The following is a 134,693-nucleotide window of genomic DNA, read 5'->3' on the forward strand; positions in this document are numbered from 1 at the left end:
ATGGGGGACTCTGGGCGGTTTACAATAAAATAACACTAAAAACATAACCACCTAAATTACCATTAAAATATAAATAAAACAAATGTAAAATCCAAGTAGAGATGGAACACAATCACTAAGAGGTGCTATGGCGCCAGCCACCCCCAGGTGGCGCTGTCACTCTCCCCCTCCCAAGCAAGGCGGCAGAACCAGGTCTGGAAGTCCGAGAGCGAGGAAACCCGTCTCACCTGGGGGGGGGGGGGAGACGTTCCAAAGGGCGGGCGCCACGGCAGAGAAGGCTCGCCTCCTGGACCCCGCTAGATGAAATTCCTTTGCTGATGGGGTCCGTAGCATGCCCTCCCTGCCTGACCGGGTGGGACAGATCCATGTTTATACCCTGTAATTTATACCCTGTAATAAACATTTATTCTTATACCAGTAAGAATAAATGTTTATTACAGGGTTATAAATATAAGCTGGGAACTTCCCTTGGCAGACTGTCTCCTCAGCAGAATGCCCTGAGGTATGTCAATAAACTGCAGAAAGCCTCATTCACCTTCTTGTCCTAATTGCTCTCTAACTACCACAACCTATTTAGAATTTTTGTTATCAGCCTCCTAATATTTTTTCTTGGAGTACAGAAGCTTGGCTGCAATTTTATTGTTCTCTAGAATATCTTTTTTCCCCCCAGTTCTAACTCTTTGGAGAACCTGCTTTATTCTGTTTTGCTAACAACTCTTTTATTTCTAAGTTGAATTTACCAGATGGGTAGGAATTTTTCTTTTTAATTATTACACTCCTTTGATTAAGACATCCCCCCCTCGTTTCTCCTTTCGACTCCCATCTTACCCCTGGAGAGATTTTACCTTCTTTAAGGGAAACTAAGGAAAGGGGCAGATCTCCTTTGGCCCAGCCAAGGGTCAGCGCGGGCGGACGGGCCGTCCTGCTCCAGCCTCCCTTCCAAGCGCCCCAGAGCCTGGCCGGGGCTGGCCCGCGGGCGATTGAGCGACGATCTAATGCGCTCCGTTCCAGCCACACGCCACTCCGGGGGCTCCCAATTCCCCGCCACCAGCCCACAGCAACGCGGGGAAAGGCGGCCTTCTCTGCGGAAAAGGGTCCCCTCCAGGCCCCCTGCTAAGGTCTAGCTCCCGCCCCAAGAAGCTGCACCTGCCCGAACTGGGGAACAAATCCCCACCCTTGGACGGGGTTCGGCGGGGGAATTCTGGGAGTTGAAGTCCCCACATCTGAAGGTGCCCAAGGTTGAGAAACAGTGACTTAGAGGATCCATTCTCCTCACAGTAGAAGCTGACATGCTTAACGATCGCTGGCCCTTTGGACAGATTTCTACATCCTGCCTCCCATTCTGGCACTCAAGGTGGATTATGCAGTGCGGCGGCTGCCTATTTTGCCAACCTGGTGAGGCTGGGGGAATGACTGCCCCAAAGTCACCCACTCCCACTTCTGTGCTTCAACCTCCTCAGCCCCCTGGCACTCTCGGTAGGCAACCTATAAAACAGCTGAGGAAATAGCATGGCACAGGGTCAGGGCGCTCCCCATTGCATTTGGGAGACAAGACGACAGCCGTGGCTGGACTGGACATAAGAGAAACCACGGGAGACCATTTGGTGAGGTTTCCTCTTTATTGGTGCCTTTCCCCCACTCTGTCTGGAAACCTCTGGAGCGCTTTCCGAGAATCACTCCCCAGCTGGCCAGAAACCACATGCTGCCTAAAATCCAGTCAGGCTGGTATTGCGCAGCTCTTCAGCGATGGATCCATCCCGTTCCTCCCCTGGATGCCCGTTGGCTCCATCCTGGAGCTCTGCAAGCCAGCTGTGTCTTCAAGGATAGCTGTCAGCATAGGAAAACTTTGGGATGAAGTACTTCTGCACTAACCGCTGCGTGGCAGTAAAAGTCTTTGGCGATGCCGGCCTCCTCGAAAGGGATGGGAAGGGTTCCAAGTTGATTTTTGGCAGAGGAAGTTTCACGAAGGGGACAAAGCCGCTCATGAGATAACGTGGGAAGATGTATGGAAAGTAGAAGCCTGCATTGGAAGGACACAGCAGAGAAGGGAAAAAAGGGGTACCATCCAAGGGCAGGCACGCACATTCCTTTCTGATGCCAACGTGAACTGGGGCAACAGCTAAGGAGCCTAAATAGCTGTCTAATGCCTGCTGTACGGATAGATTAGCATTTATGGGATGGCTTTCGGCAAAAGATCTTCAAGGCTCCTATCTCATATAGATTCTGCCAGCCCCAAGAAGACCTGCTGAGGTGTGATAGGAGGGGACTCCAAAACGGGCATCCTTGGTGGCAAGTTCAAACAAGCAAGAAGAACACAGCCTCCAGTAAGGCACCTATAATGCTGGTCTTGGGGTAAACAGAATTTTGGGATTTCCAACCCTCCTTTCTAGTGAGTTCATTAGCGTGGGGTACCGTTTTTCAAGCTTGGCAACTTTAAGATGTGTGGACTTCAATTCCCAGAATGCTGGGCTGGGGAATTCTGGGAGCTGAAGTCCACTTAAAATTGCCAAGGTTGAAAAACACTGGCGTGGACTCTCTTGGGATGCTTTGAAATGCTCCTTCCCAGGTTTCTCCCCACCTGGGCTGGGTTGCCATTGGCTAAGCTGCCTACAGACTTCCTTTCCTGCTCTGCTCTCCCACTGCCCTCCTAGCCTCCCCACATCAGGCTCCCCTCCTGCGGAACAGCTTGCCCACCTCACCCAGGCAAGGGCACCTCCCATGTTCCTGGCCTTCTAGAAGCTCATAAGACTTTGGCTGTTCCAGGAGACCTTGGGAACTTGAGTGTCGTAGAACTCCTGATACCAGGAACATTACATTAATTGCAATTTTTTGATCCATAATTATATATCATATTTCTTTGTGGCACTGCATTCTGCCCCTTTTGCAGCTGCAGCCCTGGCATGGTGCCCTCCAGGGATGCTGAGGCTACGAATATGGGTGAGTTGGGCCCCGAGCTATCTTGAGAACTGGAGAAAGCTGCAGGAATCCATCTGAGAAGTAACAAGGCCTGGGTGACCATTGCTACAGAAAAGGTCGCAGTTGGCACTTAGCTGCCCCGTCCTCAAGCACCTGCACCCCAACTGTGCCTCTGCATCCAAGAGTCACTCCTGCCTGGCTGCCCACCTGGTACTGACAGACAAGCAAGATGATCCCCAGCTCTGAAGCCTTCAGAGAGACATCACCCCAGTTTTGCAAGCCCCGCCCTCACCCCAGTCCACATCCTTCACCATTCAACCTGGGAAGAATGCCAGTAAATGCTAGAGGAAGAGGCATGAATATATGCTGTCTACTACCTAAGGCAACCCCAGGAGTCCACTGTGTCCTCACAAGACCCCATCAGGACATAGGCCAAAGCATTGCTGGGGGAGGAACTCACAAAGGGAAACAATGGACAGACAGACAACCCCCCACACTTCCTTGGACCTTCTGCTCAAGCAGAAAAGCCCTGGGAGATCCTGACTCCCCTCCCTGAGCAGCTGCCCCAGCCCACATTAGGGACTGGTGATAAAAGTTGGAGGAAGCCACCAGCTGCTGTCCTTGGATTGACCTGAATTAAATGGCACAGACAGCACCACAGTGTGGCAGAACTGGGCTTGGCAGGGAGGCACCAGAGAAGGTTCCCGCCCATTTTTCAGCCATCTCATGCACCAGGAGGAGGAAAGATGGAAAAGCATTAGATGGGTGGGGCAAACCCCAACACTCACGCTCGGGAACTCTCGTTCTTAGCATTGCATTGGTTTCTCCCAGTCGCAGGATTGCTTGAGCCCTGTTGCAGAAAGGCAAGAGCTCTTACCAACCCAGCATAGCAGGATAAACAAACCAAGGAGGTTGGATCAGGCCAGACAGTGTCTTCTGTTCCCACAGAGGCCACCCAGATGCCACCAGCGGTCAGCTTATAAGCAGGACACAAGAACGTCTGCTTTCCACAGGCCATGTGTCTTCCTGTGCAGCTGAGAGGCAAACTGGGGCACAGCAGAAGGAAAAAGGGGCTGCGGCCTCATGGAGGATGGGCTGCGTCCCCACCTGCCCCTAAGCAGCAGACAAAGGTGCTCTGGAAGCCTTCCTTCTGTCCTCCTGGTGTTGCCTTCATTTTGTCCTCAGCCCACGAGTGGGACAGACTTAAGCAGCCCTCCACTGTGCTGGCGTTTGAGTGGTGCTTTCCCTCTTATTCCAAAACCATCCCAGGGCAGCCCCAAGGTGGGTTTGATCTGCAAGGCTTTCTCACCCATTTCCTCAGGGGAAATCAATAGAGTCAAGAGGGGCAGGAGAGGAATTAGCGGGGGGGGGGGGGGAGCAGCCAACTTCACGCCGGTAGAGCATTCACTGTCCCAAGCTCAAGAGCACAATTAGCACAATTCAGCAATGGAGAAAAGTCTTCTTGTAGCAGCAGCACTCATGGATCAGTGCAACTGGGGAGGCTCCATTTCCCCAAAGCCGATGCCTCAAAACCCGGTCAGCTGAACGCACCGCAAGGGGCAGAGCCCCTCCACCACAGCAAGAGCTCCTGGCCTGCTGCTCAGATCATGGCACCACATTCAGCGTGAGGACAGCAACTTACTTCTGAAGAGGGGGCAATGCCAAGACAGTGTCCTGGGGAGAGTCCACCACAAAAGGGACCAGCTCTTTCATTTCCTCCGGCTTGCTCTCCAGCTGTCTTTCCGTGAAATACTGGATGGCATCAACAGGGCGAACAGGCTGCTGCCAGGGACTGGCCTGGTCTTTGGCCTGAAAGCAGAGGAACAGACTGGCAGCATTGCCGCCGCCTGTCAGCAGTACCCAAACAGAGTCGGCTGCGCTTCGGTTGGTGCATTCGGGCCCAGGATCAAAACAGCCGCTGAGGCGAAGAGGCAGAGAACAGGAAGCGCAAGAGGCCCCTGAGCTTCCCTTTCAGAGGTCTCTCCCTTTGGTGCTTCTCCCAGGAGACTTGCCACCTGTCAGCACTTAGGGCCTTTTAGCAGCAAAGACCGTTTTTCATGGTGCAATTTATATGCTGTAATTTTGGAAAGAGCGGGTGCTTTTCTAACACGATGTTGGTGGCGGCGGTGATGATATGATAGTTCTGAACTCCTCTACCTGGCCTGACCAAAGTAGTAAGTTTCCAACCCGGACTATCGGCAGGGTTGCAAACTTGGCAGAAGGTTTCCTTGACTTTGGGGCACGGCTGGTGGCTGTGAGCGAGCCCAAAGGAAGGTTATCTGCAAAGGGGAGACCTTCGGAAGTGCTCCCTTAGAGCTGTCTCTCTCCTGCGTTACGGGCAGCCGGCATAAACAGGTGGGCCAGCACAGTGCTTAGGGGCCTTCCAGCAAAGTGTCGGGCTGGAGCACGTTTCTGTGGCCACTGTCATGACTGCCCAGCCCAAGCTGAGTTGGGGAGAATTCTTCAACCCCAAGGCACCTTCTCAGGGTCCTTGGGGAGGGGGATGGCCTCCTGAGCGTCCAGCCTCCCTGGCCCAACAATGTGCTTGTCAGGGGGGCTCTGGCACGCAACAGACCGGAAACCCGGAAGCCAGCCTGCTCCTGCAGCCCAGTGTCCCAGGAGGAGACGATCTCTTGAAGGCCTTTGAAGGACGCGGGGAGCATAGCCAGGACCAGGCGGTTCCTGTACTTGCCTTTTAGGGGAAGAATACGGAGGGCATTGTTTTACGGCTATCTTACAGGCGTAGCGTGTTTTTGCCTGCCCCTCAGGATGGTGGAAAACCCTGCTAACTTTCAGCAGTTGTGATCAGCAAGGTTCCTGGGTTTCAAAAAGAGGTTTCAGGGGTCCCTGCAGCTCTGCCTCACGCTGCTCCTCTGCACCACCCAGACAGGATTCACAGCAGCGCTCCCTTCCCACTCAAAGCATGTGTCCCCCAGCCATCTCCCTGCCCAGTGCAAGGCCCCTCCCATGCTGGGCTGTGCACCATGGATGAGTTTCTGGTCAGGAAGACAAGGCGCTCATGTGGCCCTTGAAGCGACACGATGATCTTGAGGGCTAGACCACAAGGTGCAAGAGAAAGACTCACCTTCTGGGGGTCTTCCGAGCTGTCCTTCCTCCCCAACTGTTCCTCAAGATCCTCCTCCCTGTCCATCACTTCCTTAAAATAGGAAGACAAGATAGTGAGAGCCCACCTTTGTGATTTTTTCGTCCCCTTCTGACAGCCAATCAGAGATTCAGGACAGAATAAAGGAAGTCGCGGGACACCTTTGAGTGAGATATGACCACCAACCTGGACAACTTGAAAGGCAATGCACTAGTTCACAGGCAGGAATAAAGAGAGCAGGGCCGCAGTACATAAACAGCATCTGCTCCCTGTTTTACCTGAAGGTGCACTTATTTAAAGGATAAATGACAAATTTATCAGTCCAGAGTTCTCACTTGAGGCACCAATGTCCAGGCTCAAATTATCCTACTTTGGGCACACTATGCGAAGACCTGGCTCTCTGGAGAAGGCCCTGATGCTGGGAAAGGTGGAAGGAGAGAGGAGGACGGCCAGCAGCCAAGTGGATGGGTTCAGTTACAGTAGAGATGAGTGCACCGTTGGGAGACCTGAAAGACCAGGTTAGGTATAATCATGGAGAAAATCTACCCCTGTGGTTGCTAGGAGTAAAAAATGACTTGATGGCACATAATCAATCAATCAATCAATCAAATGACAAATATGTGCACACAGGTAGTTCTCAACCTATACCCATTTGGTCGGTGACCGTTCCAAGTTACGATGGCGCTGAATGGGTGGTGGTTATGACTGGCCCTCGGAGTTCTGGCCATCCCAGCACCCCTGCGGTCACATGATCACAATCTGGGTGCTTGGCAACTTGTCTACACTTAGGACAGGTTGCCACACACCCTGTGATCATGTGATTGCCATTTGCAACCTTCCCCAGAAAATCAACAGGGAAGCCAGCAGGGAAGGTCACAAGTGGCCGGGGCAGATTTCCCCTACCCGTGCACCCTCCCCCAGCCCCTCTGTGCTTTAACTGTGCCAGTCACTTGTGCACCCCCATGCACACTCCCCGACTCACACAATGTCTCCCATGCACCTTCCCCGACCTGTGCCGTGCCTCTCACGCACCGTTCCTGTCCCACACAGCACCTCTCGTTCACCCCCTTGCACCCTCATGCATGCTCCCTGACTAGACTGACCATATTTCCTTGAGACAAAAACGGGACATTGGGATGGCAAAACGGGACGGGGTTAAACTTATGTAATATTCTGCATTCACAAAAAAGACAATAAAAAAGTTATCGACAGTAAACTGGGAAGGTGCAGGAGGGGGAGGTGCGGCAAGGGTTGGGTCCGGAGTTGGGCGGAGAGGTTGCAGGAGGGCTGAGGGTGGTGGCAAGCTGGGATGGGAGGACGGGAATGGAGGAGTCTAGTGAACGGTTGTCCCCGACAACCTGTTCCTCTCTGGCATGCCCTTTTATTTTATTTTCTTCCCACCATTTTGGCCTGAGAGCCAGTCGGCTTCTTTTCTGCTGGGCGCCCTTTTCCAACCGGCTTCCACTGCACTGATTGGCAGCAGCGACTCTTCCTCTTGCTCACTGCCGATCAGCTGTTCCTGCGGTTCCCGCTCTGGGTTTCCCGCCGGATTGAGAACTACTGCCGATGGGTAAGTCAGCCTCCTTTTCAATTTCAATTCCAATTTTTTCCCGCTTTTCCCAATAACGGCTCCAACGTTTTTAGAAACAGGACAAAATTTACATTTATATTAAAATGACGCGACATTTGGGAAATGTTAAAAAAACGAGACTGTCCCGTTCAAAATGGGACATATGTTCAGCCTATCCCTAACCCGCACAGCGCCTCTCATGCACCCTCCCTGACCCTCCCCCACACCCCCTTGCTTCCCCCCACCCCCGCAGAAGCCACTTATCTGCCTGCAGACCTGGGACTTGCAACTTCCTGCTGACTTTTCCACTGACTTTGGTTGTGGGAAGCCAGCAGGAAGCTGCCTCGCCTAATAACTCTGGGATTCAGTTAACGATGGCAACTGGGACTGCAGGAATTGCTAAGTGGTGTGGTTGCACTTTATGACTGCATCACTTAGCGATGGAAATTCTGGTTCCAGTTGCCGTTGTAAGTCGAAGACTACCTGTATGCCTGTAAGCCAGCCTTCTCCATCTCTCTGGAGGATTCTGGGAGCTGGCAGTCCCAACATGTCATCTGAAAGCTATCCAGAAAGCTTGATCCAGAGTGGAGAGGATCAGGCAACAACACCCGTGAGCCCAAATGCAGAAAAAGTGGAGGAACTCAAAGCTGCTGGGCTATGGCAACGCTCCCTCTGTGGTCTGCCTTTGGGATGACCCGGAAGCTTCAGCTGTCACAGAATGTGGTGGCCAGACTGCCGGCAGGGAAGCCCAGTGATGCAGAGTGACACCTGGTCTGCAGCTGCTGCAGCAGGGAGCGTCTGAGCCTCAGAGCTGCTCAGCTCCTGCCAGTAGCAAAGAAGTGGGAATGCCGAATCCCTCTGCAGGCAGGGAGAGGTTTAAAGCATGCAAGCAGACCCCACAATCCGGAACAGGCAGGGTGAGGGGGTGTGTTGTCTGTCTGTGTACGGCAAAGAGGGAACAAAGGCTTGGGCAAAGCTGCAAGAGCAGGTGTGGGAGGAGGTGTGGTCATACTCACGGCCTGCCACCCACTGAGGGGCCGACATAAGGATCTCCAGGGCCCCTGCTCCCCCCCGCCTCCCCGTACCCGTCTCAGGGGAAGAGCCGCCCTTTTCTTGGGAGCAGGCTTGGCTGGCTTCATAGCACCCCCGCTGGGCTTCCTGGCTTCTTTGCGGCTCTTCTGCAATGGCTTCCGGCTCTTCTGTTCCTAGGTTAAAAAGCATAACCGCCGGTCTGCAAGTTCAGAAGCCCCCAACTCACCTGTTTCTGTGGAAACTTCAATAAAATTGCCTCTTTATACATGGATGTTCCCTTAGGCTATTTTTACAAGGGCATATAGATCCAGGTAGACTGTTTCTTCGTGTCTTTTTGATTGCCAGAAAGGGGAACCAAGCCGAAGGCGTCCCTGGAACAACTCGCACCGGCTGGGCATGGCCGGTTCTCTGCAGCTAAAGCCTCACCTTGTGGCAGCTCTGCAAGGACGGCTTCTTCCCAGACGAGGCCCCTTGCACCCACAGCTGAATTCTGTGCTCCTGGGAAAAAAAGCAGGAAGCCTGAGCCACGGGCCCCCCCTTTTCAGCTAAGCAGACACCCCACTTGGAACCGCCAAAGGCCTGAGGGACTTCCCTGTCTGCTAGGAGGTGAGGGCACAGCTGTGACTGTGCCACTGCTCCCATGCCCAGCATCCACCATGTTCACGAGGCTCCCAGCCACGGTCGGTCCTCAGGCTGAACTGAACCCCCCCTGCAAATTGCTGTCCATTTTGAGGGAGCCTGTTCGGGCATTTACTCGCCATTGTGAGGTGGGCCAGGTATGCTCCTCCCCAGGAAGGACAGTTAGCCCACATTTCTCTTCCGGGGGTCTCCCTTAGGGGAGGAGGCTCAGGCTGCAGAACTATGGCTCGTTCCCTTCTCCCTGTTTCTGATGTCTGAACCAGGCTCCCCAATGCTCTGGAGTGCGGACACAAGCCCAGTGCTTGTCTGCAGCCCTAAGGGAGCCCCGCTTCTTCCCGGGGTCACGGGCAGCTACAGATGCCCCCTCCATGCCTCTGTGGACTGGAAAGCAGACAAAGGCCCCAATCCTAATGAGTAACATGTGCAAAACACTGATTCGCTTCTTGCTTGGAAAGAAATACTTCTGCAGTGGCAAAGGGTTGGGCTCAGGGTAGAGCATCCCTGCCCCATCCAGAGGGTAGAAAAGGGCAGCACCTGGAAAATCCTGATCGCTTTCTCCAGCCATTGGCTGCAGAACTGCTGCACAACCTCCTTTGGGTCCTCCGTGCCCACTGGCCAGGAATCCATCTCCTTGAAGAAATAGCTGTCAGGGTCCTGAAGCCCCAGCCCTGTTATCATATCCTTAATAACTGCCCTGAGAGGAGGAGGAGGAGGAGGAGGAGGAAAGCTTTCCTTAGGCTACAGTTTAGTATCAACAACAGGCAGTCCCCCCCACCGGCAGGAGCTCCCCCACCCCCTTGTGCTAGCGGTGCATTGCTGCAAAGAAAATGGCTCCCAGCAGAAGATGGACCCTACAAGTGTGGGGTGCTGCCCTGTAAGCAATGCTGTGGCAGGACCCTCAGCAGGAGAGGGGCTTTGGGGCAGCCCTGCACGCCTGCATGCCTGGGCCTCAGAGTCCGCAGTGGAGGCTGGTTCTCCTGCCCAAGATGGGCCTCCTCAGGGCTGCAGAGGCACGAGCCAGCCGAGGGGGGAGCTGCTGGGGGGCCCATGAGTGAGAGAGCGCGTTGGCCATCTCCCCTCTGCTCCTCGGAGAGCACTAAGTTAACTGTGACCAGTCCATCATGCTGCACGCGATGTGGTTGGGAAGCACAGGGCCTCAGAGCGGCAGCTTCTTACCAGCAAGCAAGTGTTGCCCACCTGCAGCCGGAGCCCACCAAGCACCAACCCTTCCCTCCTTAGAAAGGGCAGGCCAGCAACCCTCCTGGCTTCTGCTGCCACCTGAGAGGGAGGCAGCTCACCCTCGCCCAAGGAAGGGAAGGCTGCTTGCCCAGGAAGTAGCCTGCAACCTCACAAGTGCCTCCTCACCGGCGGGGGGCAGGAGCTATCAGGTAGCAAACCATCAGCTGCACGATCGCGTCCTGGCTCTCTCTGTCCAGCATCAGGAGAAGGCGCAGTGCTTCCAGGGAGAAATTCTGCTGGATCCTTTCCTAGAAGGAAAGGACGTACGCTGGGATGTGCGGCCAGTTCTCTGCTGAGATGTAGCGCATTCCAAAGGGGGCCCTATGGGAGCCCCAACCCCACCAGGGCCTGCCTTCGCCCGCCATGCTCCCCCAAAGAGCAGCCAGAGCATCCTCACTGGCAAAGAGGGGACGTTGCCCTTCTCATTCAGCACTTGGATCAACGTGTTCTGGATGCTGCTCCTTGCCTCACTGTCCAACTGGTCTTGCAAGAGTGCAATGATGCCCACCACTTTTCTCTTGATGTTGACATCGTGGGAAAGCAGGCTTTCTTGGAGTGTCTTCAAGAAGTCCTCCAAGCTCATCTTGGGGGGGAAACCCTGTGGAGAGGGAAGCCCAGCTCAGGAGGAGCAGGTGGCAGTGCACCCCTCTGGGCCAGCCCAGCTCCTCCTCCTCAAGCACAGGGGCCCAAGGCTTGAAGGCACCCAAGACATTGCAGGCAAACGCCAGCTCTGGAAAAAGGGGCTTGAAGGCTTTGTTGTTGGTGATATCTAAGTAATAAATGTACCCACAGATTTTTTAAAAAAATAACCATTAGTTTATGTTGCCCAGCTGGCACACTACTCACTTCTTAACATCTCCACAAACAATATCTAATCAACAGTATCTCATACTTACCATGCACAACATAATTACGACAGTGCTAATGTTGGGCAAAATTTGTTTGTCTCCATCCATCCATCCATCCATCCATCCATCCATCCATCCTATTTAGGTAGCTGCCCATCTCACAAAGCCGTGACTCTGGGTGGCGTATAAACATAGCAACCATTAAACACCAGCTAAGAATCTAAAGACAGTCAAGCACAAACACACACATAAACAACCCACAATTGGGGGAGAACGACAGTCCCTTGACCTCATACAGCCACCTTGCAGGCTTTCCATGGGATCCCCAAGGCTGATGAAAAAAACATATTTTCAGGGCCTTCTGGAAGACTAACAGAGATGGGGCTAACCTCACCTGGGCGGGGGGGGGGTGATGTTCCAGAGGACGGGGGCCACGGCAGAAAAGGCCTGCCGCCTGGGTCCCGCCAGATGGAGCTCCTCTGGAGAGGGACCCGGAGCATACCCCTGGTGTGCTGGACCTGGTGGGATGGGTAGTTGTAATCGGGAAGAGGTGGCCCCTCAGAGAACCTGGCCCCACGCTCAAATGTTATCGAAACACAGGCAGAGGCTCACCCATGCATTTAAAAAGGGAGGAATCCATTGGGCTTCCCACCCACAGCTAACCCACACCCTGAACCCTAATCTAGCCATTTGACCTCTCAGGCCTCTTCCAACCCTACAATCCATCTGATCTGTGTCCATGCCGCCCGCTAGGCTGAACTCGGGCTGTCTGGTTTCTAGGTCAGCACAGCAGCCAACATCGCCACTGTTCGTGCATGTGCTGAATTCTGCATCAGGGCATTTGGTGACATCAGTGACTTGCTTTTCAGTATCTGGAATGAGGCTGCTGTTGCCTCAAGCTCTGAGCTGCAACAGGTGTAATTTTCTACCAACGGAGGTCACTAACCCAAGACAACCTCAAGGCTAGCCCGTTCCCAAGAAAGATTGCGGTAAGGACTAGAAGGTAAGAGATGGGGGGGGGGGGAAAGGCTCCCTAGTGTCCTTGGTCTCCAGCAGGCACCTCTCACCTCTGGGAAAAGCTTCTGGAACCATGCTTGGCCCACAAAGGGCAAAACAAATTCCGGCACCTCCCTCGCCGGTTCTGGATACTGGGACTCATCCAGCTGAGTCAGGAAAATCCCGGATGACCTCTGAAATTGAGGGAGGGGAGGGAGGATCTAAGGCCCAGGCCAAACACTCACTAGGGGGGCAGGGGGGCGAGTGCACTTGTGACCCAGCTTGGCCCTGAACCTGGGCCTCCTGGAGCCCATGGGCCTGGGGGTGCCTCTGACGCCAGCCAGGGGACCTCTGCGGTTGGGGAGAGAGGGGCACCTGTTTCGGGGAGGGGACTTCCTCCTTCCTCATTGGTGTGATCCCGGACTTGGAGGTGCTGTCCGTGGCCACCAGCAATGGCTCTTCCTCAGGCGGTTCCTCCCCGGCAAACGTCCATATTAAACTGGCCCTCGAGGAGCGTTCTGACGCCTGGCAAATGAAGGAAGGGACAGGCCCCTTCACAGCCTCTCCTGGGAACAGCCTCGGAGCCCACAGCCAGAGCACCCCTTCCTGGCCCCCAAGACCGAGCCACCCCTGCTCCCATGGGCTGGATTCCGGAAGCAGAAAAGGACGTTTTCTCTTCTGGGCCACGCGCTGCCAGCCCTACTAGGTGCACCAGACTGGGAAATCACAGGAAGGCTGAAAGTACTTTTATTGAAATTGGCTATAGTAGCAGAATGCTTTGGAACTGTGGTGCTGGAGGAAAATCCTGAGAGTGCCTCGGACTGCAAGAAGATCAAACCAGTCCATCTAGGAAATAAAGCCGGACTGCTCACTTGAGGGAATGATATTAAAGGCAAAACTGAAATACTCTGGCCACATAATGAGAAGAGAGGACACCCTGGAGAAGATGCTGATGCTGGGGAGAGTGGAGGGCAAAAGGAAGAGGGGCCGACCAAGGGCAAGGTGGATGGATGAGATTCTAGAGGTGACGGACTCGTCCCTGGGGGAGCTGGGGGTGTTGACGACCGACAGGAAGCTCTGGCGTGGGCTGGTCCATGAAGTCACGAAGAGTCGGAAGCGACTGAACAAATAAACAACGATAGTAGCAGAACCTCGCAAGGCAAACTGCGCTGTACCTCCTCCCTCTTTTATACCCCAGTGAATCAGGGAGCGTCTGCCCGAGCCGCTTCCAAATTTTGTCTTGCTTCTCCGGCTTAAAAAGTGTTTCAGCCCTTTGCCTTGGGAATGGTTCTCGCATATTTCCATCAAGTCCTTTACTCTCCACGCACTCTGAATGATGCTGAAGAAGGTGCTCCCACTCATGATGCTCAACCCACTGCCCGTTCATCCAGACCCCCTGGAGCAAAGACGAGGGGCACTGAAGCCAGCCTTCCCGCCCCTGAATCCCAAGGCCAGCTGGCGTTCCCGGACGCTCAGCTTTTCTGCTCCAGAGCCACCCTCCTTGAAAGGCTCAGAGCAGGGGATGGATTTCCAGGTGGGCGGCATCACTGCGGGTTCTACAGTGGGAACAGCCCTTGGGGGTCAGTAGTGCCAGGGCAGCCCCCAGGCCAGTCTTCAACACTGCCCAGGGGCTGGCTTGGCTGTGGCTCTCCTGATACTCAGGTTTAGTGCTCAGGCCGTCTGGCACTGTGTGCCCCCTGAAATCACCCCCCTCACACACACAGGCTTCTGTCCTCCAATATCGCCTGTGATCTCTCACCATTTTGTCCTCCACTCCTTGTGGGTGGGGAATCCGCTGCTGAAACCAGGGCACCCATTCAGAGTGCTCCTGGGGGACGGGCTGCGGGCCTCAAAGGGCATCCACTGGGTGGGGAGCACAGCCTCCTCTCAGCTTGGGGCTGGAAAAGCAGCTGCACAGTCTGCCAACCGCCTGCCAGCTGACCTAGCCTTCCCAGAGGGAGGGTCAGGCAGGCCATCCCCCCCTTCTGAAGAAGTCCAGAAGGGCAGCCTGGCCCCTCTTGTCATTGCACATCACGCCAAAGGGGTCCTGGCCTTCCCCCAAGGCAGCAGCTCCCTGCCTCCACTTACCTCCTGAGGTCCTATCACCGTCATGAGCTTCTCCCTCAGCATGTCCAGGGGGTAAAGCTGCTGGGCCACCACGGAATTGGGGATGAAACCAGAGGATATTCTGGGCACCTGGAAGCTCTGGCTCTCCAGCTCCTGGAGACAGAGGAGGAGATTTAGGCAGCCCTCCCAACCCTTCCCCTCCCCAACCCACCCCTGGAATGAGCGGCATCTGTCTGTTGAGGCACCAAGGATGGGCATCCAGCCTCCTGGGCATTTCCAAGGTGGGAACAACTGCCCCTCCCTCTCCCTGCACGCACAGACAATGTTCTTGAGGGGTTTATGCAGGCCAGCTTGCTGCTCTCTTGAAAGACCTGGTGGGAGGCTGCAAAAGCAAAATGCCTCCGCCAAAGAAACATCATCGCCAAGAGAAAGGAGCACCCAGTCCTATTGCTCTTGGCTGGTGGCCTGAAGACACCCCCATCTCACAAAGGAGAGGCAGCACCCCGGGGCCCCAGGGAGCCCCAGCTGCCGCAAACGCTGAACAATAAGGCCACATCTGCTTTGACAAGGAGGCGGGAGAAGGCCCTTCCAGCCATTCTGCTTTACGGGTGAGCAATTCAGCGCCCAGCTTTGTTCGGCTGCAGAATGAGAACCGGCGCCCGACAGAAGCAACTGCAGGGCAAGCGGGGCAGGTGCACCAGAGTGCACTTGGCAAGGAACCTCAAACGGGAAGCTGCAAGGGACCGGCGGGGAGGCTCTCTGGGGGTCCAAGCCATCCAGAGTGCTTCTCGGTGCAGCCCAACCGGGAGGGAGATGATAATGATGGGGGGAGCAAGCAGCCCCCTAAGGGACTGAGGGAGAACAGGTGGGCCGCCCACAGGCAGCCCTGCTCAGGAGACGGGTCGGGGGGCCATGGAGCCTTCCCTGCTTCCCGCACACTGGCTCAGGCTGTCCCTGGGGTTGGGAGAGAAGCAGCATCTGCCCCCAAAGGGTTTGCTCACTGCAGGTGACATCAGCCCCTGGTGGCTGGTGGGCCTCTCTGGAAAGAAGCCTTTGGTGATGATGGACAACTGGGGGCTCTTCAGAAGCGAGGCGGAGGCCAGGTACTTCTGGGGCTCCTGGCCCGTGTGCGGCGAAACTGGTCCCCCGAGGACAACACTCTGGGCACAAGACACAACAAGAGAGGGTGTGTACCCCTTCCGCTGCATCCCCTCCTTGCCTGCAAAGGCCCTCCCAGCATCCCCCTGCCAGGAGCACAGAGCTCCGGGTTTTGTTTTTAAAGGTTCCTGGCCCTCGGGGCAACAGAGAGTGGAGGAGCAGGAAATCACACAGGGTGGTGGTCACAGGGCCGCAACTAGGGTCTATGTCACCCGGGGCAAACATGGATTCCGCACCCATTTTGGTGCCCCCCCAGCACTCATTTTGGTGCCCCACCAGCACGGCGCCCGGGGCACATGCCCTGGTTGCCCCCCCATCCCCGTTGCAGCCCTAGGTGATCAGATCCATCGGGGAAAGTTGCCACAGAGCACGGACCACTGAGCCTGCAGCCCTCTCAAGAAACTGCCCTCCAAGGCTTCCTTTAGAGGCCAGCCAGGGACTGGCCCCGCTCACCAGGGAGGTGAGAAAGGGAGGATTTGCTGTGTCAAAACCTCCTGAATTTGGAACGCAGGCAGCCACTCTGCTGGGCCACAGGGAGAACAAGCAGCTAAAGGCCCCCTCCGCTGCCAGGGGGGAGTCTTCTCTCAGCTGCGCTGCTCAGAGCCCCGCCTCTCCCCGCTCTCAGCCTCTTGTGCCCCCCCTTGCAGCTCCTGGGGCTGAAATGTGCCTTGGGGCCCCAATTCCCGCAGGGCCAATCAGAATCCGGTGGGCACAGCCGGGCTGGGGTGCTGCGGCAGCCCCTTACCTTCTTGCTGCTGAAAGAGTCCCTCCAGGGGCTGGGGGGCAAGGGGGCTTGGGGGGCACCTAAGAGTTGAGCGCTCACTTCGGACTTCTCAGCCCTGCCCGAGCGTGCAGCCGACTGAGGGGAAGCAGAAGACCTCTGGTCTAGCAGGCACCCGAGCGGCTCTGCTTCTCTCAGGACCGTCCCGAGCAAGCACCATTCAGAAGCCTCCCGTTCTCTGGGTCTGCAGTAAAGCCAGACCTGCTTCCAGCCTGGTCTGCTGCCCCTCCTCAATCGTCCTGGGTCAGAAGCAGACCCCCTGGCTGCACCTCCACAATCCAAGCACCCGCCCCCCCAAGACCCAGCCCGGCGCTCCCTTCGTGGATCGGCCACTGCCCTTTGCCATCCTCAAGTCCGGAAGGGAAGTCTCAAAGGCGGAGCCCAGAGCAGCGTCGGTCAGTGGAAAGGAAGCCGAAGGGCTCTGGTGCCCACAGGTGGCAGAAGCCCTCTTGGTTGAGGCACCTTGGCACCTCTCCCCCGCGCAAACAGACCTGCCTGCCTGGACTCTCACCGTGACCGCGTCCTCCACGGACCGTCTGAGGGCAGGCAGGGACACTCGCCTGCCAGCTCTCGCCGGAAGGGGCCCGAGGGGCTCCGGGGCCTCCTGAGCCAGGTGGGGTGGGGGCAGTCCAGCCCTCTCCAGGGCGGGGGGCTCCGGCATCCTGGCAGAGGAGGGGGTGGTAACGATGTCCACCTGAGAGAAGCCAAGGGCGACTTTTAGGGCTGAGCGCTTACGCTCAGCTCCTCGGCAGGAGGGGCCCCAACCGCCCTGGCGCAGCCCCCACCAGCTTCCAGAAGCCATTCCCAAGTTTGCAGTTTGTAACCTGACGAGGGGAACAATAATTCAATTTGGGGTTGGAAAATAACCCTATTAACCAGACCTTATTTTAATTAAGCAAAAGTATAAACACGAACAGAAAAAAAACACAAGTTACGTACTGGCATCACCCCTTTTTTTGGAAGGAGGTCCTCAGCTTGTTCCTCAAAAGCTCCCCCCTCCCCAAGAGATTTGCACCCAGGCAAGCGGGCCCTCACCTTTTTCCTCTTTACCTGCAGCACAGCAGGAATACCAGCTGAGGATGGGTAAAGCAGGGAGGGACTGACATCCTGTACCAGGGAGGGGAAAAAGGTCCCTCTGTAAGCATGCCAGGGGAGAGGAGGGCAGGGCAGGGCAGGGCAGGGCAGGGGGTACACAGCACGGCCAGTGGCAGCCGTTCTTGTCCAGAGCTGCCACAGGGAGAAGAGGAATGTGGAGGCAGTGCTGACCCAGTGAAGCCACCCAGGGAAATCCCGGGTGGCGGGGGGTGGGATTGCAGCCTCATCCCAGAGGCACTAATGGCTCCCAAGAGGGAAAAAGAGGCATCCTGAGGGGCCCCAGGGGCCAAGGCCTGCTGCTCTGAACCCCAGATTCGAGTCTGAGACCCCAAGGATGCAGCAGCAGACAGAAAAAGTCCAGTTACCGCAAAGATGGAGCTGTCCGTTTCAGGAGGCCGGGGCTTAGCAAAGCCCCCGAGGAACATGCTGGAAATGGTGGGTCCACGGAGTGCAGCAATGGGATCCACCTGGTCCAGGGCTTCCAGCACTTCATCTGCATCAAAGGGATCCTCTTCAGGGATCTGTGGGGAGAAGGGGGTGGGGTGGGGGTGGAGCAGAGGCAGCCAAGGATCCAGCCCCAGGGGAGGGGTGTGTATGATTCCAATGACCCGCCTGCTTTGGGGCCCTTCAGCTGGCAGAGAAACAGCAGTCTGGATCTGGAGGAGAGCCACGGCAGTCTCTCGTAGCCAAAAATCAGAGCCCAGAGCACCTTTTCTGACTCAAACATTTGATCAAAGGCAGAAACTTTGGCATCGCCTGAACCTGGGACTCAGGAAAACCCCCATCCGGCGGGGGAAGCTGTTGCCCATTACTGACGTTGCCAGGCCTGTTCCTGGTCAAGGGGCGCCTAGCGATGATGCCCAGCCAGGTCTGCAGAGGCAGAATTAGCCCGCTGGAGCTGCAAACCCTAACCCTAACCCTAACCCATGGACCGTCAGCCTCTGCTTGGCTCAGCCTTTGCCAACTGTCACCAAGCCTTTTGCAGAGGATGAATCCCCCTCCCCGGTGCTTGGTGCCCAGAGGAGCCTGTGGCAGGGAGAGGGCATGTAAGAAACACCAGCTGCCATGGAAACTCCCTGAACATCAGGGAAGGTGCTCCGTGGGCGTGGCGGGGGGCTGGGGAGGAGAAGCCTCTGGGTCCCTCCAGCAGCCCAGGCACTGGCAGAAGGGGGCCGGCTCGCTTTCGCTTTTGCAGCTGTCCCTGGTCCTGCCACACCAGGGAGAGCTGGGCTGCTGGGCAGGCCCTCGATTTGGCCTTGAGGAGGGGCGGGGGGTCAGGCCCAGAGCCCCTCCCCAGCCGCCCAGGCGGCTGCAGCCCTACCTTCAGGCTGAGCTGCTTCCTGTAGAAGACCTGCAGGTAGCGCTCAAAGGCCTCCTCCCGCATCTTCCTGGTGAAGCGCAGCTTCTTGGCCGGGGTGATTTTCCCCTCCTGCAGCAGCTGCAAGTCCCAATTCCTTGCCACCAGCTGGGAAATGCCCTGCAAGGGATGCCCAGGTCAGGCCCTCCAACGCCACCCCCGCCCGGCCCCTTGTGCCGCAAAGCCCAGGCAGGGCGTGCAGAGGAGCCCTGCTGGGGCTTGGCTGGGCTCCGTCCACCATCCTGCGGCCTAGCCCCTCCTGGGGGCTTGGTTTGCTTTTTCATGGCGCTGACTGACCTCCAGCTTGGCCCGGGCTTCTCTGACCTCCCTGGACTCTTTCAGGGTCATCCGGCAGGATCCAGACATGGGGGACCTGCAGGAACGGGAGCAGAACCTCCTCTTCTCCTCATGGCCTGCAGCATGCCTCCTTCCTCCTTTGCCAGAGTTGCAGGGCGGCAGCCGTTCTCTGAGCCACTGGAGGCTCCTTCCTTGCAGAAGCCACAGAGGTGGGAAACCACTGCCCCCCCCGAGCTGGAGGGCCCAGGCTAGCAGCCTCCGGGCAACCTCAGCTCCCAGGATATGCTCCATCCCCATTCCAGAAGGCTCTCTGTTCCAGGCTAGCTCCGTGGTGGTGTCCCTGTTACGTCCCTGCCTCTGAGTCCTCCTCCGCAGAGAGTCCCCCCCGGGCTTCTTTCCAATCCTCGGCAAAATATACTGGCCTCCTTGCCCCCCACCCCCCGCAAGCCATTTAGCCTAAAAAAACAGAGATAAAATCACACCCTTCTACTCCACTGATCTCATGCATTTCGTATCTTTACGACCTCCTGGGCTAGAAACTGGGAGACGCCGAGTTCTAGTCCTGCCTCAGGCATGAAAGCTGGCTGGGTGACCTGGGCCAGTCCCCCTTGCTCAGCCCTGGAAGGAGGCATCAAGGGCAAGCCACTGCTGAAAATGCTACCAAGAAAACTGCTGGGGCTTGTCCAGGAGTCGAGGGTGACTTGAAGGCACACACACAAAAAACCTAAAAGTGCTCCAAGCAGCGTTCAGAAACAAAGGGACCATCCTGGAAGGGACCCAAATCTGTGAGGAAGGAGGCTCCCAGGCCCCCAATCTTAAGCCCAGGCATCCCGCAAGCGTTCAGGGGGATTGTTGCCACCCAAGCACACGTCCTGCCCAGCCCCGAGCGCTTACTCGGCCTCCTTTGAAGGCAGCTCCTGCATCAACCGGCGGCGGTTCTCCCGGACCAGCGCCTCAAAGTTGGATGTGCTGATGGGGAGGGAAACGTTCTGGAGGGGCTCCAGGAACTTTGCCCACAGCAGCTGCAGGAGGAGGAAGAGGGGCCTGAATCCACGGAGGCAGGCCTGCCCGCCACCCTGGCCTTCCTATGCCCAGAGCAGACAGGCCCCCAGATGTGGGGAATGGTGCAGGTCCGGTTGCGAAGGCGTCCCTGGGAGTCAGCTGGACCCACCTTCATCTGGTAGTAGCTGGGCAGGTACTCGCTGTGGGAGATGAGGTACAGGTGCTGCTCCAGGCCAACCAGCAGGTCCCCCTTGTGGTTGGCAAAGGCCAGGCTCTCTGGGATGGTGTTCAGCTTCAGGTGCCTGCAATGTGGACCCTGCAGGTGAGGAGAGCAGAGCTGGGCCCCGTGGCCCCAGATGGGGGACAGACTGGGGCCAACACACAGAACATCCAAGACCATCCCCTCTGCTGCTGAGAGGTGCAATAAAGATGCACAGAAACAGCCTTAAGCCCCTTTAAGAGTATAATATTCAACCACTATGGCAGGCAGGGTGGATGCCCTCAAGGGCACTTATAACCGCTGGAAACGTTCCTGGCCAGTGGCGAGGGCATCTTGGAAGCAGCCCTGCTATTGCCAACTGGCTGCCTGCAGCTGAGCTGGACATCCCATCACAGAATGGGAGACCCCCACCTGGAGGCAACGCCTCCCTCAGGCGAAGAGCCTGGGCTGCACCGGACCAGCACTCGGGTGCACAGACTTCCCTTTTGCTGCTGCAGGCAAATGTGCTGGGGAGGGGGTGGGCTGCGCCACGCTGTGCCCTCTGGGGACCAGGCCCCCATTCCCCCACCTGGCCCTCACCGGAGCAGCCTGTTCCTCATGTCCCAGACCTTCACCGAGCCGTCCCGGCTGGCCGAGGCAAACAGCTTTAGGTTTGGGCAGCAGCAGAGGCCTGGTGAGAGAACGTTGGGCACACAGCAAGTGAGAGACGGGGGGAGTTGAGGCCTGCCCAGCCCACCCAGCCCGCCCCCAGCTACGCTTCCCTTGTGCACCTGTGATGTCGTCCTGGGCATCGTCCTCGGGCCCATGCTCGGAACGCGTCTGCTCCATCAGGTTGTAGTGGACGATGCTGTAAGTGACCGTTCCGGGGTCCTGGAAGGCCACCGCCAGGGTCTCTCCAAGAGAACACATGTGCCACGCAGGGCAGGCGCAGGAGAAACACAGGAGCAGCAGCAGGCATTCCTCCGCGTAGGGGAAGAGGCGCCACATCTTCACCGTGAGGTCGGCACCTGTTCCGGCCAAGGTCGCTGCCTGACCACCTTGGCCTGCCACTCCCCCCTCCCCAGGCTGACCACCTGCTCCAGGCCTTTTCTGACCCTCTGAGATTTACTGGACTCTGCCAGAAGAGTTACGTTCACAGATGGGTACAACGCGCGATGGAATTACACGCCTCCCTCTTATAAATGGGTGTTTATTCACTTGGCGCTCTCTGGCCTCAGGTTATGACTCTCCAACTGTTGCGAGCAAATGAACTTGGGCTGTCGGCAAAAGGCTTGCTGGAAACGGGGCAACCGATAGAGGAATTTTAAGTTGTGCAAATGCTGGTAGCGAGATAGCAGGTTGGCCGTAGTCTGCTGAGAGCAACACACGTTTGCCAAGCAAAGCACACGAAGTACGTGAGAGGGCACGTCTGCCCACCTTGTTATGCAGAAGTGGGAGCCGGGGGAAGTAAGTTCAGTGCAGTGGGAGCGAGGTAGTTAAGACCAGCACAGGGAGAGTCAAGAATGAACCGATGGGTACAAAAGCAGGTACGAAGGAAGATGAACTACGAGGTTCTGAAACGGTTCTGAAAAAAAGGCCGCGGGTGAAGCAGCCGAAGCCAGGATAGTCGGCAGGAGGGGAGGGGGAAGCCAACAGTGCTGGGTGCTCACGTAAACAAGGCTCAGCCAGGCTGGCCTCCCCTACCCCCTGCCTGTCCTCTCTGGCTGCCCACTGCCTGCCCAGAGGGAACGGTGTGACAGGGTCGCAACTCCCCCCTGTGTTGTTTCTTCTCGCTGGGAAATGGGATCGCTTTACAGAGCGAGGCCGATTCCTTCCTCCCAAACCCAGTGGAAGGTCTATCTGGGATTGTTACAGGGATCAGAGAAGCCGCACCAAAGGGGCCCCAGGCGTTACTGCAAAGCAACAGATGCCGAAAAAAATACCAGCCCTGGCACACTTCAAGGAACTGTGCGGGGACAGCAGTGCCTACAGCTTCCTCACAGAGCTGCTGGCGGACTGGCATGAACCTGCGGGCAGCCCTGCGGGGAAGCAGCAGCACCTCTACGGGGTTGCGGGCACCCCTGAGTCTTTCCCCAAATCGTCAAAGATGGAACAGCTATAGAGGACTTTTCCGGGAGTTTTTGTGTAATGCCATCTTTTCCGTTCCACTTTTATTGCCTTCTATTTGTTGTGGAGCTGACTCTTGTTTTCACCCTTTGCTGCCGGCTGGCTTGTCTTACACGTGGCGGTGGATATTTTAAACGGTTGTGTTTACATTCTAGGGAAGCCACCGAGAGTCGTGTGGATTGTGGTGGAATAGAAAGGTGTCAAATAAATCAATCCCGGGGGTGAGGGGTGGGGAAGCTGGGCTGTCTGGATGGCACATAAAGGGGAGGGAGAAGCAGGGGAGAAGAGCGCCTTTGCCGCCCCTGGTCAGGGCCAGTCCGTGTCTTCAGGCTCATCGGCCGACGAGCTGGTCCCAACTGGGCGTCCCTTTGCTTGATGAGCGAGTGCCAAGGAATGCAGTGCTTGGGCAGACCCAGCACCAGAGCTAGCTGAGGTCCTGAGCCTTCCAGGGAGTTGATTTCCTGGACCTGTCTGCCCAGGAAGGCTGACACCGGGCCCCTCTAACTCATGCCTGGGAGCCCTGGGACTCCCTGAAGCTCCTTTGCCTTCCCCTCGGGGCCCTGAGACTCACCCGCTGAGAGGACACACGTCTGGGAGGGGTACTCAGCCAGCGCAGTGACGGGCTCAAAGCTATGTGCCTCTACTGTGTACTGGACTCGGCCCGAGAACCAATCTAGGATGCTGAGGGAGCCATCTTTGTGCCCTAGAATTGGCAGGAATCTGGCATGGAGAGAGACACCGCAGGGGACAAAGGTGTCCCCGGATCAGAACAGCTGCAGAACAACAGATTCGCCCCTGCCTTTTCGGCCTCTCGATACCCCCCAGCCAGGACTTTAAGGATGTGCGTCCCCGGCCAAGGGCTCCTGTGCAGGCATCGCTCCCTGGGATCCAAGGCCTGTCCAGAGAACCCAGAGCAGATCTCTGCAGGAGATGGCTTGAGAAGCCCCTCCCCCAGGGCCAACAGGACACCATGACCAGGCTGGCAGCAGATGCGGGCCAGAACTAAGGATGCCTGGGCTGCACATTCCTGAGGCTCCCCTGCACTCCGCACCTGTTCCTGTCCTGCCCCTGGAGGGCGCCTTTCTGCCACGTCTTCCGGTAGCCTTGGCTCTGGGTCACTTCCAGCCAAGTGGTGTAAGCCTTGTCAGGGTCCACCAGGTGGCTGTACAGCAGGAGACAGCAAGGCCTGGATCCCCAGAGGCTGCTGGAGAAGCTCTTCTTCACCGTCATGGGGCTGGTGGCTGTGTTGACGCGCAGCACGTGGCCTTGCTCCAGGAGCACGAAGAGGGTCTCCCGGGGCAAGCAGTAGGCCACCTCCTGGGCCCGGGAAGGCTGGTCCAAGGAGAGGACAGACAGGGGAGCGCCACTCTGGGCCTCCAGCAGCCGCACCGTGGAATCCTGGCACAGGCAGAGGACACGGACAGGGAAGTTGCCTATCGTGCTCAGGTCAGTGCAGCTGAGCCGCTTGGCAGGGGATCCCAGCCAGGCGTACAGCGAGTAGAGCTGGTTGATTTTCCAGAGGTTCAGGGTGCAGCCCGAGATGGAGATGACATGAGCTCTGGTGTGGGTCTCCAGGGCCTCCACAGGCTCCAAGACATGGACCTGGTCTACCTGGTCAATGGTGTTGAGGTTCCAGGTGCGGACGGTCCCGTCTTGGGAGGCAGAGAAGATGAGGGGCCGCTGGGGGTAGATGGTCACAGCCACGACTGGAGCTGGTGGCAAAAGCGGTGTCACCAGGAAGAAGAAAGGTCTTCTCAGAGCTGGAGGCCTTTTCCAGGGGTGGGGGAACAGCTGCTCAGAAGCCCTTGGAGAGAACTAGGCGCAGCCCAAGCCAGCGTTCCTCAGCCTTGGGAACTTTACAATGCGTGGACTTCAACAAGGCTGGCTGGAGAATTCTGGGAGTTGAAGTCCACGCATCTCAAAGTTCCCAAGGCTGAAAAACACTGGTATAAGCTGTCAAAAGCAGTGACAGCAGAGGAGCCCTCTTCCTGCCTTCAACAGAACTCACTCAAGAGGTCAGGCTTTCCCACCACATACTTTCAGGCTGATAGAAGCTTCCCCTGTTGAACTTCTGTCAGCCCTTCAGCTCTTTTGTAAAGGAAAGAGCAACCCTTGTGCTCTCCTCAGCCTCCTTGTCCACGAGAGGAGGACAGAAAGGAAGGGCAGGGGTTGGGTGTCTCCTCCTGCTCAGCTGAAAGGCATCATCCCAGCAGCCAAACTCACCCGTGTGCCCCACAAAGACGATCTGGATGTGCCACTCCTTGTCCCACACCTTGATGGTTGTGTCCCGCGAGGCAGTGATCACGCAGCCGATGGCTTCGCAATAGGCGAGATCCGTGATCTCTCTTCAAAGAGATGCAGGGGAACCTGTGAGAGGTTAACCCTCTCCCATCTCAGCAAGCCGCCCGCCTCTGCTGGCCACCTAGGAGGGGAACTGTAGTCTGACACATCGGAGGGCCCTGAGCAGGATGGCGCCTTGTCCTTGGAACCACCGGGGACTGGCCCAGTTCCAAGCCCAGCCCTCCGCCATCCATCGCACTGCCTTCCCCCCTTCAAGTACACAGGAGTCCCTGGGGGGGCAGGGGACCAGCCCAGATCTCTCCCTTGGCCCCCACTTTGGGCTTCCACCACAGCGGGGGACTGGAGGCCTGGCAGGCGTGGCGAATGAGAGGAGGAGAAAGGCAGTTTTGGGCACCGTTCCCATCCTGACCTTCCCGGGTGCCTCCGAGAAGTGCCGAGCCTTGTTGCCCACAGGGGCCACAGACGCCCCTCCCCAGCCCAAGGGGCTCCACCTGCTGTGGAGTGTCGTCTTGAAGGCCAGGAGGTTTCCGCCCCTAGCGATGTCAAAGGTGGCCACGCCGGCGTCACAAGAGGCGAAGCAGCGCTGGGGCTCACTGCTGCTGGAGTCCAAGGCGAGACGGACGAAGACGTCGTGGGGCCCCAGGCCAGTGCGCACGCTGGCATGGCACTGGAGGCTCCGGAAGCCATAGCGGAAGTCCCAGAGGGTCAGGTTCCCATCTCCGGCTGTCACAATCCGATTCAGCTGCTCGCTGTATATGCTGCAGTGGATGGGCAGCAGGGACTGCACCTGGGAGAGCAGCCGGAAGTGGGGGTCCAGGACCTGGAGGCCTCCTGCATCCCAGGCCACGAACTGGTCAACCTGGGAGACGTACAGGACCCCCGCCATGGGGGCTGGGCCCTTCACGCTGCCCCTGCAGCAGCCGTCCTCCGTCAACAGGTGCAGCGTGTTGGCCGAGTCCAGCACCACAAAGGCCTTCCTCTGCGAGTCGTGGGTAACGTGGCGCACGGGGCTGGCTAGGACGAGGCGGCACCAGTGCTGCAGCCCGTGGCTCAGGTAGGTGGTCTTCATTTCCTCCTTCTTCATCTGGCCCAGAAAGAGGAAAGGCTGTCTCTGGGCAGCTGCCAGGAGGAGCCCGTCGCATGGCTGGCTGGCTGGGAACCCTGCCAGAGGACTGGCCAGTGCCAGGCTGGGACCCTGCACCGAGTTCCCCATCTTCATCTCCGCACCCTCCGCTCAGTGGCAGCGCCACTACGAAGCATGGGGAAAGACCTTCAGCTCCGAAGGTGCCAGCAGCCCTGCCCACCTGGCTTTCGTGCCTGGTAAGGCTTGACACAAAGGGGCCGCAGTTCGCCAGGGCGGTTTGCCAGGCAGCGTGGGGCCAGGACTCCTGCACAGTGTGGCTGACATGGGGCCTCTTGGACCACTCAGAACACTGGCTTGGACTGTTCTGGGGCTTCATCACCCCAACACCCATAATCCTCCATGTGTAGGAAGCATTGGGATAATCGGGAGCTCTCAGTACAAAAGAGGAATACAAATTAATGGCTGAAAGGATGCTGCACACACGAAAGGCAACCCTGCTTTGCTCTCATCCCAGACTGCAGCACTCAGAATAATGGATTTAAATTGCAGGGAGGCGGAGGCCACGGGACCCTTAAGACAAACTCGGCAACAGGAAGAGCAACTGGCAGGATGAACGAGCCCCTTCAGGGCCTGCGTTCAATGGGATGCCAGACAGCCATCTGCCTGGGGGGCTCTGGTTTGGATTCTTGCCCTGACTGGGGTCAGACTTGGGCCTCAGGCACCTTTCTGCTCTAAGATTCTGTGGTTCCAGCAACCTACCTAATGCTGTGTGTGGGTTCGGTGGGGAGGGAAGGCTAGCCAAGGGGGGCAAGGGAGCTTTGTTTGCGCCCACCTCCAACAGGCTTGAGGGGCAAAGAAAAGCCTCTGCGTCCAGAGAGCAGCTGTGACTATGCAGAGAGAGCGAGCAAGCAGAGGCTGCAGGAAAACCTGGGCACACCTCCTGGAGGCTCTGGAGCACTTTAGGTGCAGGAGCCCAGGAATTCTGGCTGGGCAGAGCCCCCAGAAGAAAGCACTGGGACCTCAGGCCTCATCCCCCTTAAAGGCGGCTTCGCTCTGACCTCCAGGTGGTCTCTTTACCCACGGCTGTCCTGCAGGAGGGCTGGCTGAAAGGCAGGATTTAGCCTCCTGGCCGGAGCAATCATGGCACCATTTCCAGCCATCGGGCTGAGGGTGGCCTTTTGTGGCTCTGCTGCCCCATCAACGTATCTTCCCTGGGGAGCAGAGGAGTAGCCAAGCTTTCTGGTGTCTGCCTGAGCCTCTGAGCAGAGACCAGCCCTGGCCTCCATTCACACGGCTGCTCCAGCCCCAAACTCAAAGGGCTGAAGAGGAGATACGACCCATGCTGTGGCCCCTGGGCTTCTGTGTCCCTCACGCACCATCTGTCTGCTGGACTGCTCCACCTCTGGGTCGGGCGGCACTTCTACCACCCAGGTCTTTCCCTGCTCTGCCAAACTACTCACTGGTGCCTGCCCCCTTGGTCCCCCCCAGCACCGTGCCACTGGGCACCCAACTGCTGGGCACTGCTCTGCCTCCTTCAAGCTGGGGACAATGGAGGCAGACAGATGCCGATAATCCCCAGATCCAGCTTTGGAAAATGGATTGTCCTCCAAATGCATTTCTCTTTGTCTTTCACCAGATTGTTTTTGTATTTGCATGCCAATTAAATTCCTATTTCCTACCAAAAAGTTTCTCATTTTACTATCATGCAAATAACTGTTCCTTTGACCCTAAATCTCCTGATGCACGTAAAAAAAAGCGAGATTGTGCTGTTATGGCTGCCATCTGGACTTTTTCAACCACCGACCCACGGGAAGGATCCCTAGAATTACCTCTGGGGAGGGATCCAACCCAAGGAGCACTGAAGAAGGGCTGCTTCCCTCTCCTGCTGCAGGGCCAGGGCTGCTCCACCCGGGCACTTTTCCTGGGAAATCGCCAAGGCAGCCCAGAAGGGCAGCCCCTCTGAGGAGCGTACCTTCTCCACAGCCCGGCGGAAGCCCCGCTGGAGGAGGCCCCAGAGCTTGCGCCCCCTGGCTGGCCCCACTCCATGGGGAGTTCCTTCCTCTTCCTCCTCCGCTGTCACCTTCTCCCAGGCTGGTGGGGACAGCTGGTGCAGCCTCTTCCTCTGCCCCCCTTGGCTGGCTGTAGGAGGAGGGGAACAGACAATCAGGGGGAGAGGAGATTGCCCCCCCCTGCCCAGCAGGTACCCCAGCCAAAGAGGGACCTTGCTTACAGCTGCCGCCTGAGATCTCCGCCATCTTGCCAGTCTGGCAGGTCTAGGAATTGCTCTTCTGTGGAAGGCAGATCAGGGGCGAAAGTCCACAACGCAAGGGCCAAATTTCTGGCCAAATTTCAGGGCTGGACTTGGCTCTGAAAAACAAAAACAAGGGGTGCACCAGGGATACTCAGGGGTGGTCAAAAAAGTCAAGATGGCAGCCACAAGGTTGCCATCCAAGCCGACCTCCCGACTTTTGACCTTCCAAGCGGCTCCTCAGCCGGGGCAGCTGAATCCCAGACTGCCTGGACACCCCCTTGGCTCCCAGCCCTCCCACACTGCTCAGGGCCCACGGGGCTGCATTGCATGTGGGCCTCTTCTCCTCTTCCAGGTCTCAGGTCCTCCTAGAGCTTCCCAAGGCGGGTGTGCAAAATAGCCCCCCTCCCGGCTTCAAGGCCCTCACGGGCTAAGCACCGGCTTGGATTCTTCCTGGAGGGCAGCGGCAGTCCACCCGAGGCCCCCCTTTGGGCCCCGATTCTTCCCCCCTCCCTTGCAGGCAGATGGAAGCTCCTGTAGCTTCCTGCCCTCGGGGCAGCAAGGAAAACTACGCCCCCCCCCAGCTTGCATGAACTGCCTGGGGGACAGAGAGGGAGGGCACCGTCTCGTCTCCCCATAGAGCCGAGGCCGCAGCAGGCCTCCCGACTTCGGCCTCTGTCCAGGCCCCCCCCCCCCACACCTTTGCTGCAGAAAGGCCACTCTGCACCAGGAGCAGGTGCGGGGAATCCCGGAGGCCACGGGGGTGGGAGGGTGGGCGGGGGAGAGAGATGGCTGGGGATTCTGCCAGTTCAGGTTTCCCCCAGCGGAGAAGGGCATTGCTACCCCAGAAGAGTTAAAGGCAGGGCGCAGCTCTTCCAGTGGGGCAGTTCACTAGCCACGGGCAGGGAGACATTCCAAACGGATGATCCCAAAGCAGCACGCGGACTCTCGCGGCACCAGACCGCACAGCCCAAATCCTGGCCTTGAACGTGTTCTTGCTGTGTTTTACAACTACCGTAACCCATGAAGAGCCACACCGTATTGTGGTGTATAAGTTTAGTTAATGCTGAAAAGAAATACAGATAGTCCTCGCTCAACGACCCTAACTGGGACGGGCAACTCCACCACTAAGCGTAGGGGCCACTAAGTGGAAATCACGGGACCGCAACCAGGCTTTCTAGCTGGAAGGAGACGAGTAGTCACCTTTCTCTCCAATCAGTCTGCTCTGCAAGGGGCGAAAGGAGAAAACCACAGGCCAGGCACAGAACAACACACACTGACTGTAATGGCAGCCACGTGACAGGGTCACCGCAAAAGTTGCAGATGGTTGCAGGTGGTCCGTAAAATTGTTTTTTCAATACTGTCCTAACTGTGAACAGCTGCTGAACAAATGGTTGGTAAGCGAGGACTACCTGTAAAGAGAGATAGAAACCGGCGATGCCACTGCAGCAGCATCTGGTGCCCTGCTGCCTCAAGGGCTCCAGGGAGGGAGAACAGCGAAGGCCCCTTTGAAGGGTTTTAGGGGCCTCAACGAAACATGGCTCCCTGGAATGCCTGCTTGAGAGCCTGGATGCAGGGGGCAGCGAATGCACTACCCCTCCCTGGCAGACCCCCGAGGTAGCCCTGGTCAGGGCCGCAACTAAGGGGGGGCAAGCGAGGCATGTGCCCTGGGCGCCACGTGGGTGGGGGGCCAAAATGGGCCTGGAATCCATGTTTGCCCTGGGTGACACAGACCCTAGTTGCGGCCCTGGCCCTGGTTTGGGGTCAAGCTCCTGCCCATTATTGGACTTCCAGAGGCCGGCAGCAGGCAGGAGCAACGTGTGCCCTTGGCTTTCTTGCATAGCACCAGCCGCTTAGCAAACCTCGCGACAGTCCTGCGGAGTAGGCCTCTTCCCACACTGCGGCCAGGATGCGACCCGCTGGATCCTGAGCCGCCTGCAGCTCTTGCCCCGCCCGGTGCCACGAGGCTCCCTGGGGTCTTGCCTCCTTTGGGCGCTACTTCGCACGAATGCTATAACGCCGCAACATCGCGCGGAGCCGATGAAAAAGAAACGGCCTTTCAGGCGACCCAGCCCGGAAAGCCTCTGCCCCCGCTGCGTTCCCACCGAATCGGAGACCCGCCCGTGCCCCTTTTAAAGGCCACGGACTTCTTTCCAGCCAAAGCCCGAAAGCAACGGTCCTCTCCGGAGAGCGGCCGCGCCGGCCCGCTCGGAAGAGCGGTGGAGGGCAGCGCCGGGCGTCCCCCGGCAGCGGCGCTTACCAAAGCCTGGAGGCACCTGCGCGGCCAGCGCCGCCGAGTCTCCCTGGCGACGGGCGTCCGTTCCGTTCCGGCGCGCCCGGCCTCCTCCAGTCCAGGGCGCGGGACGCGCAACCCCGAGCCCCGCTGCGGAAAAGGGGGCCGCTCCGGGCGTCTGGAGGCCGAACACCGGGAGCTCGGCTTGGAAGCGCTGAGGCAGCTGGCTTCGACGCCGGCCGTCCGGGGCAGACGAGCGGGGGCCCCGCGTGCCTATGGGGCGCATTGCCGGAGCGCCTGTCCGCCGAGTTTGGCTAGCGCCGAGCCCATTGGCCACAGCAGGGAACCCCAAACGGCGGGCTGCGTGGCCCACCGCCGACCCCCCCGCGTCGCCCGGGATTTAACCGGGCCGCTGAACCTACCGAGGTCCCTCGCCGGGCACAACTTCGCCCGCCGCTCCCCCAGATCCTGCCCCCCCCCCGCTTCCTGCTTTCTAGCCCAGGAGCAGCGCCGGCTGCTTCTCGCGGAGACAAGCGAGCCGGCCCAACCAGCGAAGCAGGCGCGCCCATACGCAAGGCGGCGGGGGTCATCCGCGGCTTCTCAAACACACCGCGCTGCCGGGCTTCGCAAAACCGAGCCAATCCTGCTCCGGCGGGAGATCCGTGGCCGTCCTCCAGCCCCCTCGTCCACCAACGGGCCCGCACCTCCAGGCACACCGGTGAGGCAGAGTACTCGCCTTTTCTCGTTTGTTCAGTGAAAAGGGCTCAGGCTAGAGGCTTAAAGCTCCCCCCCCCCACGCCAATCAAGGGGGAGAGGGCTGTGCAGGAGCCCTCCTCCTTTTCCCACAATTCCCCTCCTCAAGGACACCTGCAACCCAGAGGGCATCCAAGGCCTTGCGGGGCTGCACTCTCTTGCTTCTTGAAAGACACCCAAGCTACCAAGCACGCAGCAGCTTAACATGCGAACCCAACCCGTGGATTGCAAACGACCTTGATCTTATGTGCCGCATCAACCCTGTCTGCCTGCAACTGGCCCTTTTCAGGGGGCCAGGGAAGGCAGGCCCACCCGCTGCCAACCCAGAGCAGAAACAGGGCCCCTGAGCTTTGGCTCAGCCCCACCCCCTTCTTGCCCAGGGACAGGCAAACAAAGATCCTCCAGAGACGGAAGTCAGAGAGAGAAAACTTTTATAGCCTTGCCAACAGAACCACTAGGCAACATGGGGGGGGGGGGGATGCCGTGGTAACAAGCCAGATCAAATGCGGGGAGGCGGCCAGCATGACTCCCCCCCCCCCCCGGTGCTCCAGATGGAGCAACCACCATGGAGGAAGATGACCTGCTCCCGCAGCGGGGAGAGTTGGAGGGTCCAGCCCAAGGCTCGGTGGTCGGGAGTGCCTTGGAGGACAGATACCCCCATCTACTTTACCCTCCACCCCATTCGAAACCACTGCTTTCCGCCCTCCCTGATTGCTTGAGCAGTGCTGGCTCCAGTGGGATGGGCAGGCAGTCCAAAGGTCTGCGGGGGGGGGGGGGGAGATGGCACCTCCCCAGTCCCGCAAAAGACACACACACACAGGCTGGAATCTTGAGTCAGTGCAAAAGAATAGGGGAACACAGCAGCAGAAGGGGAGGAAGCCTGCTGCTCAGATGGAAGGCCAGCCGGACGGACAGAGCGCGAGCTGGCCCTGGCCCACTTCAGCAGAGAGGGGTGCTGGGTGCTCCTATGGGCCCCAAGTGCGGTGGGAAGAAAGCCAGCCTCCATCAACATCTGGGGAGGGGAGGGGAAGGCTGCTGCTGCAGCCAGTGAAGGCGCTGGGGAGGGACGCAGGCTCAAGCAGGCGCAAGCAGACGCTTGGCAGGAATACAAAAATAAAATCTCTAGGAGCCCTTGGGAAAACAAGGGAGCCACAGCGCCCAAATGCCAGAACCCTCCCTTCGGCCAGTCCAGAGGTCAGCTACTTGATGCCGAATGTCCTGGGGGCGCTTTAAAGGGGGGAGGAGAGGGCCTCCCCTTCCTGTTCCCCTGTTAATCCAGCTTCTTCTTCTTTCGCATGCCAGCATCCAAAGTGTAAAAGGAGCTGTCAGGAGCAGCAGCCGGCCTGGCCCGCCTCCATTGGCCGGTTTGAGGGCTGCGCCTCCCCTTAGCCGCCCAGCCGCCGTCCATGTTGGGACAGAAAGGTCCTGTCCCCGGGGCACAGCAGGAGAGACAGAGGGTCACGGGGCTGCTGTCACAAAAGAACTGTATCCCTGAAGGCAGGGTAGGCAGGCAGGCAGGCAGAGAGCTTGCTGGCACCATCCTGGGCATCCAGAGGCACCAACTGCTCACGCAGCATCCACAGGGCAGGCAGAACAGCGCAACGACGCCAAGTTGTTTAGGGAAAGAGCTGGCAGAGTTGTCCTTCGTGGGAGAAGCCCCCGGCCCAGGACTCACATGCAGACCACCTCTCTCCTGTGAGAAGAGGGAAACCGTGGGTCCTGCAGCTGCTGCTGGAGGAGGCCAGGCCTGGAACGGGAATGACCACCGCCCCCCTTCTGCACAACCAGGACCACCCGCAAGCCGCCAGGGAGAGCAGGGAGGCCGGGCCAGGATGGAGTGCAGGGGGAGCCAGCCAAAGGCACCCGCTACGCACTTGTCTGCTTCGATGCTGCCCCCGTCTGTGTCGCAGCTGCCCGGCGTCTCCTCTGCGTCATCCTCACTGAGGTCCATGTTCAGCTCATTTCCAGCTTCGGGGTGAGGATAGGTGGAGCCGCTGGGGAGACAAAGGGGACTCAGCACCCACACTGGGGCCAGGGGAGTCGGGGACCCTTGGGCCTCCCCCCACACCTGATGGAGCGGCAGGTGAAGAAGACGATCCGCTTCAGACGCTTGTTGTAGAAAAAGTAGTTGAACGACCACAGGCTGCCCTCCTCTCCAAAGGGATCCGAATCCAGATCCGGGTTGTAGCTATGGCACAGAAGAGGAGCTGCAAAGGCCTTGCCCACTGACACCCCCCTCCCTCTGGCGCCCTGGCCAAGCCCTCCCCAGCCGTCACCATCCCAACCCCACGCCGGGCCCACCTGTAGATGTCACACTCTGAGAGGCAGATCTCCTGGTCCACTGCATCCCACAGGTGAGGCTTCAGGGCAGTGAAATCCTCCCGGACGGCGGAAAAGAGGCTGCAGTTCACGGCGTTCACCACCTGGAAAAGGCCCTGGATTTGTACCCAATGGTGAAAATGGGGAGGAGCTACAGCATCCTGCAGTTCCAGGGAGAGGAGAGGAAAGGGTGATGCAGGACGCAACACCCGCCTCGAGCACAGGTGCCAGGGGATCTTGCCAGGGCTGCAAAGGTTTATTAGCTAATCCCAAATTTCAGCAGTGGCTTGGCACAGCACGTTCATCCCACACGGCCGGGTCCATAACCAACCCGGGATTAGGTAAGGGGGGTGGTGGAAGGTAGCAGAGAAGGCTCCTTCTCCGGCCCAGGCCAGGGCTGCCTGCAGCGGGAGGCGGGGCCTGAGGAACTCCAGCAGGAAGCGGTCAAATAAGCCACGGGTCAGCCTCCACCTCCCCAGACGACAGCCGTAGGGCCTGCTGGGCAGAAGCTCAGTGGGAAAGGGGTCTGCTCCGTGAGTCCCAAGCCCTGTGGAGCAGACGTGAGCAGCAGCGGTGTACTACTGGGCTCGGGTCGGGGACGCCCAGCACTCTGGACCATCTCGGGGCCAGAGGCCATTCAGCAACAAGAGGAGGCTGCTTCTTCTCCTTAAGCTCTGCCACCACCCCATATGCTCCAGAAGCATCTCACTGGCACCCACCCAAATTTCTTGGCCAGCAGCCTGGGCACAGATGCCCCAAAAGGATCGGCTTCCTGCCAGCGCAGAGGGCAAGGGACCCACTTACCCAGTTGAGACTCGGCTCCCGGCTGAACTCGTGGCTCTTGGCAGCGCTGAAATCGTAGTCGGGCCGGAAAGACTCGTTGAGGGTCGCTATCAGGTAGAAGAGGGTCTTGCGGCTGCACTTGTCACTGAGGGGACCTTCTTCGTCGCCACTCTGGCTCTTGCTGAGCCTAGCATGGGAGACACCCACTTGGCCTCAGGCCTGCCTTGGAGGGAGCAGCCAGGGCCTCGGGACAGGTCCGGGTCCCGCTTAGCTCAGCTGGAAAGCGGGGTTGGGAAGGCGCTGCCCCTGGTCTGTCAACAGGGGCTGAAGAAAGCCTAGAAGGGAGGCTGGGAACAGGCCGTTTCATCACCCAGCCCCCAGGAGCCCTGTGCAGGCGGTGTCCTCCTTCCTTCTCCTGACTCTAGCGGGAGCCACGCTCCTGCAGCCCACAGGGCAGGCCAAACGCAGCTGTCTGGGAGCAGGACCTGTGTACCTGAGGCACCTGGGCTGGGTGCACATACCGGTTAGGGCTGATGCCCGTGGTCTGGGGTGGTGACAGGGCCTCCAGCACATGTGGCTGACCTTCCTGGCAAAACTGCTTGAAGAGGTGCTTGTCGTCCCCGGCCATCTTGCATGAGTAGCTCTCAATCCTGCAGGAAGACCAACACGTGCCTCTAAGCCAAGGGAGCTGCGGGGCCAGGCCAGTCCTGAGCAGCAGGAAGCGCTTAGGGACCATCGTTTCTTCCTGAGCTAGCATTGCACACTGCAAGGGTGACTCAGGCAGATGCCCTCATTTTCAATGCTGCCTTTCCGATGAAATAACTCCTGGAGAAATGGCAAATAAAGCAGCAGTAGTGCCTCCTAGGCCAGGCCGTGTGCTTTTAAGCAAATGTCCCACGGCACTGATTTCCATCCACGGCTGAGGCTCTTGATCCCACTGGACAAACCTCGTAACGTTGGGGTTATACCGCCACAAACTTTTGTCTTCTTAAAGAGGGCAGAAGGAAAAAATGCAGTGCCCAGTCCCCATGGAAAGAGGCCAGGATGCCCACCAAGGAGCCTGAAAGCCAGTTGAGCCAGCACCTGTCCGGCTCCAGAAAGAGCTCATCTTATGGGGGACCAGAGGGGCCTTGGTCCCCACCTCTTCAAGCCCCGGTCTGCACAAGGCATCCTTCGAGCTCCCAACCAAGAGCCCACCCCTGCGCAGGTGTGCTTATCAGTTAGGACAGCAATATGCAGATGGTCTTCGGAAATACAAGGCAGGCTAATCGTGAGATTTCCATTCAATCAGAAAAGATACCAAACTCCACACAGGTCTGGTATTCTTGGCATAAAACATACACTGCGAGATTTTTAAATCGGATATTTAAGAATGCACATGTAAGAGTTTTATGTTTTTCTACTATAATTATAGAACTCTTGTAAAAAGAAACGTAAAATAGTTCAAAGGCTATTTTTAATAGTCTTTAAACAATTTTAAACTGAGCTTTAACTGCTCAGAGTCCCTCTTTGGGGGGAGATGGGCAGTAGTATAAATTTGAGAAATAAATTAATTAATAAAAATTCAGGGAAGGCAAGGACCAATTTTCTAGCCACCCAGCTTATTTTTTCAGATTATAAATGCTGAATGCACTACCAGCTCTTAAGCAGAAACAGTGCAGTGAGCCGTGAACTCTCTTGGCCGCTGCACGGACCAGAACATCAACCAGATGGGCCTACAGCCTGCTCCAGCCTCAGGGCTCCTTCTGTGTCCTTAAGCAAATCAGTAGTAAGTCAGAGTAACACTATATATATTCACTCACTCACTCACTCCCTCCTATGCATCAAAATGGACTTTCAGCTGAGAGGTCACAGGTTCTGCCAATTCTTTCTGAGAGTCACATTTTGAGGCAGACTTAACTGGGGACAAACCCACGGTTCCTACGGAGGTAACCAGAAAGTTACCCTAACAAGGAAGCATTAGCACTAGTCCTGTTGCCCACGGAAACCTACTGTGGCCATGCTTAATTGCTCAAGCAGTGAATAGGAAGCAGAGCAGGGAACACGCTGCCAACTACATTGAGATTCTTTGTTCTGACATGAGACTCCATCTGCCTAAGACCCACTTGTGACGCCCCCCAAAGAGACTGCAGGGTGGAATATCTGAGAAAGTTATAAGGATCATGGCAGATGAGAACTCTGCTTCCCGTGAGCTTGGGCCTCTGCTGCTACGTTACCAAGGACGTGGGAGCGGAAAACTGGGCCAGGCTAAAGGTCTCTTCCGGCTTCATCTTCTTAATGCATGTCAAGCCGGCCCCACCATTTGGAACTCAGTTATGCTGTAGGGTTTGAGGAGGAAATTGGAAAGGGCCTATTCTACACACTATTCAAACCAGTCCCTTGATTGGAGCAATAAATAAGAAAGACTTATTTGGGGAAGCGTAACATGAACATTGCGCAAAAGTCATAATGTAATCTAAGTTCTTGATTTTTAGACAAATGAAACTAAGAATAGTCAGTCATATAACTCGGAGCTCAGAACTCTGCAGCTCTGTTGGCAAAGGAGGGCAACAAGGCTGCATGCTCTCCCCTTACTTATTCAACCTATACGCTGAGCGTATACTAAGGGAAGCAGGATTGGAAGAAGATGAGCAGTTTTAAAATTGGAGGAAGAAACGTCAATAACCTGCATAATGCTGATGACGCTACTCTGATAGCTGAAAATGCAAAGGTTCTGCAAACCCTACTAATAAAACTCAAGGAGCACAGTGAAAAAATGGGACTGGAATCAAATATAAGGAAGACCAAACTAGCGACAAGAGGAAGAACAACCAGCCTTAGAACTGGCAGTGAAGATATCTGAAAGGTAGAAGCTGCTCCCTTTTAGCATCAACCATCAACAGCAAAGGAAGCAGCAGCCACGAAATACACCACAGACCAGCCCTTGGCAGAGCAGCCATGAAGGCCTCGGGAAAGATACTCGGATGCTGCGATGGGTCCATACCTACAAAGATCAGAATGGTGCAAGCCAGGGCGTTCCCTGTGACCCTCTACGGAAGTGAACTTTGGTGTTGGAGAAGACTCCTGAGGATCCTGTGGACAGCCAAGAAAACAAACCGATGGATCACTGAACAAAATCAACCCAGAGTTCTCGCTCAAGGCAGAAGTGACTGGGCTCAGATTATCCTAGGTCGGACACACTATGCAAAGACCTCTGGAGAAGGCTCTGATGCTGGGAAAGGTGGAAGGAAAGAGAAGATGACGACCAGCAGCAAGGTGGACGGACACAGTTACAGTGGTCATGGGTGCATCATTAGAAGACCTGAAAGACCTGATTAGGGACAGATTGTCATGGAGCAAAGCTATCTATGTGGTCACTAAGAGTCAGCTATGACTTGACAGCACATAAACAATCAATCAATCAAATTAAAAATTATTCCAGTGAGGAGAAAATATGAAGAAGCCAGTTTGACTACACAAAAGAGTTTAATAAAGATCTGAAAACAAAAGATGACAGGAAATGAAAAGAGAGCCCAGACAATTATGGAAAAGTACAGGTGGGTGGCCACAACTGTAGGCTGGTCTCAGGGAAGAGAAAGCTCGGGAGCAGCAGAAGTTAGCAAAGGCTGCTGGAAGAATAAACCAGGCTTCTTCAGACAGGTTCACAATCAATTCAAAAGAGAATCCAGCAGCTGCTCAATAGAGAAGGCAAAAGGCACAGCTGTCCGGCAACTACTTCAGTTCCATCTTCTCCGAGGAAGAACTTGGTATTCCACCAAGCATTATGCAGGGTAGGATTGAGATTGATTGAGGCGTCTTGGTCTACTCTGAGCGAGTTTAACTTTCTCTGACAGATGACTTGTATCCCAAGACACAGAAGGAACCACCAAAGGTCTGGCCACATCCTTATCTTTGTCCCCCACAACTACTGAGGTGCCAGATGACTAAGGGTGAGCTAAGGGCACCCTTATTTTCCAAAAAGGAAAAAAGGAAGATCCAGCAAACTCCAGACCTGTCAATCTGAATACTTACACAAATCCTAGAATGGGTCAAAAACAGACTGATTTGTAATCACTTTGAAAATAAGTTGGCAATTACCACAAATTAGAATAGATTTGTCAAGAACCTTGTATTTTTTTTAATCCAAGGACTTCTTTAATAAATTGTGGGAACACTGTAGATAGAATATGCCTTGACTTCACAAGTTGTTTACAGAGGACCCAATAACTTGATTGTAAAGCCTGTTAAGAGTGGGCTGGGTGGGATGACAATTAAGCAGCTACCTAGCTATCTTCAAAATCACCTGCAATGGTTCATCAATGGTTCATCATCAAATTGGAGGCAAGAACTGAACAAGATGCCACAAAGACCAATTCTGGGTTATCTGTAAGCATCATTTGGATGAAGAGGTGAGGCAAAGGTTTATCAAATTTGCAGATAACACAGAGGACAGAAATGAAATTCAAAATGTTCTTCATAGGTGGGAGAACTGGGCTAAAAGTAATAAAACAAAATTCAGCATAGATAAGCACAAAGCTCTTCACTTAGACAACAAATATCAAAGGCAGGGGTCTCTGGTTTGGCAATGGAACTTTTAATGGTAGTTGATCACAAAGTATGAGCCAGCAATCTGATGGGATGCAAAACTGACAAACACAGTTTTACTTCAATAGAAGTATCATTTTCAAATCATGAGAAGTAATTATTCTGTTTTGGTCAGACTCCACCTTGAGTCCTGAGTCAGCATGGTATTTGAAGGAGGATTCAGAGAAATTGGAGCAGGTTCAGAGAGGGGCAACAAGAAGATGAGAGACTAGAAACTACATCCCACAAAGAGGGGTTCCAGAACTGGGAAGACTTAGCTTTGAGAAAAGCTGGCTGAATGATATCATTCTACAAATAGCTGAAAGGATATCACAGGAATAAGGTCAAACCCCCTTCTCTCTTCTTCCACACTGCAGGACATGAAATAATGCATTTCAGTTAGAGGAAGAGAGGGCCCAAGTGACTATTAACAGGAATCACTTAACCAGAGGGGGTGGGAGGCTCTTTCACAGGATGTGTTCTAGCACAGAATTTGCCAGGAATGCCTTAACTGAAGAGAATATTTGTAGGTCAGGGTTGAACTGTGGAGTTCTTGTTTTCTCTCTGAGCCTTGTTTTCTTGAAGACGTTTCATTGCCAGACTAAGTGACATCTTCAGCTCTCGCACTGAAGATGTTGCTTAGTCTGGCAATGAAACATCTGCAAGAAAACAACAAGGCTCAGAGAGCACCAAGGACTTCACAATGCCTTAATTCTATGAAGTCTGCAAGCCAACGGAAACCATAGTTACAGCCTCACATTACAAAGCTCACAAGTCTCCCCGCCCCCCCTCCAACAGTGGAGCCACCTTCACCTGCCAATAATGTGTGCATCTCCTGTTTCCACTGTCAACTGTGAGTTGATGGCTTCAAAACTGGAGTTTTCCAACAGCTTCATTGTTGCACTTCCTGGTGCCAAAACAGTCTTCAGTACTATGCCGTGCAGTTGAATTCCCTGGCAAAGATAAAGAAAAGAGACCATCTGCTTACATCTCAGGAAACAAAAGATACAGCTGTGCCACTTATCTAGGAGGATCCACAACAGGGCACTATCTTTACAGCAATAGCCTGTGGCTAGGAATGACCAGCTACACCTGCGCAGAGCTGCATCGATTCATTCAGAATCACCTGAAAGGTTTCAGTCACACCTGGAAATGCCTGAGAGTACTACACTGCTATATCCAAGTTTGGGGCAGGGACATCACAGCAGCGTTTGGCCTGAAAGCCTGACCTCAAAAGAACAGCAGATTTGGGATCGGAGCTGGCAAGGGGAATGGAAACAGATGGGCCAGGCAGTGCCATGAACAAAACTGCAGAGATTCCTATGGTCAACCAAAGCCCTAACAAGAACCCATGCCAGCTGTGTTCTCAGATATCCCCTTTGCTGCCTCCAGAAAGAATCTGCAAGGGCAAGACCCCATATAACTTTGCTTCTGACATTCTTCTCTGCAATTGGAAAAGGCCAGATTTGCAGTTAAGATAGCAGCAAAGCTCTCTCTCGTTGGGGCCGAAAGGAGGCTGCCAGAACCCCCACCAAGTCTCTTCAGAAAAGGAGCTCCCTTCATTTGCTGCCCTATTTAAAACACATACAGCCTGCTTCCCATTAAAAATCTCAGGAACAAGTCAGAATGATTAAACTTAGCAATGATCCTAACACCACCAGCAAAACCCAAAGTAGCCAGGGGCTGAGAGTCATCTGACATTGAGGAAAGGGGACATAAAACAACCCTCCAGTGGTGGTGCTCTTTGGAAGCTGGGAAGGAGAAAAGAGGGGCCTGCAGGCGGACCAGGCCGAAGGCCCAGCTCAGTCAGTCGTGCTTCCCACAGCAGCTAGTCCCACTTCCGAGTTTAACCTGCAAGCAGAACACAGGTGAGGCATGTGTTCTATCAGGGGCAGGCCTGGCAAGTCTCCTCCTGTGAGTTGACCTACGCTTCTGAAGGCCTCCAGGCTGGCAGCAATCGCACAGCTTGTGAAAGCCCATCCCTCACACCCCATGGCTTCATGTCACACGCTAAGCAGTCATGCAGCTCCTTTTTTGGCTTAGTAGCAGGTTGGGTGAACCACCAACTGTGGCTGGTTTGTGGTTAAGCAAGCCACAACTTAGTTTACAGGTGTACCGGTCGCTCTGTGAAGCCCTTTGCCTTACAAAACGTTAGAATTGGCTGCACTGGCCCAACACAAGTCAGACGACTTCCTGCCCTGCGCGTTCAAGTAGCAGGGCAAACCTGGTTAGGGCGCATCTTGGTTAATTTTTTGTGAGCGAGCGTGCAAGTACAAACCACCTGATTGGCTTCCAAATCAGTGGGTTGCCTGGGCCCAAACACAGGATCGCGAATACGACGCAGACCCAGGCCGGGGCCCCCCGCGTCTCGCCCGGCCAATTCACCCACCGCAGACTCGGCCAGCGCGACCAAAGGCAGCACGAGCCACGCGGGGCTCCAGGGACGCCGGCCAGCTCGCCCGTGGAGAGGGCGGTGGGCAAAGGGCAGCGCTGCCAAGCGGGGCCTCCAGGGCAGCCGGACACGCTCCGGCGGCGCGGTAGTCATCAGCGCCAACGGCCGGGCCGGGCTGGGCCGCCGCTGCGCCCAAGCTGCTTGCGGGGTACCAGAGACGCCAGGAGGACACGGAACAGGCGCCAGGCTGCGGAGCTGCGGGCCTCGGCGAGCAGGCCGCCTGGTAGTTTCTTTGGCCGGGCCGTGGCCGCCGCCTCCGGAAAACTACACTTCCCGTGATGCCGCGCGCCAAGCACCCCCTCCGCCAGACTCCTGTTCCCATAATGCCGCGCGCGCGATGGCTGGGCCCGCCTCGGCGCGGGGCATGCCGGGCAATGTAGTCCGGTGGCTGAAGGGCTTCCCGGAGCGCCGTTACTCGCCTTCCGAGGGCCGCCTCCGCTTTCCGGCCTCAGGGGCAAGATGCCGTCGAGCGGCGCAGTCTCCGGGAGTAACTCGAGTCGGGCGCCGCCGTCGCCTCGGCGGCCACTCGTCTCCTCCAGGCGGCCCGCCGGAGCCCCCCCCGCCTCGACATGTCCCCGGGTGGAAGAGCCACAGCGCCGTAGCCGCCCGCCTCCCGATCCCGCGAGCAAAGCCGCCGACTCGACGCCTCTCGCTCGGACGGGCGGCGGACGATAACACCAGCGAGAAGCCCAGCCCTTCTCCAGCGGGGATTGGGCGCCCGCCGCACTCCGGGGTTCATTGGAGAGAAGCGGCGCCAATCGCTGGGGCTGGAGAGGTGAGTGGCTGTCCTCCGCGTCAATCTACCGCAGCGTCCCGCCTTCGAGGCCGAGCCCACCTCCCATTGGCCGCGGCTTCAAGGGCGCGGTGTCGTCGTCCGGGAACAAAGGCGAGGGGCGGGCGCCGCTCCAGCTCGGAGGCCGCGCCCCCAGCCCGCACCCCCCCCGCGGGGCTCCTGTTCCGGGCGGGGCGGGGGTCTCGGCGGGCGGCCGGGGCGGCGTTCCTCGGACGGACGGCCCGACGGCGCCTTCAGCTGAGGCCGCTGGGGGCGTCGGAGGCGCCCACGGGAGGCGGCTGAACGTTCTTGCTGACCAAGGGGCGGGGGGGGCGGGGGGGGCGGGGGGGGGCGCTGAGGTGCGCGCGTGTTTATATAATGCGGCGTTTCCAAGGTTCCGTCCCGAGGCAGCTTTCCTTGCAGTCAACCTGACCGAGGAGGACATTTAGGCTCTGGGGTTGCCGTTAAGTCAACGCAGCCAAATGTGCTACGGAGGAGCAAGCAGGTAGGGAGCTCCACCTCGGTGATGAGTCCACGTATTCCAGAAGATGTTCCCCCGTGCCTCGCTGTCGGAGGGACCGAACGCTGCCCACTCCTCCTTTCTACGCCTTCCCAGACCCATGGCTTGGAGCATGTGGCGCCACCGTGCGCTTTCCGGGTCACACGGGCACAATGTGCGGGGAAAGCCAAAAGCAAACCACACACGTGCAGAGGTAGCATGTCTGCATTTGCACTGATTAGCGCCTGGGGGAAAAGCACACACCCGCGCAGACACTGCACACGGGGAGGACAGCCACACACACCTGTGCGCATAGAGGCCATTCATCCGTTTATTATTCCTAGGGGCCCTACTGGTAAAAAATTCTAGAAGCTATGTTCCACATGTTTTCCCTACTTTGTTAATCAGAAATGTGTGTGTTGTCTGAACACAACTCAAGATATGCCGATGCTGCATCTACAAAAACGCACTGGAGACCAGCTGGCAAGACACAGGCACTGCCAGGGCAGCAAATGCACCATGCAGCCTCTTGATTATTTGCTGAGCAAACTTTCCAGAGCACGTTCGCCCTCTCAGCATCCCAGAACAGCTTCCAAAGAAAAACGGCTGCAATCGCTGCCAGCCAAGTTACCTTCCTGATGGAGAAAGGAGATGGGAGCACCGGCTGGCAAGCATCACATCCCACCCTACCGTAACAAATCACAGTAACACAGAAAGCCAGTCAGTTTCCATAACATGCATACATGTATTTATTTATTTCAGGATTTACAAGGCTGCCCAACTCAAACCATGTGACTCTGAGCAGAGTACAATGTAAACACAGTCAAAAAGAAAAACAACAAAACAATATATAAATACAATTCTAAAATCTGAAGTGAAATATAGAGAATGTCAACCAATATACACAACAAATAACTTTGAGGGGGATTCCCACTCAACCAACCCCTCATGCTGTGGGAAGAGCCAGGTCATAAGGGTTTTCCTAAAAGTAAGGAGAGTTGGGGCCTGTCGTGTACAACCATAGTGGTTAAGGCGCCTGGCTAGAAACCAGGAGGCTGTGAGTTCTAGTCCCACCTTAGGCATGAAAGCCAGCTGGGTGACCTTGGGCCAGTCCCTCCCTCTCAGCCCAATACGTTTCACAGGGTTGCTGTTGTGGGGAAAATAGGAGAAGGGAGGAGTATTAGGTATATTCACCACCTTGAGCTATTTAAAAAAACAATAAAGGCAGGATATAAATAAATAATATGGGGGGGGTTTCAATATATGATCTTGAACATGTATCCACATTTTCATTTTCAAAGAGGAATCAGGAATCCCTTTGAAGTCCTGAACTTCACTGATAGAGAACCAGAGGAACTATGAAATGAACTGAAAGAAGTTAGTAAGGATGAATGTAAAAAGAGACTGCCAAAAATGAAGAAAGAGAAGAAAGCAAACTGGATGTCGAAACAAACCATGGCAATTGCCAAGAACAGCAAAGCCAAGGAAAACAAAAATCTCAGAAAGGAACTGAGTTTCAGAGACCTGTCAGAACGGACAAGAAGCGGTATTGCAACAACATCCGTAAAGACATAAATGAGGGAAACAGACATGGAAAAATGAGAGTCTTTCAAAAGATCTCTGAACTCAGGAGGAGGTTCTGACCTCAAACTGTTATGTTAAAGGGCACCAATGGACAGATAGTAACCAGCTCAAAGGCGATCAAAGGAAGACGGAAGGAGTATACTGAAACACTGTACAGTAGAGATGTCAACATCCAAGACACCTTAGAATCTCGTTCCCCACTCACAAGAACCTCTAGTCCCAGAAGATGAAGGTAGATCACCACCTGGACATTACCAGTTTGGAAGGCTGCAGGAACTGACGGAATGCCCCCTGAAATGTGGCAAGCAACAGAAGAAGCAGTCAGGGTTCTAACCAAGCTATGCCAGCAAGTCTGGAGAACAACAGTGGCCAAGCGATTGGAAGAGGTCAATCTACCTTCCAATAACAAGAAGAGGAGACTTAACCAAGCAGGCAAACTATCGCACAATGTGTCTTAAATTTTCCATGCTTAGAATCATCCAACACAAAGATTGGAGCTCTATGTGGAAATGGAGAAACCAGATGTTCAAGTTGGCTTTAAAAAGGCCAAGGAACATGAGACATTACTGCTGATGCACACTGGATAATTGAGAAAGCCAAACACCATGCAAGCCATGGCATTCCCTGTGACACTCTATGGAAGCAAAAGTTGGACTTCGAAGAAGCAGGAGAGGAAGAGTATTGACGTCTTTGAACTTTGGCGTTGGAGAAGACTCCTGAGGATCCTGTGGACAGCCAAGAAAACAAACCGATGGATCATCGGACAAATCAGCCCAGAATTCTCACTCGAGGCACGAACGACCAGGCTCAAATGACCCTACTTCAGACACATCATGCGACGACCCAGCTCTCTGGCGAAGGCTCTGATGCCGGGAGGGGAAGGGAGGAGGAGGACGCCCAGCAGCGAGGGGGGCACCGACGGGAGGCCTGAAGGCCCGGGTTAGGCTTAGATCGTCGTGGGGAAGACCGATCCGCGCGCTCTCTGGCAGTCGGCCCTGACTGGACGGCCCAGAGGGACAGCCGCGCCCGTACGGAGGCCGTGGAGACGCGCCCCCTCCTTCCGAGCGGAGAGCCGGGGCGTCACCTTCGCCAGCCTCAAGGCTCCCCACAAGGGCCGGGGGGGGGGGCAGGGCGAGGCCACCTTTTCGTTCTCTTCCTACCGACTTCCGGGTGGCCCTGCGGAGCCCCGCGACTGTCGGGCGCCTCCGCGCTCGTGGGAAGGCTCGGCCCTTCCCGGGACTCAGACGACCGCCTTGCAAGGCAGCGGGAGCGGCACCCGTCAGGCCCGGCCCCGCAAAGGCCCAGTGCCGAGCGAAGCCTTCGAGGCCGCCCAGGCTGCGTCCGGGCCTCTAGAAGGCTGTCGCCGGCCGCGCGGGTTCCCGAGAGAGAGGGAGGGAGGGAGGGAGGGAGGGAGGGCGATTCCCAGAAGCCCCCGGGCGAACGGCCGCGCGAAAGGCCGCAGGAGCTCCGAGTCTCCGCGGGCAGAGGCGCGCGACTACGGTTCCCGTCGTGCCCCTGGGCGGCTGCCGGAAGAGGCGGTGGCGGCGCTTCCGGGGAGGGGGCTCGAGGGGCTTCCGGTTCCGGCGGCGCGATGGCGGCAGTGCCGGGCTCGGCCTCCGCGGCCGGGCTGGTTGTGCTGGCCTCGGCGCGGGCGTGGGTGCCGCGGCCGCCGCCGTCCTCGCCCGCTGTCGCCGCGCCAGGCGGCCGGGACACGCAGCGCCTGCTTCGGCTCCAGCTGAGCGCGGCTCCCGGCCCCGACCGCTTCCGCCTCGGCCTGCGGGGCGGCCCAGACTCGGGACCCGAGCCGGTGAGGAGGAGGAGAGGAGGGCCGCCGGGCCTCTCCCGCGCCTGGCCAGGGAGGGAGGGAGGGAGGCGGCGCGTCCCTGCGGTGCCACCTCGGAGGAGCCGCGCCTGTCCCTGCGCCTTCCCCGGGCGGCTCTGCCTCCCCTGCAGAGAAAGGTGCGGCGTCGGGAAGCGCCGGAGGAGGTCGCTCCGAGCCCCGCGGCGACGGGGCACGTTCGCGGCTCGGCTGGGGTGGTCGCAGTGACGCTTTTCTCCCCCAGAGCCTCGTGGAGTACAGCCTCAAGGAGATTTCCTATGAAGTGAAGACCAACACCTGCCACGAGCTGAAGGTCTTGGCTCGGCCGGACGACCCCGTGGTCTTCCATTTCGAGGATGAGCAAGAGGCCCAGAAGTGGTGGACGGTGGTTAGCAGCTCCCTCTGGGAAGTGCACAAAGGTCAGCTGCTTTGGGAGGTATTACAGCAAAGCCACAGCCCTGCGCCAGGCAGGCACCGCAGGCTGGCATAGCGTGACCTTCTCCATTGATATTTATATATTTCTTTATATTTCAAACTTAGTCACCACCCATCTCACTCAGAAGAGCGTCTCTGGGTGGTTTACAATAAAACTAGAATAAATAAAGATTGAAATACAATAAAAACAATATTCTTAAGTGAAAACATACAATCCAAGATAGAGATGTTAAAAAGTTCTTAATTTAATTCATGGGAGCATATTCAACGTGCTAACCACCCCTAGGATTGGTTATCTCTCCTCACACCCCAGGCAAGATGGCGTTTCTCTCCAGCATCAAGGTGGCTCAAGCTCAACCTGAGCAGCCGCAGCTGCACCGTAACTTGTGCTGTAGCAGTACTCGATTGGTGAAAGTAAATTAACTTTCAGAATAGACACAGAAGAAAATAAGGGGCTCTATTTGCGTAGAAGGGATTTGCTGCCATTAAAGGAAGTTCTGTGTTCAGATCAAATAGGTGCTCCCACTTAAGAAGGTTTATTGTCTGCTGTTCCGCACTCTTCGTGGAACAAGTCTACGCTAATATCTGAGATTTTTGGTTTTAAATTTCTTTAAGGCAGAATTTCAAGCAGAATTCTGCCAGTAGAGCCAGGCAGTTGTGGTTATCTTAGTGTTGGGTTTTCAAGGTGTCTTCTGTGGGAAACACCTTCAAAAGTGTTGTGCCAAGAAACACTCTCCATCTGACTGATTTCTTTAAGGAGAAATCTGCCCTTTATTTGAATTATCTCCTTTAGTTTTTTTCTCTGCAGGATTTGGAGCTGTCTGTGCCAGTTGCCGGAGGCTGACTGCTCTCTCACCAAAAAGCTGGAGTTTCTCCAATCATTTTTCTCTTTCCAGCTGCAGAAGGAACCAATGGGCTCACTGGACGGCCCCCTCCCCAGCCTTTGGCTGCAGTGGCCTCTCTTTCTTTGGAGGTTGCAAAGAAAGGTTAGTGCATGGTTAGCATGGTGACTTCTAACCACAATCTGGCAACAACAAACTGATTACTAATTATCTTTTATAGACTGGCAGGCTGTTTGGGATAGTTAAATTAAAATATTTTCAGAAAATATGTTACATGTGCAGTAATGCCAAATTGTGGAAGCAGAGAAAATATGTCCTGTTTCTTTACTCAGCAGTACTTGTCCTGCTAGGTCCCTTGGCAGATCTCAGTATCTTTAACTTTTCTGGTCATCTGCAAGGGTTGGGGATCAGTGGCACTGCTTTGCAATAGTTCCTCTCCTCCTTCAGTGGGCAGTTCCAGTTGCTGTGCATGGGGGATGGGCATGTTGATTATCTGCCCCATTTTATTTAATTTGTGAAGCCAGTGGAAGAGGTTATTTGACAGTTTGGGGTTCAGTATTGTCAATATGCAGATGATTTCCAGACTGAATGGAAGATACAGTAGAAGTCTGTAAAGTCTCAGTGGGAAGAAACAGGTTAAGACTTAATCTAGAGTGGTTAATCCTGAAATGTATTCTGGTTGTTAATCCAGAAAATAATTCTGTAACAATTCCAGCATTTGCTCAAGAAAGAACTGTGCATGATCTGGAGGTTCTCCAGGAGTGACAGCTCCTGCTGGATCAGTACGTGGAAGCTGTGGTTAGGAGAGCCTTTGGCCAGCTTTAACTGGTTCACTACTTATGGCTGTTCCTGGCACTGGTTACAGTCACTCACCCCCTCACCGTCTATCAACCGGATTAGCTTAACCAGCTCTACGTTGGACTGCACTTGAAGACAACCCAGAAACTTCAGTTGGTCCAAAATGTGGTTGCCCAGATTCTTGTAGGAATGCCCTAACACTTTCATACAAGTCAAATGCTGTGGCAGCTTCGTTGGTTGCCTCCTTGTTTCATTGTGCAGTTCAAGGTGCTGGTAATTAACATATCTGCCTTGTAGCCCAGCTATGTGGTTGGCCAAGATGTTCCAGTACAGAGCATGTACGTATTAGCACTGGTGAGAGATCGATAGAAACTAGTTAATAAATCAGATTTGTCTCTGTTGTAAATTCTACTCTGGTCCTCTTCCGACTACACCACATGACACTATTTCTTAGTGGAAAATGGGGGAGTTTTATGATGCACAGTTACTAAAAATGCAAGTTATTTTGACAGATTCTGTATGGATTGTTTTGGTATACTACTTGTTTCAAGAAAAGTTTCTGAAAAGGCAGTTTCTCAAGATAGGTGGCCATGGGCAGAGTCTGGTTTTGATAGAGTATTGTGAATTCCACTGATTGCCTTAAACTTAGGCTGTGGGTAAAGAGTATGTATGTATGTAGTGGAAGATTACCACAGGGTATAACAGGAGTCACAATATAAATAACAATAGTGAAATTGGTCAACACAAAATTAGATAAATTCTGGATTATCATTATCAGCTCACTAAGCACAAAAGGTCTCTGGGAACCCACCAGCTCGGTTGATAATGTCTGTCTGACTGATAGGGGGAGGAGAATTTGGGAGGCGGTTTTGTTCAGGACTTTCAGTGTTTTTACAGTTCAGAAGCTGCCTACCGTGGCACATTTTGGGCGCCTTTTGCAGTCTCATCTTTTTGTCCAGGTTCCCTAGTAAGGATATTGGAAGAACAGTGGTTCTTTCCCTGACCTTTTTAATCTTTCTAAAGCTCTTTGCGATGCTGTGGCATAGGAAGCAGTATGCATCCCTGGGCTAGTGGAGGAGATTGGGGACTTCAGCTTCTGTGCCGGGGCACGATCTGATAAGGCCCAGGAGCTAATGGCTTCCATGGCAACTGTGGGCTTGTCTCAGGGTAATCTCTGGGCCCGTATATGTAGGTAGGTATGCGTTAGATTTCATGTTTGCCTCAGAGGTGTTATGTGATCTGGAAACCCACACAGATCTGGACCCTAACCGCCCAGAGTCCCCGCTTGGGGGAGATGGGTGGTGGCAAAATTGGATAAATAAAATAAAATAAATAAAATAAGATTTCTATCACCCCTTTGCTGTGATCAGATCATGGCCTGAGCCAGGTTAGATTAACTCCCCCCGCCCCCGAGCTCTGCCTAATAGATCCACCTGGTTTCCAAAGGGCGGTTATGGAATTCCACAATGATCTAGTGGGCACCTCTGCCCAACGCTTGGTGATCCATTGGCAACAAGCCAAAGCTGACTGCCGAATGAGATCCCCCCCCCCCCCGCAGTCTCTCTCTGCTGGCTGATCCTAGCAGGTCCCTTGGTTTACTGAGGAATTCCGGGAAGCGAAGCAGCAGGAGCAACGCTTAGAGTGCCGCTGGCGCAGGATGAAGCCTGACTCTGGCCAGTACAGATTTGTGGCCGTGTTCAGGCCTGCACTGTGGCCATAATGGAGGTGAAGGCCTTTACTCCTCCCCGCTCTATGGCATTCGTGGGCTGTCATCCAGCGGCTGCATTAGAACGACTTGGAGAAAAGTCAGTAGCAAGATTTTTTTGTGTGGTCGCTGTGACTGAGTCACAGCTCAAATTTGCCAGAATCTTGACTGCTCCTGGGTGGAGTCTTTGGGGAGACTGAGGGGATGCCCTGGCTGTATCGCCCGGAACTCTTTCTGGAGCGTGGACTCTCAGGAGGCAAGAGCGCTGCCTAGATGATCCTCTGACACCTGTGAGGTTGACCCGTGCCCGTCCTGGCTCTGCAGGCTGAGGAGAGGGTGGCTGTCTGGATCCAGGAGGTTAGCAGTGCCTCATTACTGGGGGGGGGGGTTCCCAGCAGCTCTGAACGAGGCTGTGACACCCTCCCTCCTGATGAGATCCTCCCCGGGTCCACTGGTCTTAGGTAAACTAAGACCAGTGGCCTTTTGAGATAATCTGGCTGAGTCACTGATGGTGGGTTAAATATGGAGCACCCTAAACGAAGTCATTTGTTTATTGCTTAGATTTATAAGGCCACCCAACTCCACACTCAGAAGGCACGTTTTCTGACTAGCAATTTTAAAAAAAAATCTTTAAAATTTGATTAAAACTCATGAGCTGCGGCTCACTTCATCAGATGCACAGAGTGGCTACCAGATTCCTTCTGATTTTTGGCTACCATAGACTAACATGGCTCTCCTCCTGTAGTGCCGACTCACCCCTGACTAGGCGCATACAGATTAAAAACAGGCACAATACCTAAAAACAGAACAAACAGAACAATAAACTTTATTTAAATTGTGTTATTTACCTGAACCCTTTTCAGGTGGAGCTCAGGTAGGAGACTGGGATGGCGCTGGTTGCGCTCACTGTTTTGCAGAGGTCCCGCTCCTCCTCCAGCGCGTGGTCTCCCTCAGCTGCGGTGGAGGAGGAGAGGTGGCTCTGGTGGTCCCTCTGTTGAGGGGGTTCCACGGGGGTCAGCCCTCTCCCACCTACCTTTTAACATCTACATGAAGCTCCTGCGTTAGGTCATCTCACAGTTTGGGGCACAGTATCATCGGTAAGCTGATGACACCGGACTCTGGCCTGTTGGGCGCCTGGAGGCTGTCAGGGTCCGGATGAAGTAGAACAGGCTGAAGCTGAGCCCTGATAAGATGGAGGTACTGCTTGTCCATCAAGGCTCTCCACTGACACTGGTGATATCTCTGGACGGTCACGAACTGTCCTGAAGGAACTGGTTGCTCTTCGAATGCACAGCTCCTGCTGGTACAGCAGGTGGAAACCATGGCTAGAGGGGCCTCTGCCCACTTTTAGGCGGAGCACCTGTTGTGACCTTTCCTGGCAAAAGAGGACCTGGCTGCGTAACTCATGCCCCTGTTTAGAGTACTGCAATGCGCTTTACCCGAAGCTGCCCTTAAAGATTGCTTGGATGCTGCAGTTAGTCCAGAGCGCAGCAAGCCATGAGCTCGCTGGTTTCCGTCATTGGGAATATATTGCACATATACTTCAGGCCCTGCGCTGGCTGCTATTTAGCATCCAGGTGCAATTTAAAGCTGTGTTTTTGACCTGTCAAGCTCCTTGTGCAGTGTTTCTCAACCGTGGCAACTTGAAGATGTCCAGACTTCAACTCCCAGAATTCCCCAGCCAGCCATGCCTTTGTGGCTTGGCACCTGACTCCCATCTGAATTGGCCCAACCTATTAGATCATCAAGGGAAAACTGACTGGTAGTGCCCAAGCCTAAGGGTGGCATAAGGGGAGCTGGAGCAAGAAGGCAGCAGCCGTCCTGCAGAATGGTCATTCTGAAGAGTTCAGGCTGGTCTGAGTGCCTTCAGGAAAGGGTTGAAGATGCTGCCATTCCGGAGAGGGTCGGATCCTGTTTGGGCCTATCTTTTGTTTAATTTTTGTTTTGTTCTTATTTCCCTGTCACAATTTTTTTAAACTTACCAGGGATGTTTAACATTTGTTTTCTACAGTGCGAGTTGTGGCAGGTACCAGCAAGGAATACAGTAAGTAAGCGATAGTAACGGCAGTCTTCTCCTCCTTGCTTCCTCAGAAGACTTGGCACTCCACCTTTCTGCAGCCATTGAGCTTGGGGATGAGGAGGAGGCCATGCGGTGTGCCTCCCTGCTTGCGCAGCAGCACACTGCCCTGCGCATCCTGCTGAAGGAATCCTGCTACCCTGCAAGCCAGATCAGGTGAGGCCGAAGGGGGGGGGACCCTGATCTGGCCCCTGAGCATCATGTTGCAGAACGTGCCCCTTAACCAGCGGCTCTCCTTTCTCTTAGCATGAAGGTGCAAGTGGAAGATGCCTCCTGTTCTGCCAGCATCACCGCCCGGGTCCAAACACACACCACAATCGCCACCCTCAGGCAGCAGGTACTCGGCTTGCCAAGCCTGGGACAGCCTCTCGAGCGCCGGGGGGGGTGGGTGTTGGGCCCACTTTGTGGGGCACTGCTTGGTTGACAGTCTAGCAAAGAGTGCTTGGAAGGCCTGCACCGGCACTGACCCTGCGTGGCCCTCATACACCCACCCGTTTTGCCCACCAGGTGTTTCAGGATTATGGATTCCACCCCAGTGTCCAGCGCTGGATTATCGGGCAGTGCCTATGTGTGGACGATCGAACGGTGGGGTCCTATGGCATCCGGAAGGATGGCGATACGGCCTTCCTCTACCTCCTCTCAGCCAAGGGAGCCAACCTCTCTGAGCAGCGTTACAAGGAGGACAAGGACTGGGTGGTGCTTCAGCCTCCCCCCTCATCGCTCCCTGGCAGCAGCTCTGACACCAGGCACAAAGGCAGCACCAATCCTTTGCTGAAGAAAGGTGAGCTGGGGAAAACTCGTCCCACGCCCAGGTGGCTTAGGAGGAAGTTCACATTCCAGCTGCTGGCCTCTCCTTCCTCCCTGGAAGGTGGCCATGCTGGTCCCCAATACTTTTCTGCCCACAGGTGGGAAAGATCTCAACAAGAAGATGGATGCTGGGGAGAACACTCACCTCCTGGACTCTGTGCATCTCAGCAAAACTCTTCCATGTCGTGCTCAAGCCCCCACAACCACAGCTGCTGGCCCCCCCTCTCCTGTGCAGGTATGTGCTGCTGCTGGTGAATGCCAGGTATGCATCGGTTCCCCTCTGCCTGCAGTCCTGCAGCTGTTCTGGCCCCCATCACAAAGTCCTCCACTCACTCGTTCCCTCCCCATGGTGCAGCCTCATGCAGTGTCAGCTCGTCATGTCCCTGCCTGGCACTAAATGGAGGCAGGAGGCACTGAGGCAGGTCTCGCTCTCTCCCTTGACCCAGGCTGGCTGGCCATGCCCTACCTGCACGTTCATCAACAAGCCCACCCGCCCTGGCTGTGAGATGTGCAGCACTGACCGCCCAGCTGGCTATGTGGTTCCCGTTAGCTACAGGCCGGATGAGCTGGAGCTGTGGCGGATGCAGCAGGAGAAGGAGGGGATCTTGCAGTACCAGAAGGTAGGCAGTTTGTCATGGGGTGGGCAGGGGGCTGCTCCTGTTGCTGGAAGCATTTTGCCTCACTGTTAGCACTGGCCGTCTTTGTCTGGGCTGTGTCCCCCACCCCGTTAAGCCACATCCTGCTGAACCAGCTCCCGCTCAGCCTGGAAGAGGCTGCGGATCTGCAAACCCAAGGCTGTGTTTTTAACTGTGGAGCTTTTAGACGGTATATTTTATTGCATTGTTGTTTGGTAGCTTGACTTGAATAATAAGGACTCAGCAGGGCAGAAATAGAAGAAATTATAGGGAGAGATTCTTTGTGGGAGATTCTTTTAGGCCTGTTGAGAGAGAAGATGAATTTTGCAGGCTCTGGCAGGGCCTTCTCTGCATCTTGCACAAGAAAGAAATTGGATTTTTAGTTACCCAAGGCATTAAAAAACAAATGTAGAATTTTAAAAATTTAAAATACAGATTTAAAACTTATTTAAGGACTCCAGTCCTCTAACAGTTAAAAGCCTGGTAAAAGAGAGGTGCCTTTACACATTTCCCTGATACTGAAAGAGCAGGCACCAATCACAGCCCCAGAGGGAGGGTTTTCCAAGCCTGGGAGTGATGCAGGAAGTGACCCTCTCCTGTGGCGCAAGGAAAAAAGGGTCTCTGGCCATAGAGGCCTCCTTGGAAGGGCCTTCCCTGCAGATTTTAACATCTGGAAGTTTCTTGGTGGGAGAGGCAGGACCTCTGCCATTCAGGGCTTGGCAAAATCAGCCTCAGCCCTTTAAATTGGGTCTGGGGAGCAACTGGTAACCAGTGCCGGCCTTTCTGTGCAAGCATCCTGATCTAGAGCCATCATTCGTTCATTCATTTTTCACATTTCTATTGAAAGGGTCTTCTGGGCCCTTTTCAAGGGTAGTCCCACACAGAACACAATGGCAGACATCAGGCTGGGATGTCAGCCAGGCGTGGGCACGGCTGCCCAATTTGACGGGCTCAGTAAGATGTGTGGCATCCCAGGTGGCCATGGGACAGAAGGCAGGGGACGTGAGGGCCCTGGATGTGGGGAAGAGGAACTGTAAGGTCCACCATGAATCTTTATGAGCCAGCCGGGTTCAGGTAGCGATCTCCTTCAGTGGGATTGTGCAGAACTCAGAACTTTCTGTCTGACTCGTAAGGATATGCGTAGACGAGTGTTACGTATCGTTAAAGCTTTCTGTTTAAAATTAGAAATATCGTATATAGTTGTTTTTCAGTATTTCCTATTGCTTTTATAAAAGTGACATTTTCAGTTTTTATTACATTTTGTGTAAAAGCCTTGTACTTTGTTTTTTGTTTTTTTTTTTTGTTGCTATGTGGCATCCTATTCCCTGGAAGAATTTGCCTGGGGCTCAGGAAAGGCATTTCCACATCCTTGAGGCTTCCGGGGTGATAGTGGCTCCCGACCAGGCTTGTGGTGGGGAGGGGGTGATGTGCGACAGTGGGGGTAGCTGTTCCTAGGCCCCTGATGACTCCCTCCTCCTCTTTCTCTTTTCTCTTGTGGCAGGAAAAGGGAAGGAGAGAAGACCGTCCAGCCGTGCCCTATGCCCACAGCCTTGGGCCCCTGGACGACTTCATCCACCTCTCCTCGGAGTTCTCGTAGCTGCGCTCAGAGCCCTGCCCAGCTCCTCTGGTGCAACGTGGCCTTGCCCTGACTGAGGCGGGCAGCAGAGCCTTCCTTTGAGGGGGGGGGAGAAGAGAAATGTGCAAGGGCACTGAGGAGGGAGGCTAAGCCTTGGGCCTCAGGCCTCCTTTCACTTCCCCAAAGATTCAGCCTAGGGTTGCTGTCCCCTGTTGGGACTGGGAGCCCGCCGGGGGGATGAGTTGCAAGCAAAGGAGGTGGGAGGACTGGGACTGGCCTCTCCTCCGTACGGTCCCCTCCCAAAGGATTCTCTGGGGCAGAGATCAGAAGGGCCATCTTCCTGGCAGAGGAGCTGACCGTAAAAGGGAGGGATGCCTGGAGGGGATCCTGGTTCGGAATCCCTTCTGGGACCTGCCTCTGCTGGCAGCATCTTCCCTGAGCCAGGCTGCCAACACGGTTCAGTCCTGGGGAGGGGCAACTCCCGTGGAGGCAGCAGATCTGCTGTAAGCTGCTGCGCTTGCTGCCCTTTGGCAGAGAAGGCTCGGTGGTGGGCGCAGGCCTCTCCTAAAGGCAGCCCAGGATGGGTCCGTGGGGAGGGGGAGCCTTGCCAAGCTGGGGTGTGGGCACAGGCTTGCTGCCTTCAGCTCTTCGCCTGCCTTACCTTTTGGCCGGGGTCCCTGCATGGGTGCGGGCCCTCTTCTTCCTTCTTGGCGTGGCCCGGAGGGTGGACGAGGCCGGACTGGCAAAGGTTGTTCGGGTACAAGGGCTGTTTTGGCTGCTGGTGGGGACTGAGGCCTTGGATGAATGTTCTCCCTGCCGCCCTCCCTAACCGCCTTGTGTAGCTGCTGGGCAGGGGAGCTTTGACCGGGCCGGTCTCGGCACTGGAGGCCACTGGCAGAAGGAACCCTGAGCTGAGGAACGGCCTGGGTGTTAGGCAGTGTCTGGCTTGAAGCGGGCAACTATTCCAGGGATGCTGGAAACAGGCGCCCTGTTGAATTCTTCCAGTAGCTCTGTGGTGATGGCACCTGGTAAAGTTAGAACATTGCCCCTTCCCCAGCTTTCTTGGCAGGAGATTGATCAGCCAGGAGCCTTTGGCCTGTTGGGGCCAGGCACTGCTGAGCATGTCCCAGCCTGGGAAGCCCCAGGACCGGGGGACCTTTCCTTAGAGTGGCTGAGGCTGTCCTGCCTGCTGATGAGCATCAGGAGAGGGCTGAGTTCTAGGGGACAAGAGGCCTCTTCTCCCTTCGCTAAATATGGCTTCAGGTACCGTTCTGAGATGGGTTTATGTCTGCATCTTGCATTTGTATATTTGAAGTTTTGAAATGAATTGGAGAACTTGTTCCATTAAAAGACGCCTTTGGGCCAGGTGGCCCACTCCAGCGGATCTGCGTTGCCTTCTTGACTGACCAGGGAGGGGGAGATCCCCCTTTTGCTGCAAGTGGTGGGAAGTCTCTCTTGGGAAATTCACTCTGGAAAATGTCTGGGAAAGAGGCCCCTCTGTGAGGGGCCACATCTGATTCAGTGAGGAATCCCCCCGCTCCCCACTGGCAGCTTGAAAGGCCACCATGCCCTTCCAGCTGGCATCTCCCAAGGGGATCGTGTGGCTCGCTTTGGAGGCTAAGCTCCAGTGCTGACATCCCAGAGGGAGCTCCCTCTGCACCTGTATTTCAAGCAGAAGGGTGCTTGAAAGAGACAATGCGGTGGTGGGAGAGAGGGTGGATCCCCCAGGGAGAATCTTGGGAGTCCCTGGGCACACAACCACAGCTCTTGAATCAAAGCAAGGCTTCCTCTGGTGGGTGCCACGTTCGTTAAGTCTGTATGGGGGGGGGGAAGGAATCCCTGCCCATTCTGCGTAAATAAAACCTCCCAGAGTTGCTGGGAGTTGGGCAGCATATAAATTTAATTGATTATAATTATGATTATGACATAACATCTGAGGAAAGGGGGGCGTGGAGAGCCTCCTTCCTCCCGAACAACTTCCAAAAAATGGATCTGTGGTTTTCTTTGCCCACAGTGATGACATTTTCCACCAAAAACAATACAAAAACCCACTTCTCTGCTTACTTTGTGCATGCGCTAATCTAATGTGCCAGTCCAGTGCTGCAGTTGCCTGGGTTAACAGGCTAGGATGTAATCTATGTTTCACAGCTTTAGTGGCTGAATTAGCACATTAATTCTGGGTTCTACAAACAAGTTAGGTTCTTTGATGGATGGTTGGAACTCCTGGGGAGGGCAAGGGCAGTTCCCTTGGGTGGGAGCAATGCTGACCATCCTTGTATGCAGCTGTCTGTGCCACTGCAAATCTGAATGGATAACTGCATTCAAAGCCTTGCAGTTGGCTGAAAACCCAGCAGAGCCCCAGCTTCTTTTGAGTGATTGAAGCCGAGAGGAATGGGGGTGGCCTGTGTCTCTTGGCAAAGGTGTTCAGGAGCATCAACGCTGCCTGAATGCCATTTCTGAATAGACCAACCCTGGCCTTGGGTGGCAAAATGCAAGGAGGAGGAATGTTGATCCTCTATAGCTGTGCAGGTTGGGCCTTTCTGAATGATACTGGTCTGTCAGAGGCCCAGGAGGAGGGCACAGCTGATACTGGTAGGAAGCACTTCGTTCCTGTGGCTTAAAATACAAATTATCCTATTGCCTTTTTTACATAGAGGTATTCCACAGGAAAATACTTTTTTTTTTTAGATTGAAAGCCTATAGCAGCAGTATATAAAACAATCTGAACAGATGGCTCAACAGCAGGGAGAGTCAAATGCAAGCAGTTGCTCGCTCTGGAAGAAGTTCATCCTAGTTAACTTCATACTGAGTCAAGATACATTTTGCTTGTTAATCTGTTGTCCGAACCCAACTTTCACCAGCAAGCCCTGGCTGATGGATTTGTGTGCTGGGCAAACCATACATCACGTATGTTGTATGAGCACAGCCACAGAATTAGGTCACCTGTCCACTTGGATCAGTAATGTCCACACCAGGACTGGCTTGTTCGACCTGGCAAATGCTGTAATTACTGTGCAGCCCACAGCGTTCAACAACAACAACTGCTGCTACAGGGTGTTAAAGCCCTTTGAGCCCATTCTGACCCTTGACTTCTGCTCTCCCTGCCAGAAATGGAGCAGAGAGTCTTCTCACATAGCCTCTGTTCTGTTACTCCCAATTTATTTCAACGGGAAAGAGGGTTGTCTGTTGAAGTCGTGGTCAACCTGCTGGTGCCCTGCACCCCATCTGTGCCGCAAAGAATCTTTCCCAGCCCTTCAGAAAAGAGTTGATTTTGTTCCAAGGACCTTTCCTGCTGAGGTTTTGGATGCCGGAAGGCATCTCCAATATCATAAAAAGGGCTCTGTGCGGGGGTCAGAAGGATGACTATGACATGACCCTTAGTGGTGGCTGCTGGCCTTGGCTAGAGTGACCCTTCCCTTAAGAGAGCAAGTGCACGGGTTGGGAATCCTCCTAGACTCTCATGGTCAAGGGGCTGCATGTGGAATGCAGGCTGGGATGCACCTGGGGGACCCTTGCTTGACTCACGCCCCAAGCTCTATCTGGGGCTGACTTTGGGGATGGGTTGTGTGGCGTAGGGGCGCCCAAACACCAATGGCCAGGCAGCTGGACATCCTGCGCTGGCCATGCCGGCTGTTCCCATTTAGGGGCTTGGGACTGACTCCTTGAAGGCCCCTCACCTACAACCTGCCCACTGCAGGGGAGGACCACTCTCCTCTTCCCCAAGCTGGCAAGGTTCTTCAGACTGTCCCTCTGCCTTTGGCCAGGAAGCCCCTGGGCATTCATTCTAGCGTTCCTTTGAATTACTTTTCCTCTGGTGTCCAACGACCCTGGAATGTTGTTTTCAGTTTCTGTATTGGAGCGGGTGGATGCATTAACCGGTGCCGTGCTGACTGTTCTGTTGCTTAGGGTTTCATGGCTAACTCATTTCTGTGCCCAAGCCTTCCCCGACAGAGGCTCTTCTGCTTTAAGGCTGCTCACTGGGGTGTGTCTCACATATCCAGTAAGCAGTTATGAATTCGCTTGCCTGTTTTGATGTTACTGATTCACTTTATGGTATCCTGATACATGCATTTTATTGAGCATTTTCATTTCACTGTTGCTGTCTGGATTTAAACTGCCTTGGGCTAGCTTTACAGGGAGTGACTGGGTTTGAAATGTGAGAAAATAATTAACTGATAAATAAGCAACTTTTAAAATTATAATGAAGGGCTGTGGTGAACAACGATACAGCATTTTTAATGCACACTGGAAAGCTAAGAGACTTCCTAGTTCTCTCCAAGGTGGGATGGAAGCTTCCATGTGTGAGGCTGCTGCAGAAAAGCCTGTGACCACTTGCTTCCCCACCGCTTGCAGAGAAGGGTCCTACTCAAGGGGCAGAGACTCTTGCAGGGAAAGCTGCCACCAGGCTGGGCTGGACTGTGACTGCCCTGAATACCAGTGATTTATGTTGCAAAACCTTGCTGGAAAAACCTGCTGCCTCCTAGCATCCAACGGGTATTTAGCCAGACAGGCAGAGAAAGGCATGGCCTGGTCAGTGGTTCAGTGCTCACTGCAGAAAATGCCCGGGGGGTGAGTGGGGTAAGGCGGCTCCGTGACCCAGGCCCAAAATGCCACCGAGGGTGGCGGCTCCAGTGTTGTCCCACCAGCCTTAGCTGCAAAGGCCAGAAAGGCATCCCCACTTCTCAGCTGGACGGCCATCATCCTGCACTCCAGCAAGGGTAACACTGGCCTGCCCTGCAAGAGTGCAGTGGGAAGCAGGGAGCGATGCCCAGCAGACACTTCAAGTAACTGGGCAAGAAACACTCCTGAGTGCTCCACACCGAGCCATGCCAGAAGGCGCACCTTCATCCGATGTTCCTTTGGCAGCACTTGAGTTCTAACTGCGACGTGCTCTGCTTTTAGGACAACCAGGGCAGGCCTCTGGCTGGATTCCAAGGACCCCTGAGCCCCCTGTGGGTGGGCCCCTTTTCTGCCAGCTGCCAAACCGTTTCCTCCCTCCCCTCCCCTCCCTCCCACAGGCCCTGGAGCAGGAACGGTTGCAAAACTTCCAGCAGCTGTGCCAGCTGGAGGAAGAGGCCCTGGTGCCCAATCAGCAGGAGATGGAGTGCCGGATCTGCTACCTGACGGTGGAGCCTGGGAACGGCGTGCTGCTGAGGGAGTGCCTCCACAGCTTCTGCAGGTGAGCCACCTTGGAGAGGGCAGGCTGGGCCCACCTCAAGCCATGGGCTGAACTGCACTCCTCCCCCGCAGGGCCTGCCTGCGCCAGCTGATCAACTGCAGCCAGGACCCCCAGGTGGCGTGTCCCTTTCGGGATGAGGCCTACGCTTGCAGCAGCCACCTCCAGGATAGGGAGATCCGGGCGGTGAGTCCGGCAGGCTTGGGGACTCAAACGCTGTTAGGGAGCCGTGTCCTAGAAGGGATGTCTGAGCGGGCCCACGCGGGCTGGCTCAGGAGAACGGACGGATTCTGTTCTGCACCATGAAAATGGTTTAGGTGGCAGCCCACGCCCACCCGTCCAGGCAGGGGCTCTGAGACAGCTCCTCCCTCTCTGCAGCTGGTGGCCTGGGAGGAATACGAGCGCTTCCTGGAGCGACGGCTGGCTGTGGCGGAGAGCCGTGCCCAGAACAGCTACCACTGCCGGACTGCCGACTGCCTGGGTTGGTGCATCTACGAGGATGATGTCAACGAGTTCCGCTGCCCCATCTGCTGGGCTCTGAACTGCCTCATCTGCAAGGTGGGCATGTGAGGACGACACTTCGGACCGCCCTGTCCCAGCTGCACCTAACTGCTTGGCTTGGGAGCAAGACAAAGTGGGAAACGTCGGCAGGAGAGGCACACCCCTGAACGCCCGTTTCCGCCCATTTTGCCTTTCAGTTCCTTCAGCAACCCGCCAGCCTGCTTGCTAGCTTCTTCCAGTAAGACTGGCAGCCAAAAACAAATTGCCCTTCCATTTTTCTCTGCATTCCTCCTCTGCCAGGGAAGGTTGGGTCCTAGGGCCTCAGGCCCAACTCAGTGCAACTTGGCACCAAGAAAGGTTCCAGCCCTCTCTTCCCAGTGGAGCAGTGCCTGGACAGAGGAGCCCGTCTGAACCTCGCTGTGGCCCTTTGCTTGCTGTTCCGGACTGGGGAGGAAAGGGTTTCTGACCCCTGCACAGGAGGGCCCTTGCAGGGTGGAAGGGCTGAGCCTGAAGCTGCCTCCTGCCCACAGGCCATTCACGAGGGCATGAACTGCAAGCAGTACCAGGACAAGTTACAGTCTCAGGCTCACAATGACGCTGCTGCCCGGGAGACCAACAACATGCTGAAGGTGAGGACTTCTCCCCCAGCCCAGCCTGCCTGCCTCGAGGGAGGGGTGCTGGGCCAACTCCTTGGCCAAGCAGGCGGCCAAGCAGCCCTGAGAAGGGTGCTGAGGGGAGGCAATGAGGTGGCAGGCAGGTCAAGGAGAGAGAGAAGGCTGCTCTGTGCATCCAAGCCTCCCTTTGGCTTGCAGAGCCCATGTCTCCTGGGCAGCTGACCATGCCCTTTGTCCCTGTCAGATGCTGGTGCAGCTGGGAGAGGCCATGCATTGCCCTGCATGCCACATCGTGGTGCAGAAGAAGGGCGGCTGTGACTGGATCCGATGCCCCGTCTGCCAGACCGAGATCTGCTGGGTGACCAAAGGGCCGCGCTGGGGGCCGGGGGTATGTATCCCAAGCAGGAAGGGAGGAAATGGATGGGGGGGAGAAGGCAAGGAGGGCCAGCCTGGCTTTTTAAATCCTGCCTGCCGGCGGAGGCTGAAGAAGTCCATGCCCAGGGAGCCTGGCCTGCTTCCACCCCACCTCTGGCTCCTCCCTGCACTGAGGGCTCTCCCATGTATTGTCCCAAGCCAGGTGACAGCTGGGTGTCACGTCCTCCAGGGAGCCCACCACTGTCCTGCCTCGCTCTGGCTGAGTGGAGCTCTTGCAGTGATCGGTCATTTCAATTTCTTAGAAGCTGGGAGTGCGTGCGAAGACAGTTGTGAACCAATTTGAACTAAAGAGAAAGAAACCCTTTTCCCTTCCGACCAGCATGTCTGATACTTTGAGCTAGTGAGCTCAGAAAGGCGGGGAACCATCCCAGGAGGCAGCGCCCTGGCAGCTGTTGAGAGGGTCTCTGAGTGCCTTAGCCTGCAGGGTTCCTCCTCTGCTCACACTCAAAGTGTCTGGGCTGGCTGATGCTGCCCTGGCTCTGGCATGTCTGCAGGAAAGTCTCTCCGGGAAGGGCTGCAACATTCACAGCCCTTTGATGGCCAGAGGGATCAGGAGTTAAACGTTAGGAACAAAGCAGGCGGCTGAGTTCTTGCTTTGGCTCCATGAAGACCTCCACAAGGTTGCTGTCTGCCTGCCCAAACGCTGGCGGGGGGCCCTGATGCAGCCTGGCTTCTTTCAGCCAGGCACTCCTCAGGAGCAGCTCTCGGCTGTCCATCAGATCATCTGCCCTGAAGTTGGCAGGTGCTGGCGACACCAGTTGCCTTTGCAGCCCTGGGCTCAGGAGGATAGCAGGCTTCTGGAAAAGCTCTGAGCCTCGGCATCCTGAGGTGGTAGAGCAGCAGAATGCGAAGGGGGTAGGAAGGGAGCAGGGGGCTGTGGTATCGCAGAGGGGCTGGAAAGAGGTCACCTGCCAGGCCGAAAGCGCCACACACCATCCACCCCTTTCTTGCAGGGCCCTGGTGACACCAACGGGGGCTGCCGCTGTAATGTGGATGGAGAGAGATGCCACCCACTGTGCCAGAACTGTCACTGAGCGTTTGCCAAAGGGAAGTGTGCAGACAGGACCTGTGCCCCCGTCTCAACAGCACAACCCTGGATGGGGCTCCACCTGGCCACTAGGCTCAAGCCTGCCTTTGGGGGGGGGGGTACATTGTGTTTCCCTACTTGACTTCCCCCCCCTTTCTGGACTTCTAACCACACGGGGGGTGAAAACAGGCCACCTTTTGCAGCTCTGGTGGATGCTGTAGTGCCTGCCCAAGGCCTGCTGCTGAGCATCCAGCTCAAAAGGGAGAAACCAAGGGGTGGCATGCCTTCTGACTCCGCTTGCAAGGGAAGAGCCAGAAAACAGGTTAGTCTCTCCCACCACCTGCATGAATTACTTGATTCCAAAGCACCCCCCCAAAGGCTTTAACTGACCCTTCAGGGCAACCAAGGCACAACTATTAAACTTTAAGAGAGCAAAACCAGAAAGAGAGAGGAGAGGCTCCAGCTGTACGTGCTGCACATGAGGAGGCACCCTTCCCAATAAAAGAGAAATATATCAGCCTTAAGGCAGTGATTCTTTTCAGGGACCAGGAAGAATTGCGGGGGGTGGGGTAGGGAGCAGGAGTGACCACAGTTTAGCCAGGACGATCCACAGGCAGAGAGGACTCTGCATTTCAACACAGCGACCACTTTCTGGTTGAAGAAACACATTTATTGGGCGCCTGCCGCCCCTTATCCCAGGGTCCTCTTCCCAAGGCTCTGAATGCGACCAGATGAACGGCGAGGAACATTAAATAGCAGCCAGCCACTCAGGAGAAGCAGCCATCCCACCTGCATGGAGGAGGAAGTGCTACTGATGCTCTGGCATCTGGGAGGGGTCTGCCTCATCCAGAGATCAGTTGCGACGCTGGTAGAACATTTTCCTGCTCAGTGTAACTGAAAACTTGTGCTTTGTCAGGTAGTACACGAAAGGTAGTATCATGGCTCCAATCAGCACTACCTGAAGGAAGGAAGGAAGAGATGTCGTGTAAGTCCCCCAAAGCACCACCCTGCAGGCCAGGAGAGCACCCAGAGCACTCTGTCCCCACTGGGAGGTGGCCAGGGAAACAGAAGCCCCTCCAGGGTCCTCCTGGCACATCAGGGACCTACCTGGGTCCTGCCCTAAGCTGCCCCAGCAGAGGAACACAAACCTTGAGGCCTATCCGCTTGCGGTCATCGAATTCTGGTTCCCCTGCCCATCGTAGGAAGGTGCAGACATCTTTGGCAATTTGTGACATGGTGGCAGGCGTGCCTGTAAGGGAGCAGACCGGGTGGTCACCAACCCAGCAAAGCCCCAGGTGAGGAAGACGCATCCTGCCACGCCCAGCCCGCTTACCATCATCGTATTCCACAATATCATTGTAGATTGGAGGTGCCATGGCGATGGCTTGCCCAGGAAAGTAAGGGTTGTAATAAAGCCCCTCTCGCATAGTCACACCAGCAGGGGGGTCACAGTAGCCAGTGAGAAGGGAGAAGACGTAGTTCTCACCTCCATGCCTGAAACAGAAGGGCAATGAAGGCCCAGCTGGCAATGTGCAACCGCCAAGGCCATGCCCACCCCCACCTCAGGCAGGATTACCTGGCTTTGAGAATGAGGGTGAGGTCAGGAGGCAATGCCCCGTTGTTTGCTGCCCGCGCCGCTTCAGAGTTGGGGTACGGGTTGGGGAAGCGATCAAAAAGCTTGCCAGGCCGCATAAACATCTCGCCGTTTTCATTGGGTCCATCCTGCACCTCCACCTAATGCGTGAGAGGCCAGCCTGGTGTGTGAACCCTCCATCTTCCCAAGCGGAGAAGCGGTTATTTGTCCACCTCCACCCATCACCACCTGAGCGCCCCAGGAGTGTGACACAGCCACCGGCCCAGCAGCTCTGTCGGCCTCTCAGAAGGCGTGAACCACACAAGGCCAATGACAGCTGGACCAGGCTCATCTCTTCCGAGGTCAAGTTCCAATCCCGCCGCATTAAACTTGGCTTACCTCCTCAGCCAGGGCCTTGGCTTCTGCTTCGGTGTGCGTAGCTCCTACAAGATTGCGAAAGGACACGTACTCCATGGTGTGGCAAGCTGAGCACACCTGCTTGTACACCTGATAGCCACGTCGGACACTGTGGACACAAATGTTTCTTTCAGGCCACAAGCCTTGCAAGGCAGCACATAAAAACAAGCCAGCCATTGAAACTTAAAAATAGGAAACAGACAAGCAAACACAGGAACCAAAGCACATCAGGCTTCCTCTAGTTGGGAATGGCTCTGCCACAGGAATTGAACAGGCCAAAGACCAGGACTCCTCTGAATTGCCCTGGTGCTGTGCCCAGTGCCAGAAGAGGTAGGCAGCTGGGCAAAGCAGAGTACCATAGGAACACAGAAATGACCGTCTGGACTGAAGACAGAGAACGTGGGTGAAAGAACAGCAAGGAGCAGGAAAGTGAAAGCAGCTAAAGCATTTCTTAAGTGCCATCAGGCCACCGTTACTGGGACAGGACCGGACAGGATGTGAAAAAAAAAAAAAGGTCTGGCAGCTGCTTTCTACTCAGAAGAGGCAAAACAAACTCTCAACCAGGACCTCCAGCGCACTTTGTTGGGGTATCTGGCTGAGACACCACATACCTGCTGTGATCCAACGCAGTCAGGAAGCCACCGTGGCTCCAAGGGTAACTGGGTGGATGAAGCTCCAATTCAGAGGCATTCACAGCGTTGTGAAGGGCCCAGGCCATGCCTGCCCCACTGACTGTCAGGACACCCAGAGTGGTGAGGGCTACCCTCTTGCTCCGGGAGAGACCCGTCAGAGATGCCATGTTGGCCTGGAAGGAGAGACAATTGAGTGCTGACAGACATTGTGGAGGGAGGGAAGTGGTGTACTGATTCTCCAAAACACGCAAGAGGTCATCTAAGGCCATCTGCCAAACACAGCTGAAACAACAACAGCTTGTCCCCATTCTTGATTGATTCCACTGCTTTGAAGGATTCTTCTGTCAGTCGCTTTCAAAGAATCCTAGTTAACTGTTCTGTATAAATGCACCGACCGAGATACGCCCACGTAAACAGAGTTCCCAGATTGGTAACAATCGAAACACTTGAGAGGCATTTATCTGCACATATAAATTAGACTGGACTTAGCCCCAAACCACAGATATTCAAAATGCCACTTCCAGCCTACTTGGGGGTTTGGTTTACCCCACATTCTTAACCAGGGAACGGTCCACTGGAAGAGTTGGGGGCAGCAAGGCTACCATGCAACAATCCACTCAGCTGCAAGAAACTGTCATCTGAGAGGAGGAGAGGGGGTTTCTCGACCTGATTTCCAGTCTCCCATCCCCAGCGGCACACTTGTCTTGAAAGAACGGAGGCTGCCAAAACTGGCCGGCTGCGTGTGCCCCCTCCCCTGCAGCGGACGGACCGAAGCGCGGCCGCCCCGCCTCGTCGCTATTCAGAGCGTTCCTACCCCGCTTCCCGTTAACTTGCGGCTAAGCGCGCAGCGTACATCCGGAGCGGCCGCCCGATGGCGCACCCTGCTCAGAGCCGAGCAAACGGGCTTCATTCAGCCGGCCGCGGGGCAGCGGCTGGGCTCTCCAGGACGCCGGCCCGCCTCCCTCCCTCCCGGCGGAGGGCCGTTCCCGCCGCGGGCGCCCCCCACGTCCTTCGGGGCGCTGCACTGCAGCCGGGCTGCGCTACGAGCCAAACCCCGCGGGGCCCCGCTGTGGGCGCGGACTCCAGCGACGGCCAGGGAGCGGGGCCGCACAAGGGGCCAGCCTGACCCGGGGCGCCGGCGGGGAGGGGGCGCGCGGCGCAGGAGGGCCTGCGGCCAAGCGGGGTGACCTTGGGGCCGCCGGTGGGGCGCGACTCGGGCCCGAATGGGGGTACCAGCGCGCGTGCCGCCCGGGCCGCCTCGCCATACCCGCGGATGGGGGCCCCCGGGCAGGGCCGGGACCAGCAAGCGCCCCCGGGAACGCGCCAGGCTCCGCGCCGCCGCCGCCGCCGCCGCCACCGCCGCCATCTTGCAGGGGAGACGAGACGAGACAGCTCCCCGCTCTCCCACAAGGCGCCGCGCCGCGGAAGTGGAAGCGTAGCCCTCCTTCGCTTCCGGTCCTCCGAGTGGCGACCTCTAGCTGTTGCGGGCTAGAGCGGCGCCGTTCCAGCCCCCCCGGGCCACGTGACGCACGATGCCTTCCGGCCTCCCCGGAAGGAGCAGGCAGACCTACGAATCGGCAAGAGGCGCCCCGGTTCCGCCTCCTCGCAGGCACGCAGCTCCATGACGCTAGCCGTTGAGCGCCCGGGCCACTTGGAGTTATCCGGACCCCGCCTCGGCCGTAGCCCTCTCGAGCGCCCGCTTGTTTTTGTATTCAGCTCCACGATGCTTTGGCGATCGCTCCGCAACCCACCCAGAGTCCCCATTGATTCACGGCATGCACGTTCCAGAAATGGGGGAAGGAAGGGGAGATAGCTCGCAATTCCACTTTGCACCACAACTTCCAAAGCACTTCTCTTTATTTTTCCAAGACTGCACAAAGCTGCTTCCACACGAACAAGTCCCCTCCTTCTTTGCACCACACAGCCTCCCCTCCCTCCCAGGCTCCCAGCCACAGTGTCTCTTTGCGGCTTTTGCAGCTGTGGCAAAGCCTGAAAGGGCTGGCAGCCCCGGCCCTCTGCACCCTTAGCGAACCTTCTCGCCTTGCCCCAGAGAACCAGGATCCAGCCCTGCAGCCAAACATTCAATGTTGGGGGCTTGGCTGCCACTATCTTCCTGTCCTGCTGGAGAGATGTTCTGGGCACCAGCAGCTGCTGTGGCCTGGCGTCTGCCGGAGGTGGTGGAGGAAGGGTCTGGTCTCCCCCTCCCTGGACCAAAACTCTCGCTCTCGCTGGCCTCCGGTTCAACTTGTGCAGTGGGGCCACAGCTCCACCAGTCTCTCCCCAAAACTGCAGGGCAGAAGCCAATGTGAGCTACTTCCAGAAAAGCACGTTCCAGAGCAGCAGCCAGCAGGGGTAGACGAAGATGGCCATGAAGGGAAAGACGATGGAGCCGTAGAGGTAGTGGTCCAGCAGCCCCTCGGCTATCACCTGGAGGAACCGCTGCCAACCCTCCAGCAGCGAAATGGGGTACTCCATCAGCTCTTGGTACAGGAAGATGCAGAAGAGAAGGGTGACAGCTGGGGAGACCAGCAGCAGCAGCCCCGCATACAGGTACCTGCAGGGGGAGATGGCTCCTGGGTTGTGCCCTCCCAGCACAGCACAAGCCCCACCCCCAGCCCCCGAATCCCCAAATTGCTGCTGCTCCTTCCTGCTGGAAGTCTGCTGGCTTCCTGCTGACCTGATCAACAAGATCAGAGAACCTTGCAGAGATGCAGTGCACAACCCTTCCAGCATGTTCCCTGATGGGAGAAGATGGGCAGGGATAAATTAAGTAATAAATAAGTTCCTCCATGGGCTGCTAAGTTGGTTGGGTAGTTGGTTGGGGTAGAGCTGCTTATACCTTTCCAGGCTTAAATGGGGGAGGAGGATGGCCTGACTGCAACTCTCGGAGCTCCCCCCACACCCCAAGACTGCACTGTCAAATCTGGCAGTGTTGCAACAATGCTCTTTCCCACCAATCTCTCAGAAGAACTGCACTAGAATAGGTGTGCAAAGCTTCTGAAGGTTCGCTTATCTACAGCGATAATCCCTCCCTTCCTCCCAGAACCTGGAGGAACAGGAATGGGCTGTATGGCTTTGCTACCAATTCTGCTATTCTACGGATGTGCTCACTTTGCACTGAGCCTTAGTGGGGAGGGGTCACCCAACAGGTTTAGTGCTTGTAAAGGCCTCTGCTTCCTCACTGGCAGCCTCTGGTACTGAGGATTAAGAGGCGGCATCAGGCCTGCTCCACCTGGGGCGCCTGACACGGAGAACTGACCCGCACTGCAGGGGAAGCAGCACTTGCTTCGACAGCTAATGCAGTGTTTCTCAACCTTGGCCACCTGAAGATTTGTGGACTTCAACATGTCAGCATGGCTGGCTGGGGAATTCTGGGAGCTGAAGTCCCTGCATCTTCAAGTGGCCAAGGTTGAGAAACACTGAACTAAGTTGTTCCTCGCTGGAGAGAATCATCGGGGTGGGAAGCAGCACCGACCACCATAATTTCTTTAAATTTATTTTTTCTATCCCACCCTTATTTTTATTTTTATAAATAACTCAAGGCGGCAAACATACCTAATGCTCCTTCCTCTTCCTGTTTTCCCCACAACCACCACCCTGGTTGGGCTGAGAGAGAAGGACTGGCCCAGGGTCACCCAGCTGGCTTTCATGCCTCAGGTGGGACTAGAATTCTCGGTCTCCTGCCGCTACAGAGCCGCCTCTTGCTGCCTCAGGTACGTACCTAGGCCCCGTGGGTTGCACAATCGCCGCCACGGGCACCATGGTGACCGTCAGCAGGAAGCCCAGGGAGAAGTTAATCAGAGCGACACAGCTCAGCTGCATGGCCAAGTAGAGCAGCGCCAGCAGCTTCAGCATCATCCAGTCCTGGTTGCTTCCCGAGCCCATCAAGACCCTGCAAGGCAGCAGCCCGAGTTAGTCTGTGGAGAGGAGGGTGGCAGCGCAGTCCTGGTTGGCCCCCAGCCCCCCGGTGTTCCTGCTCCTCGTGTTGCAGTGCGGGGGCGGCCCCAGGCCCATCCAGCCATGCACTTGGAAGGCCAGGCTCCTGCCCGTTACCTGTGGGTGTTGTGGGGCAAGGCCAGCCCTGCCACATAGATTGCGATGCTGGTGAGCACCACTGCCTCTGACTCAGAGACAGGGAAGTGTTCAGTGGCCACCCGCTGCCCCCAGACTGGCACGAAGTACAGCGCGAGTCCTGTGGCATGGCAGATGAGCAGTGGAGGAACCAGGGTCAGCAAGCCAGGCCTCGGTTCCTGTTCCGGAAAGGAAGATGGGGGGCTTACGGGCGTCCTCTCTTCCACCCACAAAGCACAGCGAGGGAATGGCTGGGCCTGCGCTAGGCAGGCACATTCTCGCCCTGAGGCTGGAGATTTTGGTGGATGGCTAACACAGCACACGGCCCAACTCCCATACCCCTTGGACAAACACAGCACCCCACCTTCTCAGGGGGGCGGCACTGTTACTTCCTCTTGCAACCTACCTCCACAGCAGCAGGATTTGGAGCCTGGTCTCCATCGCAGAGTTGGCGTCCGTTGGCGTCAAAACTGCTCAACTTCATCCACAGGTCCAGCGCGTCAAGGCAGGAGTCCAGGAAAACACCAAAGATCAATACAGCCAAATCCAGAACACCAATATCTGAACTGCACCCAACCGCCTTTTGGGGACTAGTTTCCCACCACACCCCCTGGACCCAGAGGCAGCCTGCAGATCTCTGGAATCCTCCTGAAGCAACACCTGACCTTGAGCGGCCCTTCTCAAGCCAGAGAGCCCCTCACGTCCTTGGGACGCAGGGGCTCCGCGACTGGATGGGCAGAGAAGTTGACCCCCCTCCTCCGCAAAGAAACCGCTCAGCGGCAACCCAAGCCCCTGCAGCAGCCCCAAACCCTCCTCGCTCAGCATGCGGCGCTGACAGACTCAGGCGGCGTCCCTGCACGTTTCTCCAGTGCCCTGCTTTCACCTGGGAGTCAGGCTCCAGAACCAGGAGCGGCAAACAAGCTACCCAGGAGGCTGCCCCTCCCCAAAGCCGGTGCCCTCCTCCCATCCCGGGACCAGAGGGAGGCCGGCCCAGGTGCCCTCCCCTCCACGCTATGGGACCACCAGCAGCCTGGCCTTGGGCCTCCACCGGAGCAGGATATCTTGAGGACCAGGACGAGGACCAGGAAGCCAAAGGCTGGCATGTAGAGCCCGATCGAGACGAAGTGGGAGAGGGAGGGCAGCAGGTAGAAGAAGTAGGACTGGTGCAGCCGCTCAAGCAGGTTGTTCAGCTTCCGGAAGATGCCCTCCAAGGTTCTGGGGAAGGCCGGAAAGAGGGCTTGTGGCTCCCCATCCCAGAGGGGCCCGAGTGGCCTCATCTCCGGCACTTGGCCTCCGCCCCCCAAGCGAGCACCTCCCCTTCCTGCCACCCCCCCAACACTCACACGCCCATCGTGCCCATGTCAAACTTGTACTGGCGGAAGCTGTTGATGCCACGGATCGTGATGGCCTCGATGTGGTAGCGGAGGAAGAGGCCGTGGTCCCCCTGGGGATGGCCCGAGCCCTGCTTCAGCACCATCAGCAGCAGCGTCTGCAGGGAGTGCAGGTAGGCCGGCAGGGAGTCCCAGTCTGAGCGCTGCAACTGCGGGTGGGGGACAGGGCAGGCCCATCAGTGCCCGGCAGCAGGTGGCTGGTGCCAGCTGTCCCCAGCCTCTTAGATATGGCACTCTCAGGGCGAGAGAGAACGTGCATGCCCCCCGCCGAGAGCATGGAAAAATCCTATGGGCAGCCTGACCCCAGACTGCCACGCTTGCTCAACCAGTGGCCGAGCCCAGCAGAAGGTGCCTCCCCGGGGCTGGAAGAGGTGGTGAGGGGGGTGTCCCACTGCTGTAGCTGTACCGCGGGCGGGCATCAGGGTGGCCTCCAGACTGATCCAGGACACGACAGTCTCTGCCCTTCCGCGCACCTTGCCTTGAATGGTACACAGCAGTCCGTTCTTCTGGCAGAAGGAGTAGAAGAGATTGACCAGGTCCAGATTGGGCAGCTGCCCGTTCAGCCCCTCCACAGCCACATCAAAGCTGGTGATGACGTCGCTGCTCAGCTCCAGAGAGAGCGCAGCCTGGATGGCTCCCGCCCGGCTGAAGGTCCCTGACGAATGCGTGTCTGCAGAAAATGCAGCGGCCTAAAGGGGGAGCTGGGCAGCAGCGACCCCCGCTGGCGGGACCTCAAAGCGCCCTGAGGCCACCCCAGCTCTGTGCAGCGATGCGCGCCTCTGCCAGAAGCAAGAGTTGGGTTTTTCAAATGATAAATGCAGACGCCCCCAGCCCTGCTTTTCTAAGACTGACCACCGAAAATGTTTGTTTGCTTCTTTTAAGAGAAGTGTTTGCCAGCAGCCAGAGAGATACGACAGATGCAGGGAGCAGCAGCCCCAAAAGGAGGAGAATGTGAGGCCTGGAGCAGGCCAGGTGGTGGGGGGCACAGCTCCCCCCCCCCGTGAGCCCCCAGCTGCCCCCCACCTGTAACGTTGACATCATGGTAAGCCTCCAGCCAGGCCTCCATCCCAATCAGGTCGTGCTCGTTCACCAGGAAGATGATGTCCTTGGCCCAGTAGATCTGGCCTGGAAGGGAGAGTCCAGCTCAGCCCCCCTTCTTGCCCCGCTCCCCGTAGTTGCTGCCAGTTCCGGCAGGGGAGCTGAGACCCTCCAGGCAAGTGAGAGGCGTGCGCACATCCCCGCCCGACTCACCCCGGAAATGCGCGGCCAGGGCCAGCATCAGCCCCACCGCCTGACTGTTCCGCTGCTGCCCCTCGCCGCAGGGCACGCTCAGCACTAGGGACTCGGTGCTGGCAGCGCGCGGGGCCCGCAGGATCCCGTACACGTTGGTCCCCTTCACCATCTGCGCGAGGAAAGGAGGAAGAGGAGAGAGCGGAGAGGAGCCGCGCGGCGTTCGGGTTGCGCTTGGAGCCCCCGCCCCGCCCCGCGCCCGCCGAGCCTCCCGGCCCGCCCGCTCGTACGTATCTCTCGCGCGCCTCGTCCGGAAGGGCAGCGTCCGGGAGAAGCTCTGCGCGTGCACCTCCAGGCCCAGGCCCCGCATGGTCTTCTCCAGCCAAGCCACCGGCAGCCCCCTGCAGGCGAGAAGGACCGTTGGCCGCCGCGCCCCCCTCCCGCCCGCCCGCCCCGCCCGCCCCGCCGGCCCACTCACCCGGCTTTCCTGCGCTGGGCGGCGAACTCGCGGGCCAGGGCCAGGGCGCGGTCCCCGCGGGCGAATCGCTCCTCCACCATGGTGGAGCCCATGGCGTTCTCCGACATGGAGGCGCGCGGCGCCAGCGGCTGGAGGGCCAGGCCCAGGAACCAGCCCAGCCCGGCCAGGAAGCTCAGCGCGCTGCGGGGAGAGAGAGCAACTCAGCCGGGCCGGAGGGCGGGAGCCCCCGCCCGTCCCAGCACCCGTCCCGGCCCCCCGTCCCCACCAGAGCGGCGCGTGGAGGCGCAGGAGCAGCCGCGAGAGCGCGCGGCGCCAGTGGGGTCCGACAGCAGCCCCATGGCGGCCCGGCCGGCGCAGACAGGCGGCGGAGGAGGAGGAGCCACCTGCCCGGAAGACGCGCACGCTCCGCCCGGCGTGACAGGGCGGGCAGCAGAGGCGGGGGACCCCGGGCCCTGCCGGGCTGCGCAGCCGCAGCCTCCCCGCGTTGGGAGCGGGATAAGAGCCCGTGGGGCATTTCCTGTGCGCGCAGCGGTGGAGGGGCGCGCGGGCCACGGCGGAGGGAGACCCCGGAACCGGGAACTCCTTCTAGCAGGCGCGGGTGCCAGTCGAGTCGGCTTTGGCGCGACCGCCCCCCCGCCCCTACGAAGCTTGGGGAGCAAAGCAGGCGGCTGGCTCGTCGTCGCTCTCCACGCCAGGCCGCGCAGGAATCCCACCCACCCGGGCCGGCCCTCCCAGCGCCCCCGAACAAACGGTCCGCCCCCAACCTCTTCGGGCCATCCCAGCACTCTTCCAGAAGGGCGGCCGCGGGGACCCCCTTCAGCCGAAAGCCCCACTTGGCCCGTTACGGCTACGGCCTCCACCCCGTTTCCAAGAGGCCCGGACCGCAGGTTTCTCTGCCCAGCCGGGCAAATGGGACACCTCAACCCGTTTTCCAAAAGACTTCCCTGGCCTCGCTTATGAACTCCGGACGTTTATTGAGCGGCGCGTTTCCGGCACTCATACAGAGCACCAGCTTGGTGCGACGCAGTAGAACGAAAAGGGGGTGGGGAGGAGGAGCACCCGGGGGAAGCCCTTCCGCCGCCCCCGTTGCTGGAGGGCGACCCCCCCCTCAGTTCCCCGGGAGGGCGGCCGCTTCTTGCAGGTGCTCGCGCACCACCTGGTCCAGCACGGCGTGGACGTCCCTGCAGGCCTTGCGGGCGGCCTCAGTGATGCGCTCCAGGTGGTCCTCGTGCAGCCGCCCGTTCATCTCCAGCAGAGCGATCTGGTCCGCCTTCGGCAGCAGGGCCAGGGCCAGATGGGGGCCGCCGGCCGCCTCCTCGATGTAGTTCAGGTCGGCCAGCGGGGTGTCCTCCACGAAGCCCGCGGAGCTGGCGCACACGTAGTCGCGCAGGGGGATACCGGCGTCAATCACCGCGAGGGTGGCCGCGTTCACCGAGGCGCAGTAGTTCCCACCGTCCGCCTGCAAGATCTGAAGGCGCCGGAGCCGTCGTCAACCTACCGAGCCCCCTGCTCGGGTCCCGTTGCTCGCCCACCCGGGGCCCTACCTGCACGTAGATGTCGATCTGGGAGCGCGGGTAGAGCTGCGTGAGGATGGCGGCTTCGAAGGTCTGCTTGAGGTGCAGCGTCAACTCGCTGGACTTGCGGTCGCCGTGCGGGCGCCGCTTGCGCTCGCCCGTGCTGAAGGTGGCCATGCTGAACTGGCAGTTGACCAGAGCCTGGTCGGGCAGCGCCTTGCTGCGGGAGCCGCGCATCTGCGGGGAGACGGACGGCGGGCGGGAGCAAGCGGCGGCGCGGGACGGGGCCCGGCTTCAGCCCACCCCCTCCCCGGCTCGCGGGCAGCGACCTACCTCGTGGGGCCCGTAAACGACGGCCAGCGCCTTGGTGTTGCCCTGCTCCAGGTAGGCGGAGCCATCGGCCTGCGCGAAGACGCCCATGCGGGCACGGACCTGTCGGAGCTCGCCGGCGCGCCGCCCGTCCACACGGTAGCCTTGCTCCGACAGCAGCTCCAGCCCCGCCATGCCCGCCCCGCGTCTCCCGGCCTGCCCCGCGCCCCGACGGGAGGGGCCCCGGAGGCGCCGCCCCCAGCCTCTCCAAGCGCGCAGGAGCACCGCCCCGCCCCGTCCGCTGGAGCAGCCGCGGGCCGTTAGTGGGACGAAGCTCCCAGGAGAAGCTCTGCGCGCAGCCTCGCGAAACGGGTGAGCGCCACACCGGCCCGAGGAGGGCGCCGGAGAGGGGCTGTGTCCGACGGGGGACGGGCGGGGACGGAGGGAAGCCTAGGCTGCCGGAGGGGCGGGGACGGGGGGCTTTGTCGTCCGGCCGGCCGTTTGTTGTTTGGTTAAACCGGCTGGGAGGGGCGTGGAGCCGCGGCAGGAGGAGCCTCCGGGTGGGGGGCGCCCCGTCGCGGCCGCCTGCCTTGTCCGGTGCGCCGCCGGGGTCCCGCTGCGAAGCGTCTCCGGCTGGGCTCTTCCACCGCGCCGCTTGCCTCCTTCCCCGATAGCGGTCATGGCTGCCCAGTCGCTGGACAAGTTCCAGTTCTCCATTGACCGCGGCGGCACCTTCACCGACGTGTTCGCCTGCTGCCCCCGCGGGAAGGTCCGCGTGATGAAGCTGCTCTCCGAGGACCCGGCCAACTACGGCGACGCTCCCACCGAGGGCATCCGCCGCATCCTGGAAGAGGTGACCCCGGTCGCCTCAGTGAGCCTGCGGGAGGGGAGAGGACTTCTCTTCTGAAGTGCCTGCCGTGGCGCCCTGACGCTCTCCTCGGAGCAGCCCCGCGGCCTGGCTCTGCTGCTTCCCTGCGGCTACAGCTGCGGAGGGCTGCGAAGCCCCGCCTTGGGGGGTCTGGAGTGGGGAGCGGGCTTTGTCAGGGACTTGGTCCTGTTGCTGCAAGCTAGATCTGCTGAGAAGGCTGAGTGGAACGTGCCCTTCCCTCATGCTCCCCTGAGATTGAAGCGGGGGGCTGAAATGGCTCCCGTTCCATGCTCCGCTTTGGGGCTCTGGTGGTGCTGCGCTGCGGGAAGGGGGAAAAGCTGGTCCTTGAGCCTTGGAGGAAGTAGCTGGCGGATGCCTGACCCTTTGCTTGCTCCCGACAGGAATGTGGGGTCTCCTTCCCCAAAGACCAGCCCCTGGACGCCACACGCATTGAGTGGATCCGAATGGGCACCACCGTGGCCACCAACGCCCTGCTGGAGCGGAAGGGGGAGCGAGTGGCCCTGCTCATCACCAAGGGCTTCCGGGACCTGCTCTACATTGGGAACCAGGCGCGTCCCCACATCTTTGATCTGGTTGGTGCTCTGAGCTGTGAAGCAGTGCCCCCCCAATGCCAAACAGCTCCCCAGGCTCTGCTGTGCCCTGTGTGGAAGGGTTGGCTCCCTGTGCCAACTGGCACCACCTTCCCTGAGCAGCCCGGGGTGGGGGCGGGTGCTTGGCTGCACCTGGGATTGGATGCTGTGGCCAGACAGGGGGAGCTGGTTGGCTGGAAGCCCCTGCCCCCTCCTGGGAGTGCCTGGGAGGCAAGGGGCGGGAAGGGTGTGTGAGCGGGCTCTCTCCTTGTTTCACGCTGACACCTGTGCGCTCGCTCGGCCAGGGCGTCTTGGGCCGATGAGCTTCAAACTGCCACCCTCCCCTTGTCAGGCCTGCCCTCCTCCCTGCCCCCATCCTCCCAGCCTGCCAGGCCTGTCAGTCTCAGGGCCCCTTTGTGTCCAGAGGCCATGCGGTCCAGCATCAGCAAGGTCTCTGGGAGTCTCTCGCTCCTCCTCCTTGGCTGGCTGCTCCTTTTTCTTTCACTTCCCAGGTTTCGTGTCTGGGAGGGTCCCAGAGACCTGGCTTCTTCTGGTTTGCCCTGGGCTCAGGCGGGGCTGTGGTAGAACAGCTGTAGTGGCCCAGGCCCGCCCCAGATGCACTCGGCCCTCCTTTGGGTTCACCTGTCTGTGCCCAAAGGGTGGCAGCCTGGGGAGGCCCCACGGTAATGCTCCTGCTTTGGAGCACTCATAGGCGTTGAAACCAGAGACCCAGCCTGGCACCTTGGACTGGAAGGGGGCTCCCTCTGCCTTCTGTTGCCATCTGGATCACTTTGGGCCTGACCCTTTCTCTCTTGGCATGGGGCCACTTGCCTTTCCTGTGTGTGCCATTCCCTTGGTGGCCCCACTACCCGAGGAGACAGGCAACCCACCCTGAAACCCGGTCTGCCCCACGGGTCCACCTGCCTTCTCTCTCTCAGGAGGTCCAGATGCCCGAGGTCTTGTACGAGGCTGTGGTGGAAGTAGATGAGCGCTTGGTTCTCCATCGGGAGGGCTGCCAGCTCTTCGATTCCGGGCAGCTGGTGACAGGTGGGAGCTGCAGCCAGGGGACCTGGGGGTGCCATGGCATGGCCCCGGAAGCAGCTTCTGGTTTGCACATGCGGTCCCTTCTCCCTCCAGGCTTGACAGGGGAGGCAGTGGTGGTGAAGCAGCCCGTGGACCTGGTTGCGCTGCGAGAGAACTTGGAGGCGCTGCTGGTGCAGGGCATCCACAGCCTGGCGGTGACCCTTCTGCATGCCTATCTGTAAGTTCTTTGGGCTGGAGGGTTGGGGGCATCTTGAGCTGCGTAGGGTGGCTTCCAGCAGGGAGACGTTAGGGCAGAAAAGGCATGCCGTTGAACACGCCCAGCCCGGGCAGAAAATATGCCCCAGCTGCTGTGGAAGGCTGGTGCAGAAATACAGGCAGCCGGTCTACCCTCCTGGCATGCAAGAGAGAAGCGCCTTGGTTCCAGCTGGGGAGGTGGCACACTCTGGGTGCCAAGGACTGCATTTAGCAGCTGGGTGTGAAGCGAGGACTGTGCTGCAGTGCCAGGTAACAGTGCAAACGAGTCAGGAGATGATTTTGCGGGTGCCTGAGTTTCGTTCTTTCTGGGGGTTGCGTAACCGTTGCAAGCCGCTTGTATCCGAAAGGGCTGAGAGCTGGCAGTGGCTGGAGAAGGCCTTGGGGGCTGCTAAACGGAGAGCTTGCAGTTTTCGTTCTACGCTACCATCTTCCTTCAGAAGCCAATGTCTCAAATTGGGTGCGACCGACTCTGGAGGGCCACAGATTGCAACGGGGCACCTTTCCCAGCTCAGTCCATGCCAACCCTCAGCTGGCCAACGCAAGTGGCTTACAGTGGGACCTGGGCTGGGCCCTGCCAGGCTGGTCGTTTGAGGGCCACCGTGGGTCAGCCTTTGGTGTCTCTGACAGGTGGCCAGGCCATGAGCAGCAGGTGGGGGCCCTGGCCCGGGAGCTGGGCTTCCGGCAGGTCTCACTTTCCTCTGAGGTGATGCCCATGGTGCGCATGGTGCCCCGCGGCTACACAGCCTGCGCAGATGCCTACCTGACGCCTTGCATCCTCCGCTACCTGGACAGCTTCCGGGCTGGCTTTTCTTCGCAGCTCCAGGTGAGAAGGAGAAGGTGGTGACTGGGGCAGGGGGGGCCTTGGCCTGAATGGGCCTCCAGAGCCTGAAGGGGTCTGTTGGGGCCTGCCTGGGGGGTCCAGGCTCCGGTGGCTTTTTTGCAGAGTCATTCCACTAGAACACCGTGGGATCTAGACTGTCACGTTAAGGCAGAAAACGGTTAATTTGTTTGAGTTTTCCATGTTCAAGCGCAGCGTTTGGGACCCCGTATCCATTGCATGGGATGAACCTAGTCCTTGTGTCCTGCCACACACAGGCTTGTGGTTTGAGCACAAAAGTGTGGTATTTGTACCTGGACTGGTTTTTGGCGGCTGGCCTAACAGTAGGTTGAAATATCCCTCTCTGGTGCTTAATCAAGCATGAGTGACTTGGAATGGTTCCCTTTTGTGTGGGCCATTCATTGGTGAGATTTGGGCACCCCCCTCCCGGCCCAGGGAGTGCAGGGCCCCGCTTGCCCTTCCAGAGAGGGAGAGTCCTGGCTGTCAGAGCGGCGGGGGTGTTGGGAGCGGGGAAAGGCAGGGCTCGGGGCATGTCGAGTGAAGAGTTGGGTTTGTAGCATGCTGGGGTCCAAAGGGCCCTCGAGATCTTAGGATCCCACAGGATGGCTGCCCGGCCCTCAGCCCTGGTTCCTCTGGCCTAGCCCCATCCCCATCCCTGCAGGGCGTGCCAGTCGCCTTCATGCGTTCCGATGGTGGCCTGACTCCTATGGAGGCTTTCAGTGGCTCTCGGGCCATTCTCTCGGGCCCAGCTGGTGGAGTCGTGGGCTACGCAGTCACCAGCTACCCCCATGCGGAAGGGCGTCCTGTCATTGGCTTTGACATGGGAGGTGAGTGGTGGGAAGCAAGGGGTGCTGCAGCCCTGCTCAGGTGGGCCGAGGAAGGCGGGCTCACTGGGGCCGTCTCGCAGGAACGTCCACTGACGTGAGCCGCTACGCCGGGGAGTACGAGCATGTCTTTGAGGCCACGACGGCTGGCATCAGCATCCAGGTGCCACAGCTGGACATCAATACGGTGGCTGCCGGGGGCGGCTCCCGCCTCTTTTTCAGGTGAGTATCCTGCCTTGGGTTCCCTCTCCTGGCCCTGGGGAGGCCCTTGAGCTGTGGGCGATTCGTCAGCCATCTCCCTTTGAGCCCGGGCAGGTTAAGGCGGCCTGCTAGCCTGCCACCATGGAGCTGGGTGGGGCACCAGCTGCCCTGGGTGGCCCTTCCTCCTTCCCCCCTGCATTTGGCGAGGAGGCGGCCTGCTTAGCACCAGCTGCTCTTCTGACTTCCCTCCCTGCTTTTCCCTGACAGGTCCGGGCTCTTCGTGGTGGGCCCCGAGTCAGCAGGGGCGCATCCTGGCCCCGCCTGCTACTGGAAGGGTGAGGGAGCCGCATTGTTCCAGGTGAGTGGGACAGGGTGGGGGCTGGGCAGCAAGTCAGTGATGGCTACCCGTCTTCTTTCTTGCAGGGGGGCCGCTGACTGTGACAGATGCCAATCTTTGTCTGGGCCGCCTTCTGCCCAGTCACTTCCCTCACATCTTTGGGCCAGATGAGAACCTGCCGCTCTCGCGAGAGGCCGCTCTGCAGGCCTTTCGGGTGCTTACAGCGGAAGTGAATGCCTTCAGGGAAGCTGGACCACCCTTCAGCATTGAGGACGTGGCCATGGGCTTCATCCAGGTGGCCAATGAGGCTATGTGCAGGCCCATTCGGGCACTAACTCAGGTACCGCTCCTTGCCGTGTCCGCAGTACGGAGGAGATGCCTGGCCCCATCCCATAGAGAGTTGCATGTGGGCTTTGAGGGTTCCAGAAAGCCCTGGCTGGACTTGGTGGGGCCCCTCAAGTGGTGGGTGCGGAGGGCTGCAGCCCTGTGGGAGGCAAGGCCGCCTCTGCTGGTGGCTGGCTGCAGCAGGGGAGTCTCGCAGCCAGAAACGAGCAGTACGCGAGGTCAGGCAGAGCTAAAAAGGGCCTCCGGGACCATTTTAAACAGGCAAGGGGGGTGGAGGTCGAGCCGTAGGGGCTAGGAAACTGGGTGACTGTGGAGGCGGGAGGCTGGCAGCCTGGTTGCCTTCTCAGAGGCTGTGACTTGGGTGAGCACTGCCGTCCCCTTGAGCAGCAGCTCTCCGCTCTAGAAGCCGCGGACAGGTGGAAAGGCGGGGTGGGGACAAATTGCTACTTGGACCTGGCGCTGAAATGGGCCGGGTGTGTCTGGGCGGCGGCCTGGCCCTGCCCTCCGTTCCGTTCTGCCAGAGCAGGCCCCGCTTCCAATGGTGCCGTTCCTCCCTCTCCATAGGCCCGGGGCCATGATGCCTCTCGCCATGTGCTGGCCTGCTTCGGAGGAGCAGGGGGCCAACATGCCTGTGCCATCGCCCAGGCTCTGGGCATGAGCAAGGTCTTCATCCACAAGTAGGTGCCTGGGGCCGTGCAGCAGTGGTTGGGGGTTGGGGCAAACGGCTCTCCTCCCTCAGAGGAGGTCGAAGCTGGCTCGAGGTGTGCTGCCCACTGTACCTTCCTTTTGGCCAGCACGCTGTTGTGTGTGGGCCCCCCTGCCCTGGGGAAGGGGGCTCTGGGTTAGCTTTGGCCTGCTTTCTTTGGGTGAGGCCTCTGTGGCCCTTGGGGATGTGCTGGCCAGAGAGAGGGGAGGCCTTTGCATGCAGCCTTACTCTCCAGGGCCATCCCCTCCTCCCCCCAGGCACAGCGGGATCTTGTCAGCCTATGGGCTGGCCCTGGCAGATGTCGTCCACGAGGCTCAAGAGCCGTGCTCGCTGGTCTACGGGCCGGAGGCCCACGCCCAACTTGACCAGCGGGTTGCTGCCCTCGAGGAGAAGTGTGTGCAGGCACTGGAGGCTCAGGGCTTTGCCAGGTGGGCGCCGTGGTGGCGGAGGGCAGGAAGAAGCCAGGGGTCTGGCTTTGGCATCCTGGGCGCCCTGTGGGCTGGCCTGGGCAGGAGAGGTCAAGCCCCCTCTACCCGCAGGTCCCAGATAACCACAGAGGCCTTCTTGCACCTGCGCTACGAACGGACAGACTGCGCTCTCATGTGCTCTGCCAGGGGCTACCCGGCCAGCCATGGCTCCTGCCGCAGTGGGGACTTTGGTGCGGCCTTTGCCAGTAGGTTAGTGGCAACAGGGCTTGCCAAGGGTGGTCCCCTCCCTCTGGAGAGCCAGACCAGTCCTGGTGCTGACCCTGCCACCCCATTAGGTACCTGCAGGAATTTGGATTCACCATCCCCCACCGAGCCATTCTGGTGGACGATGTGCGTGTGAGGGGCACGGCCAGCTCTGGGATGAACCAGGAAGAAGCTCAGCCGATCAGCGAGGGGCCACCCCAACTGGAAATGGTTCGGATCTCCCCCTTCTCCTCTGGCCCCAGGCTGGGCTCTCATAAGGAGGCAGCAGTCTGCTGTTCACCTTTGGCCCTGTGGGCCCTTGCAGTACACCACAGGGGCCCTTCCCTGCGTAGGCCCACCCGCATATTGTGTGAATGCAGGACTGCTGTCCTCTTTAGCATCTTGGGGGAAGGCAGCCCCCTGGGGGACTGGCATTGATGCTGCTTACGGAATTTTATTTCCAAATTCGCACGATGCTGGAAATTGGAAACTACCCAGGCGGGATCTCCAAAGACACAGTCACAAAAAGCAAAGATTAAACCCCAAAGCAGCAGCACAGCAAATAGAGTGGTTGAGCTGGGTAAACGTGCCGTGCCAACATAGCCCTGTGCGTGTCTGTCTCTCTCTTGCCCCCTGCCCAGTTGTCCCCAAGGGGGGAGCAGTAGTGCTCCTTTAGGGGCCCTTCTAGTGGGAACACGCCTACATCTTTTCTTTCTTGGTAGGGTTCCTCTTGTTTCCATTCCATTCCCCCCGTGCAACAGGAAGTGTGGAAAGTCTGCTATCTGAAAATGCAAAAAATTGTGGAATGGAAGCGTTGGGAGGGCCCTTAGAGATCATCTAATCCAGCCGCCCTCAGAAAAACTCCAGCAGGGGATAAGGCCGCCCCCTCCCAAGGCAGGCTGCTCCCTTGCTAAACTGCTCTTGCGGTTCAAAAAATCTCCCCAGTGTCCAGCCGGAATCCACTTCCCCTCAACCTAAGCCCCTCGTTTCTCGCTGCGCCTTCTGGAAGAGCCCTGGCGATTCTGCCCTGACTCCTCCTGGGAGCCCTTGCGATGCTCGATGCTTGAAGACTTCTTGGCCCAGAGCCACGTGCACCAGCTCCTCCAACGGTTCCTGCTCCTTGTCTGCTGTCCTGCGGGCCCTTTGTCATCACCTCATTTTCCCAAAGTCCTTTCTAAAGTTCAGGGCTCTGAACTGTGGCCACGGTGTTCTGGTTGGGCTCTGACCAAAGGAGGACAGAGAGGAATAATTACTGCTCTTGATCTTTAGGTTGTCAAGGATCATCTTTGCTTTTTTTGTAGCTGCATCACATTGTTGGCTCACATTAGGTTTGTAGTGCGCCAAGATACCTAGACCTTTTTTGACTCTGCGGTTGCCTTTTGCCAGATACTATCACCCTTGCTTCCCATATTCATGCCTTTGATTTTTTCCAATTCAGATGAAGAACTTTGCATTTTTCTCTGCTGAAATTTGTTTTGCTGGTTACTGCCTGTTCTTCTTGCTTGTCCAGAGCTTCCTAGTTCACATTCTCCCACCTCCCATCTTTGTATTGCCCGCAAACTCGATCATCATTTTCTGGCACCTCCTGGCCATTCGTAAACGTCTTGGATGGCTTCCTGCACAGCCATTGTGCCCACCTGCACAGCTGCTCCATCCTGCTTCCACCCTAGAGCTGGTAGGGATCCTGCTGCCCCACAGCGTGTCCTCTGCATACCTGTTGATGGGTTTGTGCTGCACTGCTCCCTGTGCAGCCCTGCCAGGTGACATTGTGAGGGCAGCGATGGGCCGTTCCCCAGCCCAGACTCCCACCGGGCACCTCCAACCTTAGGAATAAGTTGCCACCAGCCACCAGATCAAAAGCATCCCAGGGCAGTGCCCCTTCCAGCTGCGTTTTTTCCTAAGACCTTGCCAGGGGGCTATCAGCTTGTTAATCTGGGCAAAGAGTTAGAGTTTCTCTCTCTCTCTCGGCTATTCTCTCGCTGTTGCGTGGCCCAGATGGAGCAGCAAGGTCAGTTTTCCTTAAGAGCCAGAGTTCAAGAAAGAGTTTGGGGGAGGCTCTGAGAGAGTGTTTCTCCAGGGCAGGAAGTGCTCCAGGTCCCTTTAACATGCCGCGGGCGACATGGCTGTGGAGGCTGGGGTCCAGTCTCCCTTGCGCCCGAAGCAGCTTTACCTAACGGGCCCAGAGCCCAGCAGCCGGACTGCAGGCCTGCCAGGCTGGCAATGAGATGGAGGCAGCGTCACGAGGGCAGGTCCTCCACAGACCACGGGATGCCTTTGTGCTTTGGCAGGCGAGATGTGTGCTGGTTGAGTGTGGCTCTCAGCCTACCATTTCCCACCCTCCCCTCCCATGGGAGACTTCCTCAGGTGCATTGCTGAAATCGGGGGATGCCAGGCCTGCTGCATTCCCTTGGGGCACCAATGGGTCTCCTGGCCAGAAAGGAAGAGCAGGCTGGCCTGCCTTGAGTCGTTCTGGGGAACTCCTTGCTGGCTCCTGCCCAGCAGCCGCCTCTTTGCTGAGCGCTCAAGCGTGGTGTTGCCTGGTACTGACATAGAGCTAACCAGTCCGTGGTTACCCGGGTCTTTCTCCCACTCCCCCCGCAGTTTTTGAGGATGGGGGCAGCGTTTGCCCTTCGATCCTCTGGTGCTCTGCCCATCACCCGTGGTTTCTCAGAGGGGACAAAAGGGGCTCCGAGGCGACGTCCGCAAATGGTTTCAAGGCTCTCGGCCGCAGCTGGTCCAGTCCCAGGACTTCTGCTTATCCAGGGCAGCCCAGTTATCTCTCTGCTCCCCTCGGCTTGCCGCTCCCAAGGGAGGCAGTGCCATATCTTCTTCTTGGGTCCATTTCATCACGGCTCCTCATTGCAGAGGGAACCCCAGCCTAGGAGACGTTGAGGAGCCTGGCCTCCTCACCCTCCCCGCTTGGCGTCCTCCTCTTTTCCAGCAGCACACCTGTCCCTGCTACCCTTCTGCCGCTGTCCTAGCCCTGGAGGCCCTTCTGCTGCGTCCGGCTGCCACTTCGCGCTCCGGTCTTTCTGGCTGGCTTCTTTCCCTCTGCAGACACTGGCCACTTGCTGGCCCACCTCCTTGGACTTCCTTGCACCCTCCTCTGCCTCCTAATGAAGCCAGAGCCCTCAGCTTTTGGAGCTGGTTGGAAAACAGCTGCCTGGAGAACGAGGGGGAGGAAGGGGGTTCTCCTTGATTCTTGTCTCTTCCCACAACCTTGGGCTACTGGGTGTGTGCGTGTGTGTTTCAGACTGACTCCAAACAGGACACCAGTCAGGAGCAGAGGCAGGGCGTGTGTGTGCAAGGCGAGTTGGATGTTGGATGAGCGTAGCTGACAGGGCTTTACGGCTGGGGCATCCCATGTCATAACTCTGTTTGTTAAACTCTGCAAACAACTCCCACCCGACCTACAGGTGTCCCACTGTTATTTTGAGGGTGGCTACCAGGACACCCAGGTCTACCTCCTGGAGAACCTCTTCCACGGCCATTCCATCCCTGGCCCCAGCATCCTAGTTGATGAGAACAGGTGAGTCATGGCCAGGCAGGTGAAAAAGGGGGTGCAGGGGAGGCAGGATGGAGGCTTGCCAGAGCTGAAAGGAGGTTATGAATCAAGACAGTAAATAAAATTACGGGCGTTCCCGCTGTTGGCTTACGCCTCCCCTGACCCATGGGTGATGCTCTGCTCTTGCTGCCGGTGGCTGGGGGGTGCGGGTGGGTGATCCCAGAGGAAGTCACGAAAGTGCTGTTGCGCACCTCCAGCACCATCCTGGTGGAGCCTGGCTGCACGGCGGCTGTGACTGCTTGGGGGGATATCTGCATCACCGTGGGGGCTGGGATGTTCCACCCAATTGGACCTGAGGTTGACCCTGTCCAGCTTTCCATCTTCTCCCACCGCTTCATGAGCATCGCAGGTGAGCGCTGGGGACAGAAGCGGCCTTTTGGCGGGGTGTGTGTGCCCAGGGCTCCTGAGGGAACAGCCGCCTCTTCTCCCAAGCAGAGCAGATGGGGCGTATCCTGCAGCGCACAGCCATCTCCACCAACATTAAGGAGAGGCTCGATTTCTCCTGTGCCCTCTTTGGGCCCGATGGGGGCCTGGTCTCCAACGCTCCCCATATCCCTGTCCACCTGGGCGCCATGCAGGAGACAGTGCAGTTCCAGGTAAGGCCAGCAGGCGGCCTCTCAGGCTGGTTCTGGGGGCAAAGAACAGGCAATCCAGGTCCTGGCAGAGGACCGTTGTGGGGCAGGTCAAGTTGTCAAGGCCCCTGCCGGTCACGTTGCCTGGGGAGGCAGATGGTCTGTGCATGGGGTGTGCATGAGGGTGGTGGTGACCAGAGCCAAAGAAATGAGATGCAGGCTAATTAGTTAATGCAGTATGAACGTGCAAAACAAATATCGTGCATAAGGTCTGGAGGAAAACACTCTACCCTTAACTCTTCTGTAGGTTGTCGTCGTTGCCTGATGCTTTTGTCTCTTAAAACTGAGAATAGAATTCCAGACCAGAGAGACGCAGGTGCAGAGACTCCTGCACATGCACGTGTCTTTATACATGCAGTGCGTCTGGCTGGAGTACAGGGTGGGATTCAGAACGTGCCAGTTGGTCGGGGCCCCCCCAGGGGATCATCCGTGTCTTTCCTTGGGCTCACGGGCTGCCTCTGCTGCCCGGCGTTGCTCTGTTTCCATCAAAACTGTAGCGCATCCCCCGCAGCTGCTTTCCTTCGAGCTGTTCTGTTTGGCTCCAGTCTCTGCGCGAGCAATCAAGCCTCTTGCTCCGCTCAGTCTCAGCCCCGTTCCCTCCTTCACATCTTCCACCCAGCATCCTTTTCCACGCTCCCCATCAGCAGAACTCCGCTTTCCTCTTTCTCTCTCTGAGTGAAGCCACCGCTCTTTTCCCTTCTGGGTCTGCAGATGAACCGGCGCCTTTTCTACCTTCTCTTGCCCCCTTTCTGTCCGTCGTTCGCACCACCTACCAGGATGGGTTTCCTGGGACCGTTAATCCCCTGAGGGCCACGAGCCGCCCTTCCCTGGTGCCAGTGGAGGGAAGAGCCCGGTTCTGTTGCCTGCTCAAAGCCGTGGGCTCAAAGGTGCGGGGGGGGGGGGGGGCGTGCTGAAGGTCTGGCCTTCGGGGGAGCTGTGGGTGAGGGGATGGTCTCCAGAGTGAGGGGGTGCGCCACCCCTGTGCCCAGTCCTCCGTGGGGGGGCTGTAGCTGCGAGTGGGGCTTCCCCCCTCCTTTCTGCTGTGCCACTGCAGATCCGAAACCTGGGCTCTGACCTCCACGAAGGGGACGTGATCCTGAGCAACCACCCTTGTGCAGGGGGCAGCCACCTGCCCGACCTGACCGTCATCACCCCAGTGAGTCGGCATCCCACTTCCAGAGGGAGGGGGAGGGGGCAGCTGGGGGCGCTGGTCTCTGGGCAGAACTTTTCCTGAGGAGGGGTCTGGGCTTGCCCTGCAGAGGTGGAGGGTTTGGTGGTTTGAAGGGTGGGGCAGGGTGGGGGGGTTTCCTTGTCTGCTTCCAAGCCCCCCAGCCCCCCCCTTTTCACATGTCCTTCGCTGCAGGTGTTCTGGAAGGGGGAGCCCAAGCCAGTCTTCTTCGTGGCGAGCCGGGGCCACCATGCTGACATTGGGGGGATCACCCCGGGCTCCATGCCCCCCCACTCCCACTCCCTCCAGGAGGAGGGGGCCATCTTCATCTCCTTCAAGCTGGTGAAGGATGGCATCTTCCAAGAGGAAGGTTGGTCTTGGCAGGGCCTGGGCTGGCTTGGCGAGGGAGGGGAGGGGGCTTTGGCCTTGCAGGGCGGAGGGCCGGCGCCTGCTGCCCCATCCTGCCTGCCTGCCACTCCAGCACCTCTGCTCTTGCAGCCGTTGCTGAGGCCCTGCTGGCTCCTGGCCACCTCCCTGGCAGCAGCGGCTCACGCAGCCTCCAGGACAACTTGTCTGACCTGCGTGCCCAGGTGGCAGCCAATCAGAGGGGGATCCATTTGGTGAGCGAGCTGATTGGACAGTACGGACTAGAAGTAGTGCAGGCGTACATGGGCCACATTCAGGTGAGGAAGGGGGGTTCTGGGCTGGCTTGACGCGAGGAGGGTCCTCGGGAGCCACCTCCCACTTGGGGGCCTTTCAGAGCTGATAGAAGAAGCCCCCCCCCATGCTGCGCTGCCAGAGGAGGGCACAGAGCAGATCGGTTGGACAGCCCTTTTAATTCTCAAGGGGAAATTGATCTGAGGCAGTCAGGATGGCACCTCCCACCACTTACTGCAAGGGGAGAAGAAACTCTTAACGCTCCCCAGTGCATGCTGTCAGGAAACAAACTCCACCCATGCTTCCTGCAGATGGGTTGTGTGGGCTTTGGAAAGGGAGGGGAGGCAGCTGTGCCCCTCATGGTCCCCAGCAGCAGGCCTGCCCTGCATGGGAGATCCCGTCCTCTTCTGGGCACTCCTGGGAGGCTAAGTAGGGCAGCCGCGCGGCTTTCCTCTGGAGACTCCAAACCGAATGCTGGTGCCTCGAGGGTGGAGGCAGTGTTGGGGGCCTGCTTGGGATGCCCTCCCCAGCAGGGTGGGGGGTTCTGCTGCCCATGGGTCCCAGCTGTTGCTGCTCTTCTCTGGCTTTGCCCCAGGCCAACGCGGAGGTCGCTGTCCGAACAATGCTGAGGAACTTTGCTGCACGGCAGGCACAGCTAGAATCCCCCCTGCAGGTGGAGGCCAAGGATTTCATGGATGACGGCAGCCCTATTTGCCTCAGGGTGACGGTGGATCCGCAGGAGGTGAGTGCATAGTTGTGTCCGAGGGCCTGGGAGGTGGAAGGGGCCCTGGTGGTCATCTAGTCCAACTGCTTGCTCAGTGCAGGAATGGAGAGGGACTGAGCAGAGCACCCAGGATTCTTCCAGGCCACGGAGATGGGCAGCACAACAGCCCAGCCTTCAGAGGGGAGCAAGGGGCTTGCAACTGCCCTCTCTGCTGCATGAACGCAGTGGGGGATGGCGGTGGGGAGCTGATCAGAGAAGAATTGTGAACCTGTGGGAGTGGGGCTAATGGTGCCTCTGCCCCCCAGGGCAGCGCAGTGTTTGACTTCACGGGGACAGGCCACGAGGTGTTCGGGAATTGGAATGCCCCCCGAGCCATCACCGTCTCCGCCCTGATCTACTGCTTGCGCTGCATGGTGGGCGAGGACATCCCCCTCAATCAGGTACAGAGGAGGGGGCAGCGGGGGCCTGCCTCCTGCTCCCTGTCGGCCTCGGGGGCTGGGCCTTGGAGCGGCTGTTCCTGGCAGACTGGCGGGGGGCGCCCAGCAGAAGCCGGAGGCCCCTGTCCGGATCAGGACGGACCTGAGGGGTTCCTGGCTGTTTCCCTGCAGGGCTGCCTGTCCCCCGTGCATGTTGTTGTCCCCAGGAAGTCCATACTTGACCCATCCCTGGATGCTGCTGTGGTGGGAGGGAATGTGCTGACCTCCCAGAGGGTTGTGGATGTCATCTTCCGGGCATTTGAAGCCTGCGCTGCCTCTCAGGTAGGGGGAGCACAGGAAGACCAGAGGGTGTGTGTGTGTGTCTTAGACCCTTGGGCTGGGTTCCCACAACTCGCTAAGGCAGGGCATTGGAGATTCAATCACTGCCTTTATGCACATGCAAGCTGGGTTAGGGTTCTTTCGTTTTGTGAGCCTGGGAAATGACCAAAAGGGGACATGTGCAGAGGCCTTGGCCTGTGGCTGCGCTCAAGCTGCAGGAAAAGGATGGTCATCTTTCCCACCAACCTGGAGACACCTGGTCTCCCCTCTCCACCATGGAGGGGCCTCCTGCGGATGTGGGGGGCACTCAGTGGCTGGCTTGAGAGCCATGATCTGACCACTTGGCTTTCCTCCAGGGCTGCATGAACAACGTCACGTTTGGGAATGAGCACATTGGCTACTACGAGACGGTGGCTGGAGGGGCTGGGGCAGGGCCTCGTTGGCATGGCCGCAGTGGGGTGCAAAGCCACATGACCAACACCCGCATCACTGATCCTGAGATCATGGAAAAACGGTGGGCGCAGGTGGAACATGAAGCGGAGGGCTGTTGGCAGGTGGTCTTGGGCGACGTGCCTTGTTGCACAGGGCAAGGGATGGGTGGGGGTCTGCCCTGGCAAGCTGGCTCATTCAGGTGCTGTTTTCCCCAGACCCCTGCTGTCCCACTTGAGTGCATCCAGCTCAGAGCTCTCGCCCCAAGGCAGGCAGCTGGGGGGTGAATCCGGGCTGCGTAAACACTTAGCCTGTTGCGCAGGAGAAGGCCCAGGAGTTGGGCACCAGGATCACTAACTCCGTTCCCTTTGTCCTCCCCCCAGGTATCCAGTGGTCTTACAGACTTTCCAGCTGGCACCAAACACAGGGGGGGGTGGGCACTTCCGGGGGGGGGATGGGATCCGTCGAGAGTTCCAGTTCCGTGAGGAGATGGTCCTATCTGTGTTGAGCGAGCGCCGAGCCTTCCAGCCATACGGGTTGCAAGGTGAGGGCCTCTGGGACTTGTTGGCTGCAGCGGGAGGTCACAGCCTGGCAGTGGGGTGCTCTTGCCACCTCTCCATTGGGCTGGCTGCGTGTGGAGAGGTCGCTGCAGTGGTGGGATGAACACACAATCGCAGCATTAAAGGGGACCCGACAGGTCCTTCCCTGCTCGGTGGAGCACCCCCAGAGCCTCTCCAGCAGCCTCTGTGGGGTTCTCCAGGGGCCCTTCCAACCCTTAGGTTCTGCGAGTCCTTGAGAAGGCCACAGTGGACCCAGAAGGACAGGTAGAGCAGGTGCACAGGCAGGAGGAAGGGTCTGAGGAGGGAAGGTTCACATCTGCAAGGCTGGATGCGCCCCACTCTAGGCTTTGGTCTTCTCCAGCGTCTCCTGATGGTCTCTTGGTTCCTCCTTTCCCTCCCTGGCAGGCGGTGATCCCGGTTCCCCAGGCCTGAACTTGCTGATTCAACGCAATGGACGGACCACGAACCTGGGTGCAAAGATGTCTGTGAGAGTATACCCTGGGGTAAGGTGTCCTGCCTACGTATATGCCTCCCGCCCTGCTCCGCCCCGCCGTCACTCCTTCTGATGGAAGCAGCCCTCTCCAGAGTCTCCCTTGTTCCCTTGCCCCTAGGACATCTTCTGCCTGCGGACACCAGGTGGAGGGGGCTTTGGACAGTGCCCTGAACCTTCGTGCTTGGACAAAGGGTCCCAAGATTCCTCGCACCAGGTCCAACTCTTCAGGGATCGAGGCAGTTTCTACCACTACAGCCTGGCAAAGCAGATAGCTGATGGGCCGTGAGGGGATTGTGGGGGCAGGGGTGCACTGGCTGAGCAGGGGATCTCTTTACCAGAAGGAAAGGTTTGTGAGGCTGGGCAGGGATCGAAAGATACTGGGAGGAAGGTGGTGGGCAGCTTCACCTCTCACCACAAGGGGGCAGCAGAGACCGGTGGCTTCCTCCCTCCCTGCCTCGGTGAGGCAGAGGGTCCTTCCGCCCCACCCTGCCTTCTGCCTGGGAAGGCAGCCCATAGAGGCTGTTCCCTCCCAGTGGGGCCTGCCCCCTGCCTGCCACTCCTCTGCCTGCACTCCATAGCCCAGTGGCCCAGAGAGAGGCTGCTTCGGCTCACCTGTTCTCAGCTGGTGCAGGTGCCACTGGCTAGCAACCCTGCTCCCCACCTCTAGGCCAGCAGGAAGTCAGATGCATGCCACCCTCCCCCTGCTTTCCCTGGGAAGAAAGGGCTGGGCAAATGCACGGCTTGGTTTCACATGAATAAAATTGGAATCTGCTTGGAGTCCCTGAAGTCATATTTGTCCCAGAGATGCCCCCCGCCCCCCCCCCCGCTGCCCCCCCCCCCGCTGGTGAGCCTGGAGGCTGCTGCAACTACAAAGAGGTCTTTTGCTCAGGGATGCTGCCAACAGCCTCAGGCTGAAGCCTCCATGAGCGGTTTGCGTCTTCCACATCCTGCGCTAGAGGCCCCCCCCATGAGCCCCTCCCTGGGAAGGGTCTGGGTGATCTTTCAGGGTCCCTCCACCCTTCAGAGCCACACACTGTGCGAGGCAGATGGGGGGCTTGACTTGGAGTCACTAGACCCCTAGTGATGTTTGTCCATTGGAGGGAGTCCTAATACAGGCCCGGCTGTAGGATTTGCCTGGTTTTTCTGCACATGGCGGACTTTTGCATAACTTGAGAATCATGGAGGAGAAGGGCCATTGCTCGTCCGGGTCTCGGCCAGGAGGCAGATGAGCTGGGTGGCCGGCGGAACTAGCAGCCATTCCTCCTGGTCTCTTGGCTTTTGTAGGCCAAAGCCTGCGCCGAATTGCCCTTGGAAGCTGACGGGACCAGGCACGGCCTGAAGCACGGCGGAAAGAGCTCCTGCTGACACTTGGCAGCTCACATCTTGAGCGGTTGCAGCTTCCGAAGGGTCTTCAAAGGCAGCCTCACACAGAGGGCATTGCAGTAGTCCAAGCAGGGAGGGATCAGAGGGTTGCCCCAGACAGGACTGCTGCTGGCACCAGCCTGCCCTGGCCATGGCCTCTCCTTGCCCTTTCAGCAGGAACTGTGAATCCAGGAAGACGCAAGTCAAGGCTGTGCCACCAGCAATGGGTACCACTTGCCCAGGCTCAGCTTCAGCCTGTTTCATCCCATGCAGACTCTGACAGCCTTCAGATGCTGTGGCAAGACTTCGACAGCATCCTGCACTAGAGGCCCCCCCCCCCAAGCCCCTCCCTGGGCAGGGTCTGTGTGGTCTTTGTAAAATAAAGAGAGAGAAACTGCAGATCAGTTAGTGAGTGCAACAAAATTGCTCAGAGTGACTATAACATAATGACAGAGTAGCTACTACAATCCATTGACTTCTATGCAAAAATTACTATTATCTACCTATATTTATCAAATTTAGTCACCACCCATCTCGAAGAGCAACTCCGGGCAGTTTACAATAATATGAGAATAAATACTAGTTAAAATACAGTAAAACCACAATTAGTGGGCTTGAAATTAGGCTGCTGACAATAATGATGCAACAGTGATTATGTAGTCAAAAAAGTCTCCTCTGAGTTGGACTTGATTCCTGGCAACCAAATGGCCCGCGGTGCGCCTGGCTACCCCACCGAACCGGCTTGATGTTGCTTCGTTGTCAGAACTCGCTTGACTTCCCAGGCCAGCTCACAGTCCTAGGATTCTCCAAGGCTTCCATGGGCTAAACCTGGCTGAGCTTCCATGCTCAGCCAGGTGCTGCTGCGTGCTGAATAATGGACTCATCACCTCGCAGCAAGCTGAATATTCAGCGTGGTACAACTGCCCAGCAAAGCAAGGTTTGGGCTGCCTGAATGGGAACATGCTGTAATTCCCAACCTGCAGGCATGAGACCCCATGGTCCTTGGCTGAGGCCACGCTCCAGGAGGCATCCCAGCAACAGACCAGTTCAGAGAAGGCCCCTGAGGGGACTGCGGCTGGGTGGTGGAGCCTGCAGAAAAGTCGGCTGAGGGGAGTCGCCTCTGGTGCCTGAAAACCAGGGCTTCCTGTCTTGCTCCAGGCATGCAAACGTAGGTGGAGGTGGGAGGCCAACAAATGCCCTCCCTCCGAGACAGGTCTTGGGTGGCCTGTTGGGTGTTTCAGTTTCTCCTCTTTGCCAAAGCAACGCGCACACACCGCCCCTGGAGTCTTCATCTCCTTCAGAGGTTTCCCCACAGTGGCAGCACCACTCGGTCTGCCCTCCAGTCGTGATGGGCTGCCGCAGCCTCAATCCCAGCCAGGGGAGAAAGGGCCCAGCTGCCAATCCGATCTGCCATAGTGCCATGTCTACTTTACAGTCACCTGAATGGAGGCAAGATCGTGCTAGGCTCTCTCAAGTCTGATCTCTGACAGGCTCCTGCGGGTGTGGGTGTGTATTTGCACAGTGTCAGCTCACTGGAAGGAAATCCCCTGGGTGTGTCCTGTGGGGACAGCAGCTTTTTCCTCCAGAGGAGCTGGGCCTGAGCCCCCCTGACCCCCACCCTGGTGACCTGCCTGATTGCCCCAAAGAGGCACTCCTAAAAATCAAAATAGTGTGTGGCTTTCCTTTCAAAACCACTCCTCCTGTGAAGGAAAGGAACAGAGAGAGGGGAAGAGTGCCTGGCACACCTGGGAGAGAAGGTGTGGGGTGCGGGACTCGCCAGCCCCTTCTCTGCCTGCCCTTCCTTTGGCATCACAGTGTTGGGTGTGCATGTATTGCTCTTTAGTGCAGGCAGTTTATGAGGTCTCCAACATGCCTTTGCTGATGAGCTGGTAAAAGCTTGGCTTGGGTGTTCTTGTGGTTACCTAGTTCCAGGCTTGGTCAACAGCACAACCTGTTGCGTGCTCACGGTTGCTCCCCTGGGTGTATGTCCAAGGCGTCTGTTTAGCATCTGCCAAGGTCAGTGGGACAGAAGCAAACCACAGAGGTGCAAGCGCCGCCCCCCTCCGCTGCCACTCCTCTATCGCTTGCAGCTACCATGGAGCAGCAGCCTTGTGCTTGCCTCCTGGAGCATTTGCAACCCTGCCCTTGTCCATGATGGCCTTCCCCAATGAGGGAGGACAGGACCAACCCATCTGGAGGGAGCCAAATTTCCAAAAGATGCAGCTTCTGCAGCTATGAAAACTAAAAAGTTGCCCAGACACCAACTTTCTCATTGTCTGGTCCAAACATTGGCTTTGTCGATGTCCGAGTCCGGCATATGCACTGCAATGCACTGAAAAGGAAAGGGTCTGTGAGTTCAATTCCCCATAAAGAGTTCGAATCCCATAGAATAACATCTGGCTATGCACGGCCGATAAGTTCTGGTCGTGTATGGCCTCCCGGTGGTCAGTATACCTGATTTGCCATTCTGGCCAGCCCAGTGTCCTGACTGCTGCTGCACCCCTCAATATCCCCAAAAAAATCTGAAGCAAAATCCCCTTTGCATTGCTGCACAATCCTGTATTACCCATCCCTTACTAGGGACCATCTCCTGGTGGTACATAGCTGCTTCTCATCTTGATTTCCTTCCCTGTGGGACGCTAAGGGCCTGGGGTCCAGCTGTCTCCAGGAAAGCCGGTTGTTCCTCAATTTCACCATTACAGAGGTCTCCCCAGTGTGGTTTCTTGTGGTGAACAGCTTGGATCTGTGCTCACACCTAAAGGGGTCAAGAACACTGTCCGGAGATGATCTCGGCCAGCTCTGCCTGCTCTGGTCTGGCCTCAAACCAGCTGCTTTGCTCTGTGCCTCCCTGTCCATGAAGGGACCATCTTGGATGGGTCAATGAAAGGCCTTCAAAATATCCCCTGGAAACGTCATGGGAAGCCTCTAGATGCCTCCCTCCCTGATGAGATTAGTGTCGCTCCCAGGGGGTGGCTGCCCCCTTGGTGGAATAGAATTCCTGGTTTATTCTGGCATCAGACATTTGTCCCTTTCACCGGCTCCCTCTTTGGAAAATGCTGCTGCCGATAGGTGAAAGACTTGGGAGAGGCTGATGCAAGTCGTGCCCTGCAGGGTGAAGTGGAGGGCGCTGGACACCTCGGGCTCCACTGGGGTGTGCGCGCGTGCAAATTGGTCCATGCTGCGTGTTGCCAGCTAAATGCACACAGCAGGGTGGGCATAGAGGCTGACATCCCCCCCCAGCAGCCCCTTCCTCCGTCCTATTGCCCACAATGTTCTTCCATTGGGCTTATCCTTCTTTATCAGTGAAGAAAATGCTTTCTATTTCTGCCAGTAGTAATTACGTTGTGGCTCTATTTACGTTTCACCTGCAGTTCTTCCTGTATTCCAGCTTGTCTCTGCTATGTGTCTTGTCTGTCAGGACATGCAGAAAAGGGAGGTGGCCCAACAGATCCCCTTGGCAGGTTATCAGCCCCCTCCTCCCTGTTGGGGTTACATCAGGGTAACGAAAACAGGAGCAGGCTGAGTTGGAAGAAGAATTCAGCTTGAATCAACTTTGCAACCATGCTTATGCTTACCCATCTAGGTAAAGTGCTGTGCATTGTTTCCTTGGGTTCACAGATGCCCTTCTCTGCACCTCTCAGGTAGCACCTTTCAGAATTTTAATTCTTTTGCCAATCTGCACCTGGTAGTGGCTGATTGCAGAGTTGATGCCTTGAGAGCAGGCAGGGTATCTGGTGCCAAGCCTCCCTATCTCTTCCAGCTGTCAGTTCAGGGCCAGTCCATTAGAATAAGGATCAGAACCTCAGTTCAACTCCTATATATAGGTTTCTTTTCCAGGAATGTCCCTTTAATGATTTCACATTGTGAAAGTTCCCCTGTTCCTTACTGAAGTTACCTCATTTCCTGCTAAAGCAATTCTTTCTGTAATTGGGGTCTTCTGCTAGTGCATATGCATGCTCAGACCATCTTCGATCAACGTTCTAGGTAAGTCAATGCAACTGTTGGCTTTTGCCGTTGACTCATCTGGGTGCAAGAGGCCAGAGGTTCTCTGTAACCTGCTAGCTATGCAATCAATGACAGTCAGTTTGGGCCTGCTCCGATTGTTGGGGTTTTGGGGCCCAATTTTTCCCCAGAGCTCTAACTGGGCTACTGCAATTACTGGGCAATTGATGTCAGTGGACAAAAGCCAATGTAGGAGAGGCCCAGCCATGCAGGAAGAAAAGGGGGGCAGTGTTGAGAGCTCCAAAAAGGCCAGGACCACCGGCAGGGCAGGGCAGGGCAGGGCAGGGCAGGGCAGGGCAGGGCAGGGCAGGGCGGGGTTCCTGAACTCTTTCCAACCCATTTAGCAGCAGCGGTCTGAGAAGGCATCCATGTTTCCTTTACGTAACCAACTTCACATCTTGCCTCTGTTTCTGCTCTTCGCTTGCATTCCCTGGAGGCAGTGGAATCTGTATCAAGCCCTGCACACTGTTCGACAGTGACCGTGGATAAAGCCCCCGCCCCGCCCCCGCCCCCAGCAGCACAAGGCCCCCTAGAGCTGAATCTTGTGTCCTGCCCCACGAGCGATCAGCCTTCTGCGCCAATCGGCTGCAACGGTGTGTTTGCTCAAGTGGCGGAACAAAGAGGCGTACAGCCAGCAGCAAAGGCACCAGGAAGCAGGTTCCTGCCCACGAAGGACTGAGCAACTGCTTTCCAACAGGGCCACCTTGAACCTCATGGCCCAGCCAAAATTTTAAAGCTCTGGAGCCCCAAAGAGTTCCGGAAGGTGAGTTTCCACATGCCCAAAAGGTGCTGTAAATTAAGAACACCCCAGAGACTTTCTGCTCAAATGCAGTAAATTAAGAGTGTTTGGGTCCCTTCTGTCTCTTGGAAACAATTCAGGTGTTGCTGAAACATTCAGTTCTATACGTGCCTGAACCAGAACATGCAATCTGGGTGGTTAGATTTTTATTTTGGGAGGCTGAAAACATTTGGGAAATAGTTACGACACTGAAATTGCACCTTGTGATGGGGAGAGTCCAGTTCTCTGGCCAAGCCTGTACTGGCCCTTCAGTGGCCAGTGTAATCTGCATGTGGAACAGGCCACGTCAGCCACAGTCCAACCTCACTCCCCCGCCCCCCCGCCCTGCCACTCTTGTCAGCCTCAGCTGTCTTGGCCCAGGAGGGCCAAGTTGAGGGGGTGACTAAGAAGGTGCAGCTCAGACACTTGGGTTCGCCTTGCAGACAGAGAACTCAGGACTTTGGATTGATGGTCCCAGTTGACCAGAACAGTTATTTTTCATCAGCCGCTGGGTACGGGAGACTGTAGTGGGTGACTTTTCCAGCACCTGCAAACTTGAAGGACTGCCATGCCAGCCCCTCCACCATCACAAAAGTCACTTGCTTGGCTTCTGGTTAAGCAACGGCCTGCTCTTGCCCTCGATCTGGCAGGGGAGATGCCCGGGACTGCTTCCCATCACTGAATCCAGGACTTCAGTCCACCTGTGTGTCATGGCGGATCCTTCCATGCCAGGGCTTCCGGTTCACACTTCAGGCTCCGCTACAGAAGACACAAGGAGTCGCAGTCCAATGGGCAGGTGATCAGAGCAGGTGGCCAGCTGAGTGATGAAGAAGACCTTCTCCACTGTCTGGAAGCAAAGAGGGGGACGCAAGAGCAGAACGGTTTAAAGCAAACACGCAGCAGAGCAATAGGCCCACCAAAGGGACCAACAGCAAAGAGACTGAGCTGCTGCCTGGACCACGTGCAAGGAACCGCCCCCGAGTGCTGGTCCTGCATCCTGAATCATTTCAAGCAGTCTTTTGTGGAATCACGAGCTGGAAGACAGCCCAGAGGCCGCCTGAGCCAACGTTCTGCTCGGCAGATTCAGCAGTGTGGAGGCAGCTACACTGGGTTGCTGGGCAGTCTCCTCCCATCTCTCCAGAGAAGAAAACTCTGGAAGGAGGAGAAATCTGCCATGGTGGGTGTGGGGTCACTGGAGACCCCCACCCACTTCTGTCCCTTCTAATCCCCCCAAGGGGTTGTGGGGTTGAGAGGATGGTGAAAACTACTAGAAAGAGAGAGAGGCCTTGCCTTGGCATTTGGGACTCAGGAAAGTCAACAAACTTGCTGGAAGGCGTCTGTGTGCCACAAGGGAGTTAGTTCTTGTTTAGGGAGAACTTTCACCCCCTCCAGGTTAACTGGCTGTATCAAGTTGCCCCGTTTGGAGTTCGCAGGAGATGCTAACCTCCCCACGGCCCAGGAAAAGGTGTTGCAGGGCCGTGGAGCCGTGGATCTGATTGCCCAATCCCCAATGGGCAGATCCACCTAAGAGGGCACCTGGGTGACCACAGGTGGAGGGGCAAGGATATGCGACCCTGCTGTGCCTACAGTCACCTGGACGATGCTTTCTGAAAGTGAAGGGCAGGTCCTTCAAAGCAGCATGAACTCACAGCGATGAGGTGGCTTAACTAATTACGCCGCCAAGGAAATGCCAGGCCTGTCTTGCTGACCCTTTCTTCCCTGGAGGGCAGAGGCCGGCCCTGGAGGATCAGCTTCCCTGGACTTGATCCTCATCAAGGTGGAAGATGGGCCTCTTCCCCACAGCCCATCCCCCAGTCAGGCGGAAAACAGGTCGGCATAAAGGGTGGTGCCCCCTCGGCTGCCTTTCCCGCCTTAGCAGGGTGGCTGTTTTTGGAGGGGGGAGGGCCAGATTCTGGCCTTCGGTTTCCTCCCACGCAGGTGTTTGGCCAGTGGTGAAACCACCCCGAGGGGGCAGGGAGGGAGGGCAAGCGCGGTGACTCAAAATATCCGGGCGGGGGGGTGCCACTCCTGGCAGAACTGGACAGCCGGTGGATCCCAGGGAAGCACCCCCGCGGCCTTGGCCGGGTTCCTGGCAGCTCCCTTTGCCTTCCCTGGTGCTGCCAGGCATCCCCAGCCCAGCTCCCACCGGCAGGCCCAGCGGCCTCTGCGCAAGGACGTGGGCCCTCGACGAGCAGCGCTGGCTGGCTGCTCCAACCAGGCTCCGCTGCCAGCGGAGCGAGCGGGGGCCGGGTCGAATTGGCGGGAGGGCGTCCCGGGACACAACAGCAACAGCCGCTACGGAGGGTGAAGCACCGCTCTCTCTCAGCCCAGCCCACCACACAGGGTTGTTGTTGTAGGGAAAATCGGAGGAGGGAGGAGTACTAGGGACGTTTGCCTCCTTGAGTTATTTATAAAAATAATAAAGGCGGGATAGTAAGTAAGTGAGTAAGTAAATAAACCCTTCCCCTCTCAGGCTGGCTAAATAAATAAATAAATAATGCAAGCAAGCAAGCAAAATAAATAAAATGCACCCTTCCCCTCTCAAGCTTAATAAATAAATCAAGCAAGCAAGCAAGCAAGCACCCTTCCCCTCAAGCAAAAGAAAGAAAGAAAAAGAAAGAAAGAAAGAAAGGATAAGCAAGCAAGCAAGCACCCTTCCCTCAAGCGAAAGAAAGAAAGAAAGAAAGAAAAAGAAAGAAAGAAAGAATAAGCAAGCAAGCAAGCACCCTTCCCCTCAAGCAAAAGAAAGAAAGAAAGAAAGAAAGAAAGAAAGAAAGAATAAGCAAGCAAGCAAGCACCCTTCCCCTCTCAGGCAATCCTTCCCAAGGACATCCCCCACCCTGGTCCAGTCTTCTCAGCCCCTCGGCTCCCCTGCCAATGCTGCCCGACCACCACAGCCTCCCCAGACTGGCAGCTGTCCCACCCCCAGCTGCTCAGCAGGCCTGGGGGGTTATTTATACCGCATGGCCCCCTCCCTTAATTTTATGCTCTCCCCTCACTGCAGAAGCAGCAGCTTTTGCAGCCCAGAACAGGGGAGGCTTCTGGACACTCAGCTCCCCACTGCAGCTGTTTTGGCCAGGCAGGGAAGGCCTTTCCCGCCTTCCGCGACTGACTGCAGGCTCCATGGCAGCCCAACTCACTGTCTGCAATGCCACAGGGCCTGGGTGCTCCCGGTAAAGAGTGTAATCAATGCGCCGCCCTTCGTGACTGGGGGCTGAGGGGCTGGGACAGCCATCGGCCAGGATGGGGCCCGCCAGGTACTTCCTCCGCTCCTCCGGATTCTCCAGAGTCCTGGAAGCCAACACAGAGTCTGTTTGGAGCTGAGCAGCCTGAACAAATCTAATAAATAAACAACCATAGTTTTGGGGGGAACGAGAGGTCATCTAGTCCAACCTCCTGCAGGGTGCAGTATCTGCAAAAGCATTTTGGGCAGATCCCATCCAAGCTCTGTTTGAAGATGTTTGGGGAAGGAGAACTCGCCATTCCGTGTGGCAGGCTGTTCCACCAGCTAATGGCTCATACAATTGGGAGGTTACTTTTGATTGCTAACCTAACCCTCCATCCTTGTAGTTTCCACTCGCTGGTTCTGGTCCTGCCCTTTGGAGCAACGGCATATAAATCCATTCTCCCTTCAGTGTGACAGCTCTTCAGGTATTTGAAGACTGCTGTCATATTTCCCTTCTTTGCCTCAGAGGTGAAGCCTGCCCACATCCTCTCACTTTGTTTCCAGACTCCTCACCATCTTGGTACCCTCCACCCCCAACACCCTCCAACCTGCTGCTGTCTTTTTTGAGCAGTGTGCCCAAAGCTGGACACTCCAAACAGGGCCTGGCCAGGGTAGAAGAGGGCAGCGCCATTATATGGACTCTATGCTCCTGACCCCAAGGTAGCATTTGCCCTTTTAGCAGCAGCATCACACCGCCGGCTCACGTTCAGTGCGTGGTTGAGAAGGACCCCCAGATCCTTTTTATGGGCGCTGCTGCCAAGTCAGCTCTCCTTTGCCCTGGACTTGTGCCTTTCGTCTTTCCTGCCTGGAGGCAGAGCAATCCTCTTCCCAGTCCGAGTCCGCCTGGTCAGTCCAGGCCTCTCTGCTGGTGAAACCTCCTCTTCCTCCCACAAGAGTGAGCCAGCCCAGCCCAGCCCAGCCCAAGCTTCACCCAAGGAGTCGATCACCTCCTTATGAAGAGGAGCCTCCATCAGAGGCTCCTTTGGGAGTTGGACCACATCAGTGAAGAAAGGTTTGCTTAAGGCCTCAAACAGATGTGGGAGGTGGCCAGTTTGAGTCCCACCTGAGGCACGTGAGTCAGCTGGGGGACCTGTTGGCCAGTCTCTCTCTCTTGGTCCCAGAAAGAGGCCGGCAAGGCAAGGCCACTTCTAGAATCTTGCCAAGAAAATGGAGGGATTGTCCAGGCAGTTGCCAGGAATCAGAGTTGCCTTGATTGGGGGTTGGGGGTGGGGAATGGACCTTGGCTTGGTTGCTGTCAGGTTGGGCACAGCCTTCTGCCCCCACCCTGGAAAGAAGCCAACTTGGCAGGTCATCCAACAGGGTCCCTTGTTCCCAAGCCCGGACCTTCAGGGACATGCGCTGAGACTCCTCACCGCTTCAGGTTCTCTGGGGTGGCCACAGCTTCATCGTAGATGCGCAGGTAGTTCATCAGCGTCCCTGTGAAGCACAGGGGTTGTTGCTCTGCCCTCCCCACAACCTGTGCCCTTCCCATCCCGCGCAGCCCCACCTCCTCTCGTCCCGTTGGGCACAGGTCAGGGGAAAAGGTGGCTGGTCAGCCCCACCCATCCTCCTCTGCCGGGACCCTTTGGGGCCACCCTGCGGCTGGAGAGCTCAGGAGCCACTGCCTGCCCCATGACCCAAGTGAGGCCCCAGAGAGACCACGGGGAGAGGGAGAAGGGGGCGGGGGATCACCCACCGATTGCCCAAGGCTTGTCCTTCTGAGGACTGATGCGACACGGGTCTGTGTACAGGCTGAAGATCTCGTGGCCTTGTTCCATCTCATCAACTAAGGGGAGAGGGGCGCATGAGAAAGGTGAGTGAGGGGGGTCCTGCTCTGTGCTCTGCAGCTCCCTCCAGGACACCCACCTGAGGAGCAGGTGTCGAAATTGAGGTCCCCACAGTAGATGTCAAAGGCCACCACATCCCCTGGCTGTGCGTGTGCGTCTTGGAAGAGCTGCACCCAAAGCAGGCCGAGGCTGAGCTGGTCGCACCGGATCGGTCCGTCAGCTGTGGGAAGGCAGGTGGCTGCAGCATGAACCCTGGCAGTGCAGCAAGCCCTGGGGGCCAAGCGCCTGAGGTTCACCTGTCCCCTTGCTTCCAGCACATGGATGCTAGCGGGGCAGAGGCAGGGATGCCTACGGTTTGGAAGACTGCCCTGTTAATGGTTTTCCTACTAACAGATTAAATGTTAATTATTGCACCTGGGGGGAGGAACCTGCCTGGACTTGTTTCAGTTCCTCTTTCTCTTCTGTGCTGGCATGTAGCAAGCCAGGTGGCTCTCAATGAGAGCTAAGTCCTTTAAATATGTTTTGCTTTTGTTTTGCTTTCTGTAAATAAATTATTTTTATAGAAATGCCTGGTGTGTGTGACTTTTCTGATCTCTCCTGGGCTAAAGGCTTTCCCAGCAATCCGCCAACATGCCCAGCCAGGCCAAGGGAGCCCTAGGGCAGTCACTCCCCTCAGGGTGCGCCCCACCCCCCACCTTTTTCCGACAGGGCAGGGCAGGGCAGGGCAGATCTCAGGGCAAGCCAGAGTTGCACGGCAAGCAGGTGAGCCCCCTTTGAGGGAAGAGGGAGGCCGGGAACATATCCGCAGCACGGAGTCAGGAGAGCGGGAAGTCCATTTTCCTACTTCGCTCCCACACTTCCTCCGGCCATCGGAGTCTGGCAGTCATTGGGCTGGGTTGAAGGAGTTGGACAGCCATCACAGAATCATAGAGCAGGAAAGGACCCGAGAGACCATCTGGCCCAACCCCTGCTCGGTGCACCTCTGACGTACTCCCTTTCAGCCTCTCTTCGCAGTCCTCCAGTGAAGGCGAGCCCACCACTGGTTGAGAGACTAGAACTTCAGGAAGTGCGTGACCATCCCATCTGTACCTTCTTCCTTGTAGTTTGGACTAAGCCCCCCCCCCCCTTTCTGTGCGGCCGCCTGCCAGATATTTGCTTATCCATTCCCAGACCCCTGTTTTCCAGCCCTTCCTGCTCGGCAGCCATGGGGCTTTCTGGCTGCAGCACATCGTCCCCAGAGCATTTCAGGTCTGCCCCTGGGGTTCCTCTTCCCTCCTTGACCTCGCTTACCTTCATGGGCGTGCAGGTGGGTGCAGTACAGATATCCAACGACCCTTTGCCCTTGGCAAGCTCCCAGCTGCACCTGAATGGGCAAAGCAGGAAGCACAGACAGGCTGAGGCTTGGGGTGGGGGTGGGGGAGGCTTTCTAGGAGAAGCTGCCCCTCAGGCTGGAGAGCTTCATGGACACTCTCAGCCTAGCGATGGGCCATTATGGGAGAGAACTTCAGGGGCCCCATTGTGCCAAGGGCACCAGTAGCCCTTAGGGATCTTTGGTCTGGGCATGGAATAGCAAGTCGGTGTCATGGCATTCTACTGATCTATGGTCCAACCAGACTTGGGGACTTGTAAGCAGGACCCTGCAGAATGAGGTCCCCTACAGTCAAGAAAGGGCCAAGAAGAGATGAGGGGCCCTTGAGGCCGGGCAGCTCAATTGTACAGGGCTCCCTTGCCCACTCACAGGACTAAAGCTCAGGGGGTTGGTCAGTGAGGGGCTGAGGCTTACACACATGGTGCCAGGGGGACCTCCCAGCCACAGCCCCCCGTGGTCTGGCCATCCCCAGGCCAGAGGCTGCCCCAGGCCAGAGGCTGCCCCAGGCCGGAGGCTGCCCCAGGCCGGAGGCTGCACTGCACCCTCGTTCCCCCCGCATGGCAGCGAGGCCCAGAAACAGGACAAGCCAGGCTTTTGCTCAGATCCAGCCTCTGCTGAGCTCAACTTCTCTGGCTCCAGCCTCACGCCATGCTCTTCCGCCGGGGCATATTTCAGCCCCCTCTCAGGCCGGGTCTCTGGGTGAGCCTGAGAGGCAGAGCCCCCCCAAGGATCCCCCTGCTGCCTGTGAGAGCCCGCCCCCTCCCTCTGCCGCTTAGGGGGGAAGTTAAAGGGTTGGCAAAGGAGCCCGCCCTTGTGCGGCCACGTATGCACTGCCTGCGGGGCTCGAGGGAAGGGCCAGCACTGTCCTCCCCCCATCAGTGACTAAGAGGGCAGCCATGGGGCAAACGCTGCTTCAGGTGGGTTAGGGAGTCCAGGCTGCGACGGGACAACAATGTGGGCAGGAAGAGAGCAGGATCCTCCGGGGCTGCCAGGCAGCTTTTAGGCCCTTGGCCGAAGCCCCTGGCACGCCCTCCCCTGCATCAGGGCCACTTGGCAGGGCCCAGCTCAAGCCCGTCCATTGTGGCAAGGAGGGGCCTGGTGTGGCTCACCTGTGCGCACAGCAGGCCCTTGGCACTGAAGGCATCCTCGCCAGTGCCGTTGGGATAGCAGTGGAATGCCACCGCCAAGAGGGGGTAGCGGCTGGCCAGGAAGAGCCCGCTGTTCAGCATCTTCAGGGCGGAGCAGGCCTGCAGGCCATAGGTGCCCACATCATAGACAATGTGCTCAAAGTGGGGGCCGAGGAGCTGGCACAGGTGGGCGGAAGCCTGCAGGTCAAAGACCTCCTGCAGGAACAGAAAGTCGATGTTGTGGGGAAAACAGGCAGAGATCTCCCAGGGCCCATTGGCCGCCACTGCCGCCGCCTCTGCCTTCTCCACAGTCATGTCAGCGTCCCATTGGGGCTGGCTCCGGGGGCTGGCAGGGGGCCCAGGCGGCTTGTGTGGGACATCAGGAGGTGCGGCAGGGACACAGTAGGTGGAGAGCTGTGCCACCTGCGCCAGGCTCTGGGCTATGTGGGCAGCACGCCACTGGGTCCGCCACAGGTTGCTGAACTTGGCTAGCCCCTCCGGGAGCAGGCAGACGTTCCCGCTGAGGAGGCTGACAGCCCTGGCCTGACCAGGGAGCACCCAGGGCTCGGGAGGGGCTCGGGCCGGCGTGTGCAGGTAGGCAAAGGGTCGCCGGGCTGCCTGCAGGGGCAGCCAGACCAGTAAGGCCAGGAGCACGACCGGAGCGTAGAGCAGCAGCAGCAGCAGCAGCGGCGGTCCCCAGACCACCACCCGTAGAGCGAGGCGCGCGCGGGTCCGCTTCTCCGCCGTGGTCTGCTGCAAGGCCAGCAGCTGGCTCGCCAGCCAGTAGCTGGGGAAGAAGATCTGCCGGAGCCCCGTGTCCAGGCTCCCCAGGAAGCGGCTGGAGTACGGCGACTCCCGGAGGCCCATGGCGGGAGGGCGGCCGCAGCGGCGGCGAAGGGGCGGCTCCTGGAGTGCCCGGGAGGGGCTGCAACGGACCCCTCCGTGGCTGCTCAGGGGCCGGTCTCAGGCAGCGCTGCGCAAAAGGAGAGAGACAGAGAGGAGTGAGGCGCGGCGGGGACAACCCGGGCTACGGCTCTCGCCCGCTGCGCAGGAGGAGCGGGATAGCGCGGCCCTTCGGGGAGGGGGGCACAGGGCCCGGGGGGTGAGGTCCGAGGTCCCAGCCCCAAGCTCCGCGCTCACCGCTGCGCCCTTCGGGCTCCACCCTGCCGACGCGCGGCTGCTCCGCACCTGGAGCGACCCAGCCCAGCTAAGCGCCGGTTGCCTCTCGCGGCGGCCGCTCGGCGCGGGAAGCGCTGCCGGCCGGGCTCAGAGTCCCGGGCGCTCGGCCCGGCCTGCGGGGAGGCAGGAGTGGCCGGTCTCCTCTCCTCTCCTCCGGCGGAGGGGCCACGGCAAAGCTGGAGCGCTTCTCGGGCCGGGACAAGCGGGCTTTCGGGGCGACAAAGGGGGAAAGGCGCCGGTGGGACCCTGGCTCGGGAGCGCCGACGGTCCTGCCTCGCTCGGCTGCCGACACCGGCCCGGCCCTGCCGTCCTCTGCTCGGAGCGGTTGGGCTCCAGCCGGGACGGCCAGCGGCTCGACCGGCGAATAGAGTGCGAAAGAGGCCGAAATGCTGCCCCAGGTCTTCGGGTACTTAGCGCCCGAATGCCTCTTCTAGACCCGGAGCTGCGGGTTCTGAAGAGGAGGAAATGAGTACCCAGCGGGTGGTGAGGGGCAGCAGCTCTTGGACACCGCCGGGAGATGATGGCACCAGCTGCCTGGTGAAGGAGCAGGTGAATGGGCTGATTTTATTCTTAGCCTACCTTTCCGGGATGTCGGGCAAGGCAATAAGAGATCCCCACAGCACAGTAGCCCACAGTAGATTTGGTGCTGAGTGGCGGTGGTGGCCCCTTGATGTTGGTTCCTGTCTGTCGAGTCAGGTCCAGCTTCTGCTTCCCTTGACAGCTCTTTCAGAAGTGGCTTTCCCCTTCCTACAGCTGAGGGTAAGTGGCCCCAAGGCAGTCAGCCCGTCCGTGCCTAAGGCAGGGCTAGAACTCAGTCCCCTGGCTTCTAATCGAGCATCAAACTGCTCTCTTTTTGTGCTGAGCGGTGGTGGTCCCTCAAGGCCAGCCTGACTCCTAGTCACCAGGACGAGATTTTCATGGAAGCCCTCAAGGGAACAATCCAGCAAAACCTCCCAGTCTGAGCTGGGCTGGGAACTAAGGACTGGCCATACCAGAAACTGACAGAGCAGCATGTGGGCTGAGGTAGATCCCTTCCAGGAGGAGGCCACAGAAATGTTGGGCCATCTTATTGCAAAGTGAAGGTGTTTTGTGTTTCCAGGAAGAGGAAAGGATCCCAGATTGCTGCTGATCGGCTGGGAAGGGGAGACAAGGAGACATGAAGGAAACCCTGAACTGGTTTTGTGCTCCAGGAAGAAAAGCAATGGCCCCAGAGCACCAGCAGAACGAGTGCCATGCCTGGGAGATGCCCAACTAGCTTGACCTGGCTGGGCTAGGTCGTTCCCATGCCCCATGCCGAGAGGCGCCTCCACCTAGCCAGAAGAGTCTCTTCCTCCTGGGCCCCGGGTGACTGCATCTGCTACCAACAGTGGCCTGGGGAGCTACGCCCCTGGTGACTCCAACACTGCTGCTTCAGAGCACTCACCTCTCCAGGCACCTGGGAGAGCATCCACAGAGTTCCTCCCCAGGGCTGGACCTCGGCAGGGACCTTGGGAGACAAGGCTGGTCAGGGAGCTGAGGCCGAACTGGCCTCAGAAGGCACTTGCCGGCAGTCATATGCTCCGCATAGCTGGGCTCCCCGTCTTGCCTTCCTGGGATCGGGATCCACCTGTGGAGGTGCTTGAGAGAGGCAGGTCGATCCAGCTTGCAAATTGCCTCTGACCTGGCAGCTGACTAACAGGTCTCACCTCATGGCTGATTATAAATTAACTTCCGCGGAGCTGTAAATGCCAGCCACCAGAGGCCAAAAGTCTAATCGAGAGCAATGAGTGAGGGAGGGGCAGGCTGGGGCTTCTCCCAAGGGGTCATTTCCAGGAGAAAGTTTCTGCTGGGGGTGGGGGAGTGGGCGGAGAGAGGGGAAGGCTCCCTTCCTGACGCTTCCATGTGTGTGTGCATGCATGTTGGTCAGCCTGCTTGCAGCAGATCCCAGGAGAAAAAGCCAAGATGGAGCCTTGGAAGGGAGAAGCAGGCCTTGGCTAAAGCCCCCTAAAGCCCCCACCATGATTTTGGCTGCCAGTTGAAATTTCTTCTTACTGGCAATATTCTTGAAGTGGCTTCCCTCGACACTCTGCCACTCTTTCCCCAGTCTGACTCTTCTTCAGTCATGCCCCCCTCCCTGCCCCACTATCATTTCCATCTCCAGATAGCAAATATCAATTGCTTAGCTATGTCTCATGGACAGGAAATTCTGGTTCCAAGACTGGGGCTGCCAGGAAGATTGTAAATTTCTCCTGTCAGTTGAGTTTGGCTTGCGCTTGCCAGGTAGAGTTGCCAAGGAAGTCTTATTGCTCCCAAAGCATGCCCGATGAAGATCTGGGATAGGATTGCCAGAGGGTCTGGCTTAGTGGAAGAACCGGCAGGGCCCCCTGGCCCTTCTGGGGTGCCAGTCATCCCTCAGCAGGTACCGTTCCTCACCCCACCAAGGACGAGATGTATTTCAAGGATGCATTGTGCTAGGCTTTGATTCCTCAGTAATAGCGGATGTACAATCTTGTTTTCCCCCTTGGCATCTCATTCTCATCATTCCTTGTACTAATGAGTGTTAATTCTGTAATATCCTCCTGAATTATGGTGACAACAGGATGGAAGGAGGCTGAGATGATGTGGACAGGGTTGCCTCCGCTGAAGGTCAGCTTGCCTGGCTCCGTAGTCCCAGCAGCGGAGGGGCATGTTGACCCCTGAATACCACCCACTCATAGAAGGAGTCTGGAATATAATTGAGTTTAATCCTGGGACCAGCAGAGGAACCATGGCAGCAGCATCCCAACAGACCCCTCTAGCCTCGCAGAAACACCTCAAGGGAAGAAGAGTTCGCTGGCCACCTCCTGGGGAAGTCCGTCCATTGTTGAACAACTCCTACAACATTTTTCTCAACGTCTGATTAAAATCTGTTTCCTTGTAATTTAAAACCATTGTTTCTTGTCTTCCAGAACAACATGGAACAAGTCTGTCCCTCTTTTATACGATCACCCTTTTGGGACTTGTAGGGAGCAATCACGTCTGTGCCCGGCATTCTCTTCCTTGGGCCAAATGCTAAACCCAGTACTCCTGGCTCTTCCGCGCCACTTTTGCCTTCCAGGTGCCTTTTCGTCTGGACTGCTCCACTCTGGACACCCTCCAGTTTCTCAGTGGTGTTCCTAAATGCAGGCCCAGAACTGTCTTCCAAGTGCAGCCTGGCCGGGGCAGGACAATTGTTCTTCTCAGGCTGGACTGTGTTGCGCGCTGCGTCTGCTGAGGCATTGGTGCTCACATCCCGCTTGGAGGTCAGCTGATGATCATCAAGACCCCCAGATCCAACTGGCTTGCATACTTTGGTGCCCCACAAGGTTTTCCCCTCCCCCACATCCAAAGTCATGCCTTTGATTTTTCTCTGTCCAAATGTGGAACTTTCTATTTGCCCCTCTTGAAATTCTGGTTTCTGCCCTATGTTCCAGCTTGTCAAAATCCTCCTGAATCATCTCGCAGAGGTTTAGGAAGGAAGTGAGTCCTTACCCCATCAGAGAGGATGGAGATGGTTTTCCTACAGCAAAAGGAAGCGTCCAGTAACAGGTTGGTTGGTTCGATTTATGTCCCACCTGACCCCCAGGGACCTTTTGTGGCTGAGAGTGGACTTGAACCCAGGCCTGCTTCGCCACTGTGCCACTTTGGGGCTTGAAAGCAAGTTCATTGAAATGCGTTTGAGTGGCATCAGTTAACAGGAGTCATTCTACTGCACTTTTTAAAAATGCTTCAATAACTCTGCAAGAAGTCAGAATTCTTGCTACGAGAAATGCTTGGTCAAGCCAAGATGGTGTCCTGTGCTGGGGAAGAGCCTTCCTTGCCCAGATGTGCCGGGAAGGTTCCTGAGGATGGGGCCCTCCACCTGCTGCAGCTAACACTTCCTAGTGGGAAAGGGGTCTGAGGGGCAAGCAGAGCAATGGTCACCGCTGGCTATGACCCAGGTCCTCTCCTCTTTTGTCACTGGAGTGGCCAGGCCATGGTAGGTAGGGGTGTTCTTAAAGGTTGGCACTCTTTGTGCTCCCCTCAGGCTGGCAGGGGCTCTCCCTTTGCACATGAGATCCTGTCAGATGCACCACTATCAAATTTCCCGCAGCTCCCTTTTCTCTGTTCAGCTGATGAAGCGGGGGGGTGGGCTGTGTCTTTACGGTCACCCCCAGCCCTCCCCGCCTCCCCTCCTCTCCCATCCAGGACCTGCATGGGCAGCCCTGGGGCATGGCCCTGTGTCTCCAGGGCTGGAGAAGCCTGCCTTGCCTGCTGGTCAGCACGGCAGGGTCTCCACTTGTGGGAGCCAGGACCTCGGACATCACCAAACGAATAATGTGTGGGGGGGTACTTTATTTGCCCCAGGCAGGGGAGGAGCCAAGGAGTCACGTGCACTGCTTAATAACCCAGGCAATTACCAGCCTCCGCAGCAGCACAGTCCTGAGAGTCATCATCAGCTGAGAGCATCTTCCTGGGATTTGGGAAGCCTGGCAAATGAGTCACTTCCCTCCCCAGCAGGGACTGGGAGCCCAGAAGCTTCCTTTCCTCTGCTCAGCCTTCCTGGGCTGCTCCCATCCTCCAGGACCATCTTGGAGATTGGGGGAGGGGGGAGGGAGGGCAGCACCCTGCCCAGGGACTGTGACCAGCGGGCGGAGAAGGTGGCCATGCTCTGAAGCCTCAGCAAGCTGCCTGGGGCAGGGGAGGCCACGCAGAGCTCTTGTGGCTGTCCAGAGAATTCTGGCTTGTTGGGGGTGGGTGGGGTGGCGGTGGGTGGAAAGAGCTGCTTCACACCCGGGAGAGCCGATGGGAGGGGTGGTGGGAGTGGGGGTAGCTGAGAGCCGTTCCTCCTCCTCGGAAGGTGGATCCTGGCTCAGCCCTTTTCCAAGAATGCCTTCTCAGTCCAGGGCAAGGAGCAAAGCCTTTTGGCCTTTAGCCTCTCAGCCAGGAAACCAGAGGGCTTTAATGCCCTGGTTGAGGGCGGGATTCTCTGGGGAGCAGCTCTCTCTGCGTCTGTGGCCCAAATGGGAAGCTTGGACGTGTCAGGGGCTCTCTGTGTCCCATTTGGAGTGTGTGTGTGGGGGGAGGCACTTAAAGAGGGGAGGGAAGGCTCTTCCAGCCAGGTTGCTCCATCAGTGGGTTAGGGTCAACGGGCAGGACTGATGGGGCAGAGAAAGAGTTCCTGCAGAGATGAGGTGGGGGTGGGTAGCAGGGCCAGAGCCGGCCAAACCCAGCCTTGGCCCTGCCCTGCTCCCTTGGAGGCTTCTCTGGACAGCTCAGGCCTCCTGTCCTCAGGCTCCTTGGAGGAACACTGCCCCTCCCCACACCCAGTGCTTGCCTCCCCACTGGCCTGTGAGCTCAGCTGTTTTGTGCAATGCCTGAACTCCTGCCAGCACAGCCCTGTAGGCAGCCCAGCCAAGGCACCCAGCTAAAGGGGCTTCTGCAGAGCCTTGTGGGACACCTGGGAGCCCCCACCATGGCCAGAAACCGAGGCAGGGATTTTGAAACCAATTCAGTGTACAGAGGAGGGTTGCCTGGTTTCTGAACTCTGGAGACAACAAGGTCTGGTTTGGTGAGTGAGTTCTGGACATGGCCCAGGAGGCCCTGCTCATCCTAGAGGTTCAGGGGGTCCCTGCAAAATCTCAGCCAAATTCATCCTGGAGGAGAGAACAGGAAGTGAGCTCCTGGAAGAAATCTTACATGTTAAAACACGTTAATAAATGGGCAGCAGCATTTTCAACCCATTTTAAGGAAAGAAAGTCCGAATGCCGCCAGGCCTTCCATGTCAAATGTTAAACATTAACACTCCCATTGGGGAGGGAACATCCATGGGCAGCCTGGGAGAAGGTGAGCTTAGAAAGGTTCAGCGGCCAGGGCAGGAGAGCACCCAGCTAGCCATTCTTGTCTCCTGCACTTCGCACTCAGCTCTTAATTTTGGGATTGTGCTTTGGAGATGTTTAAGCAGCCCTGAGAAAATGTTTGTTCCTAGAAATGGTTATAATGAAGGAAATAATGGAAACAAACTTAGGAGAGCTTTCAAAAGCTGCAGAATTCCTGCGGAAAGACCCTAAACTGAAATGCAAGGTCCAGAGTGGCCAAACAAGCCAGCATGCCGGGGCTGTACATTGGCACCAGACAGGCAGGGGTACTCTGGTTTCTGGGCACGAGGAACCCTGCCATGGCCGTCCTTGCTCTCAGGCCACCTCCCCTCTGCTGCCCTGTTGCATCTGCAGCGGGGGCCCCACCAGAAGGGCTGACGGTGCTGCTGCTGCTTGGCCTGGGGCAGGGGGCCACTCTCCCCAGCTGCTTGTGGCGACCGGGGGTGAGGGGTGGGGGTGAGGGGCACTTGTGCCTGATGCTTCTCTGGCAACCAGCAGAGGAGCGCTGCTTTCCATGTGTGCCCCTGTTCCACAGCACTTGGACTCCTAAGGCCCACCAGCTGCCTTTTTATTTCTGGTATTTGCCCTGGGGCTCAGGAGCCTCTCTGGGGAGAAGGGGGGGGGCACTCTCAGGCAGACGGGCTGCACCTCCTTCCCAGGCTCACCAAGGTGCCCACAGCCCTTGAGGGAGAGCAGGGCAAGGCCCCCAGCCTTCAGTCGCTCCCTCTAATGCTCTTGAAGGTGTTTCATGAAGCCTCAAGCACAGGGGTGAAGATCTGGGCCACTCTGACCTCCCTGTTTGGGGGTGCAGGGGGCAACCTGCTCTTCATGACTCCTGGATGACACAGGGCTCCCCCAGCTTGGAAAGGCCTTGTGCGGCTGAACCCTAGTCCGGTTTGTGGGGGGGCAGTGCCATTGGTGGACAACAATGTCGCAAAGGAAGCCACCGGGGGTCTTCGAAAGGAGGGTGACTGAGCTTCCAGCTGGGAGATCGGGGGTACCTCTCTGGTCATGGCAAAAGCAAATCTGCAGAAAGGCCAAGCTGAGAGAGGTTGCCAGCAGGGAGAAAGCTCCCGCCCCGAGCCCATGGGCAGGACTGGCCGCCAACTTGCTTGACCGGTTTGTCTGGGAGGGAATGTGTGCTGCTGGTGAGGGAGCTGGGCTGCACTGAACCCCAGTCAGGACTGCCCTGGCACCTCTCCACCTCTGAGTGAGGGGGAACCAGGAAGCTGCCAGCTGCAAAGGGGAAGGGCGGCCTCAGGCCTGGCATGGGCAGCTACGTCCCCTGCACCTCTAAGCAGCTTTTCTTGTGCCAGAGTGGGTGTTGGAGGAGAGCTGCCTGGGAGAGAGCCTGTGGGGTTCGGTTGAGCCGGTAGGCGTGCTGGGTGCTGTGGGGGACTTCCAAGCCAATGCCCCCCATCCCATGGTTCCACAGAAGAAGCAGGACAGGTCCGGCCATTCACAATCCCCATTTAAGTGGGCCAGAGAGCAAGGGATGAGAGCGGGCGTGCTGGCCTTCTTCAGGAAGGCCTCTCTGGGGCCCAGTACTGTCCTGGTCTCTCTGGCTTGGAAACGTGTCCCAGCCCTTGGGGGCTCTCCTGGGTGATCTCTGCTGGGAAAGGGGCAGGGCTTGCAAATCCAAGAAATCAGGCACAGATCCACCCTGGGCAGCTCTTGTGCCTGTTCCTAGACAGGGAGGCCCTGCTCATGGTTGCTCGTGCCCTGGTCACCTCCCATTGAACTCCTTCCCTTGAAAGCTGCCCAGAAGTTGCAGCTGGTCCAGAATGCAGTGGCCTGAGAAGTTATGGGCGCACCTTGGTATGCCCATGTAGCACCGTGCTTCACCAGCTGCACTGGCTCCGTATAGCCTTCAGGTGCAATTCAAGGTGCTGGCTATCACTGCTCAAGCCACCATTTATGGTTTGGGGTTAGGGTTATCTGTGGTCTCCAACTGTCTCTGCTTGTCCCAGGAGATCCAGCAGGGTTTGCCCATTTTGGGCCCTCCTGCAAAGTGACGGTGCAGGCAGGGTCCAGGAGGTGTGCCTCTTCCGTCTCGGCCCCCGCCCTGTGCCGCATCATTCCCCAGGCACGGCCCCAACCCTCTCAGCCTTCCGAAAGGCCTGACAACCCAGTTCCTCCCGGGCACTGGACAGAGCATGGGCTGCATCCATCCGGACCGGGAGGCTGGTCAACGGACAACGTGCTGCTGGGTTGCTTCCGAGGGAAGGAGCGCAGTGGGAGGGGTTGCCCTGTTGGTTTCCAGTGCTGTTCTTGAGTTCTTTGCTCTTCATCCTTTCGCTTTTCCTGCTGCGATCCTCTCCCAAGCCGCCCAGAGCCACTTCGTGTGCTGGGGGACTGTGTAAGCCCAGTCGGTAAGCTCAGCTGCTCGACTGATAGATCAGATGCGATCCTCCCAGCCACCCTGGATCCTCCGCCACAGGCCAGCTCTGTGTTGGAAGCCGCAGGACGGAAGTTGCCAAGGAAAGGACCGCTGGAGGCAGCTTCTGGGCCCGGGACAGCTAGGCCCATCGCTGCCGTGGCGGCGCTGGGAGAAGCGTGTGGGGAGTGGGGCTCTGTTCCTCGGTGAGTGGGCAGAGGTGCCTGGGTCTCTCTCCTGAAGAGGTGGAGGAGATTCCCTGGGGTGGCAGGTTGCTGGTGGAGCTGGTCTTGTCCCTGGAAGTCCATCTTGGCTCGGCTGGCTATTTGCAGCTCTTCGGGGCAGAAATCAGGCAGCACCACGTGTGTTCCCATGAAATCTGGGGTGACAGCTGTCCCACTGCAGAGGAGTCATCTTCAGAAGTAGCTCAGAAACTTTGGTTGGTTCAACAGGTGACTTCCAGGAAGATGATGTCAAGGTCAGCCTCGCTTCGCAATAAGACACAGACTCACTTAATGGGTATTAAGGATTTCTGGTTTATTGGAATGATAGCTGACAGAACGAAAAACGGGAACGGGGTAGGTAGTGTGAGGGTGCCCCTTTTATACCCTCCTGTGTTGCCCCGGGCTTCCCCACCCCTCAATGCCTCGATCCCTCTTGATGGGACCCTTGATGGCTGCCTGGGCGTTTTCCCTGGTGTCTTCTTTGTCTCCCTGCGACGGTTGTATCCTCCGGGGCACCATGTGCTTCTTATCTTCATTCCTCTGACGTCTCTCCTTTCAGTTGCTTATGGGTCCATGGGTGTGGGTGCCTTTGGGTGCTTGTGTTAATCCCTGGTTTGATTATCTCCTTCCCCTTTTCCTTAATGATCATGATCCACGTTGTGAGGCTCTTTGTGCCTTGCAACGAGGTCATGACATGCTGCCCCCCCAAAGATGTTCTTATGGTGCTGGTTTCTCCGGGTATGCCTCATGGAACTGTCTTGTTAGTTGTCTAGCCATGACGTGTCGTGCTTGAACCCACTCTGGGTGTGAGAAATGTTTCCATTTCACGAGGTATTGTAGTGTTCCTCTTTGTTTTCTTGAGTCCAGTATTTCTTTTACTTCAAAATGTTGTTGGTTGTCTATCATTATGGGTGGGGGTGGAGGTTCTTCCGTATGCCATTTGGATGTGCCTATTGGCTTCAGTAGTGCACAGTGAAACACTGGGTGGACCCGTCTCAAATTGTAAGGCAGTTCCAGTTTGAAAGTAACTGGGTTGATTACCTGTATGATTTTAAAAGGTCCAATGAATTTCAGTGCCAATTTCTTTGAGGGTTGCGAGGTCCTTATGAACTTAGTGGAGAGGTAGACCCTATCTCCCACTTTGTAGTTCGGTGCCTCCGCCCTGTGGTTGTCTGCATATTTTTTGTACGTTGTTTGTGCGTCTGCTAGGGCCGTTTGGATGATTGGCCAGGTTGTTGCCAGCTGTGCCGCCCAATCGTCTGGTGAGCAGGGCAGGGTTTCAGGTTGCGGTAATTCTGGTATCGGTACAAAGTCCCTTCCGTAGACCACCTTAAATGGGGTGTGGCCAGTGCTCTGGTGTACCGCGTTATTATAAGCCACCTCTGCAAAAGGTAGTAGGTCTACCCAGTTGTCCTGTTGATAATTTATGAATGACCTCAGAAATTGCTCAAGTGTTGAGTTTAGGATCTCTGTGGATCCGTCCGTGTGTGGATGCCACGCAGTAGACAATGCTTGTTTGGTTCCGATTAGTTTTAAAAATTCCCGCCAAAACTTTGACGTGAATTGTGTTCCTCTGTCGGTCACCAACCTGTAGGGGGCGCCGTGGATCCTGTATATGTGTGTTAGGAACAAACGTGCCAGCTGTTGTGCGGAGGGGATAGTTGCGCACGGGATGAAGTGTGCCTGTTTCGAGAAATAGTCTTTTACCACCCATATCACAGTTTTTCTTTGGCTGGGTGGGAGGTCCACAATGAAATCCATGGAGATTTCTTCCCATGGGCAGGAGGGGCTGGCTACCGGCTGTAGCAGCCCGTGGGGTTTCCCTGCTTTCCGTTTGGTGGTGGCACATATGGGGCAGTTGGCCATGTAGTCTTTTATGTCCTTTCTGAGGTTTGGCCACCAAAATTGCCTCCTCATTAGGTGGAGGGTTTTTACAAACCCAAAATGCCCTGCAGATTTGTCATCGTGCGCTCTATGTAAGATCTCCCCCCGCAGTGATTCGGGCACGTACAAGGCTTTCTCTTTCCAGGCGATGTTGTCTTTGAAAGATACATGTTGTTGGTTATTTTGCAACCATGTATCTTGCTGTAGTGCTTGTGTGAGTCTTTGTTGCCAGTTCGGTGAAATTGAGCGCCGGCTCCGATCGCTCCCCGCCGTTCGTGCTGGCGTGCGCTGATTCTTTGTCTGGCTACGTGTGACAGCTGGGCAGCCGAGCTGTTTCTCGGTCCATACTGTCCCCATGATGTCGGAGGCTTGCATGTCGTCCTGTGGTCGTCGGGAAAGGGCGTCTGCCAAGAAGTTTTTCTTGCCCGGTATGAATTTCAGCGTGAAATTGAACCGGCTGAAAAACTGAGCCCATCGCACCTGCTTCGGGCTGAGCCGTTTTGGCGTGCTGAGTGCCTCCAGGTTCTTGTGGTCCGTCCAGACCTCGAAGGGGCAGGAGGCCCCCTCCAGCAGGTGCCGCCATGTTTCCAAGGCTGTCTTTACTGCAAACACCTCCTTTTCCCATACGTGCCATCTCCGCTCCGTTTTGGAGAATTTGCAGGAAAGGTTGGCGCAGGGCTTTAGGTGGTTGTCGGAGTCCTTTTGGAGCAGGATGGCTCCGATGGAAAAGTCGGAGGCATCTGCCTGCACCACAAAAGGCTTGGTGGGGTTGGGGTGTTGTAGCACTGGCTCAGCTGTGAAGAGGGTTTTCAGTCTCTCGAATGCCGTTTGACAGTCAGCTGTCCAATTCAGTAGCGCCCCCGGGTTTCTCGATTTGCGCGTGTCCCCCAAGCCCTTAGTCTTTAGCAGGTTAGTTAGGGGCAAAATAGTCTCTGCCAGCCTGGGCGTGAACCCCCTGTAGAAATTAGTGAATCCAAGGAGGCTTTGCAGTTGTCTCCTCGTGCGTGGGTGTTCCCACGCCAGGATGGCTTGGACCTTGTTGGGGTCCATTTCTATCCCTTTAGCTGAAATCCTATACCCTAGGTAGTCAATTTGTTTTTTGTGAAACTCGCACTTGGAGAGCTTAACGAACAGCTCTGCCTTGCGAAGTTTCTTGAGCACGTCTTTTACCAAGCGTTCGTGCTCACGTTCTGTTTCTGTGTAGATCAATACATCATCCAGGTAAACCAAAACCCCCTTAAAAAGGTGGTCACGCAGGACCTCATTAATTAACTGCATGAATACCCCCGGTGCTCCTGCCAGTCCGAATGGGAGTACTTTATATTGAAATGCCCCCAATGGGCAGTTGAAAGCAGTCTTCCACTCATCCCCCTCCCGTATCCGTATGCGGTAGTAGGCTTCCCTTATGTCCAGTTTGGAGAATACCTTACCCTTTACCAGGTGGGACAAAATGTCCTTTATTAAGGGTAAGGGGTATTTATTTGAAATGCTTGCTGCGTTTAATCCGCGGTAGTCTGTACAGAGCCGCAATGACCCGTCCTTTTTCTTGCGAAAGAGGACTGGCGCTCCCACTGGAGAGTTTGCTGGCTCGATAAAACCTCTCGCCAAGTTTTTATCTATGAAGTCCATTAATGCTGCTAGCTCTCGCTGGGTCATAGCATATATTTTTGGTTTGGGTAGGGGTACCCCCGGGACCAGTTCAATGGTGCAGTCCGTCTTTCTGTGGGGGGGGAGTTTGTCCGCCTCTTTCTCGCCAAAAACGTCGGCGAAATCCCCATATTTGGTTGGCAGTCCCTCTGGCAGTGCTGTCTCTCTGTGTTCCGCAGTCGTCGCCGCCCCCCCCATGGCTGCTCGGGGAACCCTGTTCCCTGAAGGTGCTTGGTAACGCCTGTCAGCAAACTTAATCTCTCTGGTTCTCCAGTTGATGACTGGGTTTTGCTGCACGAGCCATGGGATCCCCAGTATGAGTCAGGGTTGCCCCACCGGTGCCACGATGAAAGCCAATTTTTCCTCGTGGCTGCCGAGCCGTAGCGCGGTTTCTCCGGTGTATTGGGTGACCGGGCCCCCTCCCGCTGCAGATCCATTGAGCTGCGAGAACACCAGGTGGTGCTGAAGTGGATAGCAGTGGAGGTTGAGTGCGGCTGCCAGGTCAGGGTGCATCAGGCTTTTGGAGCAACCCGAATCAATGAGTGCCCAGACCTTTTTGGTTTTATTTCGATGGGTGAGGGTAACGCGGATGTAGAGGGTGGGGCATTCCTCACTCACCCCTTTGTCGTAGTGCCTGTCAGTGTCCTCCACCTGTCCTTCGGCGCCCCTTAGGCCAGGTGGTTGTCATTTCCCGTCGGCTCATCGGGGTTGCTTTCCTCCTCCTCTGAACTGTAGGGGACGTGTCTGCGTCGGTACTCCCCCTTCGCCGCTGGTCGCTTTCTTGGCGCTGGGGTTGGTGCTGTTTGTGCCTTCCTCGGGCTCTCTCTGGGTGTCGTTTTGGGGCATGCGGCTGCTTTGTGATCTTCCCTGCCGCACGTGAAGCATTGCCCTTTTGCGAAGCGTCTGTCCCGTTCCTCCTTCCAGGGTTGGGGTCTCGCCCTCACCTGCCTTGCGCTGGTGCGTGGGGATCTCGCTGTCTCCATCTGCTGCGTTTCCCTCCTTGCGTGGCGGAACGTGTCGTGAGCGTTCTCCGCTTCTGCCAGCTGGATTCAACCCGTGAGGGAGCTGGGGTTGTTGCGGCCGAGTGCCCACCGGAGGACGTTTAAGTTGAGGCCGTGTTTGAACTTCTCAATCAGTGTCAATTGAGACCAAGTGTCCACTTTTCCGGCTAGGGCTTGGAACTCCATGGCATACTCTGCCACGGAGCGCGGGCTTTGTCTGAGTGTCTCTAGCGCCCTTTTCGCCTTTTCTTGCTCCAGGGGGTCCCTGAAGTGCCGTTCCAGCGCCTGCAGGAATTCTGTGCTGTCCTGCAGCGCCCAGGCGCCTGATTGGCACAATTGGATGTACCAATCGGCGGCCCGCCCTTTTAGTTTTATGGCCAGGGCATTGATTTTGCCCCGTTCAGTTCTGAAGCAGGGACCCCATTCTTCGAGGTAGTACCTCGCGTTGGTCAGAAAAAAGGAGAGTTTAGAGGGGTCCCCGTCAAACTTTATGCCAAAGTCCTTGGCAGGTGTCCTGGTCTGGCTCCTGGCGCCCTCTACTTCATGCCTCGGGCTCTGCGGGAGCTGCTGTGGGTCAGGTTGTCTCCAGTTCTCTTGCGGCATTGGTGCCTCTCTCTGGGTCTCCTCGCAAGGTTGTCGTCCCGTCGCTTGGGGGGGAGGGCGGGGTGTCCTCCCTCGGTCAGGCTCCTGGATCCAGGCTCCGCCGTCGCCGTCGCCGCCCGCCGGGTCGTCCCTCCGCCTCTCAGCCTGGCACGTCTCCCGTCGGGTGGGTTCCTGGGACCAGGCACCGCCGTCGCCGAGGTTGTCCTGCCCTCTCACATCCGGGCGCGCCTCCAATCGGTGGGTGGCCTCCTGGGGTCGGGTTCTGCCATAGTCGCCGCCGTCCGCTGGGTCTCCGCCCCGTCTCTCGTCCCAGTGCGCCTCCGATCGTCGGGTGAGCTCCTTGGGCCAGGTTCCGCCGTCACCGCCGCCCTGCTCGCCCCGCCGCCGTTCATCCGGGGGTGCCTCTGCGCCGCCTCCGCTGCGGAGTCCCTGCGCCGCCATCAGCTGTTGGAGCATCAGCTGCACCGCCTGCATCCCTTCCTCCAGCGCGTCGAGCCTCTGCGCCGTCCCTGGCTTCCCGCCGAGGTGTTCGCCGCTCCGCTTGCCCTCGCCATTGGTCGTGGTGGAGGACGGATCGTTCCTCGTTCCCTCCGCGGTGCCAGGCGCGCCCTCGCCTTCGGGCGCCCAGGGTGGCGGTTCGCCTCGCGCTTCCTCTGGGGTTGTCTGCGGGCCTGGAAAGGGTCCCCTCGTCTCGCCCCCGGTGCCTCGCGGGCTCCGGGGCGCCGGGGTGGGTCCCTCCCCCACCGCTTCCCCCCAGCTGGGTCCCATACTTACCGGGGCATTGCATCGCCCGGACCTCAGCTGCATGCCGCCCTGCGAGAGCGGGGCTTCGTCGCCGGGCGCCGAAGGGTTGCGCCTCCTCGGTTCCTGGTTCTCCATGCCTGGCTGGGTCCCTCACAAGCTTGTTGGATAGGTACCAGGTGGAAAAAAATTTTTTTGGGGTTCCCGTTTTTATGTCAGGGCCAGCCTCGCTTCGCAATAAGACACAGACTCACTTAATGGGTATTAAGGATTTCTGGTTTATTGGAATGATAGCTGACAGAATGAAAAACGGGAACGGGGTAGGTAGTGTGAGGATGCCCCTTTTATACCCTCCTGTGTTGCCCTGGGCTTCCCCACACCTCAATGCCTCGATCCCTCTTGATGGGACCCTTGATGGCTGCCTGGGCGTTTTCCCCGGTGTCTTCTTTGTCTCCCTGCGACGGTTGTGTCCTCCGGGGCACCATGTGCTTCTTATCTTCATTCCTCTGACGTCTCTCCTTTCAGTTGCTTATGGGTCCATGGGTGTGGGTGCCTTTGGGTGCTTGTGTTAATCCCTGGTTTGATTATCTCCTTCCCCTTTTCCTTAATGATCATGATCCACGTTGTGAGGCTCTTTGTGCCTTGCAACGAGGTCATGACAGATGACAGCTGAGAACAAGTGTGCGTTTGTGTGCATGTGGGTGTGTGGGTGAGGAAAGGGCAGAGCAGCTTCCCAGGGACAGAACTACTTGTAGATGCTCTTCTCAGAGGGGCACATCTGTTCCGGCATTGTTACCTTTGTGGACCTGGACAAAGGTACTTCAATTTCTCCAGGTTTTTAATTACATTAATGGCTGTTTGGATGATTATAATAGGTTGTTTAGTTTATTTGCATTCCACCATGCATTTGTAAAGCATCCTAGAAGCTATGCTGAAAGCTGGTATAGAAAAAATTAAAGTAAATAAATTCCATCCATCCTTAGAATTATTCTGACTACTCTTAGATCAATCAGTGAAGGACCTGGTGTCTGTTTATTCAGGACATTTCTATGGAGGAATGCAGATGTTACATTGCAGACACATCTGCATCTGTGGAGTCCTTGGTGCTCTCTGAGCCTTGTTGTTTTCTTGTAGACGTTTCATTGCCAGGCTAGGCAACATCTTCAGTGCAAAGAGGGAGGGGGCCTTGCTCTCAGTTTATATACCGTGGCTTGCCCTGCTTGTGTTGGTGGGGGTGTTGTTCTCTCCTTGGGAGTCCCTTGATTGGGCTGTTGTTTGCTGCTGGGTTGATTGCCTGAGTTAATAGTTCCTTGATTAGGGTGTATTGTGCTGCTTGATGGTTCATCTGGTGTTAACCCTAGTGTCAATGTTTGCATATCTGGGTGTTGATTGCTGGCAAGGAGGTGTACTGGTCTTTTGGCTTTTCTATTGTCTCTTTTGAATGGTATGTAGATGTTGTTTACCTCTATGTGTCTGTTCTCCGCAAAGGATCGTTACCTTGTCGTGGTGCTGGAGCTTGAGCACCTCAATGATGCCATGAGCTAAACCGTGAAGGGCCACCCAAGACGGGAAGGTCATGACAGAGAGGTCAGACTAAATGCGATCCCTGGGGAAGGTAATGGCAACCCACCCCAGTATTCTTGCCGTGAAAACTAAATGGATCAGTACAACCAGAGATATGTCGGTATACCATCGGAAGATGAGACCCCCAGGTCAGAAGATGGTCAAAATGCTACTGGGGAGGAACAGAGGATGAGCTCAACTAGCCCCAGACGTGATGACGCAGCTAGCTCAAAGCCGAAAGGACGGTTAGCGGCCGACGGTGCTGGTGGTGAACGGCGAATCCGATGTTCTAAGGATCAACACACCATTGGAACCTGGAATGTAAGATCTATGAGCCAGGGCAAATTGGATGTGGTTATTGGTGAGATGTCAAGATTAAAGATAGACATTCTGGGCGTCAGTGAACTGAAATGGACTGGAATGGGCCACTTCACATCAAATGACCACCAGATCTACTACTGTGGACAAGAGGACCACAGAAGAAATGGAGTAGCCTTCATAATTAATAGTAAAGTGGCTAAAGCAGTGCTTGGATACAACCCCAAAAACGACAGAATGATCTCAATTCGAATTCAGGGCAAGCCATCTAACATCACAGTGATCCAAATATACGCCCCAACCACAAATGCTGAAGAAGCTGAAGTAGAGCAGTTCTATGAGGATCTGCAGCACCTACTGGACAATACGCCTAAAAGAGATGTTATTTTCATCACAGGAGACTGGAATGCTAAGGTGGGCAGTCAAATGACACCTCGAATTACAGGTAAGTATGGCCTGGGAGAACAAAACGAAGCAGGACATAGGCTGATAGAATTTTGCCAAGACAATTCACTCTGCATAACAAACACTCTCTTCCAACAACCTAAGAGACGGCTTTACACATGGACTTCACCAGATGGACAACACCGAAATCAGATTGATTACATCCTTTGCAGCCAAAGGTGGCGGACATCTGTACAGTCGGTAAAAACTAGGCCTGGAGCTGACTGTAGTTCAGACCATGAACTTCTTCTTGCACAATTTAGGATCAGACTAAAGAGATTAGGGAAGACCCACAGATCAGCTAGATATGAGCTCACGAATATTCCTCAGGAATATGCAGTGGAGGTGAAGAATAGATTTAAGGGACTGGACTTAGTAGATAGGGTCCCGGAAGAACTCTGGACAGAAGTTGGCAGCATTGTTCAGGAGGCGGCAACATAATACATCGCAAAGAAAGAGAAAACCAAGAAGGCAAAATGGCTGTCTGCTGAGACACTAGAAGTAGCCCAAGAAAGAAGGAAAGCAAAAGGCAACAGCGATAGGGGGAGATATGCCCAATTAAATGCAAAATTCCAGAGGTTAGCCAGAAGAGATAAGGAATTATTTTTAAACAAGCAATGCACGGAAGTGGAAGAAGACAATAGAATAGGAAGGACAAGAGACCTCTTCCAGAAAATTAGAAACATTGGAGGTAAATTCCAGGCAAAAATGGGTATGATCAAAAACAAAGATGGCAAGGACCTAACAGAAGAAGAAGAGATCAAGAAAAGGTGGCAAGAATATACAGAAGACCTGTATAGGAAGGATAACAATATCGGGGATAGCTTTGACGGTGTGGTCAGTGAGCTAGAGCCAGACATCCTGAAGAGTGAGGTTGAGTGGGCCTTAAGAAGCATTGCTAATAACAAGGCAGCAGGAGACGACGGCATCCCAGCTGAACTGTTCAAAATCTTGCAAGATGATGCTGTCAAGGTAATGCATGCTATATGCCAGCAAATTTGGAAAACACAAGAATGGCCATCAGATTGGAAAAAATCAACTTATATCCCCATACCAAAAAAGGGAAACACTAAAGAATGTTCAAACTATCGAACAGTGGCACTCATTTCACATGCCAGTAAGGTAATGCTCAAGATCCTGCAAGGTAGACTTCAGCAGTTCATGGAGCGAGAATTGCCAGACGTACAAGCTGGGTTTAGAAAAGGCAGAGGAACTAGAGACCAAATTGCCAATATCCGCTGGATAATGGAAAAAGCCAGGGAGTTTCAGAAAAACATCTATTTCTGTTTTATTGACTATTCTAAAGCCTTTGACTGTGTGGACCATAACAAATTGTGGCAAGTTCTTAGTGGTATGGGGATACCAAGTCATCTTGTCTGCCTCCTGAAGAATCTGTATAACAACCAAGTAGCAACAGTAAGAACAGACCACGGAACAACGGACTGGTTTAAGATTGGGAAAGGAGTACGGCAGGGCTGTATACTCTCACCCTACCTATTCAACTTGTATGCAGAACACATCATGCGACAAGCTGGTCTTGAGGAATCCAAGGCTGGGGTTAAAATCTCTGGAAGAAACATTAACAATCTCAGATATGCAGATGATACCACTTTGATGGCTGAAAGTGAAGAGGAACTGAGGAGCCTTATGATGAAGGTGAAAGAAGAAAGTGCAAAAGCTGGCTTGCAGCTAAACCTCAAAAAAACCAAGATTATGGCAACCAGCTTGATTGATAACTGGCAAATAGAGGGAGAAAATGTAGAAGCAGTGAAAGACTTTGTATTCCTAGGTGCAAAGATTACTGCAGATGCTGACTGCAGTCAGGAAATCAGAAGACGCTTAATCCTTGGGAGAAGAGCAATGACAAATCTCGATAAAACAGTTAAGAGCAGAGACATCACACTGACAACAAAGGCCCGCATAGTTAAAGCAATGGTGTTCCCTGTAGTAACATATGGCTGCGAGAGCTGGACCATAAGGAAGGCTGAGCGAAGGAAGATCGATGCTTTTGAACTGTGGTGTTGGAGGAAAATTCTGAGAGTGCCTTGGACTGCAAGAAGATCAAACCAGTCCATCCTCCAGGAAATAAAGCCAGACTGCTCACTTGAGGGAATGATATTAAAGGCAAAACTGAAATACTTTGGCCACATCATGAGAAGACAGGACACCCTGGAGAAGGTGCTGATGCTAGGGAGAGTGGAAGGCAAAAGGAAGAGGGGCCGACCAAGGGCAAGATGGATGGATGATATTCTAGAGGTGATGGATTCATCCCTGGGGGAGCTGGGGATGTTGACGACCGACAGGAAGCTCTGGCGTGGGCTGGTCCATGAAGTCACGAAGAGTCGGAAGCGACTAAACGAATAAACAACAAATGTGTCTGTTGATGGCTGCTCTGTCTGAGTGCCCGGCTTCCAGGAATTCTCTGGTGTTTTTGGATTTGGCTTGGTTTAGGATGCTCGCCATTTCCCAGTTGAAACTGTGGTTGAGTCTGTCTGTGTGTGGTGAGATGAAGGAGTTCCCGTTGTGTCTTCTGATCGCTAGTTGGTGTTCGTGGATGTGCTCTGCCAGTCTTCTGCCTGTCTGTCCTACATAGTGGCTGTTGCAGTCTTTGCACTGTATGTTGTAAATAACTCCTGTTTTTTCTTCTTGGGCTACTGGGTCTTGTGGGTTACTTAGGATGTTTTGAAGAGTTTTAGTTGGTTTATGTGCTACGGTGATGCCGTGTGGTTGTAACAGTCTGCTGGTGGTTTCTGAGATGTTTCTGATGTATGGCAGTGTAATCCTTTTCATGGCTTCTGTTGGTTGGGTTGTAGTGGGTTGGGTGGTGAGGCACTTTTTGATAAAGTTGAGCGGGTATCCATTTTGCTGGAAGATGCTGTACAGATGATCTTTTTCCTTTTTCTGGTGTTCTGGATTGCTGCAGTGTATAAGTGCTCGTCTGAACAATGTTCTTACACAACTCCTCTTGTGGGAGGTTGGGTTGTTGCTTAGGTAATGGAGCGCTTGGGCTGTGTGGGTAGCTCTCCGGTAGACTTGTGTTTCTAGAATGCCATCATTTCCTCTGCTGATGAGGATGTCCAGGAAGGGAAGTGTGTTGTTGTTTTCTTCTTCCCTTGTGAATTTTATTCCATTGAAGATGTTGTTGATGGTTTCATGTGTTTCCTCCAGTTGTTCCTTTTTTATTACTGCGAAAGTGTCATCTATGTTAGTGCATCTGATGATTTATTATAATAGCAATTAAAGTAACAATGCAGTCAAACAAAATGAAGCATGAAATGTGAGCTAGCCACATTTTTAAGGCATCTCTCTGTGGGATGGAGTCCAGTGGCAACTTTGCAGGGTCCTGGTGGAGATGGGCAGCTGTGGGTGTCAGCCATGCTACCCCACAAACAATTTTGGTTCTGAAAAGGCAGCGATACCATTGCAAATAGAAGGAAGCTGGGAGGGGAGGGGAGGGGAGGGGAGGGAACCCTCCTTTCTGCTGTAGCCACCAGATTCCCTCCCAAGAAATTCTTTGGCTCCAGTTCCTATTTGCATCACTGCCCCCACCCTTGGGGGCTGCATTTTCTGAAGGAAACCCTTCATGCCCATGGATCTAGCCTCCAGAATGCCCCATCCAAGATGGGCTGGCGGACCTGCCCTGCGCCATCCCCTGTGAATCAGGAGGGAGCTGGGGTGGGCCTAGTTGGGGCCCCAGCTCATCCCTCCTAGCCACAATTGATCAATCGATAGATCGATTGATCATGCCTCTCCCCACCCTCCCGCCTCCCCTGAGAAGGGCTGTGGCTACAGCTGCTGCTCGGGTCAATGCTGGGATGAAAGTAGGTCTTCCCCTGGGGCAAGGGGGTTCATTAATTCCTCGGGGTACCAAAAGGAAAAGTGAGCCACCTGGTCCATGTGGGGATGGGCACTGCGGCCCCTGCCCGCCTTAAGGTGTGTGGTGCTGCACAGCCACCAGAAGGGGCCTCTGGGCCAGAGGAAGCCGAGCCCAAGTCTACATGAGAAGAGCCCCTCCTAAGGATACCTTCCCCGGGGGAGGTCTGTCCCAGAGTGGTCCCCATCTGGACGCAGTTCCCTCAGGGAAAGGGGCTCTCTCTGGCATCCTGACTGGCAAGATTGCTGTGGTTGCTCTTGGGAAAATAGCTGAGACCAGCCAGTAGGTTCTGCCTCCCCCAGCAGAGGCTTTGGGCCCAGGAAAGAGTTGCCCATCTTGTGCCCAGCCTGGGAAGCGACCCTGGGAGCTGCTGGCAGAGATGCTTTCTGCCTCTCCAGCTTGCAAGGGACACTTGGTTGTTACCATGGATCCTCACCGGCTTGAATAAGCAGGGTCTTTTCTTCATAAAAAATTTGCTTGCAGCCCTCTTCCAATAAAATATTTTCTTATTTGTTTGTTTTATTTAATACATTTATATGGCCGCCCAACTCACACACAGTGACTCCAGGCAGCTTACAAAATTAAAATCCACAGTATAAAAAACCCATAACCCCCCCGCACCCCCTGTGGCACCTGCAAACACAATCAGATCAGCCACTCGATCGGCTCCATCTCAACCTGGGGTCCCCAGGCCCACTGGCAGAACCATGTCTTCAAGGCCTTTTGGTAAAGTATCAAGGTGTAACAAAATATCAAAATAAATAAAAGAAAAGAAAAGAAAGAAAAGAAAAGAAAAGAAAAAAAGAAAGAAGAAAGAAAGAAAGAAAGAAAGAAAGAAAGAAAGAAAGAAAAGCATATTTATTTTTTTATTTATTTTTTACAAAATAAAAAGTATCAAAATAAACCACCACAACATTACAGTTGTATTTTACAAACTGTTTAAGTTGATTCTGTCCACTAAAACAGAGAACAGGATTAAAAAACAAAGGGGGAGGATACCTTTAGTCCACCGTAACACTGGAAAAAAGTCGCCAATGCCCCAAAGAGCAGGGCCTCCTGGTCCTCTGCAAGAGAAAAGGCCTTACTGCTTTGGGTCCCAGCCCCTGGACCCTCTGCCCCAGCGGGAATGCAGCCATGCTGGCCAGAGGGCAGTCGGAGCAGAGGGCTTGAGCAGGGAGAAATGGGCCTTGATGCTCCCATTCAATGCAGTGACCTGGCTGCAGGAGCCTGGGGCCCTGCTGACCACAGGCCAAGAGGCTCCTCATCTTTTGATGACATTACACCAGCAGGGATGAAAGGCCATGCGTTCCGAGTGGGCAACAGGGTTGATGCGCTTGCATCGCCCAGAGGCTGCTGGAGCAGCCAGCAAGACACCTGGGCTTAAAAGGCAGGCAAAGCTGCCCCCAGTTCTTGGGCACAGCAGGCAGTTTTCTTGGCAGGATCCTGGAAGCGTCCACCACTGCCTTCCTCCAAGATGCTTTCCAACTTCCCAGCAGCCCTGGGACTCCCTCTTGCAACCTTGCCTGGCCTCTGCTGCCACCTGTTGGGGCCAAAGAGGCTGTACAGGGGCACTGAGCTCTCAGGCTAGCAGCCCATGTGATTTGTTGGCAGAGTTCTTGGGATGAGCTGAGGTCAGCTCCGTTTTGCCACCTGTGGCAGAAATGCCAAAGGAACAGCCCACAGACCTCTCCAAAAGGAAGGAGATCAGCCTTGAGCGGAAGGGAGCCACAGAGAAATGAGGAAGCCTAAGTTCCTAACTCGGTTTGTCTACAAGGGAGGGACCTCCAGGATCATGCAGTCCACCCTCCTGCTAATGAGGGAAATCAACGACTCAGAAGTGGGCATCCAGCCTCTGCTTCAGAACCTCAAGAGACCAGGCTACTATTCAACAGCTGACTGCTTCCAGAGCTTGCCCCTAACTTTGAAGTGAAACCCATTTCTAGAATTCTTTGGGCCCTAGTCTCCAGAACAAAGGAAAACACATTTGCAGCGTTATATGATGGTCCTTTGAACTATTGTGTATATGGGTGTGGGTATCCATCCATCCATCCATCCATCCATCCATCCAAGTAAGCCTGTTTCTGGAGAGGGAGCTCATTGAGGAAGCAAACAGGAGAGGTTGGGGAAAAGATGCACCTAACCCCCCCCCCCAAATTATCTGGGAAGTAAGTAACTGGGATCAGCCAATCAGGTGTTCTGTGTGGACATTCTGTGGGACAAATTACAGGTTCTGCTTTTTCCTCCCATTTTCCTCCGATTTTTCCTCCTCCTATTCCTCTTATGCAAGTTAGTTCTTGCACAAAGGTAAACAAACTGGCCATTTCCAAAACAAGAGACATGGAAACTGCGCCCGCCCCCCCAGCTCAAAAGAGAGGCCATCCAGCCCAATGCATCGCATGGGCAAAAAAGGGGCAGAAAAAATGAAAGATGTCACTGCCTGCAGGGCTCACTTTTCATGGGTGGCAATTGCTGAAATTCTTTCCTAATGGCTTCTGAGCTTTTCTACAATGAAATGTCTGGTCAGAAGTTCCTGAATTCTTAAGTTCCTGTTTAATTGGCCTGCCAGGCAGAAGCAAAACCTATCTGAAGAACACGGAAACAGACAACTGCTCTTGTGACCTGCCAGGAAATGCCGGCCATATTTGTTTTCCTCTCAGAAGGCAACAAGAACTATACATGCCCCAGACGCAGGCTGATTGCCCTCCTGGAAGTGAAGGTGCTGGAGAACCTGCCCAAAGTCCATCTTAGCCTAGAAGATGAGGAATTCCTGGATCAGATAAGGGAGGACTTGTGGAGAGAGAAGGGCCAACCCCGTCAAGAAACGCTCACTGCTGATGTTGCAGGACAGATGACAATCCCTCCCTATTGATACCTTTTAGAACCCCTGGACAAGGACCAGCTGCCCTAAGCCTCAGGGGTCGCAAAGGGAGGGGGGCCAAAGCAGCGGGTGGGGAGTGGGGGTGACAGGGACTCCCCATAGAGAGGAAGCAAAGCAGCAGTGGTGGTTGGACAGCCTCTCAAGAGAAGGGTGCCACCTTCCTGGGGCTCATTCTTGGGACAGGATGGAGAGTTTCCCAAGGCTGCTCCAGCCCACTGGCAAATCTCCCTTCCTCCTGAGCAGGTGGCAACAAAAGACCCAGCCAGGCACAGCCATGAAGATGCTGCAAAGTGCTGGACAGGCGGGCGAAGGGGCTGGGGTCCTGCGGGCGTTTCTTCACTCCTTCCTGTGGAAGGACATGCCCAAGAAGAGAAAAGAGTGCTGGCAGTGAGCAAATGACTGTGCAAATGGTGCCAGTGGGGGTGGATTTTTTGATTAGGGGATTTGCAATTCCTGGCAAGAGATGGGCTGCACCCAACAAGGGAAGGCACTTTGCAAATTGGATGCAGAAGGCTTAGAATGAATCCTATGGCAGGATTCAGTCTGTGGGATTGGAGGTTTTAATCAAAGTGGCTGAAGGAACCTTGGAGGTTTTCTAGTACAACCCTCTGCTCAGGAGAGAAACCCTCAACCTCTCCAAGACAAATGGCTGTCCAACCTTTTCTTGAAAATCTCCGGTGATGGAGCGCCCATGACTCCAGGAGGTTGGCTGCTCCACTGCTTCAGAGCTCTCATGGTTATGAAAGGTCTCCTTATTTCAAGTTTAGATCTCCATTTGTAGAGCTTCCTGTCATTCATTCTTGTCCTACTCATGGGCACTTTGGACCTTACGACAGCCCTTCAGGTGTCTGAAGACTGTGATTATGTCCCCCCTTAGCCACCTCTTCTTTAGGTTAAATTTACCCTGTTCTTTTAACTATTCTTCATGGAATTTATCCTCCAAGCCCCTCTCAGCTTTAGGCTGTCTGCAAATTTGCAGAGCATCCATGCTTTCCCCTCATCTAAGTCATGAAAGAGATGGGCCCAGGGGAGAACACTGAGCTACCTCACTGCATCCCTCCCTCCAAGCAGACATAGATCCACTTAAGGACTATGCATTGGGTGTGGTTGTTCAACCAACTGCAAATCCTTCTGATAGTGGGACCTGTTGGTGCATGTGCAGAGCGCTGGAAAGCCTTTAGCAGAGAGATTGGAAAGAAGACACCAGGCATTTCAGTGAAAAAGTTGTATGCAAACAAAACATAGAGAATATAAATAGTTTCTCATCTAGAGCGCTGGATGGGCTCAAAAGCTTCTAAATACAAAAAGGCATATTTACAAGCTTACACACATGCTCACAAGAGCTGCTGCTGAGCTGAAACTGAAACTGAAACCACTGGCAGCAAGTCCAGGCAAGTTCCCCAAGCATGCAGGCAGCTTTTTCCTTATCTGGAAACACTTAACCTTTTCCACACCCCAACCTGAGAACAATGAAGCCTGACCTTTTCACCCTGCCAAACAATTAAGGAACAATTTGTTACCATGGTACCAGGGGGTTTCTGTGGCTCATTCCTTGCAGAATAAGAATGATATACCAACACTCCCCTTATTATGCTAAAGAGTAAGTTGCAGACCAATTCTTTTTGTTAATTCCCTGTGTCTTGGTGCAGCAAGAGGCTTGGTTAAAATATCAGCCATCGTGTCTTTTGAATCACAATATTTTAACGCTATTTCATCCTTGTAACTGGTGCAAGAGGCTTGTCAAAGTCTAAATCTTTCCTTTGAGTGAACCCTTTTGCAACTAACCTTGCTTTGTATTTTTGGATTTTTCCACTAGCGTCTCTTTTCAGTTTGAAAACCCACCTACAACCCAGACAGTGTTCATTGGGAGGTAGATTTACCAGTTTCCATGTTTTATTTTCTTTCAAGGATGCTACCTCCTGTTGCATGGCAGAATGCCAATTCTGTGCATCTCAGGTGGTAAAGCATTCACTTGTTCAGGTTCTGTGAATATGTGAAAAGCCTTTACTGTTTCAGCCTGAAAACGTGATGGAGGAACGTCTTTATTACTCCTCTGAGATCTGCGAGGTAATACAGGGCTAAAATCTTGACTCCTATCGCTTTCCTGAGAAGCATCTGTCTCATCAGACAGATCTTCAGTTTGCTTTTCTGGCTTAATGTCCCCATCAGGCAAAAGATCACTATCAGCAAGTCCTTGCTGTTCTCTTGTTGTTGTTAGATCAACTGGAGAGCTAGAATTTAACCTCCCCCAGTTTTGCTCAGCAAAAGAAGCACTTTTGCTAATTACCAATTTCTCTCCCATTATGAACCTGTAGCTCCTTTGGCTTTGTTCATAGCCAACAAAGATGGCTTTCTTTGTTGTGGGGCCTCCTTTCCTTCTCTGTTGTTTTGGAATATGAACCCATGCAGTGCTACCAAACACTCTAAGATGGTTTACCTTTGGTTTCACACCATAAAACAAATGGAATGGAGTGTCCTGAATCACAGAGTTATACAATCTGTTTTGCACATAACAGGCAGTAGATATTGCCTCTCCCCAATACTTAAAGGATAAATGTGAATCTTTAAGCATGCATTCCATTGCATTTTGCAAGGTTCTGCCCTTTCTTTCAGCAACACCATTTTGCTGAGGGGTGTAAGGGTTAGAAAGAATTTGTTCTATCCCTTTTTCCACTAGGAACCTTCTGAATTTGTGAGAAAGGTATTCTCCTCCTCTATCACATTGGAGTGCAGATACAGGCCTAGGGAATTTTCCATTTGCCCATGTCACAATTAAATTTCTCAAATGCCTCATCTTTGTGTTTTAAGATGTAGATAAATGTGTATCTTGAGAAATCATCAATGATGGTCATTGCATACCTTGCTTGTCCAAGACTTGGAGCAAAAGGACCAATAATGTCAGAGTGTACAATTTCTAGAGGTCTAGTTGTAACTCTGTCACTGTGCTTACTCACAGGAGCTTTTTGTGTTTTGCACTCTTTGCAAACCACACAGTCTAAGTATTTGTCACAGGACTTTATCTTTAGGTCAGCGCACAGCTGTGGCATTTGTGCTATATACCTGAAATTAGCGTGACCAAATCTCCTGTGCATCAAGTGTACACATTGGTCATGATATGGAGTGTTGCCAACTGCAGCCTTGCAGCTTGGCTTCCCTGTATTTTGCACAATGTACAAGGAGTCTTGTAACATACCAGTAGCACACAATTTCCCATTTTTACGTATCTCACAACCATTTTTGTTAAATGTTATGACATACCCTGTTGCAGCCAATTGTGCCACAGATAAAAGGTTTGACTGTAGATTTGGCACATACAACACACCTTTCACAGTTTCTCCCAGGCAGGATAAATACAAGTCACCTTGACCCATAATTTTAGTCACAGACCCATCAGCCAAAGACACACTTCGTTGGTCAGTTTTAGACAGTGAAACAGTAGAGCTTTTACAATTACATAGGTAACAATTGGCCCCAGAATGTAACACCCATACATTAGAATTACTGTTTTCAGAAACCTGTGCAATGTGGGTTGTCTGAAGAGCCTTCTTCTGCATTGCCTCTTTGTTCTTCTTCCCTGTCTTTCAATTTTGAGGTATTAAGGCACAGTCTTTCTGCAAATTTGTAGCTGAACCACAGTTAAAGCATTGCCTGCTGGCTAGAGCTGTTGCTTCAGTTTCATTCCCCTTCCTTTCCCTGACTTTCTCACGTTGTGGTTTCCCAGAAGAGATGGTGGGGGATCTTTCCTGTCTCTTCTCCCATTCAGCGAATAGGCGCTGTGTCACATGCGATGGGGTCAGTTCTGTTTCATGTATTGCCTCCAGAGTACAAATCAGTGTGTCCCACATTTCATTCAATGAGGACAGAATGATGTAGGATTTTGTCAGAGGTGTAAACTCCATACCTTTCTCTTGCAATTCAACAAACAGCTGCTGAATATGATGCAGGTGCTCAGGAAGGTTACCTCCCTCTGCTAGGTAGGCTTTGTACAGCTTTCTAGTCAGGGTAACTTTCCTGCTGTTTCCTTCACATACAAGTCTCTCAAATCATCTCAAAGTTCCAATTGAAGGCCCACTCCCTCTTTGCACTGAAGATGTGGCCTAGTCTGGCAATGAAACGTCTGCAAGAAAACAAGGCTCAGAGAGCACCAAGGACTCCACGTCCCAAAGTTGCTTTGCAGACTGCAAACCACGCACATTAACTAGCTGGTTGTCCTCAACTCCCAAAATAATGGATGCTCTGGCACGCTCATCCTGCCTAAGCATGCATTACTAGGATTTACAGGGGTTTGCTCACTGATTGGACTCCATAGGTCCTCTTTGCATAGATACATCTCCATTTTGAGACTCCAATTTAAATAGTTGGTCTCTGATAGACGCTCAAGCAGTATCGCTGAGGGCTGGGAGGTAGCCATGGCTTCTTTCACAGGTCACCTCAGGTCAGCTTCTTTGTCCTGCAGACCGGCAGCAGCTGAAAGTCTCCAAGTGGCTCCAAGAAAAAAATCTTCACAGGCCTTTTTCACTTGCCTTTAAAATGCGAATGAGGTGCCCTGCTCTCTCTGTGCCTGGGCCCATAACCTGTTGGTGCATATGGAGCATGTGTAGAGTGTTGGAAAGCATTTAGCACGAGAGATCGGAAAGAAGACACCAGGCATTTCAGTGAAAAAGTTGTATGCAAACAAAACATAGAGAATATAAACAGTTTCTCATCCAGAGCTCTGGATGGGCTCAAAAGCTTCTAAATACAAAAAGGCATATTTACAAGCTCACACACATGAGCACATGTGCTGAGCAAAAGAACTGTTGCTGAAACAGAAACAGAAACTGAAACCACTGCCAGCAAGTCCAGGCAAGTTCCCCAAGCATGCAGGCAGTTTTTTCCTTATTTGGTCATTCAACACTTAACCTTTTCCACACCCCAACTGTCAGACCCTCCGATCAAAAGGTTCACAGAACCCCTTAATTGGAACATCTTCCACCAGTCTCTTATCAGTTGTAACAGACTTTGTGTCGCCAGATGGGAGGGGGTGCCGGGTTGGAGTGTGAACTGCATTGTTATGGCTAGGGATTTATGGCATTAGTACCCCAAGGCCATGGAAGGGAGATACATCAGAGAAGCCACCTGGATTGGGAAGTGGGGTGACATACTCTACTGGGAAGAGGGGTAAAGGGTAATTATGTGAATGTAGTTTTAAATGTAGGTTTGAGTGGGAATTCTCCATTCACAGCTTTCTTCTTGTACTGGTCATTTCGCTTTATTAAAACAGTAGATAGAGCTCGGCCTTACGATTGTCATTGAATGAATGCTTGAATGTGCCAGTGCTCACACCAACCTGAGAACAATGAAGCCTTACTTTTTTACCCTGCTGAACAATTAAGAAACAATTTGTTACCATGGTACCAGGGGGTTTCTGTGGCTTATTCCTTGCAGAATAACAATGATATACCAACAGGACCATCCAGCCTACATTGTTCCATTTTATCAAGAAGGAAGCCAAGATCAACTTTGTCAAGCGCCCTACTGACATCTAAGTACACTAGACCCCTAGTCACTTAGTCAAAAAAGCAAAATGTTGCAATATTGCACCATCACAATGCAAGCTCTGCCCCTCTCATATATGCATGCAACTTCATGATGCATGGACAAAATGGGCGGAGCTTGGATTGTAGCAGCATAATGCTGTTTTCCTCAATTGCCTCCCCCTTGACTTCCCTGTTGGGGAGGGAAAAGAGACTATCCAGAAAATAATGTAATGCCAAAGACTAGGAACAGGACTGGGAGAGGTATGCAGAATATGAAGCAGCCACGTAGAACACGTAATTCCAGGAGGGAAGAGATCAAGTTATACAGTCCAAAGTGCAGTTTCCCTTTTGCCTCCAGAAATGCACAGGGTGTGTAGAAGGGAGAAATAGAAATCTTAATGAAGGAAAGCAAGTACAATTTAGTGGCCATAACTGAAAGTTGGGTTAATGAAACTCATGGGTGGAGTGGAGTGTTTGAAGGGTACAATTTATTCAAAAAGAGCAGAGGAGAGGGGAGAAGGAGGAGCAGGATGGGTGACAGAAGGGCCTGCACATACCGAGATCCAGAAACTGCAGCCTGAGAGTCCAGTTGAGACTGATATCAGTGGGGGAGGGTGCTTTCAACTGCCAAGCCAGGCAAACTACCTGGACTTTCAGGGAGAAAAGAGCCTGTAATGATGGAAAGCCACCTGAGCCAAGACTGTGGTCCCCAAAGCTTTCAGTGGTGCTGCTGAGTGTCTCCTTTTCCAAAGGGTTAAAGAAGGGCCAAGGAGACCGGCTCTTCTACACCCAAACCCAGCCAACAGGGCAAAGCTGCCTCCAGAAGGAAAAGGAGGGTGAGTTCTGGAAGGAAGGGAACGCATCACGTTGGGTTCAAGATGCTAGAGGAAAGGACATCCGAGCATCATCGCTGTATAAGCAAGCTGGTTGTCAGAGAAGCCAACTTCAACAAGCTCAGAGAAGTTCTAGGCGTGATCCTATAGACAGAAAACTCTACAAAAATGAGAGTGCAGGAGGGTTGGGATACTGGAAACACAATTGTTCCAGTGGGAAGAAAAAAAGTTAAGCAGCTTCAGAAACCATTGTGGATTCATGGGGAGCTTTCAGCTGATCTAAAGCAGTGCTTGGATACAATCCAAAAAACGACAAAGTGATCTCAATTTGAATTCAGGGCAAGCCATCTGACATCACAGT

General features: G+C 56.0%; 8 protein-coding genes across 13 annotated transcripts; 2 read left to right on the forward strand and 6 right to left on the reverse strand.

Moving 5' to 3' along the window:
- Nucleotides 1-1,682: 1,682 nt before the first annotated feature.
- WDR97 (WD repeat domain 97) lies at nt 1,683-28,066 on the reverse strand. Its single transcript, XM_063300017.1, has 31 exons — nt 28,042-28,066; nt 27,784-27,950; nt 25,219-25,811; nt 24,650-24,771; nt 23,478-24,138; nt 22,998-23,146; nt 21,091-21,327; nt 20,900-20,990; nt 20,270-20,402; nt 19,993-20,120; nt 19,692-19,716; nt 19,099-19,554; nt 18,766-18,921; nt 17,810-17,965; nt 17,385-17,456; nt 16,861-17,043; nt 16,314-16,427; nt 15,412-15,570; nt 14,432-14,563; nt 13,519-13,739; nt 12,719-12,986; nt 12,304-12,537; nt 10,897-11,097; nt 10,626-10,747; nt 9,795-9,954; nt 9,048-9,119; nt 8,675-8,794; nt 6,002-6,073; nt 4,559-4,725; nt 3,705-3,766; nt 1,683-2,020 (listed from the first exon to the last, which is right to left on the reverse strand). The coding sequence occupies exons 1-31, from the start codon at nt 28,064-28,066 to the stop codon at nt 1,818-1,820; spliced, it is 5,661 nt and encodes a 1,886-aa protein (XP_063156087.1). The 3' UTR covers nt 1,683-1,817.
- A 3,549-nt stretch (nt 28,067-31,615) lies between these two features.
- On the reverse strand, nt 31,616-41,858 carry MAF1 (MAF1 homolog, negative regulator of RNA polymerase III). 3 transcript variants are annotated; one of them, XM_063299806.1, is made up of 8 exons: nt 41,582-41,858; nt 39,524-39,663; nt 34,669-34,797; nt 34,169-34,334; nt 33,347-33,468; nt 33,114-33,233; nt 32,920-33,039; nt 31,630-32,738 (listed from the first exon to the last, which is right to left on the reverse strand). In XM_063299806.1, exons 2-8 carry the CDS (start codon nt 39,604-39,606, stop codon nt 32,717-32,719), a joined length of 762 nt encoding a protein of 253 aa, XP_063155876.1. In that variant the 5' UTR covers nt 39,607-39,663; nt 41,582-41,858; the 3' UTR covers nt 31,630-32,716. The 3 variants fall into 3 exon arrangements, with proteins under 3 accessions (XP_063155878.1, XP_063155876.1, XP_063155875.1); XM_063299805.1 differs by lacking the exon at nt 41,582-41,858 and having other exon boundaries at nt 39,524-40,523; XM_063299808.1 differs by lacking the exons at nt 33,114-33,233; nt 41,582-41,858 and having other exon boundaries at nt 31,616-32,738; nt 39,524-40,529.
- A 3,107-nt stretch (nt 41,859-44,965) lies between these two features.
- Nucleotides 44,966-62,965, forward strand: SHARPIN (SHANK associated RH domain interactor). Of its 3 annotated transcripts, none has more exons than XM_063299799.1 (14): nt 44,966-45,824; nt 46,081-46,255; nt 47,168-47,257; nt 51,708-51,849; nt 51,940-52,030; nt 52,201-52,474; nt 52,599-52,735; nt 52,947-53,120; nt 59,730-59,890; nt 59,962-60,073; nt 60,266-60,445; nt 60,919-61,017; nt 61,247-61,390; nt 62,391-62,965. In XM_063299799.1, exons 1-14 carry the CDS (start codon nt 45,609-45,611, stop codon nt 62,469-62,471), a joined length of 2,076 nt encoding a protein of 691 aa, XP_063155869.1. In that variant the 5' UTR covers nt 44,966-45,608; the 3' UTR covers nt 62,472-62,965. The 3 variants fall into 3 exon arrangements, with proteins under 3 accessions (XP_063155869.1, XP_063155870.1, XP_063155871.1); XM_063299800.1 differs by having other exon boundaries at nt 51,711-51,849; XM_063299801.1 differs by having other exon boundaries at nt 47,174-47,257.
- A 147-nt stretch (nt 62,966-63,112) lies between these two features.
- On the reverse strand, nt 63,113-66,475 carry LOC134494551 (cytochrome c1, heme protein, mitochondrial). The gene is made up of 7 exons (XM_063299802.1): nt 66,354-66,475; nt 65,066-65,259; nt 64,437-64,563; nt 64,041-64,198; nt 63,798-63,958; nt 63,613-63,713; nt 63,113-63,422 (listed from the first exon to the last, which is right to left on the reverse strand). The coding sequence occupies exons 1-7, from the start codon at nt 66,450-66,452 to the stop codon at nt 63,318-63,320; spliced, it is 945 nt and encodes a 314-aa protein (XP_063155872.1). The 5' UTR covers nt 66,453-66,475; the 3' UTR covers nt 63,113-63,317.
- Nucleotides 66,476-67,390: 915 nt separating this feature from the next.
- Nucleotides 67,391-72,674, reverse strand: GPAA1 (glycosylphosphatidylinositol anchor attachment 1). Its single transcript, XM_063299810.1, is given in 13 exon segments — nt 67,391-67,640; nt 68,808-68,978; nt 69,140-69,336; nt 69,564-69,656; nt 70,219-70,372; nt 70,501-70,697; nt 71,022-71,218; nt 71,572-71,673; nt 71,800-71,950; nt 72,069-72,094; nt 72,097-72,179; nt 72,257-72,436; nt 72,522-72,674. Coding segments are annotated over 12 exon segments (1,722 nt in total). The 5' UTR covers nt 72,364-72,436; nt 72,522-72,674; the 3' UTR covers nt 67,391-67,396.
- A 532-nt stretch (nt 72,675-73,206) lies between these two features.
- EXOSC4 (exosome component 4) lies at nt 73,207-74,305 on the reverse strand. Its single transcript, XM_063299809.1, has 3 exons — nt 74,104-74,305; nt 73,801-74,007; nt 73,207-73,724 (listed from the first exon to the last, which is right to left on the reverse strand). Exons 1-3 carry the CDS (start codon nt 74,272-74,274, stop codon nt 73,365-73,367), a joined length of 738 nt encoding a protein of 245 aa, XP_063155879.1. The 5' UTR covers nt 74,275-74,305; the 3' UTR covers nt 73,207-73,364.
- On the forward strand, nt 74,273-90,552 carry OPLAH (5-oxoprolinase, ATP-hydrolysing). Of its 2 annotated transcripts, XM_063299804.1 has the most exons (27): nt 74,273-74,451; nt 74,754-74,932; nt 75,349-75,540; nt 76,476-76,584; nt 76,675-76,798; nt 77,464-77,659; nt 78,336-78,501; nt 78,582-78,720; nt 78,967-79,034; nt 79,123-79,376; nt 79,946-80,058; nt 80,345-80,515; nt 80,627-80,764; nt 80,851-80,989; nt 84,175-84,287; nt 84,521-84,672; nt 84,759-84,919; nt 86,010-86,111; nt 86,319-86,493; nt 86,622-86,806; nt 87,376-87,522; nt 87,810-87,944; nt 88,113-88,289; nt 88,616-88,773; nt 89,072-89,232; nt 89,654-89,751; nt 89,860-90,552. In XM_063299804.1, exons 2-27 carry the CDS (start codon nt 74,759-74,761, stop codon nt 90,025-90,027), a joined length of 3,915 nt encoding a protein of 1,304 aa, XP_063155874.1. In that variant the 5' UTR covers nt 74,273-74,451; nt 74,754-74,758; the 3' UTR covers nt 90,028-90,552. The 2 variants fall into 2 exon arrangements, with proteins under 2 accessions (XP_063155874.1, XP_063155873.1); XM_063299803.1 differs by lacking the exon at nt 74,273-74,451 and having other exon boundaries at nt 74,697-74,932; nt 88,113-88,262; nt 89,860-90,547.
- A 5,719-nt stretch (nt 90,553-96,271) lies between these two features.
- Nucleotides 96,272-104,391, reverse strand: LOC134494556 (sphingomyelin phosphodiesterase 5-like). Its single transcript, XM_063299811.1, has 7 exons — nt 103,375-104,391; nt 102,187-102,259; nt 100,976-101,116; nt 100,806-100,895; nt 100,483-100,546; nt 99,024-99,174; nt 96,272-96,730 (listed from the first exon to the last, which is right to left on the reverse strand). Exons 1-7 carry the CDS (start codon nt 104,257-104,259, stop codon nt 96,626-96,628), a joined length of 1,509 nt encoding a protein of 502 aa, XP_063155881.1. The 5' UTR covers nt 104,260-104,391; the 3' UTR covers nt 96,272-96,625.
- Nucleotides 104,392-134,693: the final 30,302 nt, after the last annotated feature.

Source organism: Candoia aspera, chromosome 3 (genome assembly GCF_035149785.1).
Source record: "Candoia aspera isolate rCanAsp1 chromosome 3, rCanAsp1.hap2, whole genome shotgun sequence".
In the NCBI taxonomy this organism is placed as follows: domain Eukaryota; kingdom Metazoa; phylum Chordata; class Lepidosauria; order Squamata; family Boidae; genus Candoia; species Candoia aspera.

What these genes read in the sequence shown, in the direction of transcription:
- WDR97 (XM_063300017.1), bottom strand. Translation starts at nt 28,066, where the DNA reads ATGGCGGAGATCTCAGGCGGCAGCT. An exon ending in CGGACAGCTCCATCTTTGCG is followed by an intron (nt 17,457 to 17,809) that starts GTAACTGGACTT and finishes TCCCTGGTACAG; the next exon opens with GATGTCAGTCCCTCCCTGCT. An exon ending in CGGCTCTTCCCCTGAGACGG is followed by an intron (nt 6,074 to 8,674) that starts GTACGGGGAGGC and finishes TCCTATTTTAAG; the next exon opens with GAAGTGATGGACAGGGAGGA.
- MAF1 (XM_063299805.1), bottom strand. Translation starts at nt 39,690, where the DNA reads ATGGTCTCTTTTCTTTATCTTTGCCAGGGAATTCAACTGCACGGCATA. An exon ending in GATGCACACATTATTGGCAG is followed by an intron (nt 34,798 to 39,523) that starts GTGAAGGTGGCT and finishes GTCTTCCTGCAG; the next exon opens with GATTGAGAGCTACTCATGCA. An exon ending in GGCAGCATCGAAGCAGACAA is followed by an intron (nt 32,739 to 32,919) that starts GTGCGTAGCGGG and finishes CTCTTCTCACAG; the next exon opens with GAGAGAGGTGGTCTGCATGT.
- SHARPIN (XM_063299799.1), top strand. Translation starts at nt 45,609, where the DNA reads ATGGCGGCAGTGCCGGGCTCGGCCTCCGCGGCCGGGCTGGTTGTGCTG. An exon ending in CAGACTCGGGACCCGAGCCG is followed by an intron (nt 45,825 to 46,080) that starts GTGAGGAGGAGG and finishes TTTCTCCCCCAG; the next exon opens with AGCCTCGTGGAGTACAGCCT. An exon ending in TCGCCACCCTCAGGCAGCAG is followed by an intron (nt 52,031 to 52,200) that starts GTACTCGGCTTG and finishes TTTGCCCACCAG; the next exon opens with GTGTTTCAGGATTATGGATT.
- LOC134494551 (XM_063299802.1), bottom strand. Translation starts at nt 66,452, where the DNA reads ATGGCGGCGGTGGCGGCGGCGGCGGCGGCGGCGCGGAGCCTGGCGCGT. An exon ending in CCGGGGGCCCCCATCCGCGG is followed by an intron (nt 65,260 to 66,353) that starts GTATGGCGAGGC and finishes CTCTCCTTCCAG; the next exon opens with GCCAACATGGCATCTCTGAC. An exon ending in ACCCTCATTCTCAAAGCCAG is followed by an intron (nt 63,959 to 64,040) that starts GTAATCCTGCCT and finishes CTTCTGTTTCAG; the next exon opens with GCATGGAGGTGAGAACTACG.
- EXOSC4 (XM_063299809.1), bottom strand. Translation starts at nt 74,274, where the DNA reads ATGGCGGGGCTGGAGCTGCTGTCGGAGCAAGGCTACCGTGTGGACGGG. An exon ending in TCGTTTACGGGCCCCACGAG is followed by an intron (nt 74,008 to 74,103) that starts GTAGGTCGCTGC and finishes GTCTCCCCGCAG; the next exon opens with ATGCGCGGCTCCCGCAGCAA. An exon ending in AGATCGACATCTACGTGCAG is followed by an intron (nt 73,725 to 73,800) that starts GTAGGGCCCCGG and finishes CGGCGCCTTCAG; the next exon opens with ATCTTGCAGGCGGACGGTGG.
- OPLAH (XM_063299804.1), top strand. Translation starts at nt 74,759, where the DNA reads ATGGCTGCCCAGTCGCTGGACAAGTTCCAGTTCTCCATTGACCGCGGC. An exon ending in TGGCATCTTCCAAGAGGAAG is followed by an intron (nt 86,494 to 86,621) that starts GTTGGTCTTGGC and finishes CTGCTCTTGCAG; the next exon opens with CCGTTGCTGAGGCCCTGCTG. An exon ending in TGACGGTGGATCCGCAGGAG is followed by an intron (nt 87,523 to 87,809) that starts GTGAGTGCATAG and finishes TCTGCCCCCCAG; the next exon opens with GGCAGCGCAGTGTTTGACTT.
- LOC134494556 (XM_063299811.1), bottom strand. Translation starts at nt 104,259, where the DNA reads ATGGGCCTCCGGGAGTCGCCGTACTCCAGCCGCTTCCTGGGGAGCCTG. An exon ending in GGACAAGCCTTGGGCAATCG is followed by an intron (nt 100,547 to 100,805) that starts GTGGGTGATCCC and finishes TGTGCTTCACAG; the next exon opens with GGACGCTGATGAACTACCTG. An exon ending in GCCCTGTGGCATTGCAGACA is followed by an intron (nt 96,731 to 99,023) that starts GTGAGTTGGGCT and finishes CTTTGCTTCCAG; the next exon opens with ACAGTGGAGAAGGTCTTCTT.